The following is a 121896-nucleotide window of genomic DNA, read 5'->3' as shown; positions in this document are numbered from 1 at the left end:
GCCAGAGGGTGGTCCAGAGTGCTGGGGGCTGCAGAGGCCAACAGGGCTTGGTGAGGGGGTGAGCAGTCCTCCTCAGTCAGGGAGGAGTGCTGGGCTGTGGAGGGCAGGGTACAGAGACGCAGACAATGAGCCCCCACCAGGGAAGGGAAGGAAGGCAGGCGAAGGGGTAGAGGCAAGCTTTCGGACATGGGGAAACATGTAATGTGTGAGACAGAAAGGACGTGGGAAAACAATGATGCAGCCGAGTCCTACAAGGAGCAGGGCAGGAGGGGCACGGGAAGGATAAAGGAAGAGCCAGAAACGTTGCAGTGAGAGTATGTGGGGGTGAGGGAGGGACGTGCACAGGTCATGGTGGCCTCCTCCTGGTCTGGGAGGGCAGAGTGCAGGGGCTGCGCGGGACCAGGACGCCTGCACTGTGGCTCTGAAAGGAGGTGGGTTTGCTGGAGAGAGGCACACATGCACCTGTTCCTCCAGGTTTCTTCTCTCTTCTCTCATCCAACCACTCAGAGTCAGAGGGGATGGCTCAAATGGCCAGACCTCTGTAAACTAATTGAAAAACACACTGAACTTTGAAAAAGTCCTAGCTAGTCTTCACCTGGAGCTGGGCTGGGAGCTGTCAGGAGACTCACAAGGGGTCCAGCCACAAGGGCGACCCAGATAGATGGGCCAGAAGGAGCCACCCAGGAGGCGAAGCTGTTGGGCGCCCACACACCCGCCGCGTGGGTCCAGAGCCACCATCTCCCCGGGGCAGGATGGATCAGAGGCACACGGCAAGGTGGACAATGCTATTAACCCTTCAGATGGGCCTGCAGGTCCAGACAAACTCATGCAGCAGCAGGGCCCGGCTCCCCGCCCAGTGTCCCCAAGCTCTCCCACCTGGATCACACCACCCGAGGCTGGACAGAGGTTGCCTAATGCTTTCCCTGCCCACCTGCAGAGTCAGAGCTCTGCCTCATGCTTCCAGCCAGGCGTAAGCAAGCCACAAGCCCGCTTGTTCCGGGTGTAACCTCCACACCAAGGATAATGGAAAGTGGCGCACGGAATCTAAAACAAATCACCTGATGGAAGTTGTTTCAAACTGTGCTGCCCGTGGATTCCTTTACCCTCCACTGTCCTGTCCTGTCTAGTCACTCCCAGTGCCCCCAGTTCCCTCAGCAGCCGAGTTTACCACCGTGATGTTTCATGCCATCTTGGTGTCACTCAAAATAAAAACGACCAAGACAACAGCATTAATATAAAGATATATTCCATAAAAGAGTTTGGCAGTCAAAGAAAAGCATCACACTTCCTGAAAACACAAGCATTCTTCTTCCTCTAATCTACAGAGAAAATTATAAAGAAATAAAACAAAAAACAAAAACAAAACAAAAAAACCCAGAAACAAAAATCATAACATCATCCACAAACACCCACCAGTATACACCACACTAGCATGTACACTTCGGCAAGTCAGTGAAGGTAGCACTCAAGTCCCTGAACGAGGAGGACAGAACTGGTACGGGGTCGAGAAAAGCGTTAGAGAGGAGCCCAGCCAAAGACGCACAGACACGCCAGCCACCCCCGGCGGGGGGACCTTCAGTACATAAGACAGACTTCATTTCCAAGAGCAAGCCCCAGGACAGCCCTGCCAGGGAGGGGGGACATGATCACCACAGATCCCTGACTGGGGACAGTGGAGGGGGGAGTCACCACAAAAGTTAGCCAAAGAAGAACCATCCTGACCTTCTACCCACCTGCAGGCTGGGGTCTCAGGCTCGACACAGGGGCCAGGCCACAGTTACGCTCTCCAGGGAGAGGCAAACACCAGGCCGGCCAGCGGCCCTTAGCATGTAGCCTTGATAGAAGCCCTGGTCACAGGTTCCAGGCTGGACGTCTCTGGCTGGGGCTCCCTGGCCTTGCAGTGGGGGGGTAGGGGGAGTGGCAGGTAGGGTCAGGATTCAAGTTCCAGGTGATGGATTCAGTAGCACCAAGACCAGAAGACGGTGAGGCCTAGCTGGGGAAGGGAGTGGGTGCATGTGAGCTAGGGTGCACAGAGGAAGGGAGAGCATGTGTGAGCACCTGGGCTGTGAGGGTTGAAAAGGAGAAGTTGAAGGGGTTGGTTCTTGAGACACACGAGGGAACTGAGAGGGATGGCTTCAGTCCCAGACATCGTGTAAGGCTGCTTAGAGAGAATGCCAGAGGAAATGAAGAAATGGTGTGAGAACATTCTTATCCCTATAAATAAACTATTTACACACTTTCAGAAAGGGAGAGCCGACTCTCAGAGGAGCACCCTGCCCGTGGCCTGCTCCCCCCGTGTCATCAGGACCTGATATTGTGGAAACTGGAGGCAGGTCTTATCCTGGAAGGGGCAGTCAAGGAGGCACTCCGTGGCGCCTGTCCACCCATGGCTCAGGCTTCCTTGGACGTGGCAGAGGAACCCGCAAACACCCCCAGCTTGTGCGGACACACAGGCTCCGCTGGTACGATCCCCTTGTTCCCCTTCCCCTCCCCAGTTCCAGGCGACACCTTTCTGCGGCTGGGAGAAGCCTCGTCCATGTCTGCTGGGCCCCCGCCCAGGTCCCACTCATAGCAGATGTGGCCGCCCTCCAGGCCGGCACTGACAACACGAGTGGGGAGGCCAGGGTGCCCTGCAGACACACTTAGTCTCCAGGAAAACTGAGTCAGGCCCTTTTCACAGCCATGGGAACCTTCTGTCCCTCAGAGTCCCTACCCTGCTTAAAGACATGGTCTCCGTCTCTGGGTAAATTCCGAGCGGGCGGGTCTCTGTCACAAGTCCGTGCAGGTCAGAGGAGCTCCTTGGTCTTCAGCACCAGCAAACAGAAACAGGGAGGTCGCGTCACGCTGATGCCGAAGACGGGGTGCTGACTCTGGCTGGGTGTGTCCACTTCTCTCCCTCTGGATGTCGGGTTGACAGCAGCGAAGGGCTCGGGCCTCCACGGCGTGGCTCAGCTCTGCTTGCTCACCTCTGCTCCTCAGAAGTGATGGCCTGCTTTCACCGCCTCAATGTCCGAGATCAAGGTCTTCGCCAGGAAGATGCCAAAAATCTGAAACCAAAGCCAGGGGAGGCCATCAGTGCTGGGGCCCAACGGGAGAGGGCGGGCACAGAGGGCAAGGTGCACAGGGCCCGCTCTGCAGACACTGAGGATGCAGCACAGAGGATGCACTTGCCAGTAAACAGGGAGTCCTGGGGTCTGTTTTGCTCTATCCCTGGGGCCTAGAAGTTTGGGACAAACGGCCAGCAGCAGAGAAGGCCTGCCTCCAACAGGGCCACGCACGTCACATATCATGTGCTGGGACACACTCTGTACCCACAGTTAACCCAAAAATAACAGTCGCCTGACTGGTTTTGACGTAAAATAATAAATCTTGATGTTTCCTGTAAACCAGGATTCCATGATAAAAACAAGGTTCTCCCTGGTTTCAGCTGCACTGCCGTCCCACCTTGGTGACCAGCATCATCACTGTTTTTTTTTTTACCAGGAATAGACCAATGTGCACTCGGAAATCTTGGAATTTTGCTTATTTCCCCTTTAAATTCCTGTTGTGGTTCATATCTTATGAGCCAGTTCTTCTGAAGTCTGAATGCTTTGCCCATTTGGCAAGTAAATTTGTTCTTTCCTTTTCTAGATGCTTCTGTGTCTAAGCTTCCCTTGCGATCACTCAACACACACTGGTGGGGTGAAGGAGGAAGGGGAGTGTGGACAGTCCGCAGCCCCCGGGCCGCATCAGGCACCCTCTTGACAGCAGAACCGAACGATGCACCTTCCGCACGGTGGTGATGGCCGTCCGAGAGGCTGCTTGAGGGCTGCCAGTTTCTCCTCCCAAGCCCTGGGCACCCCGGAGAACTGGTCTCTCTGACTGGCAGAGTTCTTGCCTCCCCTGCCCCTCCCCGTTCTCTGGGCAGCTGCCAGCTCGGCCCCCAGTCTCCCCACATGTGAAATCTGGTTCAGATGAACAGGTGCGACCCGCAAGGACAAAGGAAGCCACAAAGCGCAGGGGGAGCAAACCTGCAGCAAGGAGATGGCGATGAAGACGCCAGCCACGATGTAAATATTGCGTGGAAGCCAGCCCTCCAGCGCCTGGATGCAGCCTTTTGTGAAGATGGACTCGTCCCACTTGCTCTTCAGCTAAAGGGAAACAGCACAGCGACCTGAGCCCAAGACATGCGGGGCATCCCCACCCCGGCTCCCCAGAGGGCTCCCCCGGCAGGCAGGGCGGAGCTCAGCGGGGGCCGGGGGGCCAGAAGGCGGGTGCCCAGGATGGACAGAACCCTCCAGGGGAACTGCCTCCACCTACCGCAGTCTCTGCCTTCTCCCTGGGCAGTCTGCATCTTCTGCTCTGCCCAGAGGAAGGCTCCTGGCGGTGGTCTTTACCCACTCCTGGTGAGGCCTCCCCAGACTGAAAGAGGGACTAATTTGGCACACCTCCAGAGCCCACATCTGAAGGACACAGAGGGCCCCCAAGGCTCCAAGGAGGAAGATGGGGCTTAAAAGAGAAAAACTAGAAGGGCCTTCAGCATCTTCTGAGTCAGAGAAGTTGGCTGGGGAAAAAGGGGACAGTGGCTTCCCAGAGTGTGTCCCCCAGCCAAGGAAGCTTGGCTCCAGAAGCCAGAGTCCTAAGCCAACAGGCACCTTCCAACCCTGACCCCTAGTGGAGGCTCAGGACGCACACTGGAGAACCCCCAGCACACATAGCCCATCCTCACCCCTACCCACCGCATACAGCCTAGCTCATGGCAATACTGGTGGAACAGTAATCCATTTTAGTGGGGTGAGGGGACTGCACTGTGTCTCCCTAAAACTCAGAATGTGACTGCACTTGGAGACAAGGTGTTTGAAGTGGGACTATAACCCATTACCCTAACCTGAATCATCCGGAGAGGTCTCTGAACAGCAGGACACCAGCCACATACCCTAGCCCCTAACCCCCACCCCTAACACTAACCCTAATTCTAAAGTTATCCCCCCAGACAGGTCTCTGAACTGCAGGATAATAGGCACATATCCTCACACTGTCCCCAGCCCTAACCCCCATTATGCTGGCCCTAAACCGAACCCAAACTCTAGATGTGAGGGAAAAAAAAGATGTGTTACATATCTACAACAGATTAGTACTGAGCCATAGAAAAGAGTAAGATCTTGCCATCTGCAACAGCAAAGTAAGTCAGTTAGAGAAAGAGAAATACTATATGGAGAAAAAGGTAAACAAATTAAAATGAGGTCATCAGATAGGCCCCAATCCAATATGACTGGCGTCCTTATAAAAAGTGATCAGAACTCCAAAAGACAGAGGGAGGACCATGTGGGGACACACACAGGAGAAAGCAGCCACCTACAAGCCCAGGGGAGGCCTCACACCAGCCCTGAGAGCACCCTGATGTCGGACTTCTAACCTCGAGTTCTGAGGAGAGAAGTTTCCGCGTTTCAGCCACAGTCTGTGGTACTTGGTTATGACAGCCCTAGAATCTAACACAAGCAGCAACTAAAGGACGATGCTGGTACAGGCCCGTCCCTGGGTAACGGGCGGAGGTCCCTGCAGAAGGGCTTTAGGCCTCCCAAACCGGAGACACACATCCCTGGCGTCCATGGCCAATAGGAAAGGTGCCCGTAGATTCCCCAAGTTCCCTCCTTCAGAATAGCAGTCACTCATACCACCAAAGGCCACCGAGCAGTGCCTGGGGGGAGGGGGACATTCACTTCTCTCCTCCCTCACACCCCCTGTGGCCTGAAGAAACCCCAGGAGAACTGAGCCTTCCTCCCGCCCCAAGACCCGTCTCCCTCCTCACTGTCACCGTGCCTCCATATGGCGGCTAAACCAAGCCCTGTGCTCCTGCAGCTTCACCCTGAGCTCCTACCGAACAGACACCCACAGAACTCCAAGGAACCATTAAAAATAAAGCCTTTGTTCCCAAAACTTTCATCTGACCTCTTTCCACTAATGCAGCAACTGCTAGACTTTGTGACCGCAGTTCCCAGGCTGGGAATCACCCCCATCACTGTTCCCTGGAGTCCTGCTGCCAGCGGCTCCTACCCAGCTTGCTCCCAGCTTAGACGGCCCCTCCCCGAGTCTCACCCATTCCAATTTGCACTTGTGCTAAATCAGGAAGTTGGACCACAGGGAATAAACCTGACAAACTCAAAGCTGCATGCCTCGGGCACTCACCTGGGTCCTGACGTCATATCCACACTGTGTGTTCACAACTTTTTGCTGTAAGAAAAGCAGAAAAAAAAATGGTCATTTTTGTTCTCTTGGGAAGCCAGTGGTAGAAGGTTCTAGAAAAGTCCCAACCGAACATCAGCAAACACCTGCACAAATTTCATTATAGCTCACATCCTTTAATCGCAATGCCAACTAACCGTTCACACTAGGACAAAGGTTGACCAACCGTGTGTGTGAAGGAGACCCGTCTATGTAGCAACTATTCAACTCTGCTCTCGGAGCATGAAAGACACGGACAATACATAAATGAATGTGCATGGCCACATTTCAGTAAAACTTCATTTACGGACACTGAAATTTAAATTTCAAATGATTTTCACCCATCACAAAATATTATTCTTCCTTTCACTTATGGTCAGCCATTTACAAATGGCTGAAACTACTTTCGGCTTGCAGATCATACAAAAACAGAGAGGAGGCTGGATCTGGCCCATGGGTCACAGTTTGGCAGTGCCCGAGCAGGGAGATGAAAGTTCCTCTCGCTCAGTATTTCATGGTCACGGTGGGGATATCAGGCGCTGGCTGTGCGGCCGCAGCAAACCAGAGCTTCCTGGTCTGACAGTGGCTCTGCCCTACCTGCTCTGAGCCCTGGGGCCGCGTACTGGACACCTGTGAGCACACCAAGAGCTGCAAAAGGCTCAGTTCTAGCAAATGTTCAGTGCTCCTTCACACATCACCCCAAGGGCCCTGGTTCTGGAACCCACGAACCCGGGCTATGGGCTGGGAATAAGAACAGGTGAAGAAGAAAAGCGAGATGCCTCCACCACCCCCAGATGGTGAGTAACCCCCCCACCCCCCCCCCCAGTTCTGTGCACGGGGCATTCTCTCCAGAGGATGGTGAAGAGGGTGGCCCAGGGCTCACCACATTTCTAGCATTTCATCCAGGCACCCTAAGTGAGAGCCTCTCAAGGGAAGGACGCGACTGGTTTTCTCCTGCCTCACCCAGAACACTAGAGCAAGGGCAGGTCATGCAAAAATGTGCCTGGGATTTACACACAGAGGACTTGGGAGCTGCAGACCCTGCGTGGTGTGCAGAGGGAGCACAGAAGCAGCCCAGAGCCCAGCACAGCTGCACGCCCCCCGGGCAGGCCGACTCACCGCGGGGTCCGGCACGCAGCAGGAGAAGGGCACCCCACACTTCTCGCGGCTATAGCTGGCACCACTGCAGTTGAAGTAGATGTTGAGGTCCCAGTCTTCTGGCCCATATGCCCCGCAGCACTGGTTCTGGGGTCACAAAAGCCTTGAACTGTCAGGGGCTCTGGCTCTGAGCCAGGGCTGTGACCACCCCCCCACAGGGGATTGGGGACATGAGGGGAAGCGCTGCTCCATGTACACACAGAGAAATCCAGCACACACCCCGCCCCACTGACCTCCCACATGCACAGGCGCTAAGCATGGTCACCTAGGCAGCCTTTAAGAAGGAACCAGGAAACCTCATCTAAGACCCCCACACACCGGGTGCAGCATGTAGGACTGCCTGTGCAGCGTCCCCTGGCCTCCCCGGGGACACCCCAGTCAGGTCCAGACCCTCCGCCCCTGGGGCTTCTCCTTCTTCCCCTCGCCTCAGCCCAAAGTGGATTCCTCACTCTCCGTGGAGACCCTCAGTATCTCCGATGCAGTTCTCTCGTATCCTCCAAGAGAACCCCTCCTTGTGGGCAGTGAGTGGGGCTTCCTCCCAGAGAAACGTCCAAGCTGGCCTTACTTCCCTCAGGTGCCTCTTTACAAAAAACAGCTGCTAGACGTCTACTCCCAAGGCCAGAATCATGAGCAGGGTAAACGGTTAACACAATCACAGCTCAGTCCCCCTAACCTGGGGTCTCTGCACCCCCCACTGTCCGATGTAGTTGCAAACGGAATCGCCGCTCGTCTACAAACTTGTAAAACCAAACACTGAAAATGGCACAGGGACGTCAAGGGCCTCCTAGACCAGGAGCAGACTCCGCTGTCTCCGTTGTCACACTTGTCCCGGCTGCTGACATGGCATTGGCCATGATCACAACAAATAAACGACCAGGGTTCCTGACTGTCTTTTATTTCTGAGATTAAAATCCCATGCCCCCCCCGCCCTTACCCTGCTGTGGTTCCAGCTTCTCTCATGACTCCCAAATATTTCAGTGTGAGGAATCTCCACAATTTACCGAATGCCTCTGGAGAGTGTATTTTCAAGAGGAAAGGACGGCACTGGAGAAGAGTGCCCTGTCCTCGAGGCTAGAGGGGGGCAGGAACACCCGGGCACGCCACGGCTCTGGGACAGCAGGGAACGGCGGGAAGGCTCAGTGAGGGCAGGAGGAAATGCTGAGGTGGGATTTTCGAAGACAAATGCTGGTCACTATTATGACACAGGAAGTGTCTCTGGTCACATAAAGTGGGTTTTGCTGGGTCCCGGGCGATACAAGGTAAGGGTAAACAAGTTTAGTCAGCATGAGAGTGGACCAGAGTTATTTTTAATGCATGCTTGCTTGTTTTCTCCTCAGAATCCAAGTGTTCCACGTGAAGTCCCTGGGGAAGCGAGGTTTTCCGGGAGCTCACAGACGGACCACACGACGGCCTTGCCCCAGCCGGTGGCGGGGAACGGGCCCCCCCAGGGCAGGGACGGCAGTGGTCCAAGCCTCCAGGTGCAGCTGCACACAGGGGAGGCGGAGGCCAGATGGAGTCAAGGCCAAGGCCTGAGATGGCTTAGACAGCCCCCGGGGACATATTCCAAGGAGGTCACATTCCTCCCCATCTGGGGAAGCTTCCTCCAGGCAGCTCTGCCTTCTTGAACAGGAAAGGGAAAAGGTCCCAGGGAGGAAGAGGACAGGAATAGCCTCAGACAGTGAGTCATGCACCGGGGAGGGGACGCTCTGCCCCTGGGTACCCAGAGTGCCTGGGGACCTGAGGCCACCTGTGTGGCCAGGACCTGAGAAATCTGGGCCCCTGGAGGAGGGTGCCTGCGGGGGCAGCAAGACGGCCTGCCCCACGCAAATGGGGGAGGACACACTGCTAACACGCTTACATGACCAGGCAACAGTAAACAGGCAGAGTCAAACTGACCAGAGGCCAGAGCCCCCCCACGAGCCTCCCCGCCACCTGCCATGCGGAGGAGGGACACCCCGGGTTCCCCATTAGCCGAGGCCTGGGCAGCGTGCATGGCCAGGGAAGCCCACGCTCTAGCCAGGAGGCCAGCACGGATGTGGTCCTTACCGCTTTCTGAAGGGAGTCGATGAGGTTCTGCAGGTCAATGTCGTCCCGGTAGGATCTGATGTTGCTCTCGAAGAACTCCCGGAACCGGTCCCTCACCCAGTCCTGGAAGAGGAAGGCCAGCACGGCCACAGCCAGCTCCAGGAAGAAGATGAGCACGATGGTACCGCAGAACTGCGTGGCGGCAAGGACAGAGGTGAGAGTCATCACACCTCCGGCCTCCAGCCAGGCACAAAGCCTCGTCTGACCAGGGATCGATGCCTGCTGCAAAGAGGGTGAGCTTCACCCCTGCGACACGAGTGCCGGAGCCCCTGGGAATCCCATGTGACTGGCTGGCAGCCCCGCCCCCTCTGTAAATGGAGAGGTGCATCCCCACCCCCATCACAGCACCACTGGGAAGGGACGAGTGAAAGGACCAGAAAGCTCCAAGCCACTATGTCCCCCACTTCCTGTGAGGCAGCCTCCCCCCCAACAAGGAAGCCCCATCCCAGGGAGGCAGGGCTAACCTACCCCACCAGGCCACCAGCAACTCTAGGGCAGAGCCTGTGACCCAGACACAACACCTAACCACTCTCCTCGCACACACAACTGTCCAAGTTGCTAGAAATCTACTGTCGGCCCCGCTTTAGGGACAAGGAAACAGAGGCTCACTCTGGCGCATGGCTTGCTTGAGGTCACGCAGCTCATGCAGGACATCTGAGTGCCTCTGTACGTGGCAAGACCTCTCCAGAAGCACAGCACCGTTGGCCACCACAGCGGTGGCCCTCTGCAAGGGCCCCCCACAGCTGCACCCCTCCCATCCAGCAGACTTCCAGCCAGCAGTGCGTGAGTTCCCCCGCCCATTACCACCACTGGTCACCCTGGGCTCTAAGCTGGGAGGCCACAGCAGGCGAGGGTCTCAGGGTAAGACAACGGGAAACACCAGCGTGCGTGCGCACACACAGACACACACATACACACCAGGTCCTTCAAAACCTAACCTCCATTCACACAGAAGGAAGATACTAAATATATTTTTAAAAGGAAAAAAAATGAGAAGACGGAAAAAAAAAACAAAAACATGTTTTGCTTTTTAAATTAAGCCCAGGGAAGAGAAGGCTTGATCTAATAAGTTCAACAAATAATATATTGCAAAACAAGATTATGTGTTTTCCCCACCAGGTGCTATTTAATTTTAACTGAACGCATTTCAGCATGAATTTTTATCTAAATATAAAACCAAACCCTAAGTAACTGGCAGTTCTGCCAGGAAATTAGGGATTCTGTGTTGCACATCCCAACACACACCCCCCTGGAGGAGGAAAACGGTTTCCTAACTTTACTGGCAACTTCTTTTGATCTTAGCCAAGAAGGGCAAAGGTGAGCAGCAAACAAACAATTCCTTCAGAACTTCGGAGGGAAGAGGCAAGGCAGGGGACAGGAGCTGGCTGCTTAGCCGTCTCTTCCCTCCAGAACCGGAACACCAGAGCGGCCCGACTTCTCCAGGGGTGAGCAGCCGGCTTAGCTGACTGTTTCCTGAAATCTTCCCATTCGGTGGCCAGCCTCCTCCCCACACGGCTGGGGCCCAGGAGGCCCTCTGTAAGAGCTACGACCCTCTTCGGCCAGATAAGGGGTGAGCCTGCCCAGCAGAGTCCACACCCCCACCCGCCCCCGCATCTGCGGCTACTCACAAACTTGAGCAGACAGATGTTCTCCCGCAGGGCGCCCACGCAGCCCGCGAACCCCAGCGTGAACATCACCACGCCCACCATCAGGACCAGCACCACGGGGTCAATTCCATGCAGCCGGGTCACTTTGGTGAGGTCAGACAGCACCCCCTGAAAGAGGCAGAGAAAGCATCAGCTTCAGGGAGTTCAGGGAGTCAAGGGTGTCAAGGGTGCCTTGGGGGGCAAGGGGGACCTAGGTTATGTCCAGAGATAAAATAAGGACAGGGACCTGTCTCCTGAGGCTCAGTCCTATCCTTAACAGCCAGGCCAGAGCACAGAGCGTGGCCCCTGCCCACTTGCCCTCTTAGGGCCCCCTCTGCCCGCAGATCCTTGCCAGCCTCAGCTCCCAGGGCCCTTGCATGCAGCAATCCTGGGCTGCACCTTGGCTCTGAGTCCCTCCCAGGCCAACCCCATGCTTTTTTTGGAGACTGCAGGGGGCCTGTGCCAGGCCTAGAGTGCTGGGGGGCCCTGGGTAACCCTGTGGTCTCCAGTCCAGGCACCTTAGGGCCAGAGGCTCGCCCTGGCCTCAGGCCATGTGACGGCTAACTCTGTACTCAGTTTGTAAAGAACCCCACGACCCTGAGCTGAAAACAGCTTCAGTATGCACACTGTTCTGGAAACACCCACCAAGGGCAGATGAAGCAGTGCTGTCCATAAAACCTTCTGTGATCATGGGAGGTGTTCTCTAACTGCGCTGTCCCAAATGGTAGCCACCGGCCCCATGTCCTATTGAGTATCTGAGCTCATGTTTCATTTTAACTAACTTAAATACATACAGTCACATGTGGCTAGTGAGAACCAAAACTGACAGAAAAGTTCTACAGGATTCAAAGGAGAAAGGAGCCACCAGCCAGGCCCCCAGGGACCCCTAGGGCCCCAAGGTAGCCAGACCTCTCTGCTCAGGGCTCTGCCAGAGCTGCTGCTGTTTGGGAGATGGCCACATGGTGGCGATATGAGTCACAGTTTGAGCAGGCTTGTGGGGTTTGGCCGCAGGATGAAGGGACATTGCACTCCAGCTCCTGCGCTTTAGGGGATTCCAGGGTACCCTGAAGATACCCAAACCCCAAGGCGGGCCTTATTTAGCTCCGAAGACCATGGCAAGAAGACCCATAGATCTAAGTGCTCCTGCCTCTATCTCCCAGAACCCAAGGCAGGTTCCACTGAAGGGATAAGAGGATTCAGGGCCTGGGGCTCAAGAGGATGCTTTAGTTCCCATTGTTTCCCGCCCGGCTCAGTGCACCTTACTCCACCTTGCTCCTTCACTCTCCCTTCTTCCACTCTCGCTGGAGAGAGGGTCCTCCTAGGCTCTCACACCTCCCTGGCGTGCACCCACCAACAGAGCAGAAGAGGGCCACAGCTCCTAAGTCTAGTCCCCTCAGAGCTTCCACTGCCCCTTGTCCCGCTGCACAGGAAGAGCCTGGTCTCCCCACCGCCCCACTGCCCCCGTCTCCTGTACAGGCTGGGCAAGAAGGCTCACAGGTGTGGAAGCCCCTGCCCTGCCCCACAGGGCACCCAGGGGGATTTAACACAGCCCCGCTCCCAGTCTCAGGACGGAACTTTGGGAACAAACACGACTGTGTTCAGGGAGCTGCTGGCTCCCAGAGGCACAGACAGGAGCAAAAGGTGGCCCCAGGCCCACCCCAGAATCCACCACAGACAAGCCCCCGGGTTGTCTGAGGCTTCTGGGAACAGCAGAGAGGGCTCTCCGCATTCATGGATCTCACCAGCCCACCCGTGGTGGCCCCTAGCAGTGACCCCACCACAGGGAAACAGAGCCAGTCCCAGGGCCCCAGGAGGTCCTCATGATCAGCTCAGTGACCACTTCTCAGAGCCGCCTCTGCGACAACCACAACGGATGGCTCCAAACCTATAAACCATTGCCTCAGGCAAGAACGCTTATCAGGGGAGTCTGGAGGAAGGAGCGAGGAGAGCTGAACACACCCGGCTTGGACTCCCTGATGCTTCCAGCCCTGCTAACAGTGACACTTACCTTTTCACTCCATGCCCACAGTCCGACTCCAAGGAAGACAACTCCAGCCAGCTAAGCAGGGGAGGGGTGGAGGGAAGGGGAGAAGTGGGCAAGGAGGGAGAGAGGGAGAGAGTTAGTTAAAAAACCAGGACCACAAACAGGCTCTGAGGAGCGTCCGCATGACTAGTCAAGGGACGTTCCTGGCTCACGTCCATGGACGCCGACCAGGGGCAAGGCAGGCCCTCGGTCCCTGCAGATGACACGCACTCCGCCCCAGAGCAAAGGGATGGCCAGGCGTTTGGGATAACTAACACCTACCTTCCTAACATCTGGCTAAACTCCTTCTACCCCAATGGCCCCCCACGCTCCAGAGAGCAGAGAGCAAGATCTCTGAGCAGAGTCTGCCCCCGACACTGGAGTCAGAGACATCGTGACAGCCCTGCCCTGTTTCTTCCACATTCCCAAAGCCCCTGAAATCTCTTCAGTGCAGGATCCGGTGTAAGGAAGACATGATCTCCCTGTGACAGCCCCCCCGGTGCACTCATGGGCTCCCAGGGCCAGAGAGCCTCTCTCCAGAGCCCTGGGCACCGCCACGGGGACACAGAGCCCGTGGCACCAGGGGCACACATGTGCTTCGTGTTACTAGTTACTGGGTTATTCATTATAGAATTAAAATAGGCCTGTGCGAAACAACACACTCACCCCAGAAAAGGAGCACCCCCCCCACCCCACTGGGACCAGGCTGACTCACCTGTACCACAATGGGAAGCCCCCCACCAACACCACACAAGTTTCTAAACCAGAGACGATTTCTTCCATATAAAACAAAATACCTGGTCTCTGCAGATGAAGCTGCCTATTTTTCTGTGTAAGTTCTTTACACCATGCTGGCATCTGCCTGCCTTTCGTCAGCCCCTCCTGCTAAATAATGGGGCCAGGTTTGCCTAGAACTCACCTCTCCAAGGCATACGCTCACACTTTAAGACCTCCCTGCCTCCTTTGTTCACTACTGGACCTTTAAAGAAAGCCCCCACCCCCACCCCGGGAGATCACACCCTCTTTTGAATCACAGACCACTTTCAGAGAATGCTTACGTGCCCAATATTTGGGATGGGATTTCAGAGGGTTCGCAGACCCCTAGCCACTGGCTCCCACAGAAGCCCTGCCTGCACCTGATCTGTCCATTTCACAAAGGAGAACACGAGCCCAAGAGGGACAAGATCAAAACACCCAGCAGTGGAGAAGGGCCTAGATCCCAAGTCATTCAGCAAATACCGCCTGAGGCCCTCCTAAGCACCAAGCCCCCTCTCCGGCACTGGGGTTGGCACAGAGGATGCAGGCAAAGCCCCCAATGCTGTTGGGACTTTCAACTCCAGGGAATGACACGAGGTCCTGTACATGCCATGCTGGTTTCTCAACTCCTCAAGCCTCCTGCTGAATTAACTCATGGCTGAAGGCCTTGGTTCTTCTTGATGGGGTGTACGAGCACTTCCTTTCTCTCCCCAAGCATCTGACACTGCAGGGCAGGCAAGCCCGAAGGTGACCCATCACTGCCCACTGAATCCAGCAGGCTTCCCGCCCCGCCATTCCTCAAGGTCTCCAGTGACTTAGCCTCTTGCCAGAGCTGGAGGTCAAGTCTTCTTTCTGTTTATCTGACCTGACCAAACACAGCTGGTCATTCCCTCCTGCACTGGTCTGGTCAGCTCTGGGGACACGAAGCACTGGTCACTCTTCAGCCTCTCCTGCCGGCTCCCCTTCCTCCAGGCACCTCTAAGCGCTGGTGAGCCTCGCTGCTCTGTCCGGGACCCCTCCCCGTCCCCCGAGTTCCCTAGATGAGACCATAATCACAGGGTTTGGAAGACCTTCTCTACACAGCTAACCCACACACCCGAATCTCCGCACCTAATGTCCATGTGACGTGCACGGAACCTAGCTGACAACACTGCAGTCTTCGCATATCCCAGATGGAGCCTTGCTCTCCCAGCCCCAACCCACCACGGTGCCAGGTGGGAGGGAGGCTGTCATGGGAATAGGTAAGGCAGTTGCTGCAGTGCTGTTGGGGACACAGGGAGGCACAGGGAAGGACAGACTCTAGGACAGCCTCCTGTTCTGATCCTGAAGCCTCTGTGTAGAGCTTGACCATGGACGTGAGCCAGGCTGGGCTTTTGCTCGGCCCAAATTCCCTTCTCTCCCAACGACTGGGCACTAAGAAAAGGGCTCGTGGTTTTTTCCATTCTGTTTTAAAGGAAGAACTAACATGAACTAGCACCAGAAAGACAGGAACCAGCAGGGTGGGGGAGGAGGTCACATGTCAGATCATGGGTTCAATGAACACTGGCCCAAAGCAGGAACTTTGGGGACCAATTCTAGAGATGAGAAGACTGAGGGAGGACCAGACAGGGGAAGTGGCCTGTCTGGGAGCTCAATCAACAGCCCTGTGAATGAGCCAGGCCAGGACACGCGCCAGCTTCACCCAGCTCCCTATGGAGCCCCTTCCCCGGATCTCTTTGGGGCAGATGGTCTGTGGGGCTGGGCTGTTGTCCCTGGCGGCCAACCATCTGGGAGCGACAGTTCAGCTGGGTGCTTTCCAGCCTCAGAGTAACCTCCTTTGTCTCTCTTTTATGACCTGATTAAATCCCCTCCCAAAGGATAGGGTGGACTGCCGCTAAGCCTAAAGGGAGGCCGGCCTTGGGCCATCAGGTCTGCCGTCCACTGTGGTCACCATGGCAGGTGGTACCACTCTTTCCTGGGTGCCAAGCCCAGCATTCAACACTTCTCATGCTCAAAGGGCCCCTCTCAAACCCCATCACAGGTGTGTGGTACTATTACCCCCTTTTCAAACAGGAAAGCTCAGAGGTACAAAGACTTGGTTTTCTGCCCAAAGGCACACAGCGAGCCAGTGGCAGAGTTCAAACCTAACCGGGTGTCTCTGACCCTCCTGACAGCACTTTATCCCACCGCCCACAGGGGCCAGGAAGACAAGTAGCAGTCGGAGTCCCCACCGAGGGGGGCTAGGACGGGCACCTGTGGCATGGGAGTTCCGCAGAAGGGACTTACGGGCTGTGTGACTCTGAGCCCACAACCCATATCCGCAGGTGGTGAGGGTCACTCTGTGTCCCACTCTGTGGCCAGGAAGTAGGGCTTCCCTGGGCGTCACTGTAAACACTACTGACCCCTCCCCACAAGGCAAAGGACCCTTATTCTGGGGCGCTCTGGGCTAGCTGCCCCACGGAATCCACTCACCACGGGAGCAAGCCTGTGGCACTGCACCCAACAGGTTCAAGTGACAGCAGAAGTGCAGACACCCGTCGGGCCCTGCCGGACGCCTGCCGGACGGGGAGGGTTCCAACACCAAGCAACTCGAAAGCAGCCTGTCATCACTCACAGTTTAATGGCCACGGCCTCTTGCAAGACTGCATTTCAGTGTATGTAAAAGGCCCTGGGCAATTCCTACAGGCCTCAGAGGCCTTCCAGCAGGGAGCTCAAGGCAAACCACCAACAGCAACGCAACCCTCTCCGCTCTGGCCCCCTGGCCTCTAGTTCTTGCAAATCCCCTGGTTGCCAGAGGCTGACATTCACAGGGCTGCCTACGGGAGTCCCAGAGAAAGGACCAGAAGGAGACCCAAGAGTAAGCCAGACTCAAGGCCAGAGTAGTGCTGAACACACAGCACAAGTCGGCTGGACCTGGTTCCCGTCTCTACTTTGCACCTTCCTGGCGACTGGACTTTGTGTCAAGCCCAGGAACTCCTCTGTGCCTATGATTTCCTCTGCAAAACAGAGACGACCTTTCCTGGGTCAAAGGAGGGTTGCAGGGATTGGAGGAAGTGTATCACAAGTGACATGCTTACCCCAGGGCATGGAGCTGGCCCTCCGGCAAGGGGGGGAGCAAAACAGAGACATCAAGGGGCCTTCCAGATGCCATCAGCATTTGCTGACTCTCTGCGCCGTACCCCCCAGTAACCCAGCCCTAGCCTTTGTTCTAAGACAGCAACTCTATACCCAACCTGACCCTGAGAGCCCAGGGGCCTGAGAGTGAGTCTCAAGACTTCTCTCCTGGCCAGGAAACCTCGCCCTTCAAGACTGTAGCCACTCTGAGCCCTACAGAGTGCAGGGAAGGCCAATTTCAAACAGTCCCACATTCAAAGAATAAAAACTAAGCCACTTCTCAGTGGGAGTCTGGAAGGTCGGAGCCGGAAGGGACACTGGAGCCCAGCTTCCTCATTAGTGGGGAGCGGAGCCCAGGCCGGGTGGTGCCTCAGATGGGGTCACACAGCTATCACACACCAGCCTTCCTCCTGCCGGAAGGGTGGCTCTGAGAATAAGAAGTGTGTGTGCCCTTTCCAGCACAGCCAGCAAACAGATGCTAGGGGCCCTGGTGAGGAGGGGTAAGACTACCCAGAGGGCTCTGGGGGCAGTTTCCACAGATGTCTCTGAGTTTCCAGATAACAGACAGCCCACCCCCACCAAGCCCCGCCCAGGAATGACTGTGTCAAGGCCTTCGAGAGTAAGGAAGGAGAAGGGCAGAGTCATCTGAGGGAGGTTAGAAGCAGCCCTCCAGGCAAGGGAGAGAAGGAACCCCAACTGAGCCTCAGCCCCACCTTCACCCCAGTCTCCACAGTTGCCAGCACAGTTCAGTGAGGAACAGTGGGGCAAAACCGAAATACGAAGCCAGCATTGACATTTCTGTAGAGGGCCAGGCAGTAAACATTTTCAGCTTTGTGCTGATGTCTGTTTCAAGCACTCAACTCTGCTTTTATAGCAGAAAAGCAGCCACAGATAACATGTTAACGAATGGGCATGGCTGTGTTCCAATAAAGCTGTACATGCAAAACCTGGCCAAAAGCCAGCCAGGCCTGTGAACCACAGTCTGATGAGCGCTGCGCTGAACTTTCACACTAAAACCACGTAGACCTCGGGACCAAAGACAAGATTTCCTTCAGCTTGGTCCCACAAACTCTGGGCATCCCTATAATTCAAGTCTCCAACCTGGTCATCTTTATAGGGCCTGAACAGGTCATAATAAATAGCCTGAAACCGTAAGAACAAAATCCCAAGTGATCCATCCCCATGATGGAATATTGTAACTCTCAATGTGGTGTCGCCTGGAGGTGGGCCTCTAGGAGGTATTTAGGGTTGGATGTGATCATGAGGGTGGGGCCTCCATGATTAGTATCCTTATTAAGAGGAAGAGAGACCAGACCTCTCTCTGCCACGTAGGACTCAGCAAGAAAGCAGCCATCTGCAAGCCAGGGAGAGAGTCTCACCAGAACCCAACCATGCTAGCACCCTGATATCAGACTTTCAGCCTCCAGAAAAGTGAGAAATTACATTTTTGTTGTTTAGGTCAATGAGTTGATGGTATTTTGGTATGGCAGCCTGAGCTGACCAAAACAGGAGGATGTTTAAATGGAGAAACTATATCTAGCATCTGATCAAAAGTTACTAGACAGGGTGCCCAGCTGGTTCAGTAGGTAGAGTGTGGGACTCTTGATCTCAGGGCTGTGAGTTTAAGCCCCATGTTGGGTGTGGAGCCTACTTAAAATTAAAAATTTACCAAAAAACAAACAAACAAACAAACAAACAAAAATTTACTAGATAGGCAAGAAGGGAAATAAATGTGATCTATAACAAGGAAAAATATTCAGTAACTAGAAAAAGACACAAACATGACAGAGAAGGTGGAATTAGCTAAGACATGAAAACAGATTATTGTACACACCCTTGGGGATTTAAAAGGAAATATAAACATAATGAGGAAAGAAAGAAACAGAAGGTCAAATGGAACTATTACAAATAGAAAATACAACAGTGGAAATGTAGAATTCACTAGATGGTTTAACAGCAATTAGACACTACAGGAGAAAAGATCAGTCAACTTGAAGACAAAGCAATAGAAACTATTTGAACTGAAGGGTAGGGGTGGGGGAATTGAACAGAGCCTCAGGGACCTACGAGACAACAAGCAATCTGAGAAGAAAAAGGGAGAGATGTATATTTTAAGAAATATGTATATTTGAAGAAAAGGGAGAGGTATATATTTGAAGAAATAATGGTCAAAGTAGTCTTAAATCTAATGAAAACTATAAACCCACAAACCCAAAAGCCCAATGAACGCCAAACAGAATAAACAAAGAAAACTACACCAGCCCGTATCATAAGAAAACTGCTGAAATCCAGTAATAAAGAGAAACTGTGGAAGTGAGCCAGGAGGGGGAAGAAAGGACACATTACATACAGAGTACACATACGCAAGATATTTTAACCAAATGAAAGGAAAATGTATCAAAATGAGTGAGATGCAGAAAAGAGTATCAAATACCCATACTAGGAAAGAAGATCTAAAATCAATGATCTAATCTACCTTAAACAGCTAGAAAAAAGGCAAAGTAATCCCAAAGTAGAAGTGAGGAAATAAAAATAGGAGCAGGGGCGCCTGGGTGGCTCAGTCAGTTAAACCTCTGACTCTTGACTGAGGCTCCAGTCATGATCTCAGGGTGGTGAGATCAAGCCCTGTGTCGGGATCTGAGCTCAATGGGGAGTCTGCCTAAGATTCTCTCTCTTCCTCTGCCCCTCCTCCCCTGCTTGCACAGGCTCTCTCTCTCTCTAAAAAAATTTAAAATAATAATAATAATAGGAGCAGAAATCAATGAAACAGACTTAAGATAGATGGTGGTAACAACTGCAGGAGAATGTGAATGGACCTAACACCCCTGAACTGTGCACGGAAAAATGGCTACAATTCTAAATCGTTCTGTATGCTTTACTATAATATTTCAAAAATAAAATTTAAAAATACTTTTTAAAGTCTTTAAAGATATCAATGAAATTCAGAACAAAAGAACAGAGAAAGCATCATCTAAACTAAAAGAAGTCAGATTCAAGAGTCCATCCTAACATAGAGCGATGGGAGGCAGATGGATGGTTTTCCTGAGGATGGGGTGGGAGGGAATGACTACAGAGGGGCCCAGGACAGTTTCGGGAGTGACAGAAAGGTTTTCTATCTTCACTGGGGTGCAGGGGTTCCATGGGAGTATACAGCTGTTAACTCCCCAAACTACACACTGCAAGTGGGTAAGTATTATTCTATCAAATTTACACCTCAATAGAGGTGGTTTGTTTTTTTTTTAAAGATTTTATTTATTTATTTGACAGAGAGATCACAAGCAGGCAGAGAGGCAGGCAGAGAGAGAGGAGGAAGCAGGCTCCCCGCTGAGCAGAGAGCCCGATGCGGGGCTCGATCCCAGGACTCTGAGATCATGACCTGAGCCGAAGGCAGTGGCTTAACCCACTGAGCCACCCAGGTGCCCCTAGAGGTGGTATTTTTAAAAGTGTTTCTGGGTGAAAAAAAAAGAGAGAGAGAGAGAGAAGTTGGGAAGATGGGAACCAAGATGGGAACAGAGGGCACTCCTGCACACAAGACAAATCAGTAGACTGGGTCATGCCAGCTATCTACTAGGGAAGGATGCAGAGTTACACACATCACTGGTTAGCTACACTTGACCTCAATCCTGGGAGTGTATAATAGTCATGTGCACTTGGCAATGATCACAGTGCACTGTGAACAGCCTCCGTCGGAAAACTCTGCTGATGATTCTGGTTTCCCACATGCCCAAGTGAGAGCAGGAGCTGAAGCCCCGCAGCGAGTAGCACTAGGGTGTTCTAGTGGAATCCCTGATTAAGCAATCTTTGCCCTCGGCCTTGGAAAATGCAACTATGGAAAAATACACATACACACACCCAGGAGATAAGGCGATCTATTTCCTATGAATTGGGGCAGCCCTTCTAGAGAAGTAATTTTGACTGTATAAATGTGTCAGCCAGGTCAAAACAACATACACACTCTCTGACCCACTTAATCCCACTCCTGGTTATCTATCCCAGCAAATAATTTCCCTCCCTTGCCCAAATGGAAGAATCTGTATTATACCAAACTAATCTCTGCATCCTTATCTAGGATAGTAAAGAAAATTGGAAACAACCGAAATGTCCAATATGGGAATTTCCAAAAATACAATCAGGAAGACTGTGTGGCAACCTAGAACGTTCTATGCTAGCAGATGCTGACATGAAAACACAGAACTCATGACCGCAAGGTCGCTCTCACAAAGATGGGAAAGTGTCCTTGACTGCAGACGTGGACGGGACGGGGTAAAGCTGGGGTGCCTTGTGCAGTCTTCTAGAATTTCCATGCAACTACAAAAGTTTGTTAAAACTTGAAGAGAAACGGTTATCATTTCTCAGCAATGGAAGTGAAAATATACTACACACATTATTAAAGCCCTAGACTTTCTCTTTGTACTCATTACCCAGAGACAGAAGCAGAGAAACTGCGTTTGAGACCAGGCAGTCAGGCCTTGGGATGTGGTGTTACATGGACAGAGTTCAGCTCAAATAAGGGCCATTCTAGATCAGAGCGATGCAGAGACCTGAGCTCACCACGGGATGTGGGGAGCCCCCTATCAAAGGACGTACACCGTATAGGCCAAAGAGAATTAGACCCTCTATCCTCAAAGGTGCTGGGGGCAGGGGGAGGGAGCTGACCTTTCACGCCTTCCCCGTCAGACTCGCTCTGCCTCTCCTGGGTAGGGTGACCACCTGTCCCGGTCTGCCTGGGACCGTCCTGGGACACACCTGTCATTCAGGCAGAATTCTTAATAACCGCTCTTTCACTCTTAAAAGTTTCCTGACTTTGTCGCCCTGCTCCTGGGAGGTCTTTGTGGTTTTGAAGGAAGGGACCTGAAGCCATGCTGGCCACAGAGTACAAACGCCCATGGCTCCCCTCTCGCATACAGGCTGCCCGCTGGGCTCCAAAGCTAATTCCCACACTTCCTGAACAGCAAAATGGCAGCTCGGCTCAGACCTGCCCACATCTCCAAAGGCCAGGGGCAGGGGGCTCTCCGGTCCGCAGAACACAGGCTCATTGTCTGTGCCACAAGGGGCCTCAGTTCTTCTCCGTTCATCCACCTCTGAAATAGATCCAGGCAAGGGCCTCATCTGAACCTTCGCAGGTCAAACTCGAAGCTGGTGGTGGGAAGCGATCCTGCGGTCGCAGACACCCTCTGAATCGTCCCCTCCAGGGGATTCACTCGGCCAGACCAGGAGGGCTCGAATTCTTGGTGGCACCAGGTGGGGCGAGAACAAAAAACAGGACCCCCGCAGCCCTTCCTCTAGGGTATCCCTCTCCCAGCAGCCCATCCTCTGCCAGTCGGAGGGGACAGCTTTCTAATCTGAATCGTGGGAAAGCAGAGACGGTAGGGCACGAGCCGTCTGAACCATCTGATCCAGGCCGGCTCAGTGGCACTCGGCATGGCCGCAGCGTTGAGCAACAGTGCCACCAAAACTGGAACTCTGTACCCCCTCAACACTGACTTCCCCTTCTCCCCTCCCCCTGCCCCTGGCAACTCCCCTTTCCTGTCCATCTCTGGGAACCGGACTACTCTCGGGACCGCCTCTAAGTGGGGCCACACAGGATCTGTCCTTCTGCGACGGGCTTATTTCACTTGCCATGAAATCCTCGGAGCTCACCCGTGCTGTAGCATGTGTGTCACAATTTCCTTCCTTTCCGAGGCGGAGAAAGACCCCGCTGCATGCACAGAGCATGTTCTGTCTCTCTACTCATCTGTTGGTAGACACCTGAGCCGTTTCTGTCTCTTGGCTGTCGTGAATAATGCTGTTGTGAACACAGGTAAGCAGACATCTCTCTGAGACCCTGCTTCTTCATTCTTCTGGGTCTATGCCCACAGTGGAATTGCTGGATCATATGGTAATTCTATTTCTTGACATTCTGAGGAACCTCCATACTGTTTTCCAGAGTGGCTGCACCATTTTACATTCTCACCAACAGTGCCCGGGGATTCCAATTTCTCCACATCCTCGTCAACGTCTGCTATTTTGGTGGGCGTCGTGTGTTTGCTTGTGTGTTTAATAATAGCCATCCCGATGGGAGCAAAATGGTATCTTCTTGCCGTTTTGATCTGCATTTTCTTTTTTTTAATTAATTAATTTATTTATTTGAGAGAGAGAGACAGAGAGAGGAAGAGAGAGAGAGCACAAGCGGGGAGGAGGGGCAGACGGAGAGGGGAAAAGCAGACCCCGGGCTGGATCCCAAGACCCGGGGACCATGAACTGAGCCAAGGGCAGATGCTCAACCGACTAAGCCACCCAGGCACCCCTTGATTTACATTTTCTTAAGACAAAATGACATTCTGCACTTGAAACAGGGCTCACTAATAAACCAAAGAATGACTATGATTTAAAAAAAAAAAAAAAGGCAGAGGGACACCTGGCTGGCTCAGTTAGTGGAGCACACAGCTCTTGATCTCAGGTCATGAGTTCAAACCCCATGTTGGGCATGAAACCTACATACGAACATACATACATACATCGATAAATACATTTTTTTAAGTAGAAAGTGCTAGTGCCCTCACAACACTCTGTCATCTAGAAGCATTGTTTCCCCGATGAACCCTATGAAGCCCAGCTCCCTGCTCACCCCATATAGAGACAGCGACTGCATCCCCATTTGTCCTCTCAAGAGAGTATTTAACAGTCCCTTGGGAAAATCTCAGCCATGAACCGAGGGAGAGAGCTTTAAAAACCCTGGTAGAGTGTGCAGGTATTGGCTATGAAGTATGTCAGTGTGCAAATAATTCTGAATGGGGCAAAGTGCTCAATACAGCCTTGTTTGTTCTGGCTCCCAGCATGGGTCAGAGAAACGACAGGTTGCCGTCCGTGTATCTGAACCTGCCTGTCGAGCCCAGGTCTGCCCGCAAAGCTGCAATCCCATCCCTCTGTTCATTGTTCCTTCGTCAAAACAAAACAAACACAAAAACTCTCTGTGCAAAATGATTATCTACGCTTTACTTCAAAATAACGGGCGGAATGGCGTGTGGGAAGGGAATATAAATTAAACCGGATCAGCTAGGAGTTGATCAATGTTGAAGCAAGGTGATGGGAACATGGTGGGGGGGGCTGTTAGATCGTTTGATTTTGGTTATTTCTTCCATTTCAAAGAGAAAACTTCTCAGACGAAGTAAGGCTTGGCATATGACTGTATGTTTCCAGTGACCCTGGGAAGCAGGAAGCAGGCCTGTGACATCAGCATTTCACAAAAACACGAAGCCTCCTCAGGACCACTCAGTGTGCATGCAAGTCCAGCCCAGCACCTGGGTGTGGGCCTCCCACTGCACCTACCCTGTGTCTCCTGGAGGGCCATGCACCCCGCTTCTCAGGCCTCACCACATACTTGAGCTCCAGTGCAGAAGAAGAGAGCAATCAGTGCCAAGGACCCAGAAGGGAGGCATCTGGGTCATTCTCCCCCCAAGCTCTTTTGTGCCTCATTTTCCTGACTGCTCCTTTTTGTCCCTTCCTGCTCGGCCCCCGGGCACACCAACTGAGAAACAGACTCTTGACCACACACTTGTCAATCCTGCAGAATGCAGTAACACGGCAGCACCCTTCGCTCAAGCAAACTTGCTACGATTCCGGACCCAGGAGCTCCAGTATTCGAATCTGGTGCTGCAGAGTTGTTACTACTGGGCAAGTTGGGAAGCTTCCCAAAAGCAAAGAATCTGTTCTGAAAAGAATGTGAAGAAATGGAGATTAGCGGGCCCTCAGCCACAGCAGTGAGAAGTTTTGCTTTCGCTGCAAAATTCAGGATGACCTTCAGAGGACAGGCACAAGACCAAGTAAGCAGCGCCTGGGGGTGCGAGAGAACAACATGCACCTGGGTGTCCAACTGTCCAAAGTGTCAGACTGCCTGCCAAGGCCAGGGGGCCCTCTGCCATACACTGGTCTGGTGGGCAGGGCCTCCAGGTGGGGCCAGGGAGGGAGCAGGGCAGGTCCAGGAAGCCATACACCACACAAATGAGGCAGCCACAGGCCTCTCATTAGGAAAATCCCACAGGAACCACATCAACTGTCCTATATTGCCTTATTTCAAGGGAAATGATGAAGTTGCTGGTGACAGGTTGTCCAGGCAAAGAAAAAGATGTGGGGTGAGTGGCCAAGCCACTGAAACCCACCCTGTTTCTCCAGAACAGAAACCCTCTAAAACTTTGAGGTAAATCATCAGGAGTTGATGATGCTATAGGAAATCAAGAGTAAAAGCTGAGAAGTCTTAGTGATCTGCCCTGTTTGCAAGAGTTCCGGTCCAAACAGGGCATGCCAACATCCTCAGTAGAAGCAAAATGTGGCTGACGGCCGATCATTCTGTCCCTCCTTCTCTATGCGCCCCCCCACACACCCTGAAGCTGACCAGCGATGCTTGCTACAGGTGCATGATCATGTCCCCTCACCCACCCGCACAGACTCAGTGTCTGCTTCTCCCTGAACCGAGCCCACTGGTGACACACACATGCTGTGCTACCTCCCCTGATGCCCTGACCATCTCCAACCAGTGCCCAAGTTCTCTGATCTTCTTTAAGGCAAGAGTCCTTGAAAGAACCCTCCTGAGTCACAGTCTCCACTGCCTCACATCCCGCTGGCCCCCCAGCCAACCCCAGGTGGGTTTCCATCCCTCCAACCAGGACACACAGCGGCTCTGACCAGGGTCACCAACAACCTCTACCTCTTCAAAGCCAATGCCAATTTTCTGTCCTCATCCTACATTACTTCCCTGTGCACAGCTAACTGTTCCTCTCTACCTGGAAGGCTTCTGCAATACAGAGTCTCCTGGCCTCCCCTCAGCCCGCTTACTCACAGCCAACTCTTGAGCAGACCTTCCCCTTCAAGGAAGAGGTTGCTTCACCTCTAGCAACCCAGGACTCCATATTCACACCTCTCCTCTTCTCAGTCAACACATTCCCCCTTCATGATCTCATCTAGCCGCCCCCCACCCCCAACCTTCTCTGATGTGGCCAAGACTTTCATCTCTAGGATGGTCACAGACATGGGAGATGGACATGTTCATGTGGCCAAGAGACCATTCTAACACTTCTGTCCCCAAATTCTCAGGACATGGTACCACCACCCATCCCTTCACTTTGCAGAATCATTCCAAAACTCGTAACCTACCAAGAATTACTAAAAGAAGTAGAAAATAATTGCACCTACTTACTGAGCATTTTAAGGTCCCACATGACCTGTTTCCTTCATGTCTCTGTCCTCACTTGTGTCCCCTCCCCCTGTATTCACTGAGCTCCAGTGACTTGGTCTTCTCTGTCCCCTGCACATACCAAGTGCATTTCTGCCTCAGGGCCTTTGCAGATGCTGCTCTTCCAGCCTGCAGCTTTCTTCCCAGACCCCTACTGGCCATCTCTTCATGGGTACACTGGTCTAAGCCCTTAAGTCACCTCCTTGGAGTGCCCTCCCTTGACCTCCCTAGCCAAGGAGCTTCTCCCTCCCTGCTCTGTTGCTCAGGAGGTTAATGTCATTACTGGTTAAACACAAGCACTGAAAGGAACAGGGCTTTATTGCCCTTGCGCACTCTTACCTCTCAGAGCGCAGAATAGCGCCTGGCCCATAGTCAAAGGGGCACAAAGCACCCCCCGCCAAGGTCTCGTTGGGAGCATCCCCAGGGCAGGGAAGGCAGGAAGCTGACCTGCATGTGGGCCAGAGCTCCAAGTGTTCCTGAGCCTCCAAGGCTGGGATAGGGGTCCATTAGCCTGGTTTCTGATCACCCCGGCTATCCCTGTCACAGTACTTAGCAGCCTGTTGTATAGCATTAACTTGTCACTGGTTCTGCCTAGGCAGGGGCTCTTCGCCCTGCCCGCCTTCTCCCCCAGAGCCTCGCAGTGGGCCTGGCCAATCGGCAGTGCATGAAGAACGCGATCCACTGAATAAAGGACAAGGCAGGGGACCAAGGTTGCTCTCAGGGACTCACCCAGAAGACGATGTTGTAGCTGAAGAGCAGGTACTTGTACCAGCAGCTCACCTCGGCGTTAGAGTATCTATAATAGTGCATCTTCCGAGAAGCAGGACCTGTGGGCAGACAGGGGGTGGTGAGACGACACGTGTGGCTGCAAAACACCCCCCAAAACTCCTCCCCTAGGAAGAGCCAAGGTGAGGCTCACACACAGACTCTAGAAGTCTCCAAATTGTTCCCGTGTTCCTGCACGAGTCCAAGTGTCACTTTACTATCAGTGCCAGCTACAGACTGGGCAAGAATCATGCTAAGTCAACTTTCTAAAAGCAGCCAAAAGAAGAAGAGGATTTTTTAAAGAATGGAGGATGCCAACTTTTATTTATTTTTTTAAAGATTTTATTTATTTGAGAGAGAGAGAACACAAGCAGAGGAAGCAACAGGCAGAGAGAGGGAGAAGCAGGCTCCCCGCGGAGCAGGGAGTCCCGATGTGGGGCTTGATCCCAGGACCCCAGGATCATGACCTGAGCCTCACAGCCTCCTCTTCATGACCTGAGCCAAAGGCAGGTGCTCAACCGACTGAGCCCCAGGTAGCAGCCCGGGCACCAAGGGCCACCTGCAAAGGTAGAAGGACTGTGCTAGCCACAGCGCAGCACACAGACCAGGGCTAGGGTTGCGATGCCTGGCGGTAGGCAACTAACTAAAAGGAACCAACATTCACTCATTTGTGTTTCACACAAGACAAAACCCCCAAAGCACTGGGTTTTTCTCTAACTACAGGTGACTGGCTTCATGCATATAGAGAAAAAACATTTTTTAACTTAAAACTCAGGTAAGTTTATGACAGAGAACTGTCAACTTGGCCAGAAATGGCCTAGAAGTCAGGAAAATGTTCTAAATGGTAGAAACCCTGTTCCTTTTTACGGACAAGATAATCCTACTTCTTGGAATCGTCAAACACAGCCTCCTCTTCATGGCTCTTAGAGAAGCTTGGAAGGATGGCCATACCCTTCCCATGGAACTGGACTCCACAGAGGGGAAGGCTGCCCAGGCCCAGTACCCCAAAGTTCAGAAGTCCCCGAGAGTACTCCCTGGGCATCATTTAACCATGGTAAAGCTCCCTCTTAAAAGCTATGAAGCAAAGTCAAGACTCCCTTCTTCCGGCTAGTTAGTACAAGTCTATTCTGTTTTCCTCAGTACTGGCGACCTCATCCCTGCCCCCTGCTTGGAGCCTTTGGGAAATGATTACCCTGAGGTGATACAGGGACTCTCAACCTGGAGATCCCTGTTCTTCAGCTCTGGCCAATTAACCGTGGAGAACAGAGAAAGGTCACAGGAACCCCATGGGCTTGCAGGCTCTGGAGGGGGGAATTCTCCACAGGGCGCCTGGCCACCCTCACCATAGGTTTCACCCCCTTTCATGTGGCCCAGAAGGCCTCACCCCACAGACACAAAGCCACCCAAGTAAGACTGCTTTCACAGACATCAGGGTCCAAATCCACACCCAGAGAATCTCCATACCCAGGACATACCCTCCCAGTCCTCACTTCCTGGAAACTCAGACATCTGGAATTACACTAGCCAGGTCCACACCGGGGAAGGACCAGAAGCACCCTAAGCAACCACGAGGCAGTGTACCACACTCATATGTGTCTCCTACACACCTGCCATGCACAACCCAGAGCATTCACACCAGGCATCACACCATTTCTGTTGAACCAAGATAACCCTCTGTGGCCTCGGGGTGGGGCTGTCCCAGTGACAGCATTTCCCCATCCAACTCATGAGTGAGGAAACTGTGGAGGGAAACAGTTCAGTCTTTGTCCACCCCCTTGTTTATTCCTCTCTATGGGAAGATAAGGCGCTCAACTAACCACGAGGTGGGGAGAGCTCACCCATTCCCCACCCCTACCCCACCGTGAACCTGAGGAGCAGGGAGGAAAAGCTGCCTCTCACCTTTCACTGCTCTCTATCCCACTGGCCGGAGGGTGGAGAGGCAGATCCTGAACCTCAATGTCACGGAAAGATCCTGTCTCCACATGGGTGCATCCCAGGGTATAAATTAAAGGAGGTAACGAGGGAAGGAGGTGATGGAAAGGTTTGGACCCCAGCCTAAACCACACCCTCCAACATGGGGTTCTTGGCTCTCATCTGGAGAACAAAGCCAGCGCTGAGCTCCTGAGGTCTGGCTGGGCGGCTTCACTGCATCAGTGAAGGAAAAAGTACTGACGAGTACACCTTAGCTGCCAACCTGAGAGTCATCCACACGACACGGAACCCCAAGAAGGGGACAAGTGCATCAGTGCTGAAACTAGAACCCAGATCTGACTCAACACTTAGCCAAAACGACTGTTTTGGAAGGCAGAGGAAGGCAGAACTTTGCTCTCCATCAACTAAATAACTCAACAAAAACCAACACTGTTCCAGGGCACCTGCTGGCTCAGTGGTTAGAGCAGGTAACTCTTGATCTCAGCATTGTAAGTTCCAGCCCCATGTTGGGTGTAGAAATTACTTAAAAATAAAATCTTTTAAAAAGCAAACAAAAAAATCCGACCAAGACCATCTATCTTAAAACACACACACACACCAAGAATCTTGTTTTAACAAAATATCTTAAAAGATAGCTAAACTTTTCACAAATGCTAATTATCATTGCAACAGAGAAGGATCTCCAAAAGCTATTCTGTAGCTTTCAAATTTTATAGAAACACATAGAAAACAACGATCAGAAAAATTTAATTCCAAGTCCTGAAACTGTCTCAGTTCCCAAACTTATTAAAACAGAAGAAAGCATTTACATGACAAAGTGTTTGTCAAAACATGTACATCTCAAAACAAAGGGGAAGGTTACAATCACGTCATAGTGTTGATAGAGCTGGCTAGCAGTCTGAGAGCTAACTAATAAGCCAAAATAAATCCAAATATTTAAGGTTGCAAGCATGCACAAAATAACAGAGCATTTCAGGAAATCTCCTTTGCTTTTGACCCAACAGGGAAAAAATACAAAGTATAAAAATATCAATATGAAACAGATAAATAGTTTTCAAATTCCCATACAATTAAAAATAACATTAACATAAAAAGAAATACAAATGATGTTTTCAGCAGCTGTAGCAGTTATGACAAAGGGTAAAAATCTACAATATATAAAAATCCATACTTAAAAGACTCCAGTGTTAGACACAAGGACAAAATATATGGACATTATATGAAATGGATGGACAATATAACTAACATGGCAAAAGGCCCAACACCACTGACGGGACACCGAAAGACAACGCAGAGACACTATTTCATGTATCACCGTTTAGCAACAACTCCGGCACTACTCCAGGCAAGCCCCTGGTGAGGGTGGCAAGTTTGTACCTGGTCACTGGCAGCAGAGTCGACCGTGACTATCCTTGGGCAAGCAATATGTTTAGAGATATTCAAAACCAAAAAAAAAGTCAAACCCTTAATCCAATAAAGTCATGACTAAGAACTTGCCTCCAGAAAATAAACCAACAGAGGAAAAGGAATATGCATTAAGTATGAAATCTGAACATCATGGTTTGCAATTACGGAACAATTTGTAAGCATGTGGTTAAAGGCCAAAACGGAATATAAGAGTGTGGAAATGGCTACATGGGGCGGAAGATTCTCTAAAAACATTTCCACTGTTGTGCTCACCATTACTACCTCTGCATTATACATGCAAACTGGCCACTACTGGGGGGAAAGGGTGGGTGGGCCTACCTCAGAGGTTACTGGCCCCCAAATGTGATGATCTTTACTGGCACTGTAGACCAGGCTTGTCTACTTTGGGATCATTTCAACCTGTAAGAGTCCTTTCTCCCTCTTGCTGTTTATTTATTTTTAATATTTTGTTTATTTGAGAGAGAGAGAGAAAGAGAGCACGTGCGAGTGCATGGGGGGGAGGGGCAGAGGGAGAGACTCTCAAGCGGTCTCTCCACTGAGCATGGAGCCTGACAGCGGCTCGATCCCACAATCCTGACATCATGACCTGAGTCGAAACCAGGAGTTGGACACTTAACTGACTGAGCCACCCAGGTGCCCGAACTCTTCATTCATTTTCAATTTTTAAAAAAGGAGCACATGCTCAGCTATAAAATATCTGAACAATTCAGTAGGATGAAAAGTGAACTGGCAATGAGAAACCACTAAACACTGTTTTTCACATTTTCACCATGACCCATAATAAGAAACACACTAACAAAATCAAGCCAGTGCCCACATACTCCGATGCACAACTGGGCCTCATGAAAACATCCCTCCCCCATTGGGTGCCTTGTGTTCTAGATTTGCTGTTTCCGTTTTTTGGGTTTTTTGGGTTTTTTTCAAGATCATGCTTGCACATTACCTAAGAAGCAACCACTGTAAAAACTGTGTTGACAAAAAGAGCAGATCCTGGGCCACAGCTTGGGACCTTTTCAACTTCCAGCTGATCTTGGTATTTATACCCCCATACAATAGCTCTTAGAAACTTCTGTACACAACATACTTGTGTTACTATTCCCCCGCTTTTCAGTTCTAGGTGTTACCTACCCACTTCCTACCCTGGAAGGCAAGGATGTAACTCTCTCTTTTTTTTTTAAAGATTTTATTTATTTATTTGACAAGAGAGAGATAGTGAGAGCAGGAACACAAGCAGGGGGAGTGGAAGAGGGAGAGGCGGGCTCCCACTGAGCAGTGAGCCCAACATGGGGCTTGATCCCAGGATCCTGGTGGGATCATGGCCTGAGCCAAAGGCAAACGGTTAACAACTAAGCCACCCAGGCTCCCCAAGGATGTAACTCTCTTTACTCCCGTGGAAACTGCTTGTCCCCCTGATACTCCTTACTCTTCTCCTTTTCTGTATCTCCACCCCAATTACAGTTAAACTCCAGCAATGGCTGGGGTGATTTTCAGAGTTTACGTTATTATGATCTCTTCAGCCATCAGAGTGAGCCATATAAACCATCATTACTGTTCCCACTTTTTGCTCTCTGGAATTAATAATCCTCTTATTTTTGTTTAATTTCCTATAAATTTATCAACATTCAACCCCAAATTCAATGCCAGTTGTTCAAGTCTCCTCTAAGTACATTCACTCACACCAGATGCTGTAATTCTATTTCTTCTTCCAGAAGAAAACTCTCCTGGAGCTTACTGAGTTCGAGCTGGACTGGTATGCAGAATTTCCTTTACTTCAATTTGGGATACAGCCCATGAGAGATGCAGTCTTGGCTCCACTGGGTAGAGAAACCCTTCTGTTCAAAAGGCAAGGTTTTGGGACCCTGTATATCTAAAAGCATCTTATACTACCCTCATCCTTGAACAAAAGTTTGTGTACAGAGTTGGGAATCAATTTCACGGAGAATGGCAAAGGCACAGCTCCACCATCTTCTATATTCCAATGTACTGAGAAGCCATGAAACCACTCAGATTCCTGATCTGTATGTTTGATGTGCTTCTTTCTCTCGGTAAAGTTGTAGGATCATCCCTCTCTCCCTGGAATACTGAAATTTCAGGGCATTGGTCTGGGTTCATTTTCACCCACTTGGCTCAACAACTGATGAGCTCTTCCAATATGGAAACCAATATCCTTCTAGGAAATTCTTTTTCTTGATCATTTTCCCCACTTGTATTGCTTTCTGTTCTCTCCTTCTGCAACTCTTATTAGTGGACACGGGAACCCTGCCTGATCCTTCTGCTCTATTATCCATCTCTTCACTTTTTTTTTTTTAATCTGTTTCCTGGAAGACTCCTTCAACTTTTTCTTCTAATCATTCTGATACTTTGGTCCTTCCCTTAGTTTTTAAACTTTTAATCATTTTGTTTTCAAAATATTCTTTTTTTTAATAGTATCCTGTTCTTACTTCATGGATATGAAATTTCTTTTATCTCTGAGAAAATGTCTAAATCTTTTTCAAAATGTTCTTCTTCCTAAATAGGGATGTTTTTCTCAAGTTGCTTTTTTTTTTTTCCTATTTGTTTTGCTTCCTTTCACATTAGGCAGCTTCTTCAGATGTTAGTAACCCTTGATAATCCCCATAATTAAGTAATCCTCATGAGGAAGGGTAAATGCCTAAAAACTAGCTGGAAATGCTGAGTCCTGGGGCTGGTGAGTTTCTGTTGTAGGCTGATCTGGCTGCCATTTGCTAGGAAATCCTAGCTGTCACCATCATTATCTCTTTTCTCCTAGACCAGTCAGGTTCCCCCAGTGAGGTCTCCTTTATTCTAATCTCCTCCCTAGAAGGGAAGGGTCTGGATGTCAGTGTTCTAGAAGCCAAATGGAAGTAGAAAGCTGGGGAATGAATGTGATCTCCCACTTTTACCTCCAGGAACGCCTGGAGTCTCACCTTCTAAAGAAGGTTTTTCCTTCTCCAGAATAAATCTCCGATATCCAGCCAAAGGGAAAGGGTGTCACCAAGCATCATGGAGGAAGTAATAAAAGTAATCTAGTAATAAAAGTAATAAAAGTAATCTAGGTATCTAACCACATCAGCTACTCTCCAATAATTCTTATATTTAGCTACCTCGGATGCACCTCTGCCCCGCTAACCCCGAAGTAACAACGTAGTGACACCAACTTCTCTATTTTAAACTCGGTCACTCATGCATCTATTCCTGGCTGGCAAATTTTTTCTTGTTGTCGTTTCTTCTCCCATTCCCCTGTCCTCAGAGACTCATTCCTTTTTAAAAATTCCCTTTATCTTGGGGCTCCTGGGTGGCTCAGTTGGTTAAGCAGCCAACTCTTGGTTTCGACTCAGGTCGTGATCTCAGGGTCCTGGGACTGAGCCCCATGTCGGGCTCCGTGCTTAGCAGGGAGTCTGTTTGAGGATTCTCTTTCTCCCTCTGCCCCTGACCCCACGTACTCACACTTGCTCTCTCTCCCTCTCTCAAGTAAATAAATAAATCTTTAAAAAATAAATAAAAATACAAATTCCCTCTATCTTAACTTCTGTGGAGTTCTGTAACAAAGTAAAATTAGATGTGTCCACTCAATCCAACAATTTACCAAGATCTCTAAGAAGACTTCAAAATATTTTTAGTTGCCATCTTTTTCCAGAACAAAGCAAAAAACCAGAAAGCATGATTTATCACCATATAAAAGGAAGGGCAAAATAAGCCTGCAGATGTAGTTAAGATGACTGATCAACTGGCTTAAAATAGTGAAACTAACAGAGTGGGTCCAACGTAATTATGTGAGCCCTTAAAAGCAGAGCTTTCTATCGGCTGAGGGCAGAAGTAGCCAGGTTCCAAGTACAAGAAGGATGCGGTGCATTACTGCTGGATCTGGGCTCCAGGAGCTACGTGCACGGAGCAGGAGTTAAGGGCGGCCCTGGCTGACGGTCAGCAAGGAAGCAGGTTCTCGGTCCTACAGCAGTCAGGCACTAAGTTCTGCCAACAACCAGCATGAGCTTGAAAGCAGATTACTCCCCAGAGTATCCAGAGAGGAATGCGACCCTGCTGACACCTAGATGTGGCCCATGTGAGGCCCTGAGCAGAGATCCCAGCTGAACTACACTGTACCTGGACAGCACCATCCACCCATAACCGAGAACCCTCATCCCTCCCTAGTCACCCTTGCTGTCTCCTCTCCCACTCAACTCTCCAGTCAGCCATTCACCAAGGTTCAATCTTTCTATATGGCTTTCGAGGCTCCCAGCACTGACACCTGGCAAAGTCACGGGCCCATCCCAGGGAAGGGCAGCCCTACTCCCAAAGGAGCTGAGGGCCCTGTTGCACCCCCAGGTAGCATGCCTCAAGCCCTGGACATCCCTAGCACCCGAGAAGGGAGACCTCAGAGCCCACTGGGGGCTGGGGAACATTCTCAGCCCAAAGAAACAGGCAGGCCTAAGGTGATGAGTCTAGGAAGGGATAGGTGAATAGCAAAGAAGAAGAGGTTCCAGTGGGCGGGAAGGTCACAAAGGCAGGCCAGAGTAGGCTCTCTCTTTGCCCACAGGAATGGTGTGGAATCAGCCCCAAGGCACAGCCACCTACTGAGACGGGAAGAGCTCAGATCCACAGGCTCTCTACTGCTCTCCAAGTCACGCTCAGAGTCAAAGTGTCTATGTCCCACTCTAGCCCATTCCCCTTAGGACCCAACTCCTCACAGTCAGGGTCTGCCAGGAGCAGTGTGAACTGGGCATGGTGGCAGCAGCCACTCAGAAGTATCCAGAAGTTTCACTCTTCCTCTGGGGAAGACACTATAAAGCCACACAGGGGTGAGGGTGAACCACCCCCCACTTATCAAGGGGACAGCGTGCCCCTGGCACACAGGTATAGGAAAAGGGAGGGTCCCTGTGTTCAGAGACTGGAGGCCCAGGGATGGCCTCCATGTGGAGGTCCAGGGAAGCCCAGGCTACCTGCTCTGAGCCCCAGCAGGCTCCCCAATGTGCCTGGGGTTCTAAGTGCTTGGTTTCCTGTATGAAACTCTGAACTTAGCAAACATAGCATTAGGAGTTTCCATCACCAAAACCCACAGCCCAAAACCTGCTGAGTCTAAGGCGCACCAAGGGGCCTCCTTGTTGATCTTGGTGAGAGGAGAGACCTTTGTCTACCTCAGTGCTGTTACCGGGAAAGAAGCAGAGGGAGGGACGGAAGTGGGTCAGAGGAGGGAAGCGGAGAGGCAAGGGCTCAGCAGGAGCAATGCTGGGCCTAGAATGGAGGTCACCAAATCCAGTGATTTTCAAACTTACTATTTTTATTACTTTGTAAGCTACAGGAGGTTTTGTTCAAAGAAACTCTGACCCAGAAACCCAGCATGGAGACAGGCAGAGCAGGTCACGCATCTCAGGCGTCTGGGAGCAAAGGGGAGGCTCCACGAGGGGCACACTTGAAAATGATGGGCCTGGTCCAGGGGATCCCAAATTCCAAAGAACATCAGAATCACTCAAGGAGCTTTTTCCATAATGCACATGGAGACTAGGTCAATAGGACTATGACAGACCTGGAAGTTCACATTTTTAAGAGCTGTCCTTCACAGCAGTCAGTTTGAAGGGACCCTTGCCGGCCAGTCTGCAAGCCTCAGACTAACAATTACAGTAATGGATTTTAACTCACTGAATAAAATAAAAATCCGTGAGTCCGCTCAGATATATACCAATACATGGACAAATAAACAAGGGGAGAAGACAAAGCTCTCCTTTACAGCAGAAGGCCAAATGATAAATGCAGAAGGAATTAATGGAATTAAAATATCACTGTTCAGCCACCATGACAGAAAGAACTATCAAGAATCTGGTGAAAGGAATCATCAGTGGGTTGGGTTTGTTTTTTTTTTTTTTTTTTGGTCTGTTACAGCTGCTACAACAAAGTCTGCTAAAACAGACTGGGTAGCTTATAAAGAATGGAAATTTATTTCTCACAGTTGGGGAGGTCCAAGATCAAGGCACCAGCAAGGCCAAGTCAGGGCCCTCTTCCTGGTTCAAAGCTGGTACCTTTCTGCCATGTCCCCACACACTGGAAGGAGCAATGGAGCTCTGTGGTGTCTCTTTTAAGGGTGTTAATCTGATTCATAAGGGCTCCACCCTCCAGACCTAAGTACCTTCCAAAGGGCAGTCAAATGGGGCAGTAGATTTCAGTATGTGAATCTGGGGGACACAAACATTCAGACAGTAACGGGCTCTAAATTTAGTTGATGAAAGTTTGATGAGAAACAGCCTGTTTACATGGTCTCAAAGGATCTCCCCATAGGACACTTATTAATTACAGAGAACATAATAGTAACTCAGCAGTGGAGAAACCCAGCAGAGGAGAAACCCAGCAGATACCACCACCTTATTAACTAAGTCATTGCTGTTTCCATCATCAGTAATGAGTCAGGCCAACACGGGTCCCTCCTGAGGGTATATACTGAGAAGACACCTCATTTCTGTGGTATTCCTGATGAAAATGCAGAATGTGAATCTCATCTTAAGGAAAAATCCAACAAATTCAAGTTAAAGGAGATTCTACAAAATAACTGGCCTCAAGTCAAAACATAGAGCTTGTGGCCATTTTCCTTAAACAAACCATCCAACAAACGACAACAACAAATGCAAACACCACGTTAGGAACAAGAGCCAGCCTGGGGCCCAGAGAGAGACCGTGAGGCTGATTCACCAGGCAGCTCACCCACCGGCCCACCCCGGTGAGGCAGAGCCCAGTCACACTCAGCTACTGCCCGCCAACTTCTCGGAAAGCTGGCTGAAAGGAGGCCTGGAACCTTCCTGTCTTCCCGGCGGCTGTCCCCTCTGCCGTGGAAGGTGACAATGGCGGCTCGCAGGAGGACGGGGAGCCCCTGCTGCCACGGTGCCCAGAGCCCCATCAGCACGGCGGGCCCGTCTCTGAAGCCCTAATGTCTACACCCAGAAGCCAGGTGTACACAAGATGGGGAGAATCCAGGCCCAGTTCACGGTGACATCTTCAACGGGGACAAGACTCCAGGAGGCCAGCACACTGAAACCTCCAGACCTCAGGGGGATCCACCTGGGTCCTCTGTCCACTCTGAAATTCTCAGCTAAGGGCCTAGAGCACAGGCTCCCTCGACTGAAGAAGACTTGTGGAGCAATCCCCCAGTGTGCCAACTCGCTCAGCCAGTCCCTCCCAGGGAAAAGGCTTTCATGGTGGGTGACCAATACCACCAACTTGACTGCACATGTCTGGACACCTGCTGCGTGCAAGGACCCACAATGATGCTGTGGAGGCCAAGCACTCCCAGCGAGACGGCTGCCTGACTCAGGGGACCGGGGACACACTTCCTTCTACAAACGCAGAGTCAGGAAGGTGCTGGAGGGCAGGATCCTACTGCACAGGAAGGAAGGAGGAGGCGGGAAGCTGGTCAGGAAATGCTTGACAGAGAGGCTGCTTTAAATGTGAACAAGACGAGCACTCCACATGGAGCCGGTCACCAGTGTGCCCTGAGATGGAGACACCACACGGCCGCTGCGACACAGAAGCCACCAACCATCTCACCCACAAAGCTCCCCGAGGCGATTATCAGCATGACCCCGGGTGTGTCCTCTGCTCCAGGCCAGGCCCTGCCAACAGTGTCACTACACGCCAGCATAGCTGCCCCCATAGAGCTGACACCGCGGGGGCCCTATCCTCCACAGATGCTCCAGATGATGAGCGGGCCCACTCGTGGGGAGAAATCAGCTCTGCTCCAAGAGCTGAGCCTTCCCCACCATGGGGAAGGGGGGGGGCCCTTCCCCATGGGGGGCCGTGCGCGAGGGGGGGGGTAACAGGAGGTGTAAGGATTTGACCTGCACCTCTCATGCAGACCTGAAGTGTTCTCTTTGTAGGCGTCTGCCCCACCCCCGTCCTGCTCGGCACCAACACACACACACAAACTACGTAAGAGAACTGACAATTACACATATTGACTCCTTTTCTTCCAATTTTCCATGCCTGAAATGCATCAAGATATGGTTCTTAAAATGTTAAAAACCTCTGTACCCAACATTGCACAGTCTGCTATGATATCCTGTGTTTTAAGACAACCAACCCACTTCACCCCAAGGACAGCATTGGGAGCACCCGGGATTCCTGCTCGGGGTGGGAGCTCTCCAAGGCCAGAGCAGAGCCTGGCTTCTGGCTCTCTTCTCTCCCAGCAATGCAAACAGCCCTGGGGAGGGCGGGGTGGGGGTGCTGTCACAGAGCAAAGAAAACAAAACAAACTTCCCAAACAAGCTAAGAAAAATGAAGCCTGCTCAAAAAAATAAATAAATAAATAAATAGAACTATGTGCACTGAAAACATAAAGAGAAAAGGAATGGGGTGGAAGGAGAGATTTTTTAAAAAAACTGCAAATCAATGGTGGGCCCTGTCGAAAATGGCTGAGAGGGGTCTGTCAGGAGATTAGCAGCTCAGTCCCTAAACAGTCCCAGCAGGCTAGCCCCCACCCCTACAGCTGTGCAGGGAGCCAGGTCTCCTCCAACCTGGCAGACTCATGCCCACAAACCCCCATCAGAATGCAGGAGGTGGGCAGGCAATCCTGCTGGTATCAGAGGAGCCGTAGCAAACTTTTTTCTGCTACAAAAGTAATGCACAGTCCCCTTTCTGAACGATTTCTTTGAACTTCAACATACACCATAACGTCGTTCTACAGAATGGTTTGTGTTTCTACGAGAAAACAACATTTACAACCTGATTCTGATCCAGTCGTCCAGCTGGGACAGATGGGGCAGGGCGAGTGGCACCAGATGGCTGAAGGAGGCTCCCTGCCACCCTTTCACAAAGGAGGGCTCCGTGTCCCAAAGCTGACCTCACCAGCAGGCTTGGGGGAGGTGCCTGCAGTTGCAGGCCCAGGGGGCTTTCTTGGTCCCCAGCCCCACCTCCCCGTCGCCCCCAGCACCCAGGGAGAGCTGCTGGAAACTGCACACTCGAAGGGACAGGGACTGTCAGAGCTCCCAGACCCGTTTGAAGTCGACAGCTTTCAGGAGGGCAAGAGGGCGAGGTCTGCAAAACCACCAAACAGACTAAAGAAGGTGCTAGAGCAACAGGCGGGCGGAACAAAGGTGTCTGAGCCAGGGCTTCTCAAACTTGAAAGTGTATGCAAATCACCTGAGAATTTTGTGAAAATGTCAATGCTGCGTCTCAACAAGCTGGCAGGTGTTGCCAATGCTGCCCTGCGACAGGCTGGTGGGCAGCACGTTGAGCGGAGAGGAGCCAAGATGCCTAACAGAAAAGCCACAACCATGAGGGCAAGTCGTGGGAGGAAAGGCCACCACCTTGACTGTGACTAGATTGATGGGGATGTCATCTGCTTTGCTGGGGTTTTGGACTTTGTTCAGTATTTCGATGCCTCCCACTGGATCCTTCCAGGTTATTTTTATTCCCATTTCACAGCTGTGGAAGCTACTCTAACCCAGTGACTGGAGAAGCTGAACTCTCTGCCTCTTGGGCATCTTCCAAGAAAGACTGCTTTGACTTCCGGCAGAAACACACAGCCTAGAGCAGTGACACAGAGGCTGGTCCTGGTGAGGCAGGCAGACAATGGGAGGAAAGCCACTGGGCCGCCAGGCACAGGAGGCCCAGGGGATGGCGGCTGGGTGGGGAAAGGCAGATAAAGGGCCAGAAACTAACCCTAAAGGGGAACCAGCGAAAGGATGGTTTTGCCTTCTGGAATCCACAACAACATGGAGACAAAATTTAAACCTAGCAGGCCCCCCCATCCCGCCTCCCTGCCACCTCCCACCCCCTCCCTTGCAGGAAGAGGAGAGGGGATATTTAGGTACAAAGAGTGTCTTTATGTCAATGTTTCTGTTTTTACTTTTAACAGCCTGGCCTCACTTTAAGAGAGGGTAAAATGCAGAGATTTACCTTCCTCCCCTGACCCCATGATTCAAAGAGGGAATGCAGCATTTTGGAGAGAGGAGTTACTCACACCACACCCAGCCCCTGAGAACTGATATTATAGGTTAGGCCTCAGGGTGGCTGAGTTTCCATTGTGAAAAACATCTGTGGAAGGGACCATCACCACCACCTCTCGAGAACCTAAGAAATGCCTTCTGCCAATCCCATCTAATAACATTTCCTCCCCAAAAGATCCTGAGTTAGCAAGAGGGGCTTTCAAGGTAATGACCAATCATTAGAGTCAAAGAGCTCAGAGTCAGAGCTAAAATTTTCCTGAAGTTCATCTTTGCACCCCTTCCATTTCCCAGAGACGGGTGCCAATGGAAATGAATTGCCAAGGTCCCCGGGAAAGAGCCAGTGGCGGAGCTGGGACTCAACCCCAGCCTTCCACCTCCACTTCCAGAGCACCGTGCTGCTGCAACCATGACCTTTCCCAACCCCGTCTGGGTCCAACTACCTAAAAGCAGCACCTGTGTTTCAATGCATTTAAAAGTAAACTTAGCTTTTTGCTGTGTCTTATACATTTGCTGAAATGACGCCACTCCAAAGTACAACCTGGGACTCACTTCCTAATTCGTGAGACCTGGCTAATGAGGAAGGGAGCGGAATTTGCCACCCCAAAATCTACCTCTCTGGCATAAAGATTACCTCGATCTAGTTATTTTTTAAAGACAGCAGGCAGGGGCGCCTGGGTGGCTCAGTGGGTTAAAGCCACTGCCTTCGGCTCAGGTCATGATCCCAGGATCCTGGGATCAAGCCCCACATCGCATCCGGCTCTCTGCTCAGCAGGGAGCCTGCTTCCTCCTCTCTCTTTGCCTGCTTCTCTGCCTGCTTGTGATCTCTGTCTGTCAAATAAATAAATAAAATCTTAAAAAAAAATAAAAATAAAGACAGCAGGCAGGGGAGAAGTTCTGAGAACCAAGGAGAAGTTACCGAAGGGAAATTTACATTGACAAAGGGGGAGTCTCCACTTGTAAGTCTGTCTCCTCTCAATACCAGGAAGACTAGGATGAGACTAAATCATAAGAAACTCTTATCAAGGGAGCCAGAGCCCAACTTAAATCTGCATTAACAACCTTATCCCGGTTCCTGGTCTTCCCTCCCAGCCAAAGCACGCATTTAAGGTGATGGCTTAGGCCATTTCAGGCAGTTCCTCAAGCTCTCCTGCATCCGTCTCATGTATGCAGGAGGTGTACCTGTTACTAAACTTCTGTTTGTTTTCCTCCTGTTAATCTGCCTTTTATTACAGGAGCTCTCAGTGAAGAACCCAGTAAGGCAGAGGGAAAATTATTTTTCCTCCCCTACAGTGAGCCAGGCTGATCTCAAAGATGGATGGGTTTTGGATGGGTAACATAAAATGCTAAACACACCAAAAAATAGTGAAAGTTACTAGTTCTCATGCAAAACAACTCTATTTCAAAGGCAGGTGACTATTACAGATTCTGGCTGCGGTTTAGAAAGCAAAGCAAGAGACTTCTGGTTTGGGGCAGGCTCAACTCCAGAAAGAGGTACTCGAGTGTAGCGCTCAGCTCTGCCGGCAACTCCACCCCATGGGTGAAATCGGTCCCCGAGAGGAAGCTCATTACGCCCACCAAAAACTGGGGGAGGTGAGACAAAGGAGCAGGGAATGGGTCCCCTCAGCTGGGAGAAAAATTCCCACAACCATACAGAGATCAAAATAAAAAGAAACTTTCTCAGCCACCCCTGCCACTAATGCCAAGAGATCCTCCACGGACTTCACGCAGGAGGGCCAAGAGGTAAAGGAAAACCACACCTGGTGCCTGGGAGTAGTTTGTCTGTCAAAGACCTAGAGGCTAGAGCTCCCACGGTGCTGTGTGTTCTCTCCCCCTCCCTTCTCTCTCACCTCCTCCACGGCCACAAACAGGTGGGACCTCTCCAGGTCCCCACTGCACAAGTCACCAGGATTCTGATCCAGTAAGAGGGGGTCTGTCTCTAATCAAAGAGAGATCTCAGCAACCCTGGGGTGATGGGGAGATAGCTGGGAGAATGGAGAGCAGCCGGGGGACTGGCTCAGTGGGAAGATTCATGTCCTAAGGGCTTCCACTGGTGCTCTGCACCCGCTGTCTGCAGCCTGCCGCCCGCCTGAAATTCAAGAGTCCGGACGCGGCAGAACAAAGGAAAATGGCCGGGGCTCAGGCAGCGTGGAGGCTACAGGCCAGCCCCCCAGCAAGCAGACCGTTCTGTAGCTGAGCACTCCAGGCAGGAACAGGAGACACTGGGCTGAGCACCGAGGTACAAAGGGAAGTGGAGCCTGCAAGGCTGACAGCATCCCAGGCACACACCTGGCTGCCACCCAAGGGCACAGCTGGCCCAGGAGAGCTCAGGCAGCACAGAGGCGGCAGGCAGGTGGCTGAGAGGACAGGCACCATGCATTCCCACTCCTTGCCCCACTGCTCTAAATTCTTGGGGGGGGGGGGGGCGGTTCCAAGCACAGCACAGAGACTTGAGAGGGGCAGAAGGGAGATCCTTTTTTTTTTTTTTTTAAAGATTTTATTTATTTATTTGACAGATAGAGATCACAGGTAGGCAGAGAGGTAGGCAGAGAGGCAGGCAGAGAGAGAGAGAGGAGGAAGCAAGCTCCCTGCTGAGCAGAGAGCCCGATGCGGGGCTCGATCCCAGGACCCTGGGATCATGACCCGAGCCGAAGACAGAGGCTTTAACCCACTGAGCCACCCAGGCGCCCAGAAGGGAGATCCTGATGGAGGTAACCACAAAAAGCAGGGCCCACCTAGATCTCCAAGAAGGGCGGGGGCGGGGCGCACTGGGAGAGGGCAAAGTCCAGGCTAGGCAGCTCACCCAACATCAGGAAACACAAGAGGGCCCTGGAGTGGCTAAGACCGGTCTCCCAAAAGACTTCTGGGAGCATAATGGGCTCCTGCCGCCACCAACAATAGCAGCACTGGGAGCCCCCTCCCCCCTTCCCCTCTCCCAGCTCAAAAATCCACAATGGGAGGCAGCAGGAAACCAGGGCAGAGCCTGTGAATAGCTCCACTGTCAGGCCCCAGGCCCCACCTCCTCAGCCCTACAGGTCAGCCTTAGCTGCCACCCGGCCACAATAGGAACCTCTGTGCTGCCCTGGCCCCAAGGCCCACACAACGGAGCTGTGGGCATGGGAAGCTCTGGACTTCTCACAGGGGCAGCAAGTGATGGCAATGGTGGGAGACATGGGGCAGAGGCACAGGCATCAAACCCACCAGTTCAGGGTCCTGTCAGCCCCCTTTCATCTGCCCGCCAGCCCTAAAAATCCCCCTGCTTCTGGCCCTGCCCAGGCGAGGGGCAGCCAGAGCCACAGGGGGAAAGACTATGGTCACCTGCGAGGCACACAGTGACCACGGGGATGGAGAAACAGAGAGAGGGCTCCCAGAAGTCCCAGGAGGATGCCAGGAGATGGCTCCCACAGGGACCCTCTCTCATATTCCTCCCTCCCTAACCCCAGCCCAACCCAGGAGGAAAATCTTAGCTGCCCTCAACCCCCAGCTTCTGCTCTGAAAGGAAGCTGCCTGAGAAAACCCATCTATGATTTACACCAGGTACCTTCCACCCAGGCTTTTAAAATCAGGGTGGCAGGGCGCCTGGGTGGCTCAGTGGGTTAAAGCCTCTCTGCCTTCGGCTCAGGTCATGGTCCCAGGGTCCTGGGGCCAAGCCCCGAATTGGGCTCTCTGCTCAGCAGGGAGCCTGCTTCCTCCTCTCTCTCTCTCTCTGCCTGCCTCTTTGCCTACTTGTGATCTCTGTCTGTCAAATTTTTTTAAAAAAATTTAAAATAAATTTAAAAATTTAAAATCAGGGTGGCAAGTCACACCCAAAGTGGCCTAAAGCAGCTGGGGCTGAAGAGCGGCCTGGAGACGGGGGATCCTAGAGCAACAAAAGGTCCGAGGAGGCCAGGACAGGAGGCCTAACCCCCACACCAACCCCCAAAACTGAAGAAGAAAGTGGATGCCCAGGCCCTGCTGGTTTCTCAGCCAAGACTTCCGGGTCACAACCCTGCCCAAGTCATACACGCCCCTGGGCCTCCTCAAACCTCCATCTGCAAAGCCTCTCCTCCCTCCCCAGCCCTCGTCTGGCTCTGGTCACCTCCTCTTACATCACACTTTTGGGTACGCACAGGGCACAGTCAAGAGCTGCAAACAACAGGTGCTTTGCGGAGACAAGCTAACCTGAGCTGAACCAAAACAAGACTGCGGTGGGAACCAGGCCACCAGCCCCAGCCCCCCCCCCCCCCCCCCCCCCCCCCCCCCCCCGCCACGGTGTGCTCCCTTTAGCTCGGGGCTCCGCCTGCAGAAATAAATACAAGATCCCTCCGGAAGAAAAGCTTGGAAACTTTCCTTCTCTCCCTTGGAATCAAAGCAACGTGCTTCTTTTCTCGTTAAGCACTCAATGCCTGGACTCCTCTCCCAGCCGTCTACTACAGGCCTACGAGCGTGTGCAAGGCATTTCTGCAGCTTGGCTTCTAGAAACAGAATTGGTCCTGAAAGCAACCTCGATGTCCATCAAGAGAGGCTGACAAAGTGAATCACGGTTTATCACACAGCGGAAGAACGTGTTGCTCTTAAAAAGAAAGGACTCAACTGTGAGCTGAAATGGAACAATCCCAAGATAAGCTTTAGAGTAAAAATCACTAAGTACAGCACAGAGTAATTAGTATACTAGCAAGGGGATAAACAAGGGGAGTACAGAGAGGAGACGCGTGACTGGGCGCCCAGCATCTGGTGGTAGAGGCCTCAGGGGAGCAGACCTGAAGGGGTCAGGCATGGAAATGCTAATTTTCACTATGTATCTTTATGCATTTTTTTAAATCATGTATACATTTTTTAATTAAAAAGTTAAACCTAAGGTGCCTCGTTAGCACAGTAGGTAGCGCTCAATCTCATAAAGAGTTAAACCTAAACTGACATTTAAAATCCCTCGTGTTTAAAAATAAATTAAAAAATGAAATAAAATAAAATAAAATCCCTCAAGTTTGTGACTAAAGGCATACACACAAATACTCGCACCTGTAACTCTCCACATGCAGCTTCTGGTATCTCCCTAAAAGAGAAATGAGGGGAGAGGGGGCAGCTTCTGTCATCAAGAAAGAGTAGCAACTCAGAGAGCTGCCTACTCACAATTCTTCCCCAGATCCCAAAATAGAAGTTTTCCCAGGCAGACCAAGAGCAGATTCTGCCAAAGGCAGAAAGGAAACTTGAAGTGATCTCACAAGGAGGACCCCCGGGGGACAGGTCTACTCCCTAGTGAGACTGAAAGACCCCCAAGCTTCAGGTCATGTGTGCAGGTGTGGGGGAGGCTGAGCCTCGAGCAACTCAGACCTCCAGCAGGGACCCTTCTCAGGGCCCTCCCCAGCCATTGGTGAGGCTCAAGATCCTAGTGGTATGAACCCATCCCAATTTTAGCAGCTAAAGAAAGCTATTTCAACAGATTTCTAGGCCTGGCCCAACTCCAAGTACAGGCTAAAAACAGTTTCTCCGAAATCCCAGCTCAAAAACCCCAATCCCTTAGCCACTAAACCCCATGTCTTTACCTTTCGGGAAATGGGAACTACAAAATGGATTCAGTGAGATGGGTCTGTATATTTGTTCCTTACTAAAGGGATACATACATGTTGTTTAAAAGCCTCCCTTAACTGCATGTCAATAAACACTCTGCACTCAGAAGCACTGATGTATTTCCTCCAAGTGATCTTCCCCCTGAGGAGCAATATAATAACCACCCCAGCCTCTCCTGCTTCGGAGGGGTATGACACAATGCCTGTTACAACCGGGACTGGCCAGAGCATTTGGGCGAGACCATCTAGAAAACAGGGAGTGGTTCATGAATGGAGCTCTCCCTACCTCGCAGAAACAGGCCCCCACTTAGTGCCACCACCCCCAGGCCACCACAGTGAAGATCTCCTAATGACCTCAAGCTCACAGACTGCCCAGGCCACAGGGAAAGAAGGCTAGAAAGAGGGGGAGTGTATGTTTGGCCCCCCTATGCCATAAGATGCTCTCTGATGACTACTCGCTGTTCAACTGGTACCCCCCCCCAATTAAAGAGCACAAATGAGATTTCATAACAGGGAGAATCAGGCTGACTTTGAGCCCTCAGACCTCAGCTGCTGGGAAGCAAGTCCCTGCCCCTCTCGGTGCGCCTGGCACATCCCCTCTGCATCTCTTGCCCAGAATCCTCGAACCCTCCCTCAGACCAAGACCGGCTCCTCTCCAACGATCTTCCTGCATGAGTGGGCAAGGACCCCACCCCCAAGGAAGCACTGATCCTCCCACACACCAAATCCTGGGGCACCTCATCTGGCACCTGCCCCATGACCTCATCTGTTTTCCCACAAGGCAGCAGTTCAGGCTACCCTAACCCAGAGGGGCCTGAGCCACTCCTGCACCTGGGTACGTGCCACTCCCTCCTCCTTGCTCCCTGGGGAATGAAAACCCCACCACACCACATGTCAACATGTATCTCCCTTCAAAATGTGTCTGTGTTTACACCATTACTTGTATTTCACAGGAAGCACCTAGGAGACAGGAGAGAGTGACCGTGGCAGGCAGAATGAGGGCAAAGAGCCAGCTTCTGGCCTCCAGTCTTTAGGAGTGAGGAAGGGCCCCAACCCACAACCAGCAGATTTTCTTCACACACGTTTCTGTCTCACAACAGCGGGTGGCCTCCTTCCTAAAAAGTTGGCTGTTGAGACAGGAGCTGCCCCAGGAGTAGAAGACACACTGAACAAGGTCATCAGTGGGGACTGTCCACGTAGAGAGGAGGGGCAGAGAGAAAACAAGGAGCATTGCACCTGGTTGGCTGAATGCAGGGATGGGAAGGCCTTAAACAGGGGAAGGAGACTAGGGGGCTCCCACCAGAAGGCAGTCACGGCAGGGGAAAGAGACCGCCCCCCCCCAATCCAGTACCTCCCTGGGCCAGGCTCAGACAAATGAAGCAGTCCAGTCCCTAGGAGGAGGGAGATCCACAAAGCTGTTGGACTGGTTTGCCCAGGATGAAGAGAACAAGAAATACAAGGTATAGAAGCCAAGAAACAAGGGTCAAACAGGGAGGGTCCTCCAGCATCAAGGGGCTGTGGTCTGGCACCCAACAGATCTGGCAACAGAAGCCAAGGGTAGGGGGCTGCAGGGAATCCAGGCCCCAGGTCTACACTATTCCCAGGGTGCTGAGGGGCAGTCCAACAGGCTGAAAATAAGAAGCCAGGAGATGCCAAAAAGACAAGGACACAGGTTTCTGTAAATGGGGCAAGCCACCAATCCTGAGAAAGAAGCGTGAACAGTGAGGAGCTCAGGACAGTGTGAGAACCAGGCTGAACGCAGACTACTGTAAGCCTCGGAACCCTGACAGACCGTCTCTCTCCCTGACCAGACTTAGCCAGGCTCTCTGGAGCCCTCCGCTCAGCCAGGCCTGACCTTGGGCTTCCACCTCTGGCCTCGCAGAGTCCAGTCTCAGCAAAAATCCTGCTGAGTCCGTTTGGCCAGAATCCCTTGCCCTCCATGTCTGACCAGCTCCTCATCTTCCAACAACCCTTGGGTAACAGTGGATCACCCTAGCCTGCCTTCGACAGAATCCTGAGGTCTGTCAGCAAAGGATCCCCCTACCCTTTTCCATCCACCAACTCCCTCCATTCTGCTCCTCAGCTATTAATCTCCACTTTCCAGGTTCTATCTGAAGTGGAGCCCAATCTCTCTTCCCCACTGCAAAACCCCAGAGCAGAAGTCCTATCTACTGCACAAATCCTACAGAAAGTCCGCTTTACTGCTTTAACAAGTGTCCGAATAATTATTTCTTTAGCAAAACGGAGCTCCAAGTCTTCCTTGACCCAAAATGTGGGAACCACCTGGTCTGGAGCTGGGGCTGGCCTCCCCACCAAGACCCGGGGACAGAGCAATCTGCCTGGCCCTGGAGTAAAGGGCTGACATAAGACAGCCAATCTGCAGGCTGGCCAGACAAGGTGGAGGTCTCTTCATGACAACGGCCACTCAGCGGGCAACCAGAGCCTCTCCCTAGAGCTGCCGGAGGCACAGAATGAGCCAAGTCCTGAGCACAGCAAGGATGCCACAGACGGGGGATCACAAGGCTCCTGCTGCATAAAGTCACCAGTGGAATGAGCCGAGGCATCAGGTGAGTGGGGCCCAGTCACCCCTCCTCAGGAAGCCCAAATCTGAACACAAAGTGGCCCTTTCCCTTAATGCCATTTTTCTATGAGCCCAGCTTTGCTCAGGTACCCCAAAGGCCCTCTAAGGCTGTGAGCGCAAGACCTGGCCTTGGGACCGCTCGTCCTCGGATATACTGTGGCCCTCAGCGCTCCCAGGCTCAGGACTCAGACCTCCCGATGTAGATGAGTTTCAGGGGATACACATTCAATCCGAGCAGTTGCTAGGGACTCTTTCGTAGGTGTAAGGACTAGGAATTGTTCCTCAAAGCCTTTTTTTTTAAAGCTCTCTGGGCCCTGCAGAGTAGCTTGGCACAGGTCCCAGCAGCTGGTACACATCGTCAGGGAAAACCCAGAGAGGTCATCAAACCTCTCCTCAGGCTCAAGCCCTGCCCGGCCCCTTGTCCTGGCCTGCCTCTCCCCAAACCTTAGCCCTGCAGGAAAGCCCAGCCTCAGCTCTCCCAAATTCCAGAGAACACGCAGTCTCAGGCAGCACCAGGAGCTCCCCTCTCACCCAGGATCCCAGAGGCCGCTTTAGAGCAAGTTGCCATGGCGCTGGGCCATAGAGCGCGGGCTGGCAGAGTCCACAGAGAGAGGTGCCAGTTCCTTCAGTTATCTAGTTGACGGACACCAGGACTCCAAGCCTTCTCCCTGGCTTCTCAGCAAGGAAGGCAGAATGGACCTTGAGAAGGGAAGGGTTTAACCCCACCCTGCCCAGGCACACTGAAGCTCAGCTGACCAGGCATCCCAGAGGAAAACCACAGCACGGCAGAACCTGGCCCAGCCCCACCCCACCCCACCAAGCGCAAGAGTAGAGGAAGTGGGGTTCCCAGAATCAGCTGCTGGTGAACACTTTGCTGAGAGCTGTCAACGTGATGGCAGCGGTCCCAAACCAGAGCGTCAGGCCTAACGCCGGGACTCAGTCCTGCTTCTCGGACCTGAAATGTGTACTAGAGCTTCACAGTAACCCCGTGAGAGACAGAAAGGGCAGATTCTTCTCTCATTACAGATGAGAACAATCAAGTTCAGGCAGGGGGAAAAAAATCAAGGACTTGTCCAGGTCCCTTGGGCTAGAAAGGGGGCACGACCTGAAAGGTGGCCTCCCCGCTGTCTATCCGACAAGCCAGACAATGTCATTTGTCTTCATGCTTGATCGGCAGAGGCACCGAACACTTCCCACCGCCAGCCAGGACTGTGCTGTTCCAACACAGGCGCCTGCCCTTCTCTGAACAAAACTATGCTGTTTGGTAGAAAATGAATGTGGGGGCATAATGAATACCCCACATTGATTCAGAGAGGACACCACAATAACAGAAGGTAAGACAAACCAGGAACACTGGCATCCACCTAGGCCGAAAATTCACAAAGCACTAGTCTCCGGAGTACCCCGAGAACTCTGGTGATCAGCCAAGAGTGAAGCCATTGCTCTATCCCCCCATGACCTCTCCCCCTATTCCAGATGGGAAAGCAGAGAGGACCTGAAAAAGGAGGAATCAGGAATAAGCATAGTAAGTTTACCCAGTAGAGAAGCACCTGGGGTCTCAGTACCTCCACTAGGGTTTCCTGGCCCTGTTGAAAGTCACCAGAGACGAAGCAGGTGACAAAGCCCAAAAGCCAGTTCCATAGCTTGGCTGGCTCTTTAATATGCCTCAAGAGGGGCTCAAGTGGAAAACTGCAATTAATGGAGGGGTTCTACCCCCCCCTACAGCCAGACAACCATCCCAGTCCCACACTCAATCAATCTTGTTCTCCATGCGTTTTAGTGACCTCGTTAACCTTTCCTACAGGCTTACAAGCTCAGCGCCAGAGTCTCCGAAATGGAAGAAGAAGGGCAAGGCCTATAGGGGTGCTTCTACCTGTTCCTGCTTCTAGAAAAGATGGCCTCTCCTACCAGCCATCTATGGATAAAGCATGGGGAAGTCCAAGAACTTCAGGGCTGATGTGCCAGGGCAGTGAGGGGGAGCAGGAGCCCACTTCCCTCCCCACCGGCATTAATATCCCTCTTTAAAGGCCACCAGGACCCCGCAACAGAAAGCAGGGGTAATCATCCCAGTGCATAGCCCTCAGCACTGGGCTAGGAGCTGAACATGTGCTTAGGAAGAATCCACAGCCTGGGACTCACCACGAGTCCTTGGGCCCATAAATGAATGCATGAATGAGCAAAAGAAGATCCATGGAACTCAGGTAACTTGCCCAGGGTCAGAGAGCGAGCTGCCTCTGCAGACTACACATTACCAACCCAACCCACAGTCTCGCTCACCCTCCCTCTGCCCTTCAAATACGGAACCCCAATTCATCGTTAGCCTCAACAGTGTTTCTTCAACTCATGACCCATGTTTCTGATGATGCAGAAATGTGACACTCAGGCCTGGGCCTGGGAAGAAGTCACAGAGCAGGAACGGTGGCAGGCAGAGGGGAGGGAGTCAGTGCTATTGACCAGATGTCCCCAGTCCTCTTCCTCACCCCACGCTCTAGGGGTCAGTAGGTCCACATGGCTGCTTCGGCCACTGAAATGCCGCTTCTGGGCAGGAGCCTTAAGAGCCAGGGTGAGACTGACAGCACTCTTCGTCCCTCTGTCCAAGGGTCTGGAATGTTCAGTTAATCCGCATGGGTTCGCAGTGAGAACAACAGAAAGCACATATGCAATGGATATGGTGTGAACAGTAAATAAACTGCTGCTGCTTTAAACCTCGGAGATTTGGGGATTGTTATGACAGCAAACCCTGATCTATCTAGACAGACAGAGGCCACAACTCACTCCCCAAGACTCCCTGCCAGGCAGTGATGGGCTTCCCATTCCCTGGCCCAAGGGAGGCAAAAGCTACATCAGCAGTGCCTCACCAGGGGGTCAGGGATGCTGGCTGCATGCCCAGGCAGATGAGATGCTTTCAGAAGCAGGGATCAAAGGATCCTGCACTGAAGGACTTACCAGCTCCACTGTGGGCCAGCCTTGTACAGCGTCCTAAACACCTTTCATACAAAGGCTCTGTCTACATTAGAAATGACGAGAGTAGCTTACATTGAGACCTGGAGCAAGTTACTCTGTGACCTCTCTACAACAGTGTCCTCCTCTATCATATGGGATGGATACATTATGTCGGTTCAAGAGTTAAATGAGTTAATGTGAGTAAAGCTTCTAGGATAGTGCTTGGTATACAGGTCCATAACAGTAAGTCTCAGGGCACCTGGGTGGCTCAGTCGGTTAAGCATCTGCCTTCAGCTCAGGTCAATCCCAGGGTCCTGGGATCCAGCCCGGGATTGGGCTCCCTGCTCAGCAAAGAGCCTGCTTCTCCCTCTCCCTCTCCCTCTGCCTGCTGCTCTGCCTACTTGTGATCTCTCTATCAAATGAATGAATAAAATCTTGTTTTAAAAAAGAGAGAGAGAGAGTAAGATTCAATAAACTCACTGTTACAGCACTCTCAAACCTTCCACAGAATGGCTATAAACTTTCCATAACCTCCACTAGGTCTTAGCTGCAGCATAGGTTGCCCAGGACGGGCACAATGGTACTCTGTAGGCTCCGCCAAACTGAAAACCCATCACATCCCTGAGCTCACAGTGACCCAAGTAAGGCTTCAGAAAATGTCTCCAGAAGCTAGGGCTTCCAGAACTCCCTGGCCTCCACTATCACCATGACCTGCAGGGCAGGGCACGAGGCTTGCCCTCCTATTCTCAAACATGGGAAACCCTCACCTGTCCTCAGAGATTATCACAGCTCCCCGGCTGGTAAAGGAAGGGAACTTCCCTGGGCAGCCAACCCTCTGCAGGCCCTTCTCCTTCATACCTTTTCTTCCTCAAGGCAGCCACCTTCAGAAGCACCAGTGGGTCTGGAGTCCTGCTTGCCTGGTTAGTGCTGCTTAAGCTGAGATCAAGCCCAGATCAATAAAACACCAGAGAGCACCTACTACCTATGTCCAGCCTGGGTTCCAAGACCACAGGGGGCTTACGGGCCAGTGAGGGAGTCGTGAGCCTGGAACAGCACCTGCGAACAGCAGCTGGCCCCTCTCGTATGCCACAGACTATCAATCATGCTTTGTTAAATGACCTGAAGGTCACATTTGATGGTCCAAGCAGTGCAGTTCAAAAATGCAAAGATGGAGAGATCAAGAAATTCTCCAGCTGAAGGTGGGACAACAAAGGATGATGAAGTAAGAAGGGAGGGAAAAATCCCTCTAGTGGCCTGTCTCCCAGACCCTAGGGATCCTCAGACTGGGACAAAGTTTGGAGAGAACTGAGAGAGGAGCTAGAAGGGTCTATGAGACTAAGACAGGAGAGGATGCATTCTAAGGGTGCCAGGGCCCGGGAGTATCCCTGGAAGGAAGGGTGCCTCCGCCAACCACAGGGCTAGCTGGAAGTAGAAGGGATCCAGGGGTGCTGGGGGTGCTCCGAGAGCCCAGACGCCAGGTTTCCCTTCACATATAGGGAAGAGTGGCCCAAGCACTCAGCCGGCATTAACTTCCCCTACTTTGAGGTCAAAGGGTAGGAGGAAGGCTACTTTTTAGGATTTGGCAGGCAGCTACACCCACTCCTATGAGCCCAAGCAACCTCCATCCAGGAAGGAAGACCTCTAGAGAGCAGACCACTGGAGAGAGCACACCAGCAGAGGCTCTCATGTAACACCCTGCACTCACCCCCCCAAAACACCTGAAGCCCCCAGACACCACCAGGGCGGGACAGCCACTGAGTGTGCACAAACCTGGGCACTCATCACAGCTGGCAGCCATTGGCCAGGCCAGTACCAGGGCCCATGCCTTCCCCCAGAATCCCCACGGAAGGGACCACTTCTAGCAGGCGACCAACTCCAGGCATGTCCCAGAGGTCCCAAGACTGAAGTCCCTACAAACACACACACACACACACACACACACACACACACACACATCTTACCCACTTGCACCACCACCGCTAGACACACAAACTTCCTACCCACTGCATCATCACCCTTATACACACACACCCACACAAACACACACCCTGCCGGCACCACCACCCCTCCATGCACACACACTTCCTACCCACCCGCACCAGCACCCCTCCCCAGCAGGAGGAGCGGCGCGAGACCAGACAACTCCGTAACCACAGACCCAACTCCACCGAAGCTCTAGTTAGGTCAGGAGCCGGGCTTTGCTCCCAAGCACAACCTCACACGACCAACACGAAGCTGGCTCACCCACCACCTACTCAAACTCGGGCCGCTCCAAATCCGTGCAGGGCAGTGTGGGGCGCATAGCCGAAGTGAACCACTCGGTGCACACCCACCCCGGGGCTGAGGAGGGGACGGTCCTCCCAGGTCTGCAGCACCCTCTACCCCTGGCCGGAGCTCTGGGGGGACCGAGGGTCCCTGGCCGAGCCGAAAGGAGTGCCCCTCCCTGGGTTCGCTGTCGGGGACAGGGTGCAGAGCCCCTACAGGCTGCGGCGGCGGCGGTCCGGCCCCTCTCTCCCCGAGCTCTCCCACCCCGCGCGGACCCGGCACGCACCCGTCCGCGGACTCGGCCAGGACGCGGGCGACAGAACCCCCAGAGCCAGTCTGGTCGCCCGCCGCGGTTCCCACTCCGCCCGGCGCCGGAGTTCGGCTCAGCGGGGTCCCGGCCAAGGCCTCCAGCCCCTCGCCAGCGATCTGGCCAGACAAAGCAAGCGCCGCCCGCGGGGCCGCCCACGGGGCAGAGGCGAGGAAGCCGGAGGGGCCGAGCCCGAACCTGGGGAGCAGTCCTAGTCCCCAGAGGGCGCTCGGCGGGGCGGGGGGAGAGTCTGCCTCAGACAATGAGGGGGACAGGGCCCGACGCTCCAGCGGGGGCTTCGCGCTCCACTCACCCGGGCGCGGCTGCAGTGGCTGCGGCGGCGGCGGCGGCGGCAACGGCGGCGGCGGCGGCTCGGCCCAGCTCGGCCGAGGAAGTTAGAGCAAGTTCGGAGGCGCGGGGTGGGAGGGCGCGACTCGGGCCGTCCGAGAGATGGGGGCGGGGCACGGAGGGGCGGGGCCGGGGGGCCGCGGAGAAAAAAGCGCCGCTTCCCTGCGCGGTACAGGCCACCCCGCGCGCCTTGGGCCCCGCCCCCGCCCCGCCCCGCCCCCGCCCCACCCCCGGAAGGCCACGCCCTGGGCCCGCCCCTCCCGCCTCCGGCTCGCCCCTCCCCCAAGCAGCCTGGCCTTTCCGCCCGCGATGCCGCCGAGGCGGCGGCGGCGGGGCCTGGTAGTCAGCCAGCCCTTTTGTCTCGCTTTGGGGCCGCGGGGAGCGCTCGACGAAGGTGTGCCCCCCCGGGTCCCGACTGCCTTGCGGACGACTCGGCTGGTCCCCCCGAGCTTGCAAGAAACCTGAGTTGTGGGGGCCGAAGGGAGGCCACATCTCAAGGGGTACAGGGGTGATGGGTAGGGGTGAGCCAAGGATTAGAAAAATGGCCGTATTGAAAATAGGAGGCGGGGCCCCTGACTGGCTCAGTCGGTGGAGCAAGCGACTTTTGATCTTGGGGGGGTCTTCAGTTAAATCCCCCGTTGTGCATAGAGCTTATTTAATAAAAAGAGAGAGAGAAAATAGGTGCTCCTGCCTGGCCTGGCGGGGCAGAGGGGATGCTTCAAGAGAAGGGCAGTAAGTTAATATTTTGCACTTCTTTGCACACTGGGCAGCAAAGACCTGCTCCTTCTTGCCTTGGTGCTAAAAATAACAACCTTTCTTTGGACTGCCTGCTGAGATTTGTTCCTAAGATCTGTCCTGGGGAGATGGCTGAAAGCACTCTTGAGGAACATGGGAGACTCCAAGTATCACTAGCTTGCACAGGGGTGGTCAGGCAGCTGGCTAGGTACTGGCTGACCTCAGTGTTCTCCTCCTGCTTCTGAAATGAGACACAGGCGCACTCTGACTCTAAAACTCTTCCAGGGGGAAAAGAGCTGGGTGGGCCACAGGAAAGTGGCCACATTCTAGTACAAGCAACCAACAGGTGGAGTCCTATGCAAAGAGGAGATCTTGCAATGCAGACTGTTCGGTCCATTCCCCATTGTTTTTTAAGAGGAAGGCAGCCTGCCTGTGACATCCCAGGCAGCTCCGGGACCTCCTGGTGAACCTGTCCATTCAGTCACCCTTAAGCAGATAACTGAGTGCTCTATCGAGTGCCTCATCTGTGCCAGGTCCTATACGATGCTGAGGGTACAACAGTAAACAAGACTGCTGAAGCCTCTTGTTCCATAAAGCTTACTTTTAGTGGGGAAGACAATTACAAGTTGAGATAAATGCTGGAACAAAAGCAAGGGGCTGGGATAGAGAATAGGAGCCACTTTCCATGGAGCTGGCAGGGAGAATGTTTTTGAGGAGACGCTGAAGTCAAATGGATGAGGAGACAGCCTGGGGGAAAGCCAGGCAGACACCTTCCAGTTTGAGAGCAGTATGTGCTGAGGCCCTGAAAAAGGTAAGCTTCGGGCGTGAGAAGGAGCTGCCAGAAAACAGTGCAGCTTGTAGAGCAAGCCTGTGAAGGAGGATCAGGATGAAGTGGGGAGGTGGGCAGGGCATGCGAGACTGTTTGGGGATGGAGACTTTTTATTAAACCATTGAAGGGTTTTATGCCGAAGACTAACATGTTCTGGTTGACTGCTGCGTGAAGAACACACTGGGCGGGGGCGCCTGGGGGGCTCACTGGGCTAAGCCTCTGCTTTTGACTCAGGTCATGATCTCAGGGTCCTGGGATGGGGGGGGGTCTCTGCTCAGCAGAGAGCCTGCTTCCCCACCCCCCGCCCCACCTGCCTCTCTCTGCCTACTGTGATCTCTGTCAAGTAAATAAACAAAATCTTAAAAAAAAAAAAAAATACACTGGGTGGGTGGCAGGCAGAAAGAAAAGCAAAAAGACAATTAGACTGTTGTGGCAGCCCAGGCCAAAGATAATGTTGGTTTGGACCAAATTGTGGCCACAGTAAGATGAGTAGTTGAGAGAAGTTATTTTGGACATGAACTCAACAGGACATATTGGTAGGATGGATGTCACAGGAGGAAAGGGATAACTTTCAAATTTATGGCTGGAGGAAGCTGGTGGACAGGGCCTCATTGATTGGATAAGGTAACCTAGAAGAAAGGGACTAGAGCTCAGGGAGAAGCATCAAGAATTCTGCTTTAGCCGCATTGACTTTGAGATGCCCATCAGGGACCCAGTTCAATTGTTGAGACTAGGAGCTCAGAAGGGAGGCCTGGGCTGGGGGTGGGGCTTTGGGAGGCATCATCTTACAGATGATAAAGGTTGTAGAAGGCTGAGGAAGTTACTTGGGTGAGCCCGTAATTACAGAAGAGAGGGTTCAAGAGGAATCCCGAGGAGCCAAAGGAGCCAGAGCAAGAAAGAAGACTGAGCAAGAGAGGCTGAGGAGGCAAGAGGAGAACCAGAGGCTGCTATATTCCAGAGACGGAGAAAGGAAAGACTTTCTAGAACAGTGGCCGGCTGTGTTAGATGCTACTTAGAACTCAGACAAGATGAAGACAGGGAGCGATCCGTGGACTCTGGCAACATGAAGGACATTGATGACTGTGAAAAGGATAGTGTTCCAGGAGAACTGGGACGGGGAGCCAGACCATGGTGGAACTATCGTGTTTGGCCAGCTTGTCTAACAGGGAACAAGAAAACTGGGAGGGGTCTCGAAACGGATGTGGACTCACAGGAGACTTTGGCAGAGATAGCTAGATGACCCTAATAGCCATTCTCCCCCTGGCTACATGGTTCCCTAGAATAAAAGCAAGTTGTCAGACTCCCTTGCAGCTGGGTGTGGTCATATGACTTAGTTCCGGCCATCCCACAGTAAGAGGAGGCGTCCACGAACAGCGTCTGAGAACTAGCTATAAAGGGCTGTGGTGCTCTCTCCGCATCTGTTGCTCTTCCCCGCTCACTGGAGAACATGAATATGTGGCCTGAGCTCAAGGAACCATATTAGACCTCGAAGTGGACGGTGTATGCTGAGAATGTTAGTGCCACCAGTGAGACTACATCTGGGTTCCTAATGTTCAGGGAGCCACCACACTGGCTCTGGGATACCTACGTCTTGACTTTGTCTAGGAAAGAAAGAAATTTCTGTCTTGTTTAATCCTCTGTTTTCTGATGTCAGTAGCCATATTTGGCTTTAACTCTTGTTAGAATCCTGAGGGGTTTGTTGAAATATGGAAGTTACTAGAAGTTTATGGAGTGATAGGGATGATCCAGGATGGAAGGCAGGAGTGAGGACTCTGAAAAAAGGCAGAAGGGCATGGGCCCCAATGGAGAGGACACCTCTGATGAGGAACACCTCCACCGTTATTGAGGGGGGTATGGAGGCAGAGATGTTTCCAGTGAAGTCGGCCTTGGAAAGGCAGTCATTCACACCTGATGATATCTGCTGAATTCTAGATGTGAAGGAGGTCCTGAACTTAGAGCCAGGAGGAAGGAGAGAGTGAAGCCACCATGACGCCTCATGGACTAGCCGAGGAGCTCCTGCCAGCCTCAGCAGCCTCTGAGAGACCGCCCCCTTGTGGACAAGTTGGGCACGCTGCAGCAGGAGAGAAGAGGGTGAAGAAGGGACGCCTGGGTGGCTTAGGTGGTTAAGGGGCTACCTTTAGCTCGGGTCATGATCCTGGGGTCCTGGGATCGAATCCCGCATCAAGCTCCTTGCTCAGCAGGGAGCCTGCTTCTCCCTCTGCCTGCCGCTCCCCCTGCTTGTGCCCTCTCTCTCTAGCAAATAAATAAATAAAATCTTTAAAAAAAAAAAAAAAAGAGGGTGAAGGAAATGCCCACAGAGGCCCCATGGCCTCCTCCAGCCCCCACCAGGTCTCACCTGACAGTTACTTATGCCATTCCCAGCTGTCATATGAGACCCACCAGGCTTTACCTGACCCATTTTATAACAATCTGTGTGGCTTTGGAGCCTCAGGGATACTCAAAGCAGAGCAGGCCCATTTTATTTTCCTGGTGTAAAAAAATAAAAAGAATCAAGAGACCGACAGCCCCAGTTCCTAAAAGGGCTGGCTGTATTATAACCCGGGACTTAGTTTCCAGGCCAGCCCCTGGAACTGTAATTACCAAGAACACAGCTGAATTATATAGTGCAGACTACGAGCCTGAGATATGGGTTGTGGGAACAAAAACCAGTGCAGGAAGGAAGAAAAAGCAGCTGAGAGTTTCTTCTCCTGTTCCTGAACCTGTAAATAAAATGTTAAGTGGCAGAGCTTGGTCTTAATTGTCTCCTGACGTCCTCCTTACCCCTCCGGCTTGGTCGAGTTCCAGTTTTGGTCCCAGGGCTGCCTTTGCTCTTCCTGGACTCCATGCTGAAGCTCTGTGGACCAGCTGTGGGCGGGGAAGAGGGAGGAAGCAGCTTGAGCAGAAGCAGGGCTTGGTGTTGAAGTCTAAAGGTAAGCAGGGTGAGGTCCAGTCAGAGCTCCACAGTGCAGTACTGGGAACTGGGGATCACTCCTTCCTTCCTGAAACGTCCGTCGCCCTTGACTAGTTCTGGCTTCTGGCTCTGCCTCTACCTCCCCGGCCGCTCTTTCGGTCTCCTTGGTCCCTGTCCTCTTTCTCTTCCTGATCTTCTCCAAGTCTGTGTTCATCAGAATTCCACCTTGGTCTTTTTCACATATCTCGCAGTCCCAGGCAAATCCCAATTTTTCAGAATTACATTTTCCAGCCTCCCTTGGAGCTAAGACTTGCCATGTGACCTGACTTGGCCAAGGAGACATCAGCAGGTAGCTGTGGGGATTTCTGGGAAAGTTTCGCTTTCCTAACACAGGTGCTTCTGCTCAGTTCTTTTTGCTCTTCTGCCTGTCTGGAATGCATGTGGGAAGTAGAGCTGGAGTAGCCGTCTTATGACCAGAAGCTGGCTCTGAGGAGGACAGCTTCCTCAGTAGGGAGAACTCCAGAGCAGACCTACAGGGTAGACCTGGGACCTGAATGAGAAGCTTGTCCAGGAGATGACCTTCCCGTGCCCTTCCAGCACTGCCCTTCTGTGAGTCACCCATACCTTAATCACTTCAAATGAGAGAAGGTGGTTTTGCCAAGAGGAAGCCCCCCCCATGTGGCCAGATGAGACGTGAGAGGGAGGGAACAGATCAGAGAGGTTAAGACACAGACCCAGGAGACTGCTTGCATTCAACCCCCAGCTCTGTCCCTGGAAGTTTGGAAATGAGGGACGCACACAGAAAGTGAAAGTCACCTGACGGTATAAAAAGTGTTCCTTCGGGAATAATCTCATGTGAACTGACCTTCACAAAGCCATGCATTTATAAAACAAACGTGGGAATTAGTCCCAGGGAGTGACGCAGCCCTAAGTGGTAGAACCAGAACCATCAGCTTTATGTCCAACCTTCCACCCAAGACTGTGCCCCCGGGGAGTCATAAACTCAGGGCTTTGGGGGGCTGTTGCATCCCTGGGACCTCTATGCTCAGGCCCAGCCAGGAGTAATCCTGATAGGACCCTTCCCCCCAACCCCAGAAAGGGGAGAGAGAAGTACCCCTACACACCCCCTGAAGCAGAGCAGAGCATAGGTGGATGCAGCAGCCATCATGGGTGCCTCCGGGTCCCTGTCACAGCTTTTTGCTGTTCCCATGAGAGAGCGAGAGCGAGAGAGTCGGGGTGGGGGATAGGGTGGGGGGGGGGGCTTGCTGTCCTGGGGGAGTTTTGCTGGGCAGTTCCTGCCATGTGCTCACACTGCCATCTAGGGGCAGTTGGCTGAAACGAGATTATCCAGCCACTGCTGGGTGTGTGTGTTGGACCTGGCCAGGAGGGCTTCTCAATCCTTGTCTGACAACGGGGATGCCGCCTTCCTTCCTGTAGCTTTTGTTCTCTTGGCTCTCCTATTTACCTACCCAGGAAAGACCGCATATTGCACACCTCACTCCTTAGAGTCTCCTGATAGCCCCATAAGTGCTGCTGCTCTTCCCAGACTGCACTCAGCCCTTTCCCCCTGCCCCCTCACCTCTACAGGCTCTGTGAGGTCTCAGCCACTCCTGTGTCTTTCCAGGTCTTCTGTACACTGGCCATACTTCACGTTTATTGCCAGTCTTGCTCTCTCTCCTGAGCTGCCGCCCCTAGACTGTCTAGAATGACAATCCGATCCCGTCAACCCTCTCCCCTAAATCATTAGAAGTTCTTTTCACTGAATGTTCTACAGAGACTGACCGGGTCTGGTCACTGTGACCACATCTCTGACCACAGGCCGCCCTCACACTCATTGACCCGGCCTGCCACCTCCAGTGTGGTGGTGACCGCACACACCAGCATTCAGGATCAGGTGTTAGGATCTGATTGCTCAGGACGGAATTGCCCTTGGCAGAAGGAAGCAGCCTCCCTTCAGGCTCTAGGGCCCAATGTTCACCAAAGCCCCCTTTCCTCACTTCCGGACAACTGAAGAGTGACCCCAGCCCCTGCCTCCCCACCAGGTCAGTTGAGGCTTCCCTTGGAATGGCCTCACAGTTCACCCCCTCCATACTATATACCCCATCCCGCTTCCCCCCACTTCCTGCCCACAAGTCGCTGGATCCACTTCTGTTTCCGACGTGCCTGGCCTCCACACATGTCATCACCTCAGCTCAGAACGCCTTCGGTCCATTCCCTTTGACTGTGTGAAGATGCAGGAAGTAGAAAAGCCCTCAGGCTAGTCCCTTAATCGGGCTCTTCAGAATAGGTCTCCTCATCACTGGCTCCCAGAGCAACATTCCAACTCGGATCCTGATGTCTTGCTTTGTTTCTGCTGCTCAAGCTGCTGCTGGCCAGCTGGTCCCCAGCTTGCCCAGGGCTCCTGCCTGGCTTCTGCCCACTGCCTCCTCTGTCTTTGGCTTTTGCCCCCTTCCTTTCTCTGAGAGGCACATGCAGTTTCCCCAAGTGAGGTGCTTGTTCCGTCAGTCAGCTGTCACCACCCACATCCTTTCTTGGGCAAAACTTTTGTGCCAGTCTTGTAGGTGCCTGGCCAGCCCATAAGGTCCTGATGTAGAGCCTACGATCCACCCCAGGTCCAGTCACTGTGTCCAGGGTGGACGGTTTGTGACATGGGGATCTGGTGAGGGGCCTCCCACGGGAGGTATAGCATGCCAGCTCGCTGAGATTCCCCAAGAAAGGGCAGTGATGCGTGGCATATGGGTACATGTCTACCCTGTCTGCTGTTAGGGTTGCTGACTACAGATAATAAATTTAGATGCATGCATTCACATTTTGTAACCAGTCTTAGTATGAGTATGCAGATCCGGTTTTGGGATGACTGTATTCTTACTAGTCGATATTTAAAGGCAGTTAAAATATTTATGAGACTGAATCATTAGAATTAGGAAGACCATAATTGATTACATGTAACGTTTAAGTTTTTGGGGAAATCTACTTTGTTGAAATTATAAAAATTCAATTTATTAGTTGTAGAAATAATACAGGCATACCTCATCCTGTGTTTTGCTTTGTGAGGATTTGCATTTACTCCATTTTCTACAAATGGAAGCTTTGTGACCACCCTGCAAAGAGCAAGTCTCTTGGGGCCATTTTTCCAACAGCACTTGTGCCCTCTGTGTTACATTTGGTAATTCTTAGGATATTTCAGAGTTTTTCATTATTAGTGTGATTGTTAGGCTGATCTGTGATTGGTGACCTTTGATGGTAATATTGTCATTGTTTTGGGCACCATGAAACACTCCCATATAAGACAGAACATTCACTTGATAAATGTTGTGTGCGTCCTAACTACTCCACTCATTGGCATTCCCCTGTCTCTCTCCCTCTCCTCACTCTCCCTGTTCCCTGAGATGCAACCACCTTGAAATTAGGCCAGGGGCGCCTGGGTGGCTCAGTTGTTAAGTGTCTGCCTTCAGTTCAGGTCATGATCCCAGGGTCCTGGGATCGAGCTCTGCATGAGGCTCCCTGCGCTGCAGTAAGTCTGCTTCTCCTTCTCCCACTCCCTCTGCTTGCATTTCCTCTCTTGTTATGTCTCTCTCTGTCAAATAAATAAATAAAATATTTTTAACAAAAGAAAGAAAGAAATTAGGCCAAATTAATAACCCTACAATGGCCTCCAAGTGCTCAGGTGAAAGGAAGAGTCAATCAATGTAACAAACTTCATTGTCATCCTGTTCTAAGAAGCCACAGCTGCCCCATCTTATCAGTCTCAGCCATAAACATGGAGGCAAAACCCTCCACCAGCCAAAAGATTACAACTCACTGAAAGCTCAAATGTTGGTTCATGTTCTTTAGCAATAAAGAATTTTTAAAAAATATTTTATTTATTTATTTGACAGACAGAGATCACAAGTAGGCAGAGGCAGGCAGAGAGAGGGAAGCAGGCTCCCTGCTGAGCAGAGAGCCCGATGCGGGGGCTCAATCCCAGGACCCTGAGATCACAACCTGAGCCGAAGGCAGAGGCTTTAACCCACTAAGCCACCCAGGCTCCCCAGCAATAAGGTATTTTTTGATTAAGGTATGTACACTGGTTTGTTTAGACATAATGCTGTAGCACCCTTCATAGACATAAGTAATAAATGATAGTGTAAACATAATTTTATATGTACCAGGAAACCAAAAAATTCACTTGACTTGCTTTATTGTGATATTCGCTTTACTATGCAGTCTAGAACCAAACCTGCAGTATCTCTGAGGTATGTCCAAATGGGAATATGTAAAAAAATGCTGTTTCCATTTTCCTCCATTGCACATTAGACAAGGTGGGCACATTAGACAAGAGCTAGATGTGTTTATCTTTGTGCACGGAGCCCCTTGGGCATTAAAGAACAGCTGTGGGGAGCCGCATGGGGTGCTGGGAGCCAGTCAAGGGAGCAGGACCTGTACTGTCTGTATGTTGGGGGATGAGAGGGTGTCTGTCCTGTGCTGTGCCACCTGGCCCAGCTGGGACCAGTGGGAGGAGCTGGGCCGTGGATTGAGTTGAAGGGTTCACTGCTGGTGGCGCCCCCAGAACTCACCCCACGCAGCCCTGAAGTCAGCTCCATGGTTCTCTTGAGTCAAGAATCCTGAGGAGGAGATGAGAACCAGATAAAGGCAGCTGAGACCTCTGCCTGGCAGAAGGTTCAGAAGCTCCTTGCTTCAAAGGGCAAGCTGCACTGCCTACGCTAGAAGCTGGCCATGTCTCCAGGCGCAGTTTCCCAACCCTCAAGCCCGAAGGGTGCTGGTCTCCTCCTCCCTCCCTGCATGAGCAGTGCTGGGGAAGGGGTTGGCAGCAGAACTGGCCTTCTCTCCCCTAAGCAAGACTAGCACAGTCAGGAAAGGTACAAGGAAGGCTGGGTGCCAACTAGGTCTACTGGCTCCAGAAAAGCAGCTCTCCCACATGTTTATCTGAATTTGCATTTCTCTTCAGGCCTCTGCCCATGCAGGCCAAGGGGGCTTCCCCGACTCCTCAAACCATACGAATTTTGTACAGTTTGCTGTGGCCTGACTTTCACACCGCACCTATAACCCTCTCTGAGGGGGTGAGGGCAAGGGCATAGAAACTTCTGGTCAGTGAACCAGCTGCTGAGGTTTACTAAGCACGTAGGGTACTATGTGCTTTTTCAGTACTTTGCAAAAATTTTTCAGTACATTGTTAAAAATGTTGAATTAGTCAATGCATTCACATGGAACAAATGAGAGTTTAAGAGGGACATTTTCCTCCCACCTGTATCCCGAGCCACCAGTACTCTGTTCCTAGAGACAAATACTGTTACCAGTTTTTCTTTTTTTTTAAGATTTTATTTATTTATTTGTCAGAGAGAGAGAGAGAGAGAGAGAGCACACACAAGCAGACAGAGTAGCAGGCTCCTCTGCCAAGCAGGGAGCCCAATGTGGGACTCGATCCCGGGACGCTGGGATCATGACCTGAGCTGAATGTCGACACTTAACTGACTGAGCCACCCAGGCATCCCTATTACCAGTTTTTCAAGTCTTATCCCATCAATATGTTACAGCAGACACTGCTGGTTGAACCCGCAAATCCATTCTATTTTCTTTTTTTAAGGATAGAATCACCAGAGTTTAACAGATATAGAGCCATCCTTGAGAAAAACTACATTTCCCAACCACCCTTGCAGTTAAGTGCAGGCCTGAGTCCTGCCTGACCAATGGGATGTAAGTAAAATTGATGTGCTCCTCTTTCAGGTTATATCTTTTTTTTTTTTTTTTAAGCTTTATGTATTTAAGTAATCTCTGTACCCAACATGGAGCTTGAGCTCACAACCCCAAGATCAAGAGTCCCATGATCCTTTGACTGAGCCAGCCAGGGGCTCCCTTTATACTAATGGAAAGAAGTATGTTTAGCATTTGTCAAAATTCAACGTCATTTCATGATGAAAACTCTCAACCAATTAGGTATAGAAGGACCGTTCCTCACCATAATAAAGGCCATATATGACAAGCTTGCCACTAACATCATACTCAATGGCATAAAGTTAAAGCCCTTTCCTCTAAGATCAAGAAGAAGACAAGACTCACCCACTCTCACCATTTCTATTCAGCTTAGTCCTGGAAGTCCTGGCCATAGCAATTAGGCAAGAAAAAGAAATAAGGCATCCAGATCAGAAAAGAAGAAGTAAAATTATCTCTTCAGATGACATGGTATAAGAAACCATAAAGACTCCACCAAAAACTTCTAGGACTAATAAATGAATTCAGTAATGTCACAGGATGCAAGATCATGCAGAAAAGGAAAAAAAAACCCTCAAATTATTAAAATCATAAATAAGGGAAGGACCATTATTATGAACTTTTCAGAAATAAAAGGATGATAATAGAAAAAAGAAAGCAATCCCATTTACAGTAGCATCAAGAAACAATAAAATATTTAGGAATAAATTTAATCAAGGAGGCAAAATCTCTCTACACTGAAAACTGTAATGACAGATCAAAGAAGACAAAAATGCATGGAAAGATATGATATCCCATGAATTAATATTGTGAAAGTGTCCATGCTACACAAAACAATCTCCAGGTTCACTGCAATCCTTATCAAAACTCCAATGGCATTTTTTACAGATATAGATAAAACTACCCTAAAATTTGTATGGAACCACAGAAGACCCTGAATAACCAAAGAAATCCTAAGGAAAAAGAACAAAGCTAGAGGATCACACTTCCTGATTTCAAGCTATATTACAAAGTTATAATAATCAAAAAAGGATAGTACTGGCATTAAAAAACAGGCATATAGATGAGTGGAACAGAGTAGAGAGCTGATGACGTGGCTGTCTATGTTTTGTTTTGTTTTGTTTTAATAGATTTGTTTTATCAAGTTGAGGAAGTTCCCCTTTATTCCTATTTACTAGGATTTTTTTGTTGTTTTTTTTTGAGGGTTTCTATAATGAGTGGGTTTTGGATTTTGTTAAATGCTGTTTCTGCATCTATTGATATGCTCATGTAATTTTTTTTCTTTAGCCTATCGTGATGGATTACATGAATTGATTTTTGAATGTTGAACTGCTTTCTACACCCATGATGAATCCCACTTGTTTGTGATGTATAATTCTTGGTATACACTGTTGGATTTAATTTGCTAATTTTTAAAAACATTTTTACATTTATGTTTATGAAAGATATTTGACTGTACTTTTCTTGTAATATATTTTCTGGTTTTGGTATTAGAATTCTGGTCTTGTAGAATGAGTTAGGCAGTATTCACTCTACTTCTACCTTCTGAAAGAGATTGTAGTGAATTGGTATAATTTCTTCTTTAAACATTTGGTAGAAATTTAGCAGTGAACCCAGCTGAAACTTATGCTTTCTGTTTTGGAGGGTTATTAATGATCACTCAGTTTCTGCAATAAATATAAGTCTATTCAAATTGTCTGTTTCTTCTTGTGCAAGTGTTGGCAGATTATGTGTTAGGTGGAAATTGTTCATTTCATGTAGGTTGTCACATTTGTGGGTATAGAGATGTTCATAGTATTCCTTTATTATCCTCTTAATGTCCAAAGGGACTATATTAATGTCCATCCTTTCATTTCTGATGATAGGAATTGATGTCCTCTCTCTTTTTTTACTTAGTCTGGTTGGTTACAGGCTTACCAATTTTAGTGATCATTTCAAAGAATCAGCTTGTTGGTTTAGTTAATTTTCTCTATTCATTTTCTGTTTTTGAGTTCCTTGATTTCTACTCTAATATTTATTTCTTTTCTTCTGCTTACTTTGGATTTAATTTGCTCTTCCTTTTCTAGTTTCCTAAGGTAGAAGCTTAGATTAATTGATTTTACATCTTCTTTTCGGATATATGTATTCAGTGCTATAAAGTTCTTCTAATCACTGCCTTCACTGCATCTCACAAATTTTAATAAGTTGAGTTTTCACTTTCACTTAACTAAAAATATTTTTATATTTCTCCTGAGATTTCTTTGTTGGACCATATGTTATTTAGAAGCATGTTGTTTAATCTCCAAGTATTGTGGGATTTCCAGCTATTTTTGTGTCATTGATTTCTAGTTTAATTCCACTGTGGTCTGAGACCAGACCTTGTATAATTTCTGTTCTTTCAGATTTGTGAAGTTGCGTTTTATGCCCCAGGCTGTGATCTATCTTGATGAATGCTCCAGGTGAGCTGGGGGAGAATGTGTCTTTGCTGCTGTTTGATGAAGCAGTCTATAGATGCTCATTATATCCAATTGATTGATGATTATTGTTGAGTTCGATTATGTCCTTACTGGTTTTCTGCCTGCTGGTTCTTTCTATTTCTGACACACAGGTGTTGAAGTCTCCAGCTCTAATAGTGGATTCATCTATTCCTCCTGCGGTTCTGTCAGTGTTTGCCTCATGTGTTTTGATGCTCCCTTGTTAGACATATACACATTAGGATTTTTTGACTTTTTGGAGAGGAATGCCTGTATTGTATGTAATACCCATCTTTATCCCTATAACTCTCCTTGCTCTGAAGTCTACTATGTCTGAAATTAATACAGCTACTTTCGTTTTCTTTGGATCATGTTAGCATGATATATCTTTCTCCCTCTATTTACTTTTAATGTATATGTGTCTTTATATTTAAAGTGAGTCTCTTATAGAAAACATACAGTTGGGTCTTGTCTTTTCATGCACAGATACAGAGCCATCCTTGAGAACCTCTGTTCTTGATGGAGTTTGACCATTGCATTTAAAGTGGTTATTGATAGGGGTGCCTGGCTGGCTCAGTCAGTTGGGCACCAGCTCTTGGTTTCAGCTCAGATCATGATCTCAGGGTGGTGAGATGGAGCCCTGCATCGGGCTCCACACTCAGCACAGAGCCCGCTTGAGATTCTCACATTTTTCTACCCCCGCCCTGCTTGTGTGCACGTGCTCTCTCTCAAATAAATAAATAAGTAAATAAATAAAATCTTAAAAAATAAAGTGGTTATTGATATAGTTGGATTAGTATCTATCATATTTGTTGCTTTTTTTGTCCTTGTTCCTATTTTGAACTTCCACTTTTTTTGTCTTTTGTGATTTTTTAACTGATCATTTTATGATTCCATTTTCTCTTTCCTAGTATATCAGTTATTCTTCCTTTTTTAACTTCTTTCAGTGATTGCCCTAGAGTTTGAAGTATACATTTGCAACTCATACAAGTCCAGTTTCAAATAACTCTACACTATTTCATGAACACTGTGAGAACCTTATAATAACAAAATAATCCTAATTCCTCCCTCCCATCTGCTGCATCATTATTGTCATTCATTTTACTTATAGATAAGCATAAATATAAGCATATATAATTGAATGTACTGTTACTATTATTTTGAACAAACCTATCTGTTAGATCAATTAAGAATAAGAAAAATGTTTTTATTTTACCTTCACTTATTCCTTTGATGCTCTTTTTTCCTTTCTGTAGATCTATGTCATTTTCCTTCTCTCTAAAGCAGACATACTTGCAAAAAGTCCCCCAATTTATGTTTGTCTTAGAAAGTCTTTATTTCACCTTCATTTTTGAAGGATAATTTCACAGGATACCAAATTTTAGGTTGGTGGTATTTTTCCACATCAACCCTTGAAAAATTATACTCCACCCTCTTCTTGCTTGCAAGATTTCTGAAGAGAAGTGGGGTATAATTCTTATCTTTGTTCTTTGATAGGTAAGGTATTTTCCTCTGATTTTTCTTTCCTTTTGATGCTTTGCAATTTTAATAGGATATACACAGTTGTAGGGTTTTTGTTATTGTTTATGTGGTTTTTGTTTGCCATCCATCCTGCTCGGTGTTCCTTGGGTTTCTTGATTCTGTGGTTTGGTGTCTGACAATAATTTGGGGGAAATTTTCAGTCATTATAGTTTGAAGTAGTTATCTTGTTTCTTCTCTTTCTTGTATACTTTCTCATTGTGCCTATGTTATACCTCATTTTTAGTTGTGCCACAGTTCTTGGATATTCTGCTCCATTTCTTTCAGTCTCTTTGCTTTGCTTTTCAGTTTGGAAAGTTTCTCTCAAGATATCCTCAAGCTCAGTGAATCTTTCCTCAGCTGTGTCCAGTCTGCTAGTAAGCTCATCAGAGACATTCTTCATTTCTATTGCGGCATTTTATATCTCTAGTTTTTCTTTTTTAAACTTTCCTAAATGTCCATTTCTCTGCTTACCTCGTCTATCTGTTCTTGCATGCTGTCTACTTTATCCGTGAGAGCCTTAGCATATTTATTATAATTGTTCTAAATTCTCAGTCGGATGATTCCAACATCCCTATCGTATCTGAGTCTGATCCTGATGCTCATTTTGTCTCTTCAGACCTAGACTTTTGCCATTTAGTATACCTTGTAGTTTTTTCTTGACGGCTGAACAGGATGTAGTGGGTAAAAGCATTGCTGTAAAAGCCCTTTAGTGATATGGTGATAAAATTTAGTAATGTGTGTCTGTTGGCAGGGGACCGTGCTCTATAGTCCTGTGATGAAGTGTAAAGTTTTTATTGAGCCTGTGCCTCTGGCCTGTGAACTGCACAAGTGCTACTTAAGGCCCCCGAACCCTCACCAACCCCCATAAATGACACAGGATGGCCACAGTGGGTCGTGGTTAGGCATTTCCCTTCTTGCTCATGGAAAGCGAGAGCCTGCTGGAGTTAGATATGGTAGTCCCTCCTTATTTGCAGGGGGTATGTTCCAAGACCCCCGGTGGATATCTGAAACCGTGGATTGTACTGAACTCTATATATACTGTGTTTTTTCCTCTACATACATACTTAGGATAAAGCTCAATTTATAAATTAGGCACAGTAATAGATTAACAATAATAACTAATAATAAAATAGAATGATTATAACACCATACTGTAACAAAAGTTATATGAATGTGGTGTCTTTCTTTCAAAATATCTTATTGCCCTCTACTCACCCTTCTCGTGATGACATGAGATGATAAAATACCGACACAATGAGATGAAGTAAGGTCACTGACATAGGCATGTGATGTAGCATTGGGTTACTGTTGACCATTTGATGATAGGTAACAATCATATGCTTCAGGATTGTGGTTGACCATGGGTAAATGAAACTGTAGAAAGCAAAATCACAGATAAGGAGGACTACTGTATTTCTCTTTTCTGGGTCAGTTAGGTTCTGATAAAATGGCATCAGGTTAGGCTCCAGTTAAATGGTTTTTCCCCAATAGTTTATTGGTCTTTTGATTTTGCTTATCGTTGTCATGCCATCCAAACTCTATTATTTATTCAGCACCAGGCTCTGTCGTGATAGCTGGGGAAATTGGAGTGAAGAAGACCAACACTTCCTTGCTTTCCTGGAATGTCCAATGCATTGATCCCGTGGAGGACAGAAAAACAACACAGAGATCTGGGCTGTAGGTTTGGTCCTAATGAAGAAACTGTGGGGCCTGTGGCTATGCAGTACAGATGGAGAAACGGGCCTAGAAATGGAAGACCCCACAGTTTCATGATGAATTGGTGGTCCAGTTCTGGAGGCTTAATTAGAGCTCTTTTCTATCAAAAAAGCTGTTCCTGACCACCATTGGATCTTGTAATATTGTCTCCACAGAACTGTTTTCTTCCCATAAAGTAAGGGGTAGTAGGATCAAGATTGGAACTGATTTGGTCTGTGTTAGGGAACATTTAGAGTAGGAAACAGACCAGCCCATCCTGCTGGATGAACAGTGTTGATAAAGGCCTCATCTGCTAGGGGGAAGTTCTGTAGGCAGTTTCCCTATAGGCAGGGCCAGCAAGGCATTTCTTGTCCTCTCCCACACCATTGCTAATTATGGCCAGACCAGCCCTGAGGGAGTACTTCTAGAATGAGGAGATTTTCTCATCCAATCTTTGGTTACTTTGAAGCGACACGGGCAGGTTAAATGCTTACTTTTTTTCCCCCCCAGGTTTTAAAATGAACTGATTTCTTATCATCATCCAAAATTTTTCTTTTTTTTTAAGGGTCATTATGAACTTATGGTTTTAAACATATCTGACATGCTTTAATCCATCGCAATTACAACAATACTCAAACTGCCCCATCTTTAGCAAGAAAGAGCTTCCTCCCAGTGGATCCCAAGTCCTTTCTTTCTACAAGCTTGCAGTAGTCTTTGACAACAAGATGTTCCAGGCTTCTCTTGTACACTTTCTGTCCCAAGCCTGCAATCAGCCGTTTGGAGTCCACTGGATATCAGAAGACCACAGGCTGAGCTTGGCTGCCTCGTGGGAGAGTTTCTTCATGTTTCTCAGATGAACAACATGGAAATCAGGGCAGGGTTTCTCTTGCCTAATTCTGCAACAGATACTCTGTCCAGGGGTGCCTGGCTGGCTCAATGGGAGGAGCATGCGACTCTTGATCTCAGGGTCATGAGATTGAACCCCACATTGAGAGATTACTTAAATAAACAAACTTTAAAACAAAACAGAATAAAATAAATAAAACATGCTCTGTCCAGGGCTTAGACATAAAAAGGGAAAATTCCGCGAGCTTCTCGGATTTCACAGTCATTTCTCAATTGAAGGCAGTGGTTTTCCACCTTGCCTCCATAGTGAAATCCCCAGGGAGCTAAAAAAAAAAAAAAAAAAAAAAAAGGCTGCCTGGGTCCATCCCCAGACATTCTAGGATGTGTCTTTAGCAATAGGATTTTTTTACAGTGTAAACCAACCAGATGGTGCTCAACCCTGGCTGCACGTCGTTTATCATTCCATATGTGTTTTTGCACTTCACTACGTGTATATGGAGCTCTAAACAGTACTGTTGCACATGTCTTAAAAATGTACGAAAATTGCATCCTATTGAGTGTACCTTTGGGAAGCTGGTTTTTCTTCACCCTAGCACTGTTTGGATGCATCTAGAATTGATACTTACACCTCTGGTTGGTTCACTGTAACTCCTGCACCACATCTCAGGGCTTTCCTCCCGCTCATCATCTTCCATCCCTCTCCTACAAAATTCATTGCGGTTAGTTGCTCAGGCCCCAAATATTGGAGTCATCCTTGACTTTCCCTTTCATCCCACGTGCTGTTGTTCATGAGATCCTCTTAGCTCTGCCTCCAAACATACCTGGGATGTGGCAGTTTCTCACCCCTCTTTTGGTAGCACCTGGTTCCACCCACCATCATCTCACCTGGATTTGTGCAACAGCATCCTAAGTGGTCTCCCTGGTGGAAACTTTGATCCTCTACAATCATTATCTCAAAGCAGTCCAGATAATATAAATCAGATCACGTTACTCCTCTTCTCAAAACCTTCCAATGGATACCCATCTCTCTCAGTAAAATTCAGAAGTTCTCACCAGGCGTCGCCATACATTTCTACCATCTCCCCACCTTCTGATCTCATCTTCCTCCTTTCCTCTCTTCTCATGTTGCTCTTGCTTTCTTATTGTCCTTTGAACATAACAATCCCATCCCCACCACTGGGCCTTTGTATGTTGCTGCTGTCTCCTCTGCCTGGAATGTTCTCTCACCAATATTCATAAGACTGTGAAAATTAATAAAAAGAAACTTCGTTAGAGTGGGCAAGCTAGAAGAGTGAGTCCTAGCACTCAATGTCAATTACAGGAGAAAGGGTCAGTAACAAAATCACAACTGGAAAGAATCATCAATTTCAAGCCCAAACAGGAAAATATGTATATTCTGTCTCCTATAAGAAATTGACAACTCCTCGCAACTCAGCCAGTGAGAAACATTGTCACCCTGAAGCCTTGCTTTTCTCTGATGTACTTTGGTTCAAAAGAACTCCTCCCAATTCCTCCTTGTTCTCCATAAAATAACATTCCACCCATTTGTTGCACTTGCCTATGGGTTTTGCCACAGCTTGGGTGTCATGAATTGCAGTTCTCTGCTACTCCTGAATAAACCCATTTTTGTTGATTAAAACATACTTATTTTTGAGGTTAAGAAGACCTGCTTTCTTATTTCTGCTAGGTGTCATATTTTATGAAAGAGGTCCCCTCTGGCCAACTGTCCCCAGTAATACGTACATCCCATCACTCCCTGTGCTCGTACTAAATTATGGGAAGAACTGACTCCTACTTTCAACTAGTTTATTGGGTTGGCCTGGACCACTATTACGTAATACGGAAGAGTAACAAGGTATACCTGGGAAAAAGCATGTCCTTGAATGGATTATCCACACACCCCCAGATTCAGGGATCCCTCCCACAATCATACTCTATGGTAATTGCTTTAAAAACAAACTAACCTCAAAAGAGACCCTTATCCTTCCTCTTCCTCCCAAACATAAACTCGCAAATATATACCTGCCTACTTGCCCCATGGGACATAAGCAACATAGAATAGAGGAGAGGTCGCTCAGGCTGTGGAGTAGTGTTCATTCAGTCTGGACCCTCTGATCCAATCTACCCTCTTCACACACAACCTCCTACACACTCTTCCCCACAGCTCACCTTCTCTACCAGCCCCCCAGCTCTCCATCACCACAAATATGCCTGGCTCTGAGAAAACAGGCACTGCTTTCCAGGCTCCCCTTCGACCCGGTAAAGTAGTTTTATTTTAAAATAGCCATTCATGTGAAAAGGGCACTCCTTTTGAGAAATCCAGGTATGGGGCAAGAAGACATTGAATCACGTAAGCAAAACTGATCGGACTCCTCCCTGTTCTCCCATACCTACTATTTACCTTTCCTCTGGCTATATCTTAGGTCAGGGACTTGATTTCTGCCTGAAATGACATCTTTATCCAAATCTCCACCTTGAAAATTCAGTTCTGGCCCAACTTCCCCCACATCCACATCCAAACTATCCCTGACCCTTGCCACCGGAAGACTATTTTCCAAACTCATCAGGGTTTATCAGGAGCCCCCTGGTTCTGGGTAAGTTCTCCTAAAGGTATGAGTGCTGGTCTTGCAAACTTGACAATGAACTCTTTGTGGATGGTTCTCAACCTTGGAATTTTGGAATCATCCTGTAGGTTTAAGAAATATTGTTGCCTGGATCCTAACTCATGGATTCTGATTTAATGAGCCTGGGGGTGTGAACAGGCATCAGAATTTTTTAAACCTTCCCAGGTGGTCTTACTGTGTATCCAAATTAAGAACCATGGGCTTTCCAGCAAGGACTCTTGCTTGGAATCGCTTGGTAGTTTGCATTATGATGGATTATCAATACCTTTTCAGAAAAAGAAAAGGTAACCTGCTAATTAATACTTGTCAAAGGCTGCTGAAACTTCAATGTCCAAAGCCCACAGACATTAGTGTCTTTGATTTGTAGGGTGTTTTAGATTCTTGCTTCTCGGAGTGTGAGCCATGGACCAAGAGAATGCCAATTCCATCAGGAGCTTGTCAGAAATGCAGAAACCCTGGCCCCGGCCCAGTCTGGAGAACTGTAAAACTTTAAGCACAAACAATTTTGTCCTCCCCATCAACTAGGTGGCTTGAACAAACACTAGCATAGTTTCTATCAGCTCAAGACTGTTTCCCTGCGACAACCCAGCACTCCTTGAGTCCCTGCCTGGGAAAACCCAAGCCTGCCAAAAGAATTTACCATTTGTTACAGCCAAACACCTGACCATAGCCCTCTGACTTCCCTTTCCATAGAGCATTTACTTAAAAAGAAAAAAAAAGTTACAATTGTAAACAGTTTCTCTGTCCCTTTAAGATGTCTGTGCATCTCCTGAAACCCAGGAGTGTCTGTCCCAAGGACCTGCGAGTCACCCCTTTGAAGCACAACCCTCAAGACAGATAGGGCTCCCTCTCCCAGTCTCTGTGGGTGGGCAGAAGTTAATAAGCTAGCCGGTTAGCAGACACAGATAGGCTCATCACCTTGACCAATCCCCACCACCCACTTTCAGTAATTTTCCACTTCTATAATTCTGCTCAAGGCATCACTTGTCTCCCGCCCCCCTCCTTCATCACCCTTTAAAATTCCAGTTACCTCTGCACAGAGCTCGGTTGAGGTCAGTCCCATATGGAGGCCTCTCCCCTACTGCAGTGGTCACCGAATAAATCTGTCTTTCCTGCCTTTAACGAGCACATCCGGCTTTTCTGCAACGGTCTCCATTTTAACAAGATTCTCAGGCATTCTGCATGTACATTAAAGTTTGAGAAGTGCTGTTTTAAATTTATCATTCCCTCAAATGACTTCTAATAAACAGCCCTAAATGGTAGACAGGAATTATGATGCCCATTTTACTAGCGAAGGAGCTGAAGGTCAGAGCTCCGCTCAATCGGTTAAACGGGAACTGGAAGCCACTTCATGACTCAGTCACCATGCGGCGCTAATGGAAGAGAAGGACACGCTGCACGCAAGGGCCCAGCAGTGACACCGTAGGGGAAGAAGGAAGGCCTGTCTTCGTGCACCCTCCCCATCATGTCCCTGCAGGCTCTACTCATCTGTAGTTGCAAGAGAGCTGTTCTGGAAGCATGTCTTGTCTAGGCACCAGGGAATTCTGATCGAGTTCTCCTACCTGTGGCTGGAATCCCGGGAGCACAGCTGCTGGGGGATGAGTCACTACACTGACCCTGCTCAAGGACAGAAGAGGGTTGCCTTGAAGCCACAGAAGCCTCGCCTTTCCCAGGCTTGTGGGCACATGGTGCTGCTGACTCCCCACAAGTCAGAGCCAGGCGCGGCCTTAGTCCCGCACCAGTGGCTCCACGGTCTCTACGCTCACTGCTGATGCTCTCTGAGCTCCAGCTGCAATTGTCCCCATTCTTGCTTTCCTGGCTCAACACTGACTCCCCTCCTCCTGGCCTATCTGCTTGCTCCCTGGTCCCATTCTTCACGGAACTCCCATTCCCCACTCCCCAACCCGGGCTTTTGTTGATCTCAAACTTGCACACATGACAAAAATTCAAGTGTAACAAATCATTGAATTAAATTATATTTCATCCTCTCTGTCCCTTCTCCTCATTCACCTCAAATTAGACTGAAAGACTATCAGTAGGAGAGCAGCTACCAATTTTAAACACCCATCATTCCCCTAGGGAAGACAGTGAAACCACTAACACGAATGACAGGATGAATTTCTCTGGTCATTTGCAAACCTCTTAGAGTATGAGAAGTAGAGGAGCTCCCCCACCACTACCCCTTACCTCATACACATGGGGAATACTGATTTCTCATGCTCAATGTCTTTGACACCAATGATTTAAATTCAGCCATCATTATGGTAAATATTTTTATTGTTAGCTTTATCAGAAAAACTTGTATTATAGGCAATTTCTGATACATAATTTTATTAGAGCCAGAGATGATCACTTCTAGAAAAACAAACCTCTGAGGTTAGAATGGAAGACAATGAAAAAACAGATTTCACTTTATAATTTACTTTTAGTAAGCCATCTGGAGCCTGCCGATTCCTTTGCATGAGTATTATTTTAACATTGTATAACAGGTCATTAATAGGAAACACACATGCCCCAAACCTTCATATCCTGAATCTTCAAGTCAATCATTAACTTTTCTTAGATTTTTGAAAACATAAAAATAAAAGTCATTTGTGATAACAGCACTCACACACCACGTGCACTGTAAGGAGATGCAGCGGTCAAGGCTAAGCCTTGTGTTTTCCAGGCTTTAGCTGAAACTACCCTTACTGATTTCTTAGATTCTTATCAGTCTTGTCTGGGGGCTAGTTTGCCTTTGGCGGCCTAAAGAGAGCACAGTATTAAAATACAGTTATGATCTCTACTGACAATACGGCATGAGTGGGTTTCTAACTCTGGGGACATGAGTGGAGACACAACACATCCCAGGACGCAGCTAAGTGCCCCTAGTTATCCCTGAGCGGGGCAGTTCCATGTGATCACTTCGACTCTGCAGCCGAAGTCTGGGGTTGGATCTTCCTAGCAGCTTCCAGAACAGAAACTGGGTTCACCTTGTCTCCAAATTCTTTTTCTCGATGCTCAAGAAGAATGCCCTAAAAGGAAACAAGAGGGAACATCAGTCCTCACTCTGAGTCACTCATTCATGGGACAGACACAGCAGCAGCTAGGGCATCAGGGGCAGAGATGCAGGTCAGGCCTGGCTCTGCTCCTCAGGGGTTCAGTTCTGGTGGCAAAACGGGAACAGGGAGGTTACATCACAAAGGGTGAGCTGTGGTACGGTGGGAGAAGGAAATCAGGAGTGACATCTAGTGGAGGGATACAATGGGGTGACCAGGGAAGGCTTCACAGAGGATAAAGCACGGAAGGCAGTCACGGGTAGAGGTGAAGTAAAACAGCACACCAGGCGGAGAGAGTTGACACAGAATGAGCTTCCAGAGAAAAGCCTCGAGGTGTGCAAGTGGAGCTCAGAAATCAGACGGTGACCATCTGAAAAGGAGACATAACCTCTCTCGACTTCAGTTTTCCTAAGAATGCAGATGCCGCTCCTGATACTGTGAAGTAAAATGCTCTTAAGACAGAGGATACACCAAAGTTCCCAGAAGTGGTAAAAAGCACGAGATAGTATGTTTGAGATCGGTATCGAGAAATCCTCGTGAAAGAGTTCCTCAACCCTGGACATCAGGGAACTCATATTAACAAAACAAATAAATATACACACATTATTAATATGTTTGTTGCACCATTATTTATAAAGACTTTTTAAAAAACCCCAAAAGTCCCACCACACTGACGTGACTACAGGAAAGCCGATCAGGAAACTATGTTTACATGTCTAATAAGGCAGTATGCAGACATTAAAAATACTGAGGAAGAATGACACGGAATACACCGTTAAGTGAAAGAAGAATATCTAGTAAGAGATTTTCTTTAAAAAAGGGGGGGGCTGGGGCGCCTGGGTGGCTCAGTGGGTTAAGCCGCTGCCTTCGGCTCGGGTCATGATCTCAGGGTCCTGGGATCGAGTCCCGCATCGGGCTCTCTGCTCAGCAAGAAGCCTGCTTCCCTCTCTCTCTCTCTCTCTGCCTTCCTCTCCGTCTACTTGTGATCTCTCTCTGTCAAATAAATAAATAAAATCTTTAAAAAAAAAAAGGGGGGGGGCTTCTCAGCTTAGCTCTGTTCTAGTGGGTTGTAGGCAGAGGCTAAGCTTATGGAATGACTCTCCTCATCTTCTACTGTTGCGTTTTCAAATTTTCTATGTTGAAAACTCATTACTTCTTTAAAGTAAGCTTGTTTTAAAGATAATTATTATAAAGGAAATCCCCACTGAGGGGCAGCTAGCTCAGGGGGACTGTGAAAACTGTGCTCTAGAAACCTGGAGGCAAGTCCTGAAGTCAGCCAGGCCAGCCCACCTGCCACCAGAAAGGAAGAAGGCTGCGCTCCAGGGAGCACCAACAAAATCAAACAACACACCTAGCAACACCGGGAATGTGTCAGCCCAGCTTGGGGAGCCTGTGAGCACCACATGAGTCACTGGCAGGCAAGAGAAGACTACCAGGTGAGCTCTGCCCTGCCCTGGAGGCTGAGGGAAGGCGGAGCTAGGGGGAGGAAGGAATCCCAGTGCGCCAGAGCCAGAGGAGGTTGGGCCACCAATCCTCTCCAGAAGTGGCCTGCCCAAGTGCAAGGGTCTCTGGAAGGGGTCTTTGGGAACCACTGCTGAGGAGAGGCTCTGGGCAGGGGAAGGGCACGGGCCATGGAGCAGGATGTGTCTGAGTTCCTGAGTTCCATTTCCATTGTACCACTTAGCAGCTGTGTATCTCTTGGAGGAGTTATTATGTCTCATTCATAATTCATCTCCTTACATGTAGATGGGAATAAAAGTCCCTAACATCACAGACTGGTTGTGAGGAAGATAGGAGATGGTACACAGGAGGAATCAGAACAAGGCAGGCACTCTCTGGCAACCGTGATCACCAACACATTTTGATATATTTACCAGAAAGGAGGCAAATAGGTTCGTATTCTATCAGACAACAATCCATGTGAGATTCTAATATAGACAAGCAACAGCAGTTACCAAGGTTTAAAAGGAAGAGAACAGAAGTAGAGCTTAAAATGGAAAGATTTCTATTCCTCCCAAATTGAGAGAAGTATGCAATTATTAATGTTAACAGTGAGATCCGCTAATGCAAACAATACCGTCCTGTTACCGAGGAGGCCAAGTGTTAATGTCACGTCCAAATTTGGCGGAGACAGGACCCACAGTCAGGCCATCAGTCTCGAGGTCCTCCTGCTGGGCTCTGGAAACTGCATCCACTTCACCTCACCCCTGCTCTGCATCCAACCGGCACCTGCTGGTACTGCCTTCCAGCACAGGGGAGCCCCCCTGGCTCAAGGCTGCCCACAGTCTGACACGGAGCAGCCACCCCCGCCTCCTGGGCCCACAGGGTCCCTGTGCTGACTCTGGAGCCTCAGAGACAGTGCCCAGAGCAGCCTGTCTGCGGAGAATTCTGTCACCGCTCCGGGGCAGTACCCCACAGGGAAAAGTGCTGTCTCCCCTCATATCTCCTTGCTGCTCCCCCTAATTCAGGCTGTTTTTCTTCTTTCTCTCCTCCTCCTTTTCTCTACTGTCCATTCCTGAAGACCTGTGAGAACTGCAGGGGAATAAGTTCTTAATAGATTAAAAACAATGCTTTTGTTCAAGTGCTAAAGACGGAACTGGACATCAGGAAACGTGGACGCAGGCATGCGCTCACCCACGCCCCTCAGTCCCAAGTTACTGGCCCGCGGAACTCCCAGACCATCTCAGGACATTACTGTGAAGAGTGAGGAGATTCGAGTGTGAGGTGGCTTGTGAGTAGATGTGTGATAAATGGTAATTCCCCTCCCTTCCCCTTCCTCACACTCCCTGGCTTTGTGGAAGAAAGGCTGTAAGACCCTAAGTAGGGAAGGCCATCCCCAATTTGGGGTCTTGCACCAACAGACAACAGACACCCATAGATCCACACGTGAACAAGAGGAGTTTACCTGTTTTCCTGATCCCACCACAAAAACTCCCCCAAGGATGAAGCCTTCGCCTTCCAGGTTTCCAGAAAAGCCTCCGTTCCGGGCCCGGAAGAAGTTGTACCAGACACCCAGACGGACAAACCCCATAAACATCATCTTCCGTCTCTGGGGACCGTAGAACCTTTTCTGCAGGACCAAGAAAGACAGAGCCCCTTTGAGAAGCCTATATGCCTGCCTTCCCCAAGGAGGAAAGGTTCCCAACAGGCATTCATTCTCAAAGACCCAAAGCTTGCTGCTTCATGTCCTCCCCGCAACCTAACCCACACGCGGCTCCCATTCAGGAGCACTCTCAACTGCCCGGGGAAAGAGAACCCTGCCAAGCCAGCTTCCAACTCCAGGGCAGGCCCACGTTGCAGAAACAGTTATGCAGCTTTCCACTCTGCCTCTAACCCCTTGCTGGAGACACATAGGGCTCTTGTGCCCAACAGGGTGCTAACAGTCTGACATCCTGCACAGGGGACAGCAGAGGGGAAAGGAATATGGCTGCAATGAAGGAAGGGACAGGGGCTTGTGCTGGTCCCGCTGCATGATGCTAGAACCCAGTGGGGCTTCAGCAATTTCCCAGGCTCCCATGCACAGGTCACGGTTTAGGAAGAGCTCAAGTAATAACTGGGAGGACACCTGTCAAGTGTCCCATCACGCTGCGCCCAGAGGGCTGCATGAGCTCCTCCAAATTCAGGGCAGCTAAAAGGGAGGCCAGCCTCCAGCTCCAGGCCAGACATGCTCTGGGCCATCGAGCTCTCCACACCTGAGCACAGTCCCCACCAGTCTGTGTCAACAGGCTCACAGGAGATGCACCTTTTTTTTTTTTTTAAGACTTTATTTATTCATTTGGCAGGCAGAGATCACAAGTAGGCAGAGAGGCAGGCAGAGAGAGAGAGAAGAGGAAGCAGGCTCCCGTCGAGCAGAGAGCCCGATGCGGGGCTCGATCCTAGTACCCTGGGATCATGACCTGAGCCGAAGGCAGAGACTTTAACCCACTGAGCCACCCAGGTGCCCCGGAGATGCACCTTTTCATCCAGGAAGATTTCTCCTTTGAAATATGGCTGGAAGTCCTGCACTTCGGTCCTGATTTGTTCCTTCACCACTGCATACAGGGGGACTCCCAGCTCATCCAGCTTAGGCTTCAGGGAGGACAGGTCTGCAGCCTCCTGCAGAAGATAGGGAACATCAGGGGCACAAACTCCTGTGGTTCTACAGCCAGTCAACACCCGCTCCCCTGCAGGCCCAGAGTGGGGCTGGCACTGAATGTGGAAGAACAAAAGCAACAAGATGCCCGGAACAATGAAGGCCTGTGGAACCCAGCAGAAGCCTGGCCCAGCTGGGCCTGAGGCCTCAGTTGGAGGGTGTCAGGTCTCCTCTTCAGCCCAGGCTTCTTGTTCTCTCCAGGGTGGGAAGGGGAAGCAAGGCTCCTATTATGGGTGTTCGAACCATGGCCTGGGGAGCATCTGGTAACTAAGAGATTGCCACCCAGCATGGCCATCCGCAGCCACGACGCCCCTCCCCTGCACCCGACCAAACCAGCACAGCCTACAAGGCAAACTTCATTCAGGCCATGTGAACAGCTGCCCCCCATGCCTTTGTTCGGCTGGCTCCCCACCCTCCAACACCCTTCCTTTTTTTCCCGCTCAAATCCCACCCTCCAGAAAGGGGTCCCTGTTCTGAAAGTTCTCCCTGGCTCATCTAGCCTGGAATAAAGTCCCAATTCTCTGTGCCTATCCAGTCTTTCTGCTTGGAGACTTTTTGGGAACCGAGTCTGTGTTTGACCACCAAGCTGAACACAGTCACTTAAGTTCCCAAGTGTGTGTCATAGTTAGATGCCATGTTTTCCATTTCTTGTATCCTTTCATGCCCAGCACACGGCTGGATACACAGAAGGTACCAGATACCAAGTGGGAAGATTTGAAGGTGAAGGTGGATGGTGGGGACAATGCAGCTGGACTGATAAATACAGACACCCCTCACTCTCATGAATTACATGCTGGATGGAGAAAGGAAACTACATGGTTGTTCAGAAAAAATTCTTCACAACTAGTGTCGGAATTAAAGAAACAGCAGCCCACTTGGCTCCAATACAAATATGTTGCCGTATGGTAGCAACTACATGTAACTTTCTGTTTATTTGCTGGAACACACGAAAAGGACAGCTAAGGAAACAGAATCCATTATGAAGCACTAGTCAAGAGCTTCAGTGAGGGGCAAACCTTGCCCTACGGCAGAGAGGACTATAGGTCTGCTGTGGCCCAAGACTACCCGTGTGTGAGATAAAAGGATTTACTCCTTCTTCCTAGGCTCTGTACTCTGGCGTGTCACTGCACAAAGCCATGAAGTGGAGACTCAGTCCTATACCTCTGGTCTGGGCCACTAAAATAACATAGACTGCCATCCAACATATGTTTCTCACAAAATGCTCTGCCAGGCAGGGACCAGGGCACAGACAAGCAGGCTGTAATTAGGGAGGGCGGTTGCTCTTGGGATCTTGTGGCTTTAACTGGCCTTGGAAATCCAGTCACAACAGGCTTCCATGTTGGTATTTGAAGGCACCACAGCCTTTGAACCAAAAGCCCTGAGTTTTTAGGCCTTACTTCCCATGGTAGGCAGAATAATACCCTCTCAGGATATCCACATCCTAATCCCAGGAAGCTATGAATGTTTTGTCACAGGGTCAGGGGGCATTAAGGCAGCAGATGGTTGCTAACCAGCTGACCTTAAAGGAGAGGATCTTGTATGATCTGGGTGGGTCCAACCGCAGGGGTCCTTTCAGTGACATGGTGATGCAATGTGAGAAAGACTGGACCAGCCATCACTGGCTATAAAAATGGGGACGGGGCCATGAGCCAAGGAGCGCAGATGGCTACTATCAGCGAAGAGGAAAGGAAATCACTATCTCCTAGAGCCTCTGGAAGAAGGAATGCAGCCCTGCTGACACCTTGATTTTAGCCCAGTGAGACCAACTTCAGAATTCCCACCTCTAGAAGTGCAAGCTAATACATCTGTGTTGTTTAAAGCCACCAAGTCTGTGATAATTTGTTACAGCAAGAACAGGAAATTAACACACCTCCCCACAGCAGTGTGACTTTGTCACAACCTGTCCCTCTACTTCTTCCTCCATTAAACAAGTTGTATTTTATAGGGGTGTGTGGGGGGGACAACAGGCACGGAAATGCCCTGAATGTGAGAACATTCTCTGTCAGCCCAGCCACACAAGCAGGAGAGAGAGCTCAAGGCTGAAAGGATGGTCCCAGGCTTATGGAGGACAACCAGAGGAAGGAGGATGACCATGTGGACAGGGCCAACGCCACCACGTGAGAAGCAATACTCTCTCATTCCCAGTTCTCCCTTAGGCAAGGCAGAACTCAGAATCTAGGTCTTCTGCCACTGACTGTGAACAGGACAGGTCACCAAACTCCTCTGGCCTTCACCTATCTGTAAAGTGACAAGGCTGGACTCTGCTTTCCCTTGAGAAGCTTCCTCACTTATGGAACAGGTGATCATGGCCTCCTGTTGAGGGGCCAACCTGGAGACCACCTGGTCATGGAACTCCAAATTTCACCAAAATCATGCCAACTGCATTCACACCCCTGGCATCACTGAAACCCCACTGTGCTGCTAATGCCAACACACAACACAGCAGTTGAGGAACCACATGCCAATCTGTGGCTCTCGGCTGTCCCCCGAGGACTCCAGGTGGGCGACCCAAGAAGAGGGAGACAGTCTACAAGTGTGACTTTGCACTTCCCACCCCCGCCACAGGTGAGGGCTGCCCATGGCTGAAGCAGTAACCATCTAGGCACTGCATTTCAATAATCAGGTGCCTGTGCTGAGCACCAGGTACAAAGAATTAGACCAGTCCCCACCCCTGACTAAACGGGAAGATGGCCCCAGACACAGACAATCCATGAAAGCACAAGGGCCTGAGAGCACCAAATGAGAGTCAAGTGTGTTTGCTAACCCAAGGATATGGTGAGTTGTTAAATGCATACACACATGGAATAAATCAAAAGAAATACCTAGAGCAAATAACAGTGATGATCAAAGATCAGAGTAGGCCTACAGGCCCTTAGTCCTGGCTGGAAATGCATTGGCCCCACTTGCTAGAATCCTTTTCTCTGTACAGATCCTTGATGTACTCACCTCTCGGCAGAGGAAACAGCCTGGCCTGCGCACAGCCATTATCACGGCTCCGTTCTTTTCCCAGAGCTCCTTTGCTTTGAAAGTCCTTGGTTCTGGGGAGAAAAGACAAGTCAGTATTCTCTCCTCCCAGCCCAGCTTGGTCGCAGCCATGAGACAGCTCATAAATGACACCAGCCTAACAGAGGACTCAGAAACAGAAAACAGGAAACACAGACAAGAACAAATCACCCTTCAGAGGAAGGACCCCACTGTAATCAAAATCTATTGGCAAATGAGAACATCCCAAACTGGAACATTTCTAGAAAAATGGCAAATTCCTTTGCTGGTAGCAGTGGATACTGTAATGATCCTTTAGGTCAAAACCTGAAAGAGATCTTGCACTTTGATAAAAACAAACAAACAAACAAACAAACCCTAATTCTTCTTTTTTCTTTTCTTTTCTTTTTTTTTTAAGTATTGAATGGGAATAGATCAACAGAAATTTTTATGAAAAAAAATTTTTTTAAAGATTTTTAGTAATCCCTACACCCAACATGGGGCCTGAACTCATAATCCCAAGATCAAGAGTCACTCCACCTACTGAGCCAGTCGGGTGTCCCAAATTATTATTTTTTTTTAAGGTAGGCTCCAAGCCCAGCATGGAGCCTAACACAGGGCTTGAACTCACAACCCTGAAATCAAGACCTGAGCTGAGATCAAGTGTCAAACGCTTAACTGACTAAGCGACCCTAGGTGCCACCTTATGAAAAAAAATTTTAACCTAAATATATTAACTGCATGATTATTCACAGGAGAGGGTAGAAGATGGCCAGCAAGGAAATGCCTCAGGGCAGTACGGTTGTGTAGCTCAAGCCTGGCCGTGGTCAGATAGGGCCTACGTCCAGTGGAGTAGCGTTGGGCACGTGCCAGCTCCTCCCCAGACCTGTTTCCTCAGTCAAAAGTGTAAACATCCAGCAGCTCCACTGAGGCTGCAGGGGGCATCAAAAGATGGGTAGCAAAGTGCCCACTGCACTTTGTCTGTGAACAGAGTTCTCAGTGAGGGCTCAGGGGTAGTAGCTCTTCTTGTCCTAGCATGTCTCAGAGGAATCCGTGTCCCTGTGGGATGTTCTGTGGGAAAAAGGAGCGGGCTAAGGTCTGTAATCAAATGAGACTGGGGAACCCTAGGTTGAATACAGCCAAGCAGAGCTCTCCCCAAGGACTTCTTAGTCTCCACGAAGGTGACCTATGCTGTAAGTCTGCAGTCACAGTGCCTGCCTGCCCTTGACAAGCTTCCTCACTCACAGAACAGGTGACCATGGCCTCCTGCTGAGGGGCCAACCTGGAGACCACCCAGTCCGTGAGCCCCAAGTTTCACCAAAATCATGCCAACTGCATCCACACCATTGGCATCACCAACCTGCCAATGGCAAGAGCACCACAGTGAGGCAGCCAAGGAACCATGTGCAAATCTGTGGCTCTCAGCTGTCCCCCAGGGACTCCAGGTGAATGCCCCAAGAAGAGGGAGACAGGTAGGTCCAGTGCAACCTTGTGCTCCCTACCCCATCCTGTGTGTGCTGCGCCACAGGTGAAGGCTGTCCATGGGTGTACCAGTAACCATCCAGACACTGCATTTCAATAAACAGGTGCTTGTGCTGAGCACCAGGAACACAGAATTGGATACGCAGTGTTTCTCAAATTTATCTGACCCAGGAGCTCTTTTCTGTGAAGATCCAGGAGACAACATCAGAAAGTGAAAAATGCTTTTGACCAGAAAAAGCTAAAATGTAAAACATGGTATGCAAGAAGCTCCCAACTGCACACTATGCACACATGGAAAGAATTGTGTGAAAATAAAAATGAGCGCTGTGTCAGAGTAATGGGTTCATCAGTAATTTTAAAAAGTTATTAAACTTTCCTAATGTTGTTATAGTGCCTTTTCAATTTAAAAAAAAAAAAAAAGGAGAGAGAAAGTAAGAGCACCCTTTTATAAGGAAAAAAAATGTGTAAGTCTGCATCCCAGCACGCTGGAAAAGTACGGAGGCTGGTGGGGTCGTGGCTTACCCTTCTCCAGGGTTTTCAGGTCTATGTCCTCCAGATACTCCAGCGTTGCTTTCTGGGACTTGGACAGAAACACGTCTGTGTTGGCCAGGAGCAGGGCCAAGGCAGCCGCTCCCAGGGCCCCCGCGCCAATGGACCACATCCCCATGGTGAAGAAACTCGGATCCTGGAGGAAAGACATTTCTGGAGATTGAGAGGAAGGAAGAAGATGTTATTGCTCCCACTTTGAGAAAGCTGGAATCTGGTCCCCATTCAAGCCTCTGGCTGGGCAGCGAACCCAGAGGCAGAGGAGGGGAAGAGCAGTGTTAGAGACGGGAGAGGAGGACTGGAGCGGAAGACAGGAGTGGAAGATGGGAGCGGATGATGAGAGCGGACGAGGGCCACTGAGCACCTGCTGCCACAAGAGCTTGGGAAAACAGACACTAGAGGTTCCTGCCCTGGGAGCTCACTCATGGGTCAGGAGCAAGAACAGAGAAATGAACAGCCCTCTGAAATGTCTCTCTTGCCATTCTTCTCTTGTGCCCAAGGCCTTGGCCCCCCAGCTCTGTGGGGGTGTCCATGCTGAGTCCCCTGGAGGCAGCCTCCTTTCCTTTTCCCCTCCCTGTCAGTGGCTGCTCTTCCTTCATTGTCTGGGAGTGTCCACTATCACCTCCCTGTGGAGAGGCAGCCTTCTCTTCTTTGATCAAAAAGTACTCAGAACACCAATCACAGTTTTGTTACCTTATTCTTGCTCTTCAGTTTGTGACTCAGAGACCATACCATTCGCCCAGCCCCCAGGCAGTGCCCAGTGGGGCCTCACTTACATTAGTGTCAATCATGGTAGAATCTCAGTACTTTCTCTCAACTGCGAACAGCTTTGTATTTCATTCATTATACAAATAAAACAGTCTCGGAGTGAAAATAAAACAAAAATTAAAAAAAGAAGCAATACATAAAACCAGAGTCGATGAGAAAGAAAATAGCCCCTGAAAATCTAGCAGCTAGTGAATGACACAGATGAACAGAGATGGCTGCTAGTAAACACCAGTATCTAATAAGACATTCTGCCCCATGTCACTAGCACTACACACGTCTGCTGGATGAAAAGGAGTGGACCGAGAGAGTAGGCATTATGTATAAAAAGAGCATGGTGCTAGGTGTCTGTCTGCCTCACGGGGGCTGGCCAAAGAGGTTTGCATGGGTCACAGGGCTCTGCAATTGTAGTGGAGTTCCACACAGGTCCTGTAGAACCCAGCCTTGTTCCCAGCTCATTCCTGGGGGCCTCCCTAAGGCCTCCTCTAATTGGGTCCCTGGGACTGGAGCAGGTATCCCATCCAGCTGCCTACTCCTGACAACTACTTAAAATACTCTGTTTCCATGGCCCTCCAGTCATCCTAGGGTCTTATACTGGGGCCTTCCTTCTAGGTACCAGCAAGACTCTGGGCAGAGATCACCAGGTACAGACCTGGGGTGTATGTGTGTGGCCCACCAACCAAAGACTTCTGTCTCCCCTCCAGCACTTGGCTGGGGAGAGGATTTCTCCAAACGATTAAACAAAGGCCCAGAAAGCCACATGCCACTGCCAGAGCTGGGGCTTCAAGGGATCTACTGCCATAAAGTGGGGTTGGGAGTAATTTGGTTGTGAGGACTTTGGGAAAGGAGGGTAGGCCAGGCTTGTGTTGGGGTGGGGAGGAGGAATGACCAAATGAAAAGAGCATTGCAGAAAAAGGAATCTGGCATCTGCATGCTAGGGAAGGGAGAAAAGAAGAGGAGGCCTGGGTGTGTGTGTGGGGGGGCGGGGTGCTGCTACAGCCCCTCAGCACCTCTGATGGGAGGGGCTGGAGCTGGGAGAGAGGAGTTCTCACTGCAGCCTCCTGGAGGAGGCCTCCGCAGCACAGGCATCACACTGAAGGGAAGATCTCATGCCTCATCTCAGGACTAAGCAATCATCAACTGCATTTTAATCAGAGCAGGCAGGCAGTTCACAACCACATGGAAGTTTGAGAAGCATTGTCTCAGAGCAAAGAATCCAGGATTTTGTGCTTGGTTAGCCATAAGCCACAGAATAAAGGCCAGTGATGAGGGCAGGCTGGGCTGGGAAAGCTGCGACCTCCAGCTTCCCTTTTCTCAGCTCACTGTGGGGGTCAGCAGGCCTCAAAGTGAGCCCATTTCCATGCTTCTTCCTGGAATGTCTGTCCTATTCCATCTGTTCCATTCTTCAGGACTTGGGACATCTCCCCAAGAAGGTTTCCTTGATGCTCTGCCTACCGTCACTCGCTACCACTCCCAAGAGACACTTCGTACCCATGATACTTCCTGTGTGCTCCACACAAGATGTGGACCTACCTACTTTTGACACTGCTACCTTTGACTCTGAACAGCCATGCCCACACAGCACAGTGCCTGCTTGGTACACAGTGAGCTCTCCAAAACAGTGCACACAAATGAATTCAATAGAACTGAATGATGAGGATGATGACTCATGGAGAACCCAAGTTCTTGGACCAAGCAGGAAAGAACCTTTCAGCCCATGGGCTGGCTTCCAGTTCTTTTATGAGGCAAAGTTACACATTACTCGATTATAATTCATAGAACAATTAGGGGCATTCACAGAACAACCACAGCTCTCACCTGTGTGCTATAAACAGATTCCCTAGAGCCTGGAACAATTTCTGCACCTCTACACACATCCCAAACACCCCTGGACTTCTGACATGTGTGTATGATTCAGGAGCAGATGGCGTGGTCTCTGATCACAGATCTGATAACATTTCTGCAGCAGCACACAAAGACCAGCTTACGTCTATCCTACAAAAGGACTTGCTTCAACTCCTGAAACTTGAATGCACTGCAGGACGCCCAGAGAGCCTTATATTCAGCTCCACATCCTCCTAACACACCACTGCTGCTCTTAGAGACCAATGGTTCCAACTTCCCACCAACAGCCAGTTAGCCTGTTTGCTCATGACTGCAAGGGAACAGGACTCAACTAGACTCAACATTTATTTCTAATCATTTACTCAGCACTGACCTGTTCAATCAATGGTCATTTGGGAGGACATACAACTAAGTGGAACACAATCCTCAAGGACACACAGGCCTAGTACACAGGTAACAGAAATTCAAATGGAAAGGGGAGGCAACTTGCTCCAAGTACAAACATGAAGCTATGGGGATGAGAGCCAGCTCCATCTGATCTGGGAAGCCAGAGAAGCCCAGAAGGATGTGGCTTTGGGGCTGGCATGGGACTCAGAGGGCAGAATGGAAGGGCTAGGCCTCACCTGGGCTGAATAAGCCTGGGAAAGACAGGGCTGGCTGGGGGTGGATACCAGTGCTCAAGGCAGTGGGAGAATGCAAACTTCTATGTCCCAAAGGCCCCTCACTCCCCACCTCAAGTTCAAGAGCCAGAATACAAGATGTGGGTATTGTTTACCACCTCACCCCCACCTGGAGATGTGCCCCAGAAAGTGTGAGCAGAGAACTACCCCTTTGAGGAGCATGGGCCTCATTCTCAAGCCCAGCAGCACTAAGATATGAGAGCAGTATTAGCTGCAGAGGTGAGTCAGGCCTCTCTGTGAATCTACACCAGGGAGCCTCTAGCAGCTGGCACTTCTGCTGGGGTTAGCAGTGAAAATTTACCCCTGGAAACACCTAGAGAATGTGTAGGTCCAGCCTCTCAGCCAAGCCTCCCTGAGCTACGAAGCATTCCCATCCTGGCAGATCTCAGAGCATGTGCCACTGCAATTCACCGCATAGTGAGAATGACTCCGGCTCCGGGATCACAGCTATTCCCAGGACAAAAGGAGGGGAAGGGAGGGAGACCCTACTCTCTCAACCAACAAAGCATTTTCACATGGGCCTCTAGGTCTATAGGATACTGCTAAATGCTAAACCAGCATTTATTTGGTGTCACTTGACACTCAGGGCCTAATTTCATTCACCCAACAGTGTTTGATGCAGATATTACCCCATTTTACAGCGGACAATTCGGAGAAGTTCAGGACCTTCTCCAGTGTCACTGAGCCTACAGGGAGCAGTACTGAACTTGGACCCAAGTCACACGACTCTAAAGCTGCAGTCATCTACTGTCATACCTTGCCTCCCCACACATTCATTTGTGGGTTTCTGGGGAACAAGGGGTATGATTCCCCTTTGTCTTAAAGAGCACTTAAAAAAAAAAGATTAACTTGTTTTTCTGGTCATCAAATACAGCCAAACCATTAAAGGAAATTTACCATATGACAGATGTCCCTTCTCTGTCCTCCCCTTCCTATCCTCACCCACTAAGAAAAAGGTCAGTTTCTCTGAGAGGTAACAGTAAGGGGGTTTATGTTATGCCCGAGTTTTCATGTCCGAGAGACCACCAAGGAGCCAAGCACCGATGCAATCGCACGAGGGTTTGACAAGCTTAAGCTTGGGCCCAAGTATACCCGACACAGTGGAGTAGGGATTTGGACCCTGAGCCAGATTACAGTCAGAGTTTTTAAAGGCAGAGTAGGGGTGGACTCGGCAGTGAGGACAAAGGGGGTTATGGATGATGTAAGTCTCTAAGGAATTTTGGAAGCGAGGTCTCCAGGACCTTGAGGGGCTAGCATTGAGCTCTCTGCTCGGCAGGGAGCCTGCTTCCCTTCCTCTCTCTCTCTCTCTCCCTGCCTCTCTGCCTACTTGTGATCTCTCTGTGTCAAATAAATAAATAAAATCTTAAAAAAAAAAAATTTTGTGAGACCCTTTAGATGTATATCAGTGGGTCATATACTTGGGAATGATTCTCGACACTATCTTAGAGGTTTAGAGATAAAGTTTCCTAAAGGAATTGTTAACGTAGACTTACAGGATTCGGGTCGGACCTGTCTGGGTAGGGGGTGGGTCAGGCTAGGATTGTCCTTAGCATAATCTCAAGATGAGGGCAGTTAAGTCCCCAGGGGAGAGCCACTCGGTCTGTTTCAAGGGCTTGTCAATAGGTGAGGAATTTTAATGATTTTCTTCTCCCTCTGTTTCCCACATCAGCTAAACTTGAGGTGGGATGGCCTTAATTTTTTGGCCTCCACAGTTTACAGAAGCCCGCCCCCGCCTGACACAGCTACAACCCTAGGTTCCCACAGTGGGACTTATCTGGTCTCCTCCTTTTCCACGGAAGAAGGTGAAGCATGTTAACAGCACAGATGAACAACAGCTGTGGCCGCTCAGAGTGGCAGCTTTGTTGAGGGGGACAGCGTGCTGGTCAGGGGGACAAGACCCAGCTGGGCTCCCTAGGCAAAGCTGGGGACATCCCCTCTCCCAGTCTCATTTTCCTCCACTCCAAAATGACGGGGCTGGACAAAGTAAATGCGAAGGCTCCTTAAAGCACCCCGGTGCCATCATGTGGGTCTATCACAAACAGCTCACTTTGGAGTCTGCACATTCTTGGGTCCCCCTCAGAACTCTCCCCCCTTCCATTTCAGTTTCCAAAGTGCTTCTTCCCTGTAGCCCAGAGCACCAGGAGCCACTCCCCGCCCGGTCCCGGATCCCCAGCCTCTGTAGTTCAAACCTGGGAGCAAGGCACTCACCATCCACAGCCACCACACTCCCGCTTCTGCTGACAAAGAGGCCAACCCAGCAGGAGCAGGCGGGAATCGGGCTGCAGGGGAGGGCTGGAGGCGGGGCTCTGGAGTCCCGCCTATGGCCTCAAGCTCACTCTCTCACACCATGGGCAGGACCAGGCCACCCAGAAACCCCGGGGGCTCCTTCAGCTGTTAATACTCAATCTCCAGAAAACATCGGAATGGAGAGCTGCCAAGGCCCCCAGCCCTTCAAATAGCTGAACAAAGTTTGAGTCATTCGCAGTCATGCAGATTGTAACATTTATCAAGTGCCAACAGACCTGCCCTGCCATCCGTGCGGACGAGTGAAGTGAAGGCCTTCACACCGCCCACGTGTCCCACTAGCTGAGCTCAAAGAGAGACGCCCCTTCTCCATGGCTCCTTCTGAGGCCTGCTCCTTGCACTGGCTATCACCCCACACCCAAGAAGTCAGCAGACTAACAGTACTTGCTCTCTGTTCTTTACCACCCCCTCTCGCCGGCCTTCCCTTCTGGTTCTTCCACTTAGTGGCTCCTCTCACCCCGCCACTTCGTGGGCAACCTCACCTACTTCCGGTGCTTCACTCTCACCCCTTGGTATTGGCTTCCAGGTTCTGACTGCTGTTCCCAACTCTAAGTTAGCACTTGGAGGTTCCGGAGGTCATCTCTGTGGCACCACGTCCAACACTGACCTCTGCTAGAGTCATGGTTTCTTCCGGAGTTCCCCAGCCGACACAGGCATCTGGCCGACTGCTCAAGCCAGAGCTGAGAGTGGCAGCCCACTCCTTCTCCCTTGCTGCCCGCCTCTAGTCAGTCAGGAAGTTCTGTCCACCTGCGGAACGTGTTTGCCCCTGTCCTCTCCTCAGCCTCACTGCGCCGTCCAGGCCCAGGCCCCTGTTACTCTGTGCTGGTCCACTCTGCTAAGCACAGAACAGGCTTGGCAGGAGCCAGGTCCTCTCCAGCTCCCTCCATGCTGCAGCCAGAGTGACGGGGGAAACCCTGGCCCGCTCACACCCTTGCCTGGTCCTGGGCTCTCCAAACTCCTTGGCATGGTTGACAGGGCCCATCACAGCCAAGCCACAGGCCACCATTCTGACCACTCCAGGCACAAGGACCATAACATGTCTTGTTAGGCCTCTGAACTGTTGCTGTGCTCTTTCCTTTGCCCAGGATGCCCCTCCCTGCCATGCAAACGATGTGAAGTCCAGGCACAAATAACACTCTGTCTCCCAAGTGCCTTCCTGAAAGCCCCAACTATCAACTGTCCCTCACCTCTGATTATATACTGCATGTTTGTGTGTGTGTGGATACGCACACATAGCTGTGCATACCACACAAGCAAACGGACTGTATTTTAGTTACTGACGAGTCTGTGCACACACTATGGTGGAGCAATCTGAGGGCAGCGGCTGCTGTCTTATTCACTGCTACACCCCCAGCACTTAACACCAATCCTGCTCATTAGTGGGCCATCGATGTCCATTGAAATTGTCTGAATATTATTCTTTAAACTCCCTGTTGCAACTGATTTGGAGGTACCCAATTTCAGCTCAGTACCAGAAAGTAATTTTGGACAGGGCTGGCTTGACCTTGAATCAAACACTCAAGCGTGGGGTTTAGGTGATCTTGGGTTGGATGCTAGCCCCACTGCCCAACGGCAAGGCAATCTGACATGAGCTGTGAAAACATTCTGTACCGACAGAGGAAGGGACTAGCAAATTTCAGGTTGTCCCAGTTCTGACATCCAAAGATCCTGAAGTACCACCTGGCTTCAAGAGCAGGGTTCGGATGTTCCAGAAAGCCATGGGGGCACCTGTGGCCAGTGCTCTCCTTTGGGATATGCACAGGCTCATTCCCTGCTTCCCTAGGCCTAATTCCAGCCTATGAAGGAGCTGCCTCTGGCCAGGAACTGATAAAGCCTTCCTAAAGCAAAGTATCAGCACTGGGTGGGATAACTCATGCCTGAAACAAGTATAGACAGCATCAGAGTCTACACACAGAGGGTACATCTGCCCAGCCCAGCCCCACCCAGGGAAGCCTCCCTCCCCAGAATGAGCTGGCTGGGGACAGGCTGAAAGGAAGAAAGGGGTGCTAAGGAAGGCAAAGGAAACTAAGAATGCACATGGGCCTCCTCACCTCCAGCCCTCAGTGAACGAGGCTAGAAGGGATGTTTTATCCTCCTTCTTTGCTCTCCTATCCCTTTTCCTTCCCTCAGAGCTATGGTCAGCCCCTCCTTCACTGATCAGTAAGGAAACTAAGGCCCAGAGAAGGGGCTAGATAGTCCAAGGTCACATGGGGGTAGGGCTGGTCAATGGCTGTGCTTGGACTCAGGTCTGGGTCTCCCAACCCCCAATCCATGGTTATTTACCCTGCACTGGACACTCCTGCAGAAGCTGGAACAGTGTGGGGTAGGGGTGGGGGAATCAGGGTTCAGGAAGTCTGGGGGTGGGGAGTGGTTCCTGAAGTCAGCTCAATGACCTGAAGAAGGCTGAAAGCAAAACTGCTCCTGAACAGGGCCTGGAAAATCTGTGGCTAGAGAGAGCACCAGTCTTTCCCAGGCCCAGCGCTTTGCAAGCAGCTTACAATGCAAAGCCAAATGTTTTCGTAAGGGTCACACTGCCTATTCTCAGAGGCCATTCTGCACCTCTCCTCCCCACAGTAACAAGGTCCTATCAATCCTGGATGAGAGAAGGCTAGACTTAAAAAGACCAGTTTAGCAGCCTGGTGACATGGGCATGCAAGGCCCCATGAGCAGTAGGGGATGCATTCCTACGCACCCTTGTCATCAAAGACCATGGACCTAGCCACTTGCAGTGACTTGCCTCAATCTCCAACTTTCTGTTCTGTTCCTTGGGGTGACCGTCTGCCCAGCTCTGGCCCAGCTGTCTTCTCAGATGCCAGAGTCAGGAAGTTCTGAACAGATGCTGAAAGCAGAACAAGAAGACATAATCAGCTACCGGGAAACTCTGAGACAAACATAAATCCTCTGATCAGGGATTGAAGCTACAGAGCCCCCCCCCAACATATGTGACTATTCAGTCCCTGACTTGCATAGCCGGCCTCCTGACTGGGCTCAGAAGACTAGCTCCATCAAGTATACAGGTGTGGATGGGAGGGCATGGGTGATACCACAAAAAACCCTAGGTTTCTACTCTGAGAGGTTTCTACTCTGAGAGGTCACCTTGTCCATCAGGATCTCCTTCCTAAAAAGAAGGGAACTTTGAGGGGTGCCAGGAAGAATATACAAGAGCAACATACAACACAATAAAATACTGCAGAATACTTTTATTTCTTAGTACTACAGAATCTTCTTTGCGGGGCTCAGATTCACTTGTTCCTTAAGGGTACGTCATTTGAAGAATATAGAACACTGAAAACTTCTCCAGCTGTGCCACCCCGGGTGTATTACTACAGACCTGCCTCTTGGGCATAACTCTGGGTCTGGAGGGAACGCTGGCTGGTCTTGGGCCCCTCTGGCCTAGCTGTTCACTCGACAATGCATCTTCCATGCAGTGCCTGTCACCACAGCCTTCTACACTCACAGCACCAGGGAAGGCAAAGGGCACTGTTCAGTTGAAACCTCCCTGTGCCAAAGGCCACTGAGCGCAGAGGTGGTTCCCCCAGCCTCTGTACAGTTGTTGCCGCACGAGCCTCAGGAGAGGGAGGCTTGGGAGTCTCTCAGCTCAACATTCCACAAAGAGGCAAGAATTTGGCGGCAGGAAACTGCCTTATATCTGAGATACTGACAGAGCCTGGGGTTTCAAGTCCCAGAATTCTAGTCCTAATCAAATTTTCTGAGAACCAATTATGTGACACAAGCTGATAAGACAATCATCAGAAATGTTTTCTGTACCCCTAGGGAACAATGCATAAGATCTTAATGCAATAGCATGCCCTTATAGAGCAGGAGGATAGGGGAAAAGCCACACCAAGAAGTAAAATCTACATCAAATTCCTACAGGTTGTAGAACCTGGACAAGGCACTGTTTCTGCAACAGTAAAATGTGAATGATTCCCGAATTACCCTCTGCAAAGTTGTAACAATCAAAAGATTAAATGTACAGATGGTGCAGGGTGCCTGGGTGGTGCAGACAGTTAAGCAACCAACCCTTAGTTTCAGCTCAGGCCCTGATCTCAGGGTGGTGGGACAGACCCTGTGTGGGGATCCTGGCTGAGTCTGTTCTGGACTCCCTCTCCTTACACACCCCCCCACTTTTTAAAAAATAAATAAATATTTTTAAAAATGTACAGATGGTCCTTTGTAGCCTACCTTACAAAGAGAGACATAAATATGAGGCCTAATCCTTACTTATTTCTAGATTAGTCAATGATTGCCCCTAAAATGTAGTTTGTACACAAAATGGAGGGTTTCTGACAACTGGGTTATGTTCCAAGGAGTCAGGGTTTGCATTCTGAATCCCAATTCTTGGACTCCAGGACTGGGCTAGAGCAGGAGCACCCAAGCAGTTTCCTGGACAATACTTTTTAAAATAAATCCTAGGTGATTCTTTTTTTTTTCTTTTCTCAATCATCTACCAATTTCAAAGGAAAATACATGGAAATTAAAACAAAAAAACCAAAACAAAACAAACAAACAAAAGACCCTAAAGTGAAGTCTAGGTAATTGAGCTGTGGAAACAGCACGGTCTGGAAGGAAAAAAGGCCCAGAGTCAGCTGGGTCTGAACCCCAGCCCAGCTTCGACTCCCTGGGTGTGCTCCCTCCCCAAAGCCCACATCAGGCTGGGCCTTAACCATTTTTTTTCTCCCTCTCCTTCACCTCCCCGCCCTGCAACAAGAAGTCAGATCCGTGCCTTGTTCATCTTTTCATTCCCAGACTTCAGCACAGGGATTTTAAATGCGCACTTGGACTCTTTCCAGTTCTGTCGGGCGTGTGTAAATTTTACGGAAAGGAGGGAGCAGGTGTCTGAGATTCAGAGGAAACCATGGCCCCATAAAACGCACGAGCCTCTGCAAGCGCAGAGCCGCGGAGCCAGGTCCCTCAACCTCTGTCGGTTCACCTGCGGCTGTTCCGCCCGGTAACCCCCGGCAGCCTCCGGGCCCGCCTCAAGCTCGAGCCCGGCGGAAAGGACGCACCAGGGCAGAGTCTTTTTCTCAGTTCTCTGTCCCAACAATTCCGGCAGGTCATGGTCATCCGCCTCACTCAAAGCCCGGGAAAGCCCGGGGACGGGGACGGGGAAGGGGAGGGAGCTGGTTCTCCGCCAGTCAGGTCGGCGCCGGCTCCGGCCGCAGCCCCGGGTCTTCGGACCTCCAACGCCGGGTTCTCTAGCGGACCGCGGCGTGCCGGGCCGGGAGGGCACGCCGTCCGCCGCGGCTGTGGTGGGGGCTGTCAGGAGCCTCGCAGGTGCGGCCGCGCCCCGTCGGCTCGGAGGGGGCTTCCAGCCCGCTTTGGAGCCGCCCAAGGGGCCACCCGTGCACCGCCGACCGGTTGTCGCGAACCCGGCCCTGCCTCAGTTTCCTCACCTGCGCCGCGACGGGCCCACCCCCGCGGACATCACGTGAGCGCGAGCAGCTAGCACCGCTTTCCCCCGCCCGCCTGCTTCGGAGCCGGGCTCCGGAAGGCTACGGCGCTAAGCCATCCCCCGCCCTGGGGATCCAAGGGGTGTCCCCACGCCTGCGCTTCTCGGCGCATGCGCCACCGTTCCTCTCCCATGTGACCAGCCCCTCTCTTCTGGTAGGATCTCGGGCTCTACGGCCCCTCCTCTTCCGATGGTACCCCGCCCCCTATGGGAGGAGCCCCGGCACTGCGGCCGTCCCACTTTTGTGGTAATGCACCTGGTGCGGAGCTCATCTTTGATTCTATGCGACTGTCGGGAAGCTCCCACCTGCTGTTCCTCGTTCTCTACTAAGCTAGCTAAGCGCTGGCTTAGCTCAGTCCTTCATGAGTGGTGACCCTAGGGCCCTGACGCATTGGTTAGGGGCACTGCCTGGAGCAAAAGGAGACTCTGGACTGCCTTATTTGGATCTGAAAGCACCTGCCCCTGAGCCCTGGGTCAAAGATAACTTTCAGCTCAGCGATTTTTTTTAGCGTTTTTTTTTTTTTTAAATTTTAAGATTTTATTTATTTATTTGACAGACAGAAATCACAAGTAGGCAGAGAGGCAGGCAGAGAGAGAGAGAGGAGGAAGCAGGCTCCCTGCAGAGCAGAGAGCCGGATGTGGGGCCCGATGCCAAGACCCTGGGACCCTGACCAGAGCCCAAGGCAGAGGCTTTAACCCACTGAGCCACCCAGGTGCCCCGAGCATTTGTTTTTTTTTTTTTTTTTAAATGGACTTTTTTTTTTTTTTTTCCTTTTCCTTTTTGGCATAGGGATGAGGAATCTTTATGACCGAACCATTCCGATGACTGCCCTTTCAAGCTTTAGGGACAAATCCAGAATTGCTAGCCCTTGACCCCATCTCACATTCTTTCCCCCCAAATCTTAGCCATTGGACAGAGGATAGTGCCTGATGGCCTGGAGCACCAGCTCCTGCTGGAGTCCAAGTAGCATGGTCTAGTTTGGCCCACACTTACTCATCCATTCACTCATTCTTTTACTCCTTATATATTAAGTGTCCACACTGTTTTATGGAAGTAGGCTGTTGGGAGAATACCTTTTCAGAGACAGGAAGAACTGACTCACAATACAACACTTAAAGTATCACTAGGACAATGGGGTGATCAGTTACAGTGTTGAATGGTGTAGCAAAGCAGGGCTGACATGCCCACCTGTCAGGGGTGGCCATCTGCCTGAATGCCTTCCCCGCACTTCACCTGAGAACCACCTACTGGTGTACAAAGTCCAAAAGCTTCCCCGATTGATCTCCCTGATTCCCACTCAGTCTCTAGGTTCTTAGTAAGCTTATGGACCTAAAGGGTCTATTCAAGAGGTCTCTCCTTGACCCAGACTGTGAATTCTTTTGTTCATCTATGGGACCCCAGAGTCTGGCCCAGGGCCAGCACCAGGACATAAATGGGAAGTGTTATGAAAAAGAGGGTGTTCTAGATTGGGGGCGAGAAAGATCAGTTTAGGTGAGCATGCAGGCTTCTTGCAGGAGTAGGCAGATGTTTGATTTGAAGGCCCAGAAATATTTGGTATAATTTGGTACAAGGTGAGTATAGTCATGAGAAGGCAATTTACCCCCAGATGAACTTTCTTACTCCTGCCTCATTCCTCCTCACCCCATGAGGGGGTGGGGAAGAAGGTTCATTTTCTCCATCCTGAAATAGGATGTTTGGTCAATAGTGAGGAAGGTTACAAGGAAGAAGGGCCACTCAGAACAAAACAGGAAGCCATTTCCTTTGGGTATAGGTCCCCAGAGACTGGCCATTAATGACAGAACCATTCAGGGGTCACGGGTAGCAGAATCCCGAGGTGGGAAGCTCCCTCAAGTTTCAGCTGAGATATAATTACCAAATGCAAAAAGCCATGATTATATTTACACTTCTGTAGCATTCCAAAAGCTCTGAACTTCAAAAACCAGACTAGATCTGATAGCTAATTAACACACTCCTCACACTCTTGATTTGTCCGAGAAGGTACAGGCTGAACTCATTAAAAAGCAGTCATCAGACCAGAAGAATAAGTTATGGGCAAGTAGGCACAGGAAAGGAAACTAACAAAGCTCAAGGATTAAAAACAAGAACACCAATCTGCCAAGTTTTAAAGAGAAAAGCATCTAAAAAAATAAAATAAAGAGAAAAGCAATTCTAGCTTTGTAAAGACCCTAAAATAACCTAGATTTTGAATTTAAGTGAGTTGACATTCAGATTGACTGGCTTTGTGACAACTTCTATAGCTTTGGCATGCTATCCTCTTGACAGGGGCTAGGAGAGTGTTTTGTCCTTCACAAACCCCATAGGGCAGGCAGAAAACATGGCTAGCAAGAGGTAGATGTGGGTAAAGACTTGTGACTCGTATACCATCACAGCTACTTCTAGATTCAGCTAGCTTCATCTGCTCACTCAGCAGTGATCCATGCCAGCAGTATAACACATTTTTTTAAACTGATTGGTCCTGCCATATATCTGGACTCAGTGAGAACAGTTTATGAAGCAGCTAGCATTAAAGTGAAAATAAAATAAAAATGGTGCTTGACTTCATCAGGCCCAGATTCTCATTCTGTGATACATGAAAGTGTAATCAAGATCTAGAAATGCATGAACCACAACAATGTGCACACATCAGCTGCAAATATCTTTTTTTCTTGCCGATATCCCTGATTCCCACTCTTCCTAATTTTTAAAAAGTATATAAAGATGCTCTACTTCCACAGTGTGCCTCACAGCCAAGCTTTTAGGGTCTTCTACAAGGAGTCCTCAATAGACATAACCAATGGCTTATCAGGTGAATCAATGACTGACAGGGGGCTGGATCACTGTGTCCCCAAGTCAGGCTGCCTCAAGAGTCCCCGCTCATCATCATTTGCTCTATCCTTTGACATTTACTGAGGCTTCATTTGGCTAGCAACTTTGATTGGCAAGAAACAGAAAGTCCAACTGAAACTGTCTTGAGCTGAACCGTGTCACCAGTGATCCAGATTCTTTTGCTCTACTGCTTTGTTATCCCTGTGTTGGTTTCATTTTAGGGCTGGTTCCTCTTGTGATCATAGGATGACTTTCAAGATCCAGCAAGAGGAGGGGCAGTTAGACCCAGGAATGAACAAAGTCCAGAGCCTCACTCTGACTGGCCAATTGTTGTGGCCGGGGTACGGCTGCACTCTGATTGGTCTAATCTGGGTTAGTTTCCATCTCATGCATCATTGTGTGCATGCTTAAAAGGAACCCTAGAAGTGAAGTAAAGGTGGTAAGGTGTTCCAAAGCAGTCTCACAGGCAAAGTCTAACTCTTCTATCATTTTTGGACTCAGAGTCACTGACGTTTGCATGTGTCACACAATATTATCCTTTCGCCGTTAGGAACACTGGTGATGGAACATTTCTTAGTGCTCCACTGTTGTCTTCTGCTCAAAGTTGGCAAGAAGTTTTGATAAATAGATCTTTGACATCTTAATGATAGTCTTTCAAAACACAGGAATTGATGACATTACCTCTCATTGCTTTGGAATTTATTTTATCTATTTCAAGAGATTTGGCAAATTTTCCATTGCATTGCAGTCCTTTTTCATGCATCTTAGTAGCAAAACAGAATAGATTTTATTTGTATGTGGGATTGGGGGTGGGGGTGAGGATAGATTTCATTCTTAGTTTTATAAACCTCTTGATTGTTGCTTTGCAAGAAAATAGAAAAATGAAGTCATTTCTGTGATGACAAATCTCCTTTGCTAATACCAAATTTATGTTCCACTGCTATCTATATGAATTTCTTCATTCACAATAACTTTTTCATTTGAGTGCCAAATCATAATGTAATCTTTTGGAAGATTTTTATACAGCAATTAAACTTAACTCATGGAGCATAAAATATGTGCACTTGTAACTGAATGCAACTTAACTAATACAGAATTCAAATTTTATAAGGAAACATAAATGTCTGAGAGTAGTTATGAAAGATACATGAAAGAACAATGAGGCAAAATTTGCCTTACCAAATATCAAAATATGCCATAAAGTCATTGTAATGCAAATGGAATATGGCAATTGTCTAAAAACTCTGCTTTAGCTGTAGTTTCTCAATCATGGTATGAATTTACTTCTCCTTTTTTTTTTTTCTTTTGCTTGAACTTAAAATTGGTAGAGCCAGAGAGTAACAATGGGATTTAGAATAAGGAAACTAAGGCTGGTCACATGGGCAACCAATCAGGTTCACATGATTGAGTCTCAATAAAAACTGTGGACACCAAGGCCCCGGTGAGCTTCTCCAGTTGCTAATACTCTGTGTCTTTGTCACACATCACTGCTGGGAAGGTAACACTGTTCATGACCTCACAGAGGACAACTGAAAGCTCTGGGTTTGGGATTTATTTGAACTCTGCCCTCTGAATCTCTTTTTTAGACTAATTTTGATCTGTATCCCTTCCCTATTAAAAAAAAAAAACTATAACCATGAATATAACGGCTTCCAGTGAATTTATGAATTCCTCTGGTGAATTACCAACCCAAGCATGGTCTCAGGGTCTCTGAACTTGCAGTTGGTGTCAGAAGTCAAGGTAGTCTGTGGATCGTGCTCCCTTAAACTCACTATCCTTGATAAGTGTGAGGGCATCTGGGTTATACCAGCATGGTGAAACCAGTTAAGAACTTTTCTATTGATTCAACCTATTAAATTCTACATTTCTGAAACAATACTCATTTCAACTAAGTTTTAAGATGGATTTAATTAAAGTCGTTCCCTAATAATTTTCAGAAATCTCTGCTTTATATAGTTATAGCCCATTTCTCAATCCAGAGCTCAGTTTCCTTGTCACTTTTTTTTTTTTAAAGATTTTATTTATTTATTTGACAGAGATCACAAGTAGGGAGAGAGGCAGGCGGGGGGTGGGAGCAGGCTCCCCACCAAGCAGAAACCCTGATGCGGGGCTTGATCCCAGGACCCTGAAATCTTGACGCAAGCTGAAGGCAGAGGCTTAACCCACTGAGCCACCCAGGCACCCCCTCACTTTTTTTCCTGAATTAAAAAATTATCTTCAGTTTTAGTAAAATATAAATTTTTATTCAGCTATGGTTGAGGTAAACTTATTTCAAGTGTTCAATTTGAAGAGTTGTGACAAACGTATGCAGTCATGGACCCACAGCTCTGCAATCATCATACAGAATGTGTCTACTTCCCACTAGAGTTCTCTTATACCTCTTGGTGGCCAGTTGCCCTCCCCAGGCTCCTGGCCCCAGGAAACCACTGATCTATTTTTTTGTCACGACAGTTTTGCTTTTTTGTAGAATCTCATGTAAGTGGAATCATGCAGTATGTAGTATTTTACTTTTGGCTTCTTTCACTTAGGATAATGGTTTTGAGATTCTATATGATGGTATGTGTCTGTATGACATTCCTTTTTGTCACTGACAAGAATTCCATTGTATAGATAGGCCAAAATTTATTTATCTGTTCACCAGTTGATAGATATATTTGGCTTATTTCTAGTTTTTTGGCCATTGTGAATAAAGGTCCTATGAGCATCTGTATACAACCTTTGTTTGGACATATGCTATCATTTCTCTTGGATCACTATCTAGGAGTGGTCATATGGTAAGTATATGTTCAACTTTATAAGACACTCAGACTGTGCTCCAAAGTGTCAGTATGATTTTCATTCCCACCAGCAACAGGTAAGAGTTTCAAGGCTCCACATCATCCTTAAGATATTGTATTGTCAGTTGCCTACTGTGATTTCGTCCACTGCTAGCACACTTGCCATTCGACCTTAAAGCCTTTCTGGGCTTTAGTGCATGTGGTCCATTCTCTACAAAGATCCTGCAGGAACCCAGAGACGGAGAGGACTTAGACCCTTCACTGTGCTGGGTGTTTCTAATCCCATCTCTTCTGTTAGTCTTAGAAATTCCAACATCCACATGCACTTGGCTCCTCCAGCCTTTCCTCCTCTCCACGTATTGGCTTTTTCTTCTTCCCAAGGGGATGTGTCAATAGGTGAGGACCCTCCCCCCTCCGCTGGCTGGAAACAAAAACCCTACTCCTCTCTCTCTGTTTCCAAGATCCTACCTCCTCAGATTCCCTGTCCCTGGTGAACAGGAAGGAATTACTGCCATCCAATGGGTCTCTATCCCTATTTCTGTCTCAGTTCGGTTTTGTCTCCCTCTGTCTACACCTGGCTATGTAGGTCTGTATCAACACGCTCACATGGTATGTGCCTAGAACAAGGTCTACAAGGAAATATTGCAAATTGGTAATAATGGTTACATTTTGGTAAAGGATAAAACATGAGAAAGGATAAAAACACTTTTTAATATGTAGACTTGTGGTTGGCAACAATGTGTTGGCACTTTAAAGCAATGTCATTATATAGAAAATAACTACAATGCTAAGAAATAAAAGTGTCTTCACACTCCACATCTTGGGCACATCTGTTCTAGGAGATTGCTATAGCTCTTCCCAGCTCTGCCTACTTCTCATCTAATTATAAGTTATTGTTTTAAAAACAATCTCCATTTTCAGCACAGAGGAGAATTTCCTCAGAGCTCCCAGACAAAGAGACCAGCCTAGTGAGTTCCCTTCATGAAGGGGCTTCCCAAGATGCTCTCAGTTTCATCCTAAAAATGTTTAGAGGGAAAAGCATCCCTGAGAGCCTAGGAATGCCACACAGTCCACAGTGTCTCTTTTCCTAGTGCCACCTTCAGTATAGCATATGTCTCAGACAGAAGAACTGTCTTTGGGAATAAAAAAAAAAAAATACAAAAAAAAACATTTTGTCCCAATCCACAGATACCCTGCTTTGGACAAAATATGCTGCCACCAGCCAGTCCTTCTGAGAGAGGATGAAAGTCTCCTCCCTGCCTCCAGTCACCTCGCCTCATGAACTCTGGCCAATCTCTCAAGGTGTCAAGAGCATGCCCTCGTTGGCGGACTATCAGGACACCCAGGGATCTGTTCGGATGCTCTTTCTGCATCTCAGGGATGGTGGTGAGCTTCTGGTCTGTGACAGGGCTTGCTGGGGCTACTTCCTGAAAAAGAAAGGGGGTGGGTATTGTCCATACTCTCCTCAGCCTCACCAGAGGACACATCAGCTCAAGGCTTTTTCCTGGCAAGGTCTCCTCTTTGGTAACTCAGTGTCTCCTCCCCGCAGGCTGCTATCAAAGTGGTGCCTGTGCACCCTGTGAGGGAATACCTACTCTTCATCCTTGGCCCTAGGTGCTCAGGTTCACGGGGAAAGCTGTGGCTTCTCTCTGGTCCTACGCCATGGACACTCAGGGAGACCAGGAACCAGACTGGCTCTGCACCAGGCTCCTGGCGGGGGTCTCTGTGGGTCCTGTGGCCCTGTCCTGGAGTGCCCACGCTTCACCTCACATGCCCTCTGCTCTTCTGTCTGACTGCCGTTCCGACGTGTTTCCAAACATTAAAAGATCTTCGAACACATGCAGTTTCCCCAGCCTGGACTGCCCTTCCTGCAGCTTTTCTGCTGTTGTACTCCTCTTCATCCTTCAGTGCCCAGGGCAGATATCATCTTCATTTTGTGCTGCTTTTCTGGTCAGCCTGAGTTAGTTCCCCTCCTCTGAGCTCCCATGGTTAGTTCCTTCTTCTGCTACCGCAGCCCCTCCCTCTCTCTGCCTCCCCCACCTGGTTAGCATATGCTCTTCATAGCCAGGCTTCCAGACCAAGGCTTGGGACGGTTATTAAGAAGAATGGCTTGGCTCTCTGAGACAGGAATTCTGATTATAGAAATGAACCCAGCCAGGAAAGTTTCAATGGATCAGCCAGGGTTCATGACAGTTTTCTCTAAAGAGGACTCTGTAATTAGTTATTTAAGTCACTTTGGCACCACTACCAGCAGGCACACCTTTGCTAAAGAATTAATCGTGTAACAAACATCCACCATCCCACTGAGTCATTGTGCTGGAGGGGCAGGTTCCAATATTTAGGAACATTCCTGCAAGCCTGATCCTTGGCCAGACCTTTCAACCGTGCTTCCTGGGAAAGAGAAGCAGACCTTCCTTTCAAAGGAAAATATATGGATTTGAAGTGTTTTTCCCTGGGGGCACAGTATACATGACTGAATTTGAAGGATGTTTTTCTGCACAACTGGCATAAAATTTTCCATATTTTCCAACAAGTCAATGCATGGTTCATCTAGCAAATGATTTATATTAATAGATACCCATTATCTGCAGAAAGGGTTTCTGGGATGATGTTGTGCCTGAAGTTCATAATTATGCTACAGAATGCCAGGTCTCTCTCTGCAAGGCCCAGATCTAGGAATGTTCTCGCTCCTTCGTGTGGTGCAGCTTTAGGAATTTGTTGAATGTCAGAATATGAGTTTTGGATGTCTAAATTTCCTAAAATAAACGTGCCCTGAAGCATCTGAAGTGTTCATTTCAATGGTTCACTCTTGAAGAGGTTCTGTGTTTTTTGGTTTTTGTTTTAAATAAAGCAGTAATAAAACATGCAGCCAAACTCACTGTGTGTTAAACCTGGGAGTCAAGCAGAGTCTGAAAAAGGTATCTGCACAGCCACACGCATGGCAGCATTTTTACAAGAGCCTGAGGTGGAGGCAACCTAAAGGTCCACCGGTGGGTGAAGAGATAAACATAATGTGGTAGATACACGCACCAGAATATTCTTCGGTCTTAAGACGGGAGGAAATCCTGTCACATGCTACAGCATGGATGGACCTTGATGAGATTGTACAAAGTGAAATAAGCCAGCCATGGGAAGACAAATGTCGTATGACTCCATTTATATGAGGTATGCAAAGCAGTCAGACTTCTAGAAACAGAAAGTAAAGTGGGGGGCACGGAAGGGGTGGGCGTGGGGGGTTGTTTAATGGGTATGGAGTTTCGCTTTTACAAGACAAAGAAGTTCTGAAGATCAATCATGCAATGAATGATGTGAGTATCCTTCGCATATTGAACTGTGTGCTTAAAGATGGTTGAGATGGTAAATTTTAGGTTTTGCGATTTTTTTTTTTTTACCACAATAAAAAAATGGAATGACAACAAGACCAAAATAAACTCGGGAGGCTATTCACGATCACCTGGTCTATCCTACTGTTTTGCAGATGACAGAGAGATCTGCCCAAGGTCTTCAACCATTTCATCAAGGTGACCTGACTCATAGCTGGCTACTGGTCATGCTCCAGTAGCCTGTTTTCCCAGCAGCTCTACTGAGTTTCCTTCCTCCTCCATCAGGGAGAGGAGGAACCACCCAAGGTCCAGTGATGCCAAGAGGGCCCACAAGGCACTAAATTCTCGTCCCTATCGCCCTGTTTTCTCTCATACCACCATTAGCCTGCTGGGTGGCTCATTTTTACTGGGTGCGAGTAAAGATAACTCTGGAGACAAGTCATGTGCCCCTCTGGGTCGTCAAGATGATGGAAGCCCAGAGAATTGCCAAAGAATGGCAGAGTGAGCATCCCCAGTACCTGGAAAGCTTTTCCTGGGCCCCGGAATCTGGAGCCACACTCCCAGCCAACATTGACCTTGCTCAAATCAGAGATTTTTCTGGCCTATGCACTGGGTTGTTCATTGGCTTGAGTCTGCATGCACCTTTCTTCTCAGGCTCAAGGAGACTCTATGGCATCCTTGCAGACCTCCAAAGTGGTCTCACTATGGAGCTTTAGCGTCGCTCAGTGTGACACTCTGCTAGGTATTCAAGGCCATCCCTGACCTGACCCTAATGTACTTTTCCAGTCATCTCTCATGGTTATCTGACATTGCGTAATGACTTTAGCTAGGGATTGGGGTCAGGGTTGAATTCCAGTTTTAACAGCCTTTCTCCCTGAGACCTTTTCACTTATCTCACTAAAGCTCTCAAAGAACAAAGATGGTCCTGTCTATGTGTGGAAGATATGATGAGTTAATGCATTCCAAACCTGAGCCCAGAACCTTACAACGGAAGCAGTCTTTGAAGCCCTTGGAACTGGAATTCTTGTCAGTGGCCCAGGTGTCCTCTATTCTAACAGATTCGATGGTTTATCAGATCTAGACACTGTCTGTGCATTCTGACCTCTGCCTCTGTCTTATTTGCTCTTCATTCTTTCTAGAACATCTTCCCCAAATCCGACCAAGGCCCAGAGGAATGCCACCTCCTTCTTGAAGCCTTCGCTGACCTTCCTAGGAGCAAAGTAATTGTACTAGTGGTTAACTTGTATGGCTCTGGGCTATAATTAGCCATAAGGAAACTGTGTTACCCTGTGTTACAGGGTCTTGCTAAATGCAAGTGCCAGTACCTGAGATAAGTGCTGAGCCTTCCTCTCTGCACTTTGGAAAGTTCTCCGAGCAAATTCCACAGTTCCTCTCTTCACAGGAATTCTGTGAGACCTCAGGGAGGCACCTTTGTGACCCAGTTTGTCAGCTACCGCAAGCCTTAGGGAAGAAAGAGGCTTTCTTGAGTATATTGCATGGAAACTTCTAGCAGGCTGCAGGCCGTGTTCTGATTTATTCGGCAAATGGAACCCTGGGTGGTGGGGTTGGCTTCCCTCTGCACCACCTTGGAGGCGACCTCTCCCCCTCTGTTCCCTACCTGTGTTTAGATCCAAAGGTCTAGGCTAATTTTCCTTTCCTACTTTCACAGTAACTTCTCCTGCTTTGGGTTCCCTTGGGACTTGGGGTTTCTCTCTTGGGACATGATTCCAGCCAGCTTTGAGTAATTATTATTTGGCATGTGATTTGCTCCTTGATTGGATTAGAAGCTCTTTGGGGGCAAGGATTATGTTGGACCAATTTCTCTATGTGTGCAGAGCCAAGCATGGTACTACTAGCTCATGCTTGGTACCCAACGGTCTTGTGTTAATTGTTATCACAGTGAAGACAATAGCTACCAATTGCATATACTCATGACCTGTCTGACCCCATTCTGCGTCTCACATCCATGACCTCAGGAATCCTCACGTCAGTTCTGCAAAGAAAGCATTACCATTCTCTTAGAGACAAGGATTAGGGTCTCCTGGGTGGCTCAGTTGGTTAAGGATCTGCCTTCAGATCATGTCATGATCTCAGTGTCCTGGGATCAAGTCCCGCAAAGGGGGTGGAGGGTCTGCTTCTCTCTCTCTCTCTCTCTCTCTCTCTGCCACTCCCCCTGCTTATGCTCTCTCTCTCTCTTAAAAAAAATAAAAACTTTTTTCTTTTTTTTTTTAAAGACAAGGATTAGAAAGTTTCAGTGATTTGGTTAAGGAAAATGTGGAGATGGGATTATGATTCATCTCCACGTGAATGGAGAGATGCATGGATGGCCAAGTGAAACACATACACACACATCATTGAACTGCAAAATTTTCACCTCACACCTGAAACCAGCTATGCAAGCCTGAGGACAGCTGGCTTCCCCCAGGCACTGTGATGTGGGCTGCCTGTTTGGGGGCTGTCATTTGTCCAGACCCAGGCTGGGCCTGCCACATTCCTAAGCTGCCACACTGGGCAAGACGGTCTGCACAATGGCTCCCAAGCCTCCTCTTGCTTCATCTTCACTGTTGGCCTCAGTTTAATCTGTAAACTCCAGAGGGGGGAGACTTCTCCCCTAGCACATGCTTGCACCAGGGAGGTGCTCAACAAAGAGTCATTCTTATTTGCAGGTCGCCCCTTATGTAAAGTCTACGTCTATTTCTGAATGAGAAATACGGAGGCTGAAGCAGGGGTATTTTACACAAAGTTAACCGGTAAGTAGACGTATATGAAAGCAAACACAAAAAGAAAACCTAGCAGGGGTATTTTACACAAAGTTAACCGGTAAGTAGACGTATATGAAAGCAAACACAAAAAGAAAACCTGTCTGCCCTCTATCAAAGGTCTGTCCGTCTGTGCCTGGTTCTTTGAATAAGCAGACACGTGGCTGATCAGACTCCCCACTTCTCACAGGACAGTCTGTGAAGTGCTGGTGACACCATATGGTTGTGAGAGGAAACACAGTCTGGGGCTTCGGTCACCACCAAGGAGGGAGCGGGCAAGGGGTGGGAGAGGGGCCTCCCAGCACCAACACCACGACAGGTTAAGGTTTAAAATAACGTGCGTTTAGGACCACACTGGCAGGAAGGGCAACAGCAGCTGTTACCACGGAGGATTTCCTGTGTCCCGGGCACACCACAGTGTGTGCTGTCTGCGAACGAGCTCCTTTCACTGTCGCCGGCGCTAGAGGCTGGCTTCCAGACAATGAGCCCTCGGAAGAACCATGCCTCGTAGGAGAGAATTAGAAGTTTAGCTATTGGTGGTTATATTAGTGATCGTAATACTGGCCATGAGCAATGCATAATGGCCACTGCAAAGGCTATTCTAATAATTCTAATCAGAAGGGCAGCATTATGCCGAGAGAGCAGTTTCAGTGGGTCCTCCCCCTATTTCAGTGGACTAATGATGTATTTTAGATTAGGTAACCAGCGAAGCTGAAGAATGTGGTCATGTCTCCCAGCTCCCTCCAAGGGACCGACTTGCACACAAAGTTGCAGGTAGAGAAGCTGAAACCCAGAGGAAGAGGATGTTCAGAGCCTCTGACAAGGACCGACAGGTTCCAGAGACCAAACAGAGGGAGACCCAACAGTGTGACGTTGAATACACTTAGTCTGCCCAGCGGAGAAATGGGACCCCATGATGAGCAGGCACAGGACAGTCTCAATCACCAGGTAGATTAGTTTTCCTCCTAGGGGAAGGACTGGTGGAGAAAGTAGCCAGAAGAACTGTTGTTCTGTTTTGGAGACTGGTGCAGAAGAATCCTGTTGAACCACAAAGACTGGGGAATGAAGCACCCCATCTCACAGTCACGGAGAAGGCTAAGGCTATAAATGTGTATTTTAGACTTTCTAAAGCAAAGAAATTGAGCTGCTTTGACTCATATGGATATATTTTATTTCCCCAGTGGAAAAATTGCTTTATTTCTTTTTAATTTTAAAGCCCTCATAATCATTATAAAGAAGTTTAAGTGATACAGTAAAGTATGAACAACATAAAAATTCGGCAGTGATCCTATCACTCAAATGAGCATCTTTCCATATAGTTCTCTGCGCACAGACATGTGCACACATACGTAAACATATGTCCTGAGATAATATATTTGCTATGTCCTCACATATCTCGCTATGTTATTGCTTTTAGTGGCAGCATTATAGTCATAGCAGAATGTTTTCCTGGGGAATTCCAGTAATGCCGCTTGTTCTTACTATCTAACTATCTGAAATACACAAGACATTAAATACCAAATCAAAGTTCTCTTTTTGTAATCTGCAATTAAAATTGTCAGCCTATGTTTATATGTGTTTGCTTTTGTTCTGTGAAGTTATTCAGGAAATGTTCCTATCTTTGTTTTAAGAAAAGGTTAGATGCTAAGCATAGTGGAACCTGGAATACAATATCGCAAGATTCTGGAGTTCGCTCTGCCAGTTATGTAAAACAACATGCTTAGAGGGGAACGTGGGCAGGCAGGGCTTGGAAAAGTTCCCTAAACCTGGAGCCCATGCCCCTCCAGAGCACCTCTGTCCGCTCCTCCATACTCTGATACTGCCCCCCGGTGGTGGCGATGGGCAATCAAGCTAGAGCCGGGCAACCTCTAGTCATGTTTTGTTTTTGTTTTTTTTTTTAAGATTTTATTTATTTATTTGACAGAGAGAGATCACAAGTAGACGGAGAGGAAGGCAGAGAGAGAGAGAGAGAGGGAAGCAGGCTTCTTGCTGAGCAGAGAGCCCGATGTGGGACTTGATCCCAGGACCCTGAGATCATGACCTGAGCCGAAGGCAGCCGCTTAACCCACTGAGCCACCCCCGCGCCCCCAGTCCTGTCTTTTTGTCCTCTTTCCCTTCACTGGGATACTAGAATGGCACTACTTAGGCAGGAGGAAGATATACTACAAGACAGGAAAGCTTTATTTTAGTTATGTGGATTCTGGTCTTGGAAAATAGTTTTGGAATAAGGTAAAATAACCCCATCCCTTTTACAGCACCTTTGCAAACCCCTCATCTTTCTCCCACCTCTCTCTCTCTCTCTCTCTCTCTTTCTCACACACACACACACATACACATACGCTCATACACATATACATGCCAAAATCATATGATCACTCACACATAATACCACGTTCCCCCCCCATTTGTGAGCATTCTCATTGCTTTGGGTTTTTTACTCCTAGAAACATGTTCTGCTGCACAACTTTGTACCTACATCTTTCTACATTTTGATAAATTAACAAGCACTTTGTCATGCCTCATTTCCTTTGTTGGAGCAGAGGGGAAGCAGGAGGCATAAAGTGGCAAGAGTTTCTTTTCCCTGCCTCTACCACAATGCCCCAATGCCTCAGGGCTCTGCCTAGGGACTACAGCCCTTGGAGGAAGCCGTGCAGGTGGGAGGGAGCAATGACTGCTTGACCGCATGGACCTTCAAACCACTATTCAGAGAGCAAAGGGAGCAAATTCACTGAGCAGGTATTGGATATATGTTCACATGACCTATCACTAGGGATGACACAAGTAATCTAGGGAGGAATCTGAACTAATATGCAGAATAAGATCACTGAAATATGGGTAATCACTTTTTTTTTTCTTTAAAGATTTTACTTATTTATTTGACAGACAGAGATCACAAGTAGGCAGAAAGGCAGGCAGAGAGAGAGGAAGGGAAGCAGGCTCCCTGCTGAGCAGAGAGCCCGATGCGGGGCTCAATCCCAGGACCTTGGAATCATGACCTGAGCCAAAGGCAGAGGCTTCACCCACTGAGTCACCCCAGTGCCCCTGGGTAATCAGTCTTAGTGAATAGTTTTCGGAGCCCATATTGAGCTGGGAACACATGGCAAATAGCTTCTGTCTATTGAGCACTTGTATGTGTTGTTGCCTCGTGGAAAGCCCAAAACAACCTTACATGGAAAATCCTACAAGTGTGCTAATTTTAGGGGAGGAAGCTATCTGGGGCACAGCCCCAGATTACAGCCATGTGGCTAGTAAGTGCCAAGGCTTGGATTTGTATGCAGGTCTTGCTGAACCCAAAATTCTGATTCTTAATCATTGTTACGCTTCTTTCCAATTAAAAAATGAATTATTTGAGGAAAAAAATCAAGAAGAAATTGACCAATCTCATTATCAATTCTTTTTTTGTTTTATTTTGTCCCCAATCCTCATTGAGCTAGGGGACTACAAGCTTCTCCTTTCTTCATTAGATACCCATATAGTCATTTACTTTTTCCTCTGGAGTTTCTGAAGTATTTGATGCACATTTAGGCCTGATATTTTGTTATATTTCTTATCAATAATCTATTAAGGAACGGTTTCTTAGATGATTACATGATTATTCTTTTTTTCTTTTCTTTTTTGTTTAAGTAGGCTCCTTGCCCAACATGGGGCTTGAACTCATGACCTTGGGATCACAAGTCGATGCTCTACTAACTGAGCCAGCCAGGCGCCTTTCACAATTATTCTTCATGTCTAAGGAATATCACTTAAGCACAGCAAAGAAGTTATGGTTACCTATAAAATACCACTTTTGAGAAGAAATTTGAATCAGAGTTGGGGGATATGAGGAGCAATTAGGTTTTGATTAACGACCTCCAGGGAACTTATCTCTCGTGATGGAACTTCCTGGTGAAACGCGGCTGGGTTCTTTCGTCTCTTCTCAGTGGCATCTGTTCCTTGGCCTTACCTCCAAGAACGGCCTCTGCTGCAGAAGCAATTTGGTAACATCCCCTCTCAGCTGCTGACTTGTTCTGAAGGCTGAAACACTTTGGGAACTTCGTCTCTTTCTAAAGGGAAGCCTTGGGAGTCATTCTTTGGGTACTTCCTCCTGACTGACCTCGTTCTGTGGTGCCATGACTTTCATTTTTGTTTGCTGAGATGTATCTTCTTTGTTAACCTTAGTCTGGAGCTCTCTCTTGTGAAAACTTTTTAAAAAAAATTTTATGTCTTTTCCAGTTAGTTAACATAGAATGAATTTTAGTTTAAGGTGTATGGTATAGTGATTCAACATTTCCATACATCACCCAGTGCTCATCACAGCAAGTGCCTTCCTTAATCCCCATCACCTATTTCACCATCCTCCACCCACCTCCCCTCTGGTAACCACCAGTTTGTTCTCTACAGTTAAGAATGTTTCTTGGTTTCTCTTTCTCTCTTTCTTTTCTTTTTCCCTTTGCATGTTTGTATTGTTTCTTAAATTCCACATATCAGTGAAATCATATAGTATTTGTTTTTCTCTGACTGACTTATTTGGCTTAACATAATACTCTCTAGCTCCATCCATGTTGTCGCAAATGGCAAGATTTCATTCTATTTTTTGGCTGAGTAATATTCAATAGTGTGTACATACCACCTCTCCTTCAGCCTTTCATCAGTTGATGGGCAATTGGGCTAGTTCCATAGTTTGGTAATTGTAGATCTTGTGGAAACTCTTGAAAAGATTGTCTTTGAAGTATGAAGGGTAAGTAAATTAAACTTGAAGGGGAGAAAATCTTTATCCCTTCGTAGCCCTCTAGAATGGGGTCATAGAATACTCAGGAAGATCTCCCTCTAAAGCTTTAGCTTGGGTAACACACTACAGAGTTTGCAACTACAAGATGACATCTATGGAAATACATTTTTTTGGGAAAGGTATTTTCCATGGAAGAGACAATGCTGAGCACTTCTTCTGGATGGGCTATAGGTAGATGGCATTGTGAGTTCAGTGGCAGCTCAGTGTTTTTCCAAACAACTCCTGATTCCTAAGACATTTGTCTTGGCTATCTTTCTCTAAAGATTTTTTTCCCTTTGGTTAATGTTTGCCAGGGAACTTCACTGAGTTGGATCCTCTCCATAGATTTGCTGACAGCATATGCTGGGGAGAATTGCCCTGACTCAAATTATTCATTACTTGTTTCTCTTCTAAAGGATTGCTTGGAAGATTTTTATCCGGACCATTCTTATACTTGAAACTTTAAATCTCCAGATGGTATTATTTGACCAAACATATATATTACTATTTGTGGTGACATTTGTTGAGAAAGTTGTTCTTTATTTAGGTTTTTTCACTTGGTAGCTTTACCCATGACAAGGGTAATTTTTTTTTTTTTTTTGATATTTTGTTTTGAAGGGATCTGGAGATGGACACTAATTTGTCTGAAGTCATGTTCTCAGGACTATCATCCTGCAGAACCACTTTGGTAAACTTGTTGCTCCTGAAGAGTAATCCCAAGAAACTCTGCCCAGGGGCTTGCACTTACATACATTGGTTTAATTCCTTCTGATTTCAAGATTTACTTAGTTTTATCATTTCTCAGTGATTCAACAAATCATCCCTCTTTTGAGGTTTTGTTCTAAACATCTTGATCTTTGGGCATTATTTTTCTGTATGAATTTTCTGAATATCTTCTTTTCTGGCCAATCCTATCAGTGGAAGCTTCTCTTTCTAATGCTATTTTCTCTGTAATTATATCCTAAATAGAACTCCTCTCAGACCAGAATTTTGGGGGGAATTTCCTTCCGGATATCTGATAATCGGATTTAATTGCTCCTGAATAGACTTGTGAGAGATCATATCTTTGTCATCATCTTTTCTACATGAGAGCCTCTCCGAGGGAGTGGCTTGGGGAATTGGTCACAGTCACATTTGCCCATTGATGAGAAATCCATTGATGTCACTTAAAGAATGTGCCCTAGTCTATGTTTCTTTAAAAAAAAAAAAAATGAACTGCATGCACACACACATGCACACATACACACTACTTTAAAAAAGATTTTTTTTTAAAGTAGGCTCCATGTCCAACATGGGGCTTGAACTCATGACCCTGAGATAAAAGTTGCATGCTGGGCACCTGGGTGGCTCAGTGGTTGAGCTGCTGCCTTCGGCTCGGGTCATGGTCTCAGGGTCTTGGGATCGAGTCCCGCATTGGGCTCTCTGCTCGGCAGGGAGCCTGCTTCCCTCTCTCTCTCTGCCTGCCTCTCTGCCTACTTGTGATCTCTGTCTGTCAAATAAATAAATAAAATCTTAAAAAAAAAAAGTTGCATGCTCTATCAACTGAGCCAACAAGGCACTCCACATGCACTACTTTCTGAAGAGCCTCATCTTGAATATATTTTTCCAAGGACCTAGGGCCTCCAAGGGACGCTACTGGGCTAATTATTTTGTGGCTAATTTTATTCATGGAATCTCTTTATTCAGCAACTAAATTTTGAGGAGTCTCATAAACACTGATTTTAAGTACAATGTCATGATTAGGACAGTGATGGATATTGAGGAATTTTTCCTGGGCTCACTCTTCTCATAAAATTGCTTTCTATTGGTCGTTATTCATGGAGGTTTTTCCTTGGTCAGGCTCATCTGTTGAATTTATCTCTTCTGGTGATAATTCTTGCAAAGTCTCTTCTCAGCTATTTGCATCCATATAGTTAGTTTCTCCAGACAAATGATCTGGAGCTATTTCATTCTGGCCCATTCTGGTTCTGGAATATGTCCCCAGGGGTAACTTTTTGAGGGGAGGGATGGGGAATGATCGCAGTCTGGCTAAAATAGCCATGGGTTTCATCATTAGGGGCAATGAGTTCTCTGAATTTCTCCTTTCTTGGCATTATATGTGGATTTTTCTTTTCTGGTGCTTCACATGGAGGAATTTTTGCCCCAACAACCTGTATATATGAACTGTATATCTTTTGATATTTTTGTTCATTCCATTTCATTTTGCCTAAACTTATCTATACGTGTGATATTTTCAGACAATGATGTCTTTGGATACTGTCATTTTATTCCTGAAGGTTGTCCTTTGGATAATAGTAACCAAAGAATTGTTTCCTTTTCTAATTATTTCTTTGGGATGGATATCTTTTGACCATGACTCTAGAGGACAGCAGATCCAAGAAACCCCATCTGGTGCCAGCATGACTTCTGACCTGGCTTCCAAAGGTCTGCTTTCTGGGAACACTAACTAAAATTTTCTTCTTTCTGTGACATTCAGACTTGCCTTTTGTTGAAAGACATGGTAAGATGTTTCTTCTCGATGAACGGAGCTCAAACACGAAAGCAGAAAGACCAAGAGGACTTTCCCTTTACTAATATGAGACATGCAGTATGACTCAGCTATGAGCCTCCTTGAGGAATTTTTGGCTCAAGCATTGGACTATCTTCACACAAATCATAAATTTTAATCTGGCCATGAAAATCATTCACCAGTTTTTCTTCATTGACAAGCATCTTCTTAAAGCCACATCATTGGTTAATAGAAGCTATTTCACTTTTTATTCTGAACATATCTGGTTGAGAGAGCATAGCTTTTGTATTTGTTCCCCAAAAGTCATCCTTCTTATTTTCTTTCCAAAGATAGAAAAAGGATATTTATTTCTCCATAGGATAGTATTCCACCTTTTGAAAAAATTTATAATCTATATAAAAGTGTAAGAATGATATCAATCAGTACTAATTACTCAAAAGAATGTTTTTACTGGAAGATATTCTGTGACTGGGAAAAACTTTAATTTATGGACTTTATGACTTTCATGGTTATAACAGCTTCTCAAAAGGATCTAAGATGAAATTTTGAAGTATCCTGTTTGGGACTGCAAATGCTTAGAACATTGGTTAATTTTGGCTGATAATCAAGACAATAAAATATGCATGAGCAGGCTTAAATGCTTCTGGATAACAGTGATCATTTGAAAGCTCTTTGAAGATTTCATTTCGTCTAAGAGGTAAGAAAAAGACTGTAATTGACTTGGAGCAAAATGTCCATGGACAGGGAAATTAAACTTCCTTTATCAATAAGTGCAACTCAACACAGCCTAGCAGTCCAGTGTGTGAGTTCTTGACAGACAGACCCGAATGCCATCTTCCAGTTTGCTGACCTTGGGCCAATCATCCATCTCTGAGCCTTACTTGTTTCCTTAGCCACAAAATGGGGATTATTAAAGTGCCCAACTCGGGAGTGCTCAGAGCGCTGAATGTGATAATGTAGTCAAGCACTTAGCATAGTGCCTGGCACATATTAAATATCCATTGTAAGTCAGATAATAGTCTTGAAAACAAAGATAATGCTTTTTAAACTGTATGTTTCATTCTATTTATTTATTTATTTGACAGAGAAAGAGAGACAGCAAGAGAGGGAACACAAGTAGGGGGAGAGAGAGAGAGAGGGAGAAGCAGATTCCCCACTGAGCAGGGAGCCCAATGAGGTGCTGGATTGCAGGACCCTGGGATCATGACCTGAGCTGAAGGCAGACACTTAACGACTGAGCCACCCAGGTGTCTGTCCCATAAATTGCATTCTTTTTTTTTTTAATTTTTTAAAAAAAGATTTTCTTTATTTATTTGAGAGAGAGAGAGAGTGAGAGAGAACATGAGAGGGGAGGTGGTCGGGGGAGAAGCAGACTCCCCATGGAGCTGGCAGCCCAATGCAGGACTTGATCCCGGGACTCCAGGATCATGACCTGAGCTGAAGGCAGTCACCCAACCAACTGAGCCACCCAGGTGCCCCTGTTTCGTTCTTTAAACACATGTGGAAGAATAAATTTGAAGTGTAAGTGGGAATTTGTATATTCCCTTTAGAAAGCGTAGAAAGTCTGAGTGAAATCATATGGTATTTGTCTTTCTCTGACTGACTTATTTTGCTTAGGATAATGTACTCTCAGTCCATCCATGTTGCATCCAAAATGCAAAGATTTTATTCTTTTTTATGTCTGAGTAATATTCCATTGTGTATTATATATATATATATATATACACACACATACATATATACACCCCATCTTCTTTATTCATTTGTCTATCATGTATGGAATTTAAGAAACAAAACAAATGAGCCAAGGGGGAAAAAAGAGAGAGAGACAAACCAGGAAATAGACTCTGAACTGTAGAGAACAAACTGGTGGTTTCCAGAGGGGAGGTGGATGTGGGGGATGGGTGTAATCGATGATGGGGATTAAGGAGGGTGATGCATGGAAATGTTTAATCACTCTATTATACATCCAAAACTAATACTACACTGTATGTTAACTACACTGGAATTAAAATAAAAACTTAACAAAAGAAAAAGAAAGTATAGAAAGTCTGACTGAATGCATATCTTTTGGGTACAGAAGCAATCCATCCTAAACCTTTCCTCTTTGGGAATGGTCCTGATTTTAAAATCACTTCAAAATTAGGCATTATTTTGGAGCAAGTTTACTCAGGCTCTTCATTTCTCCCTAAACAAATAAAAGCTGGGATTCAACCTAGACCTCTCCTTCCCACTCACGGTGGATTCCTCCTCCCCAGCACCTCCCAGATCCGGCCCTTTCCTGCACCCTGAGCCTCTCCAGCCGTTCCTCCACACACCGCTGACGTTCTAGTGAGTCCTTGTTGCTGCCTCCGAGCCTTTGCACGTGTCCTTCTCCTGCTCTCAAACTGCTGCTGGTGCTGTCTCACCTGCTGTCCTCTCCACCACCGTCTCTCCTTGCACTGCACTTACTATGGTCACTGAGCTTCTCCTGCACTCAGCACTGAATCTCACTGCTCCTGCCCATCAAGAGAGGGAGGCCAGTGAAGAAAGCTGCCAACCACAAGAGCTAGAAGATGAGGAAAACGTGATTGCCCTTCTTCAGGTGCGCCTTTAGTTGCTCACTAAAAACAAAGCCAGCTTGGCCAGAGGTGAGATACGTAATATCATTTTAGCGAGAGTGGTAAGAAAGACCATACAGTGAGTGAAGGCACTGAACCTCCTCTAGAGAATATGTTCATCAGAAAGGGGCAGCGCAAGCATTGGCAGCGACCTCCAGGCACTGCCCTGGGGGAGGAGGGAAGAACTTGGCCATTTTCCTTTGCCATTCAGTCCCTGAGCAAACCTGGCTTTTGGTAAAGCCTACAAGACACTGGTCACCACCGTGACTTGGTTTGTCCTGGGCTGTGGAGAAGAGCCATCTCTACTGGGGGAGGGATGAGTCAGGCTGCAAGTCCCATACCCTTAACCAGATGATCTCTGAGGCTGCTCTTCTGAGGGTGGTGATGAGGAGTGAGTTCAGGCTCTTACTCTGGAACCAAACCGTTGGGAGTTTGAACACTGGCTCTCCTTTCTAGCCAGGTGGGCCCAGGCAGGTTAACTGATGTCTTTGTGCTTCAGATTCTTCATTGGTAAAATGGGGATAATAACCATATGTATTTGCAAAATATATATCTGATAAAGGGTCAGATTCCAGAAAATATATATAAAGAACTCTACTATTTTTCACATATTAGGTTGGCAGAAAATAAAAGTAAAATAACTAGCTCAGTGTGCCAAGAGGTGAACAGCCACTTTCAAATGGGAGTGTAAATGAGTCTAGCTTTCCAGCTGACAATCTGGCAAAATTGATTGCAATTAAAGATTAAAAAAAAAACCTTTCTTTTCAAAATAAAAACTACAGTACATTTTTGGGATAATTGAGGGTGTTTGAAAATGAAGTGTACATAAGGCAAGAATTTTATCAACTTTTAAAAAATTAACTCTTTTTTTTTTGAGAGAGGGAGAGAGAAAGAGAGCAAGCATGAGCAGGAGAGGGGGAGTGGGAGAGGAAGAGAGGGAATACAGCAAAGTCTGAGTGATTTGAGTTTTCATCATCCTCACCGGCATTCAGTATTGCAATATTTTCTTTTAAGGACTTATTTATTTCTTGGAGAGAGAGCATGAGAGAGCAGGGGGGAGGGCAGAGGGAGAGAGAGAATCCCAAGCAGACTCCCTGCTGAGCACGGAGCCTGATGCAGAGCTCGATCCCACAACCCCGAGATCACCACCAGAGCCAAAATCAAGAGTCAGACATTCCATCAACTGAGCTGCACAGGCGACCCGCTGTCACTATTTTTTAACTCCAGCTATCCTGACAGATGTATAGTGATGCATCATTGTGATTTAAATTTGGATTTCTGTAATGGTTAATGGGGTTGAACATATTTTCATGTGCTTATTTATCTTATGTATATACTCTTCCATGAAATGTCTGTTCATGTCTTTATCCCCAAAATGCCAATATCTTTTGATTTAGCAATCCAGAGACAGATCAGCAGAGACCTCCTAGATCTGTGCACAAGAAGTGCACTGTAACAACTTTTCAGTAACAAAATAACAGCAAACAAAAAAGCCAAGCTTGGCAACAGTGCAACAAAACATTAGTAAGATGGATTACATTTTCATGGGCCCAGGGATGTGACCAAACGCTCAGGCCAAAGAATGATAAAAGGCAAAAGTATGGAATCCCTTAAAGTAGACAAAAGTTATGACTTCCCTCACACAGGCTGTGATGTCCAAGAGATAACCGCTCTCAGGTAGAGGACAAGCTTCCCAGATTTCACCTTTCTCCTGGGATGCTGCAGGTACCACCGGGCCCTCTACAAAGCTCTCTTGGCTTCTTTGTGTTGGTTTTGGATCTTTTGGCTTTTTCCAGCTACTCTGGAAAGTGTGGCTGAATGTCTTCCCACCAGGTGCAAATTAGAAGGACCTCAGTACCTGCCCAGAGTGCTTCACTCAAAGACTAAATGGGTCAAGGCCACTGACAGTTTCCCAGATTGGCCCTTTGTGATAAAGTCAGATTTTTTGGTGTCTGCCTGCTGACAGCTTGTAGACATCAACTCTCAACTCTCCCTCCTCCCCACATCTGGGCAAGCTGATAAACTCAGGTGCTCCCAAGTTTGGCACAGCGAGAGTTTCAAGCCAGGCAAGCCTCTCCCCAAAGATGGGCGCTCCTACCTGGGTCTACCCCTGACGGAAATACAAACCCTAAGGCAGTGTCCTTTCCTTGCAACCTCAAGCCATTTTCAAGCCAGCTTGGGAAGCCCATCCTCTTCTTCCCCAAGTGCCTCATCATGGAAGTAATAACCATTTAATACCCTCTTGATGTGTGGCCACAACACCCTCCCTTTGAGCTTTACTGTCATTGGAGCTGCTTTAAAATACCTGTTGTCAGTGACACAGATACATTCTAGGACATGTATAAACACTCTAGGCCTGACTGGAGGGTTCACCTAAAACCGAGACATGAACATGTGAGATGGATGTGTTTCCACTGTCTAATCTCAAAAAATTTGAAATCCTTATGAGTTTATTTTATCCTATCAGTAGTTCAAATGCTTACATGATTAAGGTTTATCAAGGCTACCAGAACAGAACTTCAGCTGGAGAGTCCGTTCCTGCAAGACACCTCCTTCCACAACAAGTGTCATGAAAATCATCCACCTTTTGATAATTTCAGAAGGAGATTTGGAACCAGGATGCATTTGAGTAGCAATTTCATGCTGAAAAGCCTGGGAATTTATTTCTTGGGGAGTTTTGACACAGTTGCCAGTCTGGCCAGAAGACTCTGGAGAGGGACTCTATTGAGGCATTCCTGGAATCATATTGGAAGTACCTGGCAGAGATTCCTGCTTCAAGGCATCCTTCTCAAGGGGTTTTGTGTTCTCTTGTATGAATGTGGTCTTCTTTGTGGAACTAGCTACAGATGTCAGTGGCTAAACAAAACAAAAAAGCAAAAGAGTCATTAGCAGAGACTAAAGAACACAACACTGCCGTTTTCATGCCCAAGACTATTAACGAAATCATAACAGATCAGCTCTAGCAAAGCATAAGGCAAATCAGATAGGAACAAGATAATTCACCAATAATTTTACTGCCTGCCAGAACAAAACTCAATACCAGATTATCTAGTTTTCCCTTAAGGGAAAAAACTACATAATCTGGACTCCCTACAAAGTATCATCTACAATGTTCAGCACATTAGTAATAATTCCTAGACCCGTGAACCATACTCTAGAAAAAAAGGATAAAATAGAGAACCCAAAATGACAAAGATCATGGAATTGGTGGACAAGGACTTAAACCAGCCATGACAAATATTTTCAAACATTTAAAAGAGAAAAAATGGGCATAATGAGTGAAAAGTTAGGGTAGATAAGCAGAGAAAATGGAAATTATAGAAAGGAACCAGAGAGAAATTCTAAAATTGAACAGGGCAATATTCAAAATGAAAAAATTCACTGAATCCCTGAGTGGGATACTGGGCATTGTAGGAGAAGAGGTCAGTAAACCTGAAGTCAGATCAAAATAAATGATTTAAACTGAAACAGAGAAAAAAGACGGAAAAAATATATTCAGTCTCAATGAGCTATAAGAGGATATCCTGCAGTCTAGCAGCTATGTGATTGTAGTCATTGGTGAGGGAGGAATCTTTGGAGCTTACACTCTCCTAGCCACTT

General features: G+C 48.8%; 3 protein-coding genes and 2 long non-coding RNA genes across 8 annotated transcripts in view; 2 read left to right on the top strand and 3 right to left on the bottom strand.

The window, feature by feature from the left end:
- Positions 1 to 1229: 1229 nt before the first annotated feature.
- On the bottom strand, positions 1230 to 58926 carry TSPAN14 (tetraspanin 14). The gene is made up of 9 exons (XM_047702237.1): positions 58551 to 58926; positions 26900 to 26997; positions 13099 to 13149; positions 11073 to 11219; positions 9406 to 9576; positions 7321 to 7446; positions 6166 to 6210; positions 4011 to 4130; positions 1230 to 3047 (listed from the first exon to the last, which is right to left on the bottom strand). The coding sequence occupies exons 1-9, from the start codon at positions 58612 to 58614 to the stop codon at positions 2976 to 2978; spliced, it is 894 nt and encodes a 297-aa protein (XP_047558193.1). The 5' UTR covers positions 58615 to 58926; the 3' UTR covers positions 1230 to 2975.
- LOC125084651 (uncharacterized) lies at positions 55516 to 70980 on the top strand. The gene is made up of 3 exons (XR_007122658.1): positions 55516 to 55751; positions 64265 to 64374; positions 70624 to 70980. It is a non-coding gene; the product is annotated as an uncharacterized LOC125084651 (long non-coding RNA).
- Positions 70981 to 75787: 4807 nt separating this feature from the next.
- PRXL2A (peroxiredoxin like 2A) lies at positions 75788 to 96865 on the bottom strand. Of its 4 annotated transcripts, none has more exons than XM_047702583.1 (7): positions 96699 to 96865; positions 94040 to 94141; positions 85685 to 85864; positions 83645 to 83736; positions 80521 to 80661; positions 79472 to 79636; positions 75788 to 76542 (listed from the first exon to the last, which is right to left on the bottom strand). In XM_047702583.1, the coding sequence occupies exons 3-7, from the start codon at positions 85860 to 85862 to the stop codon at positions 76429 to 76431; spliced, it is 690 nt and encodes a 229-aa protein (XP_047558539.1). In that variant the 5' UTR covers positions 85863 to 85864; positions 94040 to 94141; positions 96699 to 96865; the 3' UTR covers positions 75788 to 76428. The 4 variants fall into 4 exon arrangements, with proteins under 4 accessions (XP_047558539.1, XP_047558542.1, XP_047558541.1 ...); XM_047702586.1 differs by having other exon boundaries at positions 85685 to 85847; XM_047702585.1 differs by lacking the exons at positions 94040 to 94141; positions 96699 to 96865 and adding an exon at positions 91207 to 91361 and having other exon boundaries at positions 85685 to 85847.
- LOC125084784 (uncharacterized) lies at positions 88553 to 90843 on the top strand. The gene is made up of 3 exons (XR_007122699.1): positions 88553 to 88771; positions 89640 to 89985; positions 90711 to 90843. It is a non-coding gene; the product is annotated as an uncharacterized LOC125084784 (long non-coding RNA).
- A 23699-nt stretch (positions 96866 to 120564) lies between the features above and the next one.
- The window catches only part of DYDC2 (DPY30 domain containing 2), a 4864-nt gene continuing 3532 nt past the window's right edge, over positions 120565 to 121896 (bottom strand). Inside the window, 1 exon segment of the mRNA XM_047702501.1 lies at positions 120565 to 121152. Within this exon segment, the coding sequence (XP_047558457.1) occupies positions 120784 to 121152 (369 nt within the window). The 3' untranslated portion in view covers positions 120565 to 120783.

The sequence above is a fragment of the Lutra lutra genome, chromosome 14 (genome assembly GCF_902655055.1).
Source record: "Lutra lutra chromosome 14, mLutLut1.2, whole genome shotgun sequence".
Lineage (NCBI taxonomy): Eukaryota > Metazoa > Chordata > Mammalia > Carnivora > Mustelidae > Lutra > Lutra lutra.
The sequence above is the reverse complement of the archived record's forward strand: the minus strand, read 5'-3'. Positions and strand labels throughout refer to the sequence as shown.

Excerpts from the sequence above, each read along its gene's own strand:
- TSPAN14 (XM_047702237.1), bottom strand. The coding sequence starts at position 58,614 with ATGGAGTCCAGGAAGAGCAAAGGCAGCCCTGGGACCAAAACTGGAACT. Across the intron at positions 26,998-58,550 it reads AACTCGACCAAGCCGGAGGG|GTCCTGCTTCTCGGAAGATG; the intron begins GTAAGGAGGACG and ends GTCTGCCCACAG. Across the intron at positions 11,220-13,098 it reads TGTGGGCATGGAGTGAAAAG|GGGGTGCTGTCTGACCTCAC; the intron begins GTAAGTGTCACT and ends TGCCTCTTTCAG.
- PRXL2A (XM_047702583.1), bottom strand. The coding sequence starts at position 85,862 with ATGTCTTTCCTCCAGGATCCGAGTTTCTTCACCATGGGGATGTGGTCC. Across the intron at positions 79,637-80,520 it reads AAATCTTCCTGGATGAAAAG|AAAAGGTTCTACGGTCCCCA; the intron begins GTGCATCTCCGG and ends TTGGTCCTGCAG. Across the intron at positions 76,543-79,471 it reads TGGTGGGATCAGGAAAACAG|GGCATTCTTCTTGAGCATCG; the intron begins GTAAACTCCTCT and ends GTTTCCTTTTAG.